At 43.1% G+C, this 144,179-nt stretch overlaps 1 protein-coding gene and 1 long non-coding RNA gene across 6 annotated transcripts; both read right to left on the bottom strand.

The window, feature by feature from the left end:
- Positions 1 to 4,532: 4,532 nt before the first annotated feature.
- LOC147884112 (uncharacterized) lies at positions 4,533 to 28,577 on the bottom strand. The gene is made up of 3 exons (XR_015543622.1): positions 28,534 to 28,577; positions 5,179 to 5,332; positions 4,533 to 5,070 (listed from the first exon to the last, which is right to left on the bottom strand). It is a non-coding gene; the product is annotated as an uncharacterized LOC147884112 (long non-coding RNA).
- A 30,990-nt stretch (positions 28,578 to 59,567) lies between these two features.
- LOC147884111 (fatty-acid-binding protein 2-like) lies at positions 59,568 to 128,940 on the bottom strand. Of its 5 annotated transcripts, none has more exons than XR_015543667.1 (14): positions 128,787 to 128,940; positions 112,032 to 112,156; positions 111,827 to 111,869; positions 111,237 to 111,477; positions 100,116 to 100,191; positions 99,603 to 99,705; positions 76,777 to 76,845; positions 62,037 to 62,073; positions 61,845 to 61,919; positions 61,559 to 61,610; positions 61,421 to 61,465; positions 61,090 to 61,196; positions 60,885 to 60,943; positions 59,568 to 59,589 (listed from the first exon to the last, which is right to left on the bottom strand). XR_015543667.1 is itself a non-coding variant. In XM_087398608.1 (14 exons), the coding sequence occupies exons 4-13, from the start codon at positions 111,844 to 111,846 to the stop codon at positions 61,099 to 61,101; spliced, it is 816 nt and encodes a 271-aa protein (XP_087254734.1). In that variant the 5' UTR covers positions 111,847 to 111,869; positions 112,032 to 112,156; positions 112,323 to 112,494; positions 128,787 to 128,940; the 3' UTR covers positions 60,428 to 60,943; positions 61,090 to 61,098. The 5 variants fall into 5 exon arrangements, 3 of the variants coding, with proteins under 3 accessions (XP_087254734.1, XP_087254733.1, XP_087254735.1); XM_087398608.1 differs by lacking the exon at positions 59,568 to 59,589 and adding an exon at positions 112,323 to 112,494 and having other exon boundaries at positions 60,428 to 60,943; XR_015543666.1 differs by lacking the exon at positions 59,568 to 59,589 and adding an exon at positions 60,429 to 60,629.
- Between the last annotated feature and the right edge of the window lie 15,239 nt (positions 128,941 to 144,179).

Below are 144,179 nucleotides of genomic sequence, written 5' to 3'. Positions count from 1 at the left end.
TAGAATCATGAACATAAATAGGCATAAACATAGAATCATAAACATACATAGGCATAAACATAGAAATAGGCATATAGGCATATATAGGCATGAATCATAAACATAGACATACATATGGTTATATGAATAGGCATAAACATAGAATCATAAACATAAATAGGCATATATATAGGAATAAACATAGACTCATACAAACATAAATAGGCATATAGGCATATATAGGCATGAATCATACAAAGTGGAATATCATACCATAAGTGAATGAAAGAAATACATAAAAGTGAAACTGCCATACCATAAGCAAATAAAAGAAATACTGAGGAAATACTGCCACACCATATAGACAAGGCTATTCCAATGTTTCTTTATGTCTAGCTTTGAGAGAGAAATGACGTACTTCCAATTTAAATACATCTTAAACCCAATGAAGCATAGAAGCATAAACAATGGCATTCACATAGGTATAGACTAAAGAAACATAGGCACAAAGAAGCACATGCATAATTTCCATAGAAGCATAAAGATATGGAAGCATATAGATATGGAAGCATAAAGATATGAAAGCATATAGATATGGAACATAAAGCATAAATAGCATAGAGGCATATAGAAACATAGGCAAGCATAAACATAGGCATTCATCAATGGCATACAAGCATAATTTCCTACGAAGCATAGACTAACCACATAGTTCTACACAAACCAAGCTAGACTTTGTGATAGGCTCCCACTGATTCAGGCTTCCTCATTAAGATGGAACTGATGTCCATAACAAACAGGACAAATTAGTAGATTGCAGGGACAAGGGCCCATTAAATTTTTCTCTAAAGAGCGACAAGAAAATCAACATTTTTTTAAAGATCACATGTTCCATTTATCTAAACCAGCTTGGCCACTGAGCGATTCACAAAAGCAGAAGAGAGCCAGAGGCATAGTCCAACAAGTCACTGACAAAATGTTTCTTAATGTGCTCCCTACCCACTGTGCAACTGCAAACATAGGCTGGTGCTGACTTGCATATTGATACCAGCCTAAGATAAACCTTGGATAAGCTCACAATCACATACACTAGGGTCAAGCCCAACATGTAGTCACACATGGCTGCCTTGTCACAGCAGGTTGTAGGCATAGCAAGAAAATCAAAGCACCTAGGGATACTTTCAAGGAGGTTTATGGGGCCAACTAGTGCAGAAGGGTGCACGATAGTAGCAAGGTAATCAATAGGAATAAACAGAGCCCAAGAGTTGGAGCACTAGGTTGGCTGGCCTGGCTGCTAGTTAGCTGCGTACAGACTCGGTCAGCCGACCCTGGTCTATGAGGCCTACAGACTAGGAAATCAGCCAGGTTTTTGGGGGGCATACAGTCCTATAAATAGCCTTGTGGGGGCCAGTTTACAACACTAAATATAGGAGAACTCCAAGCAATCTAGAGTACACCTAGGTGCATACCTACACCTGAAGCAGAGCATAAGAAGGTGCACAAGAGAGAGCTCTATCAGTAGTGAACTCAGGAGCAGAACTTTGCAGGAGAGCTGTACCTTTGAGCAGCTACTGAAGCCTACCACAAAGGCATGTGGCATGAATTCCCCATTCATCATCACAAAGATGTCAAGTTGACTAATTCTCCAACTTGGGATGGTAGAAATCTGGTGATTCCCATGGCAAGAAGGGCCTGCAAATCCCAAAAAAAGGTCATTCAACCTGCAATAATGTTTATGTACTATAATAGGGAGAGAATAGGGAGGAGATGAAACCTGAGTAATGCAACTCAAACTATTCTTGACATTCAATAATGGCCATTGCAACCTAATAAGCATACGCTTGGTATGGAGATATGGCGATGCCCGAACCATGAGAAGCTATAGTAGCTTGAACTGTGAGCATACAGACCTAGCTTAGTTGAACTGTGAGTGTACAAAGTTGGTGCAATAGCTTAGAACTTGATGCAGGCACACAGAGCCAGCTTAACTTGAACTTCGGGGAAAGCCCTAGAGAAGAAGCCAAGCTTCTATAGGTTAAACACAACTCTTACAACCTCTTATAACAGTGCTTGCATTGATCAACTTACTGTGCCCACTAACCTATAAGCTCGGCAAAGTATTTAAATCACTTCAAACAGAGCCCATCCGGATATGTCTCTCAGCTAATTGGAAGCTTTTGGAAATTGATCTAAAATCCAAGAGAGTGTTGGAAAGGTCACCTCCCCATCTCTAAGCCCCCAAATGAGGAGAGCGTGGGGGAGGGAGACCTAGGGCAGGATGTGCCCAAGAGAGTAAAGGGAGAGATTACCTGGATGTGTGGATCTGGGACAGATCTGGAGCATTCATGGTTGGTGGGGTATCCCAAGGATGAAAGGCTGCATCAGGAGCAGCTCATGTGCAGGAAGATGGCGGGGACACAGTGTCTTGGATCAGGCTTGGCATGAGGCACTCAGTGGACTGCAGCACAACCCTATGAAAGGCGCGCTGACATCAGCATGTGTACGGAGCAGGGTACAAAGTTGTACGGATCTGTACGGGCTGCTGCAGGGCAGTGTACGGAAGAGGTACGGCCAGGACAAGGCACCAGCAAAAGGCTGCAGCAAGGCGCAGTATAGTGGGGGTCTATGGGCAGGTCTATGGCTTGCAAGCAGGGCTGGCAGGTGGCAGGACAGCAGCAAAGGAGCTGGACCCTGCATGGAACAAAGGGCCAGCAAAGGGCCCTTATATAGGGCTGGTTGGGCTGAGCCAACCAGGTCAGTTGGGCCAGCCAATCTAGTCTGTCCAGTCGGCCCAGTCAGGGCAGACTGGTCGGTATTTTTGCCAGGCCTTAGGGCCTATAAAAGGAGAGGCTCAGGCCTCATTTCATTATCCAGCAGAGCAGCTTTGGAGGAGCAGACAGGAGTAGCAAATAGGGCTTCCTTGGGCCTTTTCCCAGGAGGTGAAGGAGACCTAAAGAGTGCTGCAGACTTAGCTCCAGGGAGAGGCTGAACCTAGACTGTCTTCTAGGGCAGAAGGTTGCTGAGATCATCATCTTCTGGAGCAACCATTCACAAGCAGGTTGGAGCAGTGGAACAGGGATCTGTGTGCTGCAGACAAAGCTTGGCAGGGGCTGCCCACCTAGGCTGATTCACAGGGAGTAAGGTGGAGAAGAACACACGAGACGGAAAGTCTACAGACGCTCCAAGTGGAGCACGCGGACTCTACCAGCAGATAGGAGAAGGACTTTGTGGTAAGATCAAAGGACCACACCATTGGTGGGACTCTGGATCTGTCTCTCTTGTATTGTGTCCATAGTTGTGGACGGAAATATATTATATGGTGGTTTCTCTATCTAGTTTGGTTCATTGTCTATTGATGAGCCTGCACACCTATTGAATGCACATAAGTAAAGAAGTTTGTGATTCCACACCCACACCGCACACTGTGTGAGCTCCTGGGCATTACTATAAGTCTTCCACTGTGCGTACCCTCTGTTGGGTATTTTCTAACAGAGAGGGCAAACTAGATTTCACATATGATAGATACAAGCAAAGAGCTAAGGCATCCGGTACAGGATTCAATATCCGATTGCGAAGGAAGAAGCCTAGAACCACTAGTCAAATAACCATTGTCATACGGTATGGATTGATCCGAGCAGACGAAATTGGAACTTTTTGAGATAATGGATGCCTTACCTCATCCATCCTAAAGAAAATAAGACATGGCAGATAATTGATTGGTATTCATAGTAGAGATATCAGTTGACATAGATGCAAAGTGAAGTCTCAACCACTATAGAGGCTACTCATTCATTGCTTGAACACTAACAACAGAATTGCTTACATAAGGTAATGAACCGAATTCTATAGACTTACATAGGCAGATCAGGATGCTCTCAATTGTCCCCATCATCTTCCCCTTTGCCTCTAGCTTGGCATCCATCAATCTTCATCACGTATAGCTTTCCTTACCTGGACTTCTAGTTCTCCACTCTCTCCTTCCAAGTGACGCCATATGTTGCTGCCAAGTCATTGATTGGATTCAATCGTTGTGGTTATACTTTGAATTATAACAAGAATTGTGCTTTTTGTTGGATAGGCATCGAATTGAGAAGTGTGTATGCCCATACAAGGCCCGAACCTGGGACATTTTACTCTAAATAAGGAAGAGAATGAATTCATTTCGCCTCACCTCCAATGTATGGAGGAACCCCTTGTGCATGCTGATCTCGGTGGAATTCCAGGGGATCCCCAGCAATCTGACAAAACAAATAAGAGAGTGCAACGAGTGATAATGAAAACAATGTACAAGAAAGCCTCCACAATAGATCACATCTATAACTGAGAATTACTTGTGACAACAATGCAAGAGCTTTTCAACTTGGATGATGAGTGTTGCTTACAGTTGGCCCGTTAGTGAGAAGAGGAACCATAGGTGCTATTGTTTGCATCCTGTGATGCATTTCATCGTCAGTAGCGGGTCCATAGCTCATATGCCCTTGCTGTACTCTTTGTGACGATCAAATTCAATTTCCAAATCATCTCAGCATAAAAAATCTCTCTTATGAAGGGAGTGACATTACATGAAGTTTGAAGACAAGATTAATTAGCCTTCGAACATTTCATAGTAGACTCTATCTTTGAAGAGGTTTCGAAAATTTCAACTCTGTGCGCATAACACCACTTTGAAAGCTAGATCTATAGTGTTAGAAAAATTTAGCGAGTGAAAAGGGGGAAGCAACCCTCTGAGCCATTTGTATCTTGTCTTACACTCTGATTCCCCTCTTTACGTCCATACTGTAACAGGACCGGCAAACAGGCAAGGAGCATTTGTTGCAGGCAACGAAAAGTTCAGCATGCAATGTGAGCCAGACATCGTTACCGCAAATTTGACAGACCTTGATGAATGCAAAAGTCATCACCAGAGAGAGAGCTCGAGAATGAAGGGGTATACGGAGAACATACCGATCTCCAATCCTTGTCTCCCAAAGTGCCAATGTGTGAAAAGGATGAAGAATAGCAAGCAATGGTTCAGTCTGAGTCAAGGGTCTTTTCCTGTGATGTCTTCACCAACGATTGAAGCTGCACTACAGAACTTTGTCGGTAGAATGCCTGCACAAACAAAGGAGCAAAGAGCTACTTACTTCCAAGCCAAACGTCCTACCAGGAGCTCTTTCTACTTGGTGAAACCGATTGCTCTATAGGTTCCAAAGATTCTACCTTCATCTTTCCCCTTTCATCACAAGCTCCCCAAGTTCCAGTGATCACATACGGAACGCAACCGGAATTGCAGTTTGCAAGTGTTCTTGCAACGACTTGTGCTTGTTGGATAAAACTTCCAATAGTGTACAAATACAAATTATGAGCTTGAAAACTGCATGCATATCAGCACAATGTCATACAATATGCGTTCCGTTACAATTCCACCTTCCGTCATGATCTAGAGCAATCCTAAGATTTTCAATAGGAAAAAGAACAGAGCTTCGTGTGTCTCTGCATTTGCATTGCCTATCTAATCGTATATGTACGTAATGAAACAGATTTATCAGCATTTACATTTCCTATGGACGATCATCAAGCGTAGGATGAACGGCATAATCATCACTCAAAGAATAGAACCACACAACCCACAGCATTCAATTAAGTATCAAAACAAAAAGAGCTTCCTTCAAAGTAGGGCTGTGTGAAGAAGCATCACTTACTATCGGCTCCCCCAAGCTAGATTACAGCATCAACAAAGCGTTCATGGAGTTCTGGTGTCCAGCAAAGCCGAGGCTTTGGATCGTCAGAAGCTAGGATGCTGATATCCCCAGGGAGATTAGTTCCACACAAAGCCAATTGTTTTTGCTATTGACTTGAGTTCGGGTTATCAGGTATTGCAACGCTGGGGTTTGCGTAAGGTCGATACATCTGCAATCAAGTAATCCAAATGCGATAAGTTACGAAAGAAAAAGAGGAAAGCGCAAAAACTGAGTAGCAAAAACACCGTGCCACGAGGCTGTGCTAGTGTCTGGCATCAGCAAAGCGACAATAGATGAGTTTTGTAAAGCATCCAGGGGATTGAAGAGCGGCAAACCTCTAGACAATATCTGAGATGAGAGAAAGATGGAAGAGCAAATCAACAGAGGAGGGGGTGATGGAAGAAAGGAGATGTTGAAAAGTGCAGAATTTCACGAATGGGAAGCATAGCGGAGCTTCAAATTGGAAATAAGGAATTGCAAAGGGGATGAAGAAATAGGATGGAAGCTCGCAGCTATGGCTATGGCTATGCAATCATACAAGTATAAAGGAAGGAAGCTTGAAAGTAGTTGTTGCAGTGATGCTGAGCTTTGAGGGAAATGGGGGCCGTTTCAACAAAATTTGGGTTTCGTCCCCAAATTGTATTTTCCCGCCTCTCCCTTCCCTTCCCCCTTAGGCACAATGTACATAAGATTTATTAGCCTCCACGCTTAGGCATAAAAAGGGGGGCCACTTTAAGGCGGGTCATCTTGATAACTCAAGTGAAGGCTCCTATGGGGGGGAAGTTGTTTGCCAGCTTCGGGGTTTCAGATCATGCCCCTCTAATGTGAGCCTTTTCCATTCCCTTGCCTATTGGGAGGTCCCTGGATGTGCCATTTAAATTTTTTAATATTGGCTATAGATAAGGAATATTGATTAATGATAGTGTTTTTAAAACTTATGTTAAATGTTGCAATACATTAGGATATTTTATGATATTTATTCATTACAATACATTAGGTTTTACTTTTTTGAAAGTCTAATTTATTATGTACAATAAATATCTTATGATGAGAATCTAATAATTATATCATTCTTATGTTCCATCACTTTATTTTATAGATTTCAATGTACTCAAAATCTATCATTTATTATGTACAGCAAGTCTAACTTATATTATATTAAAAGAATATCTCATGATGAGATTCTAATAATTACTAACTTATATTATATTAAAAGAATATCTCATGATGAGATTCTATTAATTATATCATTCTTGTGTTCCATCATTTTATTTTATAGATTTCAATGTACTATCACTATCTTACATGTCTCAAATGTCTCCCATTACGGTCTTGCATCCCATCATTTTATTTTATAATGTCTCGCATTACGATCTTGCATCTAGTCATCTCGCATTACGGTCTTGCATCTGTAGTTCTATAAATTCCCTAGTAGTCGTTCATCTTCTATATCTCACCCGCAGCAGACACTTCTTCCACTTTGCTCTTCTTACCTTACTCCTCTCCTCAAGCTTGCTCCTTCCTCTCCTCAAGCTTGCTCCTTCCATCTTGCCCGCAGCCTTGCCTCCTCTTCTCAAGCATACTCCTTTCATCTTGCCTTACCTCCTCTAGTTACCTTCCTCACTCTCGTTACCTTCCTCACCTCGTTCGTCTTCTATATCTTTCCTCACTCTCGTTACCTTCCTCACCTCGTTCGTCTTCTATATCTCACCCGCAGCAAAAACTTCTTCCACTTTACTCTTCTTACCTTACTCCTCTCCACACTTCTTCCACTTTAGTCTTCTTACCTTACTCCTCTCCTCAAGCTTGCTCCTTCCATCTTGCCCGCAACCTTACCTCCTCTTCTCAAGCATACTCCTTTCATCTTGCAGCCATTATTATGGATCTTTTTAAGGTAATCGATTCTGTCGAGCAAGCCATTAGCAGCCTCAAAGAATGGATTGCCGAGAACCAAGGAAAGAGAGAGGAGAGAAAGCAAAATCCAGCTCCATTAACCCAGTACGAGAAGGATGACTTTGCTTGTCAGAAGGGCTTAGAGAAGGAAGAGGAAAGAAAAATAAGTATGGCTACTACTGAAATAGATAAATTGCAGTCATATAGGAGAGAGTTGATAGACTTTCAAAGTGAGATATCTTCGCGTGTGGCTCGTTATGGAAGATTTTCCCCCGAGGAAGCGCAAGCCATTAGGAATAAACAAAGTGTTATGCAAGAGAAAATTCATCAATCCTTACTTCTCTTCTATAATTTTAACTACATCGATGAGGAAGAGATGAGCTCAGCTCTTGAATGGGTTGAATTTAGGCTAAGGACTTGAAAATAGAAAATTCATCAAATTGAATGGCTGTAGTCTTGAAAATCTCAGGCTTAACTTTTGAAGGTGTTTATTAACACCATTAAATATTAAGAGAGTTTACAACAACCGAATCTTATTTTTTCATGTAACTTATGTAGTCTTCAAAATCTCAGGCTTAACTTTTGAAGGTGTTTATTAACACCATTAAATATTAAGAGAGTTTACAACAACCAAATCTTATTTTTTCATGTAACTTATGTAGGCTGCGTTAAATTTTATAATTTTAGTTTCATGTCCTTAAAAAATATATAAAAAAATGCTTGTTTTTATGTTTTTATATGTGCTTTGAAGATTGGGTTTTTCTTAAATTTTATCTGAAAACTAGTCCAAAAGTATATGTAAAAATGAATTTGTACATTGATAAGTCCAAAATTAATGAAATAAGTGTTCTAGGGTGCCTATGGAGTCAAGGGCTATTCCATATATGTATCCTCGTGTTTCATGCAAACATAACGAATGCTTTCCAAGTATGCGTAGTAATTTTGTCATCCCTGTAGTATGTAGTACAATATTGACGAAGAAAGGTGCTCATAATCAATTTACAGGGTTAGCCTATGTATATATCAAATGGGCTTGTGTGGCGGCCTTGCCCCTCATGGTGGTCTTGAACTTATGACCTTGCCTGGTAGTTCTGGCTCATGCAACCACCCTACATAAACCATTGGAGGGTATTTCCTATAACCATAGCTCACACAGACCTTGTGTACCTGTGTGAAGTTTCATGTAGGCAAAATCTCACAAGAAGGTGCAAATATCACGTAGAGGAACTTTGAATCTAGCGATGAGCTCCTAAGCCTCTCCATCTAGCCGCCAAAGAGTATCTCACTGCCGTCTCGCCAAATGTAAGTCGATGATTAACATGCCTTGGGTTGCAGTACCTATGGTGCCGCACTGGTTAATTAAAAGTTTTGAGAGAGGAGAGTGTGTGTGTGTGTGTGCGCGCGTGCGCGTGCATGTGCACATGTGTGTGTGCGTGTACATGTGCATGTGTGTGTGTGCATATGTGTGTGCATGTGCATGTGTGTGCACATGTGCATGTGCATGTGCGTGTGCATGTGCATGTGCATGTGTGTGTGTGTGTGTGTGCATGTGCGTGTGCGTGTGTGTGTATGTGTGTGTGCGTGCGTGTGTTACCTATCAAAGAGGGAAATCTTTTTCTTCCCTACTACACATCCTTGGTTTTTATGTTAAAAATTTCCTTTACATTGCATGCATCCTCATTCCCATGCTCTTATTGCATACTATATTCATTAGAGTAAAGTCTCCCACATCTAGTGGTATTGCCCACTTATATTTCCATTGGGTATACATCATCAACATATATTTTGTAAAGTTAGAATTCCATACATACTTATATATATACCATCCATGTCTAAAAAAGTAGGATTTAAACATTGTCTTTTCTATAGTTCCCCTAGTCAATCCAAGGTATAGATTACTCGAAATCATCCACTAAATTAGTCTTGCTTGTATGATAACAATGTTACAATGAACATCCTGGTATCTAAATAAGTACTATTTTTAAGGGGCTTCCCAATGGGCCTCAAAATGTGTCAAAATGCCATTGGGGGGTTCCCAATGGGTTCTGCAGTGGTAGGTGCTCCTTAACCGAGGACCATTGTAAATTGGTCTGATCCGCCCGCATGTATCATCTCAGTGTTCTTCCCTTTTATCAAAAAATCGAGGTAAGTGGCTAGACTCACCTGCATCCATCGACAAGCACAACATGCTAGAACATGAATACAATGCACTGTGGGACTATAGGCTTCACGGCCCAGCCACAATTGTTATCCTTGTCAACCCAAACATTTTGACTATGATGAAACATGGAAGATACTTATTTAAGAAACATTGTGGGTCATTATTCCAAGGACCAAATGTAAAGGCCCTTCCCATCCCTTTTTGTAAGAAACTTCAAGGGCTATATGGTAAGCACATTTCTATAGAATTGGAAGGGTGTAGCCAGAGAACGATGCCACCATGGGTCTTATTCTTAATTCGAAAAAGTGCAGCAAAATCAATGTTGAATCTAAGATCACCAAACCTGTAATATATCACGTGCTGCAAATGTAAATGTCACCCATAGGTAATGCAACTAGGCAAATGGTCTATTACAATCCACTTTTCAAAGATATTGCAGTCAGTCTTCTCTTTACTTTATTCAACCAGCCAAAGATAAATACACCTAGGCGTTTTCCCATAGGTTTTTATTAAGCAGACATATCCCTAGTTCGTAACTCATAAAAGTGAGAGTAAGTCGAGTGAGAGGACCATTCAACAACATTGGTTGGCAATCTCCCATAGAGCACTCCAGTTTTTAGATGGGGACTAATGATCTTTGTAGTTTGACACCTGCTCTTACAGTAATCGCAATGGCTTTATGATATTCTCATGCCTATCTAATAGCATCTATGTGTTTCTATATTGATAAAATCATTGGAGAGCTTTGTATCCTCATATAAGATGTTAGTGTGAGAATCTGGGCCATATCTGCAAGCTATTAGCCTAACACTTATATTATCTACTGTCTATCTTACTTCTAGACTTCAGAAACGGTAAATCAGAGTATGATACAAGGTATTTTTAGTTGCCTGTCATGAAATGAAGTCTCTTACAAGGAAAAGCAACCAAGGAATAGTCATGAGTCCATTTCACAACCTCCACATACGCAGGCTCCAATATTATTTTGAGAGAGGAGTGTGTGTGTGTGTGTTCATGCGTGCAAGCGTGCACGTGTGCGTGCACATGTGCATGTGCGTGTGCGTGTGGTGTGCATGTGCATGTGCGTGTGCGTGTGCATGTCCGTGTGTGTGTGTGTGTGTGTGTGCATGTGCATGTGCATGTGCGCGTGTGTGTGTGCATGTCCGTGTGTGTGTGTGTGTGCGTGTGTGTGTGTGTTACCTATCAGAAAAGTAAATTCTATTTCTTCTCTACTACACATCCTTGGTTTTAATGTAAAAAATGCCCTTTACATTGCATGCATCCTCATTCCCCTGCTATTATTGCATTCCATCCTGCACTATATTCATTAGAGTAAAGTCTCCCACATCTAAGGGTATTGCCCACATATATTTCCATTGGGTTAACATGCCTTGGGCTGTAGTATCTATGGCGCCACGTTGGTTCATTAAGAGTTCTGAGAGAGGAGTGTGTGTGTGTGTGTTTGTGTGTGTGTGTGTGTGTGTGTGTGTGTGTGTGTGTGTGTGTGCGCGCGCGCGCGCGTGCGTGCATGTGTGCATGCATGAACGTGCACATGCACGTGTGCGTGTGCGTTTGCATGTGCGTGAGCATGTGTGTGTGCATGTGTGTGTGTTACCTATCAGAAGATTAAATTCTATTTCTTCCCTACTACACATCCTTGGTTTTCATGTAAAAAATGCCCTTTACATTGCATGCATTCTCATTCCCATGCTCTTATTGCATTCCATCCTGCACTATATTCATTAGAGTAAAGTCTCCCACATCTAGGGGTATTTCCCGCATATATTTCCATTGGGTATACATCATCAACATATATTTTGTAAAGTTAGAATTCCATACATACTTATATATATACCATCCATGTCTAAAAAAGCAGAATTTAGACATTGCCTTTTCTATAGTTCCCCTAGTCAGCCCAAGGTATATACTACTCGAAATCATCCACTAAATTAGTCTTGCTTGTATGGTAACGAGGTTACAATGAACAGCCTGGTATCTAAATAAGTATTGTTTTTAAGAGGCTTCCCAATGGGCCTCAAAATGTGTCAAAATGCCATTGGGGGGCTCCCAACGGGTTCTGCAATGGTAGGTGCTCCTGAACTGAGGGCCATTGAAAATTGGTCTGATCCGCCCGCATGTATCATCTCAGTGTTCTTCCATTTTATCAAAAAGTCGAGGTAAGTGGCTAGACTCACCTGCATCCATCCACAAGCACAACATGCTAGGACATGAATACAATGCACTGTGGGACCACAGGCTTCACGGCCCGGCCTTTCGAGTAATTGCAATGTGTGCATGCATGTGCATGTGCATGTGCGTGTGTGTGTGCATGTGTGTGTGCATGTGCATGTGCCTGTGCGTGTGCCTGTGCCTGTGCATGTGCATGTGCATGTGCGTGTGCGTGCACATGCACGTGCACGTGCGTGTGCGTGCACATGCACGTGCACGTGTGCATGCATGTGTGCATGTGCGTGTGCATCTGCGTGTGCGTGTGCGTGTGCGTGTGCGTGTGCGTGTGCGTGTGCGCATGCGCGTGCGCATGCGTGTGTGCGTGTGCGCGTGCGCGTGTGCGTGTGCATGTGCGTGTGCGTGCGCGTGCGCGTGTGCGTGTGCGTGTGCGTGTGCGTGTGCGTGTGCGTGTGCGTGTGTGTGTGCATGTTACCTATGACAAAAGTGAAATCTATTTCTTCCCTACTACACATCCTTGGTTTTTATGTAAAAAATTCCCTTTACATTGCATGCATCCTCATTCCCATGTTGTTATTGCATACAATATTCATTAGAGTAAAGTCTCCCACATCTAGGGGTATTGCCCACATATATTTCTATTGGGTATACATCATCAACATATATTTTGTAAAGTTAGAATTCCATAGATACTTATATATATACCATCCATGTCTAAAAAAGTAGAATTCAGACATTGTCTTTTCTATAGTTCCCCTAGTCACTCCAAGGTATAGATTACTCGAAATCATCCACTAAATTAGTATTGCTTGTATGATAACCATGTTACAATGAACAGCTTGGTATCTAAATAAGTACTTTTTTTAAGGGGCTTACCAATGGGCCTCAAAATGTGTCGAAATGCCATTGAGGGGTTCCCAATGGGTTCTGCAATGGTAATTGCTCCTTAACCGAGGACCATTGTAAATTGATCTGATCCGCCTGCATGTATCATCTTAGTGTTCTTCCCTTTTATCAAAAAGTCGAGGTAAGTGGCTAGACTCACCTGCATCCATCCACAAGCACAACATGCTAGAACATAAATACAATGCACTGTGGGACTACAAGCTTCACAGCCCGCCGGCCACAATTGTTATCCTTGTCCACCCAAACATTTTGACTATGATGAAACATGGAAGATACTTTTTTAAGAAACATTGCGGGTCATTATTCCAAGGACCAGATGTAAAGGGCCTTCCCATCCCTTTTTGTAAGGAACTTTGAGGGCTATATGGTAAGCACATTTCTATAGAATTGGAAGGGTGTAGCCAGAGAATGATGCCACCATGGGTCTTATTCTTAGTCCGAAAAAGTGCAGCAAAATCAATGTTGAATCTAAGATCACCAAACCTATAATATATCACGTGCTACAAATGTAAATGTCACCCACAGCTAATGCAACGAGGGTAATGGTCTATTACAATCTTCTTTTCAAAGATATTGCAGTCAGTCTTCTCTTTACTTTATTCAACCAGCCAAAGATAAATACACCTAGGCATTTTCCCCATAGGTTTTCATTAAGCAGACATATCCCTAGTTCGTAACTCATAAAAGTGCGAGTAAGTCGAGTGAGATGACCATTCAACAACATTGGTTGGCAATCTCGTGAAGAGCACTCCAGTTTTTGGGTGGGGACTAATGACTTTTGTAGTTTGACACCTGCTTTTCTAGTAATCGCAATGGCTTTTTGATATTCTCATGCCTATCTCATAGCATCTATGTGTTCCTATATTGAAAAAATCATTGGAGAGCTTCGTATCCTCATATAAGAGGTGAGTGTGAGAATCTAGGCCATATTTGCAGACTATTAGCCTCACACTTTAGATTATCTACTTTCTATCTTACTTCTAGACTTTAGAAATGGTACATCAGAGTATGATACAAGGTATTTTTAGTTGCATGTCATGAAATGAAGTCTCTTACAAGGAAAAGCGACCAAGGAACAGTCATGAGACAATTTCACAACCTCCACATATGCAGACTCCAGCATTATTTTTGCCAAGGCTACCTATGGAGTCAAGGGCTGCTCCATATGTGTATCCTCATGCTTCATGCAAACGTAACGAATGCTTTCCAAGTATGCGCAGCAATTTTATCGTCCCTGTAGTATGTAGTACAATACTAATGAAGGTCCTGAACTTACAACCTTGCTTGGTAGTTCCGTCCTATGGAACGACCCTACATAAACCATCGCCGAGTATTTCCTATAACCATAGCTCACACAGACCTTGTGTACCCGTGTGAAGTTTCATGTAGGCAATACCTCGCAAGCAGGTGCAAATATCACATAGAGGAACTTTGAATCTAGAGAGGAGCTCCTGAGCCTTTGGATCTAGCCACCAAAGGTTATCTCAGTTGTGTTCCACCAAACGTAAGTCGACCGTTAACATGCCTTGGGCTGCAGTACCTATGGTGCCACACCAGTTAATTAAGAGTTCTGAGAGAGGAGTGTGTGTGTGTGTGTATGCGTGTGTGCGTGCGCACGTGCGCATGCATGTGTGCATGTGCGTGTGCAACTGCATGTGCATGTGCATGTGCATGTGCATGTGCATGTGTGCGTGCATGCATGTGTGTGTGTGTGTGTGTGTGTGTGTGTGTGTGTGTGTGTGTGTGTGTGTGTGTGTGTGTGTGTGTGACTATCAAAAAAGTAAACTCTATCTCTTCCCTACTACACATCCTTGGTTTTCATGTAAAAAATGCCCTTTACATTGCATGCATCCTCATTCCCATGCTGTTATTGCATTCCATCCTACACTATATTCATTAGAGTAAAGTCTCCCACATCTAGGGGTATTGCCCACATATATTTCCATTGGGTATACATCATCAACATATATTTTCTAAAGTCAGAATTCCATACATATATATATACCATCCATGCCTAAAAAGGTAGAATTTAGACATTGTCTTTTCTATTGTACCCCTAGTCAGTCCAAGGTATAGATTACTCAAAATCATCCACTAATCTAGTCTTGCTTGTATGGTAACCAGGTTACAATGAACAGCCTGGTATCTAAATAAGTATTGTTTTTAAGGGGCTTCCCAATGGGCCTCAAAATGTGTCGAAATGCCGTTGGGGGGTTCCCAATGGGTTCTGCAGTTGTAGGTGCTCCTTAACCGAGGACCATTGTAAATTGATCTGATCCGCCTGCATGTATCATCTCAGTGTTGCTTCCCTTTTATCAAAAAGTCGAGGTAAGTGGCTAGACTCACCTGCATCGATCCACAAGCACAACATGCTAGAACATGAATACAATGCACTATGGGACTGTAGGCTTCACGGCCTGGCCGCAGTTGTTATCCTTGTCAACCCAAACATTTTGATTATGATGAAACATGGAAGATACTTTCTAAAGAAACATTGCGGGTCATTATTCCAAGGACTAAATGTAAAGGCCTTCCCATCCCTTTTTGTAAGGAACTTCAAGGGCTATATGGTAAGCACATTTCTATAGAATTGGAAGGGTGTAGCCAGAGAATGATGCCATCATGGGTCTTATTCTTAGTCCGAAAAAGTGCAGCAAAATCAATGTTGAACCTAAGATCACCAAAACTTGTAATGTATCATGTGCTGCAAATGTAAATGTCACGCATAGCTAATGCAACTAGGCTAATGCTCTATTACAATTTTTTGAGCCTTTGGATCTATCCGCCAAAGAGTATCTGAGTGCCGTCTTGCCAAACGTAAGTCGACGGTTAACATGCCTTGGGGTGCAGTACCTACGGTGCCATGCCGACTCTTGCTTGTTGCCATTCTGCACAGTAAAGTAGTAAAGCCAAGCAACTAGCTGAGCATTTTTTATTTATAAGCATGAAAGTTCTACCGCATGCACACGCAATCTACATGCAAGAAAGTTTAGAGCGGTATGTATCAACCACTTACAGAGGTCCTTTAGTTGCTTTAGAGTGGCCTCCCAAATATTTAATCTCCTAAAATAGAGTGAGGGATGCAATCCATCAATCTTATCTCCACGACCCATCCTAGTATGATATGTTTGTGTATTTCCATTTTCCGTGAGCTAGAGCACGACTTTGTGTAGCATCTGCAAAGAGAGGTTGCAGAGCCTTGCCCTGCTAGCAAAGCATTATGCTCCATGCATTTAACAAATCTAATCGGTGAACACAAAGCCCAAGCAAACACTGCATTCTAGTCTATTACTGCGATGTTTGCTGTATTAACAAGTTAAAGGGGAACACCGGGCTTTGCATTACGAAGTTGATGAGCCTCTTAGGCATGGAGCTCCGAGAGGGTCCTCCTATATGCGTCAGCATTCACTGCTTCCTCGAGCTTGTTTGTGCCCTCAGCTTCCCTCAACAAGTGCTCAGCGCATCCCTCTCTGTAGTCTATACCAAGTTTCATGCACTCATCGAGGGCTTCCCTATGCTCCATTGAGCATTCAACCTGTAGCTCCCATCCCATTCCTCTCCGTTGTGCGATAGCACATATAGGGTTATCATAGGATCGGGGCTTCATGTTAGCAAAGGGTCTACCTTATGGAGCCTCGAGTGACCCGTAGGTGTTTCTCAAGCTAGTGGCAGTGGTGCAAGCGCATATCACTATAGGCCTGGGTTCCAGGATCGTCTCAACGACTAAGCCTTGCCATAGGAAGGAAGCAAAGGGAAAAAGAATGGCATTGCACCTTGCTACAAGGCAGAAGGGAAGATATCCATGTTCTTTCAACTCACCTGGTTGCCTCCTGTCTTCTAAGTCCGTGTTGGAGGTGTTTCTATCGAGGGTCCTTCTCTACTTAGGTCTCTACTTAGGTGCAGCATCTGCAATGAGCCATCACACCAGGTCTCTCTACTTCTTCCTGGCATTGGGGGTGCCTCGAAGTCCTGAATGTTAGAGCAAAGGCCTCATCATTCACCACTTCCCTTTGGCACTGGGCTCAAAGTGCCTTGGGTTCCCTTTGCCTCAGGTGGCCGTTGTGGTCCATGCTCAAGGTGGGAGGGCCGGAAATTGAATTGCCAAGTGCCTAAGGGGGTCAGGTACTTTGTATCTCTCAGAGGCTCTATGAAATCCCACCCACTTAGGGGCCTTACCATTCACAATTCATTGGGTAGGGGTCTAGGGGGGTGCAAGGTTTGATGTGAAGGTCTATTTGTGTGCCTCATTTTTGGACAAAAATTCCCTAGTCTTCCTTAGTCCTTGGAAGATTATTGTGCTCATCTTGACCCCCTCTATGTGACTGCTGGATCTCGGGGGTCGACTCACGCCATTCCTACTAATCGAATGGGTTATCCAAGGGGTTTGTATATGCCCCTAATCCTTAGCCTAATACCCCCATCAATCGTGGGTGTGCATATTAGCATTTTTTCTCTATGGGGGTGTTTTTCCTCTATGGGATCTGGGTTGGGATTTATTCCTCTCCATTTTAAGGGGCAAGTGTGTGTGTGTGTGTGTGTGTGTGTGTCCCACCAAGCCTCATTCCTATAGCGCTCCTCACCACTTAGTCTATGCGTGGGCAGTTGTCCACCCATCCTCATGGACCGTTGCTCTGCATAAGGTTTTTATTTTCAGTACATATTATAAGGTATAGAAGGTGGAGGTTCCTTACTCATCCATCGAATTATTGTTCGTATGTTTAAGGAGCTACCGGGGAAGTCTCCCTTGAGGAATTCGAGTATCAACCCTTGGCTCCTACTTTTTTCGAATCCGCTCCTTTCAAATTTCTCCATTAGTTTCTCAATCTATATAAAGGCTCCAAAATTCCCACTCTCTGTGTAAAGTCTCTGTGTAAAGTATAGGCATTATCTGGGAAAGGATAACCCTCTTCAAAAAGGATTTTGGTGTGCTCCCATCCCGTCGGATGTATTGGCATATTTTGTCATCAAGTTCCTCGAGTTTATCAAATCTTCTAGTAATTGTCATGTGCCCTATCATGATGGCCATATATAGAAAGGACACCTTCATTCCTTAGGGTTCTAGGTGTGCCTCAAGGGAATGTCTTGGTTATTTCCTTAATCTCTAGGAAATCCAAGGGGTAAATCCAATATGGGTTGTTGGGTTCCCTTTTTGTAGATGGGTCCAAGAATTATCTTGGGTTTGGTACATTAATTAGGAGAATATCATCCATGTACCTTGTTGAGTGCCTAAAGTTCTTTAATGCTTGCCCCTATTTAAGGTGCCACAGCCTTATAGTGAAGTTGTATTCGAACCAAAATAAGTAAAGGTTGCACCAGAGGGGGGAGCATGCAAATCCCATGGGGATCCCGGATACTTGCTTGTAGGTCACCCCTCCTAGACAGAGGTGCATATTGCAAAGAAGCCAGGTATTTATTTCAATCAATTCTTGTTTTGATGGAGGGGGTATGTCGTGGTCTCACCCATTGCCATTTTTCTCTCCCTTGTCTTTGGGGGACAATGAATCCTTTTTCAAAACAAGAGAAGGCAAGTGAGGTCACTTGCTCCATTACTCGAATTAGGCCCGTCTCCCCATGAAGAGGGATGTTTTTAAAGCACTTGCCAATTTCCGTTGTGAATGCAGTCTATGGAGGTGACCAGGACCATAGATGTAATCTGGTCCATTTCCTTTCACACCCCATTAGAGTAAGAGAAGGTTAAGGGTTCCCCTCTAGGGGGGGTCCTAGATTCCATCAAGTGTTTTAAGAAGTCCCTTGCAAAATTTTCAAATGGTTTTGTTAATTTGAGGAGGCTGTCCCCTTCCTATCTATCCACTAAGCCTAAGAGTTAATATTAGGCTTGCATTATGGTATAAAGTGTATCCACCACTTGCATCCCCTCTCTTGGGATGTGGTTCAAGCCTTTCGGCACTTCATTATGGAGTTGTTCATTCTCAATTATGGTAGTATCCAACGTTACCGCATGGTTCTAGGTTTTGTTAATAAATTCTGCCATGTTCAATTCATGGGGCAATGATAGGATATGTTCCCCTCATCTCTAAAGACCAACCATGGTTTCATTAATTTTGCTCCCAAGTTGTCCTTGAAGGACTAGCTAATAGAAGCTTCCCTTACACATACTAGCTAGTGGTAAATTATGACCCAAACAAAAGTCAAAAAGTAATCTCTTTATGGAGAAGTAATCAAGAAGGGGGTTATTGAACTTCAAAGATATAAATCCTTTTCTATTCCTTTTAGTTTGGTAAGTGGTTAAGGTAAGCGGGACATGAGGGAGGTAGACAAGGCTTTTTGAGGGGAAGTTGCATACCTGCAACATATTAGTCTTTGTCGTCATACAAAAGGTGCTTAACTGGCATTTTCGTATTGACATCTTGCGTAAAGGACATTGTCTTTCCACCTCTCATAATCTTCGAGGGCCTTACCTGAGATTCACATGTGTCTAAATGGATTGAGCTCTCTGCACTATTCTACCACTCAATTTGCTTAAGGGTGCGTGACTGGGCTGGTTGTAACATCTTGGCTCTCCCATAACCTGCACCAACACGTGACTGAAATTTGCCTCATTTTGTAGAGCTTACTACTCTATGACTGCTGCCATCTTGCCCTCTTATAACTCTCTCCCCATATGAGCATATTCTGGGGGATGGTTGTGGAAGCAGTGGTAAAGAGGGGCTTTTTTCCAAGTTTTGTACTACCGTAAGCATCAATTCTCTCATGTACATGAAGGTAATGGAGGCTTTCCCAAACAATACCATGTCTAGGGTCTTCATAAATAGTAGGAATGAGTTGAAGGCTGCTTTTATAGGTCTACCCAAGAAGAAGGTAACTAGATTGTTGACAATGAACCATATGGCATGGTCAAATTAGAGTGGTTGGGCCTTGCAGTCCATTCTTTCCTCATTGCATCTGCATTTAATATATGGTCTCCCGACATTGAAAATATCATTGACATACTTCGGGGACCTCTTTTCTGATTCATTGATCTTGCTCTTGCATCTGCCAATACCCCTACTGGGGATGGACATCTTCCTGATGCAAACATCGCCATGGGGAAGAAGCTGGCTAGCGCATGGCTATATACAATTGGGATGTCAAAATTCTGAGCTACTTGCTTTGCCTCCAATTTTATATTCTTAGTAGACTGTAAAAGATCAGTGAGGAATAACCATGTGTCAATGTGGAATGGGGCCATGAGATTCATGTCATATGAGACTTTGTTATCATGTGCCATAAGTTCTGCTTCCAAAACTCTAGATGGGAAGAAGAGATTCGTATATGTGGGGCATGATTTCTTCCTGGTATTTGTCACTGGGGTCACCATTAAATCTAAGAAGATCTTGTCTTGGTCATCCTAAGAAAGTCCCTCCATATTACAGAAACTATGCTGGGGAGGGGAGAGCAGATTTTGTGGGGGGATGAAACATTTTAATCCCATGTTTTTTGCTGATGCTAGGTTGGCAAGGGGGTTTAGACTGAAGATCAAAAATAAGTTCCTCATAGTGATCAAGGATGATTCCACAAAGTCCAAAAGAGCTTTTTTGTCCTCATGGATGATCTAGTCAAGGGATTCATGGAGTTGCCTAATGAGGGTTATTGCCTCATCCTCCTTACCCTTGCTAAGAACTAAGACCTTGCACTAATCATTAAAGGACAATTGCATTATTATTAGTCTACCTGAATCTGGGTGTCCTTTCAATTCTTGTGAATCCAAGCCAACTATGGCTTCATGGACCCTTAAATTGGGAGAACATGGTCATGACTACTTAGCATGCTTATGAAGGGGTTGGTAGTGGATCCTCATACCCAAGTTTGGAGAGGTCCGCAAACCAAGTGGGTGCCTAGGAGAGACAGTAACAAACCCATCAAGTAAGGCTCTATGTCATCCCAATGAACTTGTTATGGTGTGTGTTACCTATCAAAAAAGTAAATTCTATTTCTTCCCTACTACACATCCTTGGTTTTCATGTAAAAAATGCCCTTTACCTTGCATGCATCTACACTCCCATGATGTTATTGCATTCCATCCTGCACTATATCAATTAGAGTAAAGTATCCCATATCTAAGGGTATTGCCCACATATATTTCCATTGGGCATACGTCATCAACATATATTTTGTAAAGTTAGAATTCCATACATACTTATATATATACCATCCATGTCTAAAAAAGGAGAATTTAGACATTGTCTTTTCTTTAGTTCTCCCAGTCAGTCCAAGGTATAGATTACTTGAAATCATCCACTAAATCAGTCTTGCTTGTATGGTAACTAGGTTACAATGAACAGCCTAGTATCTAAATAAGTCTTGTTTTTAAGGGCTTCCCAATGGGCCTCAAAATTTGTCAAAATGCCATTGGGGAGTCCCAACGGGTTCTCTAGTGGTAGGTGCTCCTAAACCAAGGACCATTGTAAATTGGTCTGATCCACCCACATGTATCATCTCGGTGTTCTTCCCTTTTATTAAAAAGTCGAGGTAAGTGGCTAGACTCACCTGCATCCATCCACAAGCACAGCATGTTAAAACATGAATACAATGCACTATGGGATTGCAGGCTTCACAGCTCGGCCACAGTTGTTATCCTTTTCAACCCAAACATTTTGATTTTGATGAAACATGGAAGGTACTTTCTTAAGAAACATTGCGGGTCATTATTCCAAGGACCAGATGTAAAGGGCCTTCCCATCCCTTTTTGTAAGGAACTTCAAGGGCTATATGGTAAGCACATTTCCAAGTACTGCCAACTAAGATTGAACTCTCTATTGGGAACTAGTCATCAATACCATTGTACTTTCTACAATGTACTGACATAAATGTGAGTATAATAATTGACTCTCACCTTGACACCTTGTTAAGAGGAATGGTATGATATGGATTATTCTCACTTATGTGGTATTGAGAGGTTGGTTATTGATGTACTACTCTCACTGGGTGTTTGAAAAGGGCAATAGTAGATGTTTGCAATTGGTTTACTTTGACATTGAAAACTGGTCGAGTAGTATAGTAGGATAGATGTTTGATAGGACAAACACACACACACACACACACACACACACAAACACATTAATTGTGCTTTATAATTTGTCAAATTCACACATACAAACACACACACACACACACACCCCTCTCTTAGAACTCTTAATTAAACCCCCCCCACCCCCCTCCCACCCCCAACAATGACAACACACCTAAAAGTTCCCTCCTTTTTAAAAAAAATGTTCCTTTTTGCTTTCTAAGAATTGTTTAAATTTGTGTAGTAATTAGGTACTTTATTTCCCCCCGCTGTTATCCTCCTTTTGCTGACCCCTAACCATTTCTAACTAATTTTCTTACAATTCTTTCCCCTTTTCTTACTAAGTCTCCTACCTAATGAAACCCCTTGTCTTATTTATGTCCATATATGTACCTAATGTACCCCTTTTCTAACTTATTATCCTACCTTTTATACCCCCTTGACTTATGTCCTCTATGATCTCTTAATACCCGGAGCCAAAACCCCCCACTGAACCCCCTTTTTTATTATTAACTACCTAAGTGGTAGTCTACCACCTTACCCCTTTTGGCTTTGTCCCTAATTACCCTTCCTTTCTAAACTGCCATTGCCACCACCCGTCCTTGTTTTCATCACTACCCACCCTTGAAGTGTTATGAGTTGGCCATTTTCCCCTCCAACTCCGTTTGCGGTTCCTCTTCTTAAATGACGCCTGCAAACTCCTTCTTCGTCTCTATTGCCCTCTCAAGAACTTGCTCCCCTCGTTGGCTTTCTTCACGGTTATCTACATGTCACGGTTGCCTTCATGGGGGGCTCCTTACCTTCATTCCATAGGTTGCTCCTCGCTTTCATCTCTTGCTCTTTGGCACCTTCAAGCTCTCAGGTGGTTGGTGTAGCACCCTACGCCCTTACTTTTTTCCTCCGGTCCTCTTCTTCTTGGTTGGCTCTTCAACTCTTTCCTTTTGTACATATCTGTCTCTTTTTGGCTCGTCGTCTCTTCGCAATGTTGGTGATGGTGGATGTGCATAAGCAGGCCACCTCTTCACGTGTTGCTCTATTCAACTCCTCCAAGCCTTTTTGTGTCTTTTAGCTCTCACAAAAACTTCCACGATTATTTTTTAGTTTAAACTGTCGCTCATTTTCTCTTTCTTTTTCATGATCTCCCACAGTGCTCAATGATCAACGCGTGCTTTAGATCGCCTTGTTTGTTATGATCTCTTAAATCCTCTACTTAGAGTTCTCTTCATTCCTTTTGATCGTGAAGTCTTCTAGATTTATTGAAGCTTGGTTGGTAGACATGTCGATTCGGACTGGCGTCTCTGTTCCTCTTGGTATCAAACATGGTCTTGCACTCCTTCATGAGTCTATTGGTTCACAAAAAATTCGGGTGCGTGTTCTCGTTCGTTTTTCAACTCCCTACCTTTGTTTCTTGTACCTTGTGACTTGTTTTGGCTTCGTGGTCGGGCTTTACCTCTTCTTCTTTTCCTTCCGCCTCTTCTTACAATGGCCTACGATGACTACCTTTTTATCAACATAATTGAAACCTCTTTCACTGCCTCTGTGCGGATTGTGGCTAGTTTATAGTCTCCTATCTTGCTTTGGGGTTTCTTGAGTAGCACTAGCTTCGCTAAGTTGCGCCATCGCTGTTGCTCTATGGAGTTCTTATTTTCCTGCCACCTCTTGATAGTGCTTGCACCCCCTTTGCAGCAGCCTCTACCCCAATTTCTATGTGATTTCTTTGGTTTATTGCTTGGCGGCCCATACAGTTCATTCTCCTTTAGGCTTTGTAGGTGCTCAATCCTTGGCTCCATATTCAGCTTGTTCCGGGGGTTTCCATTTTTTGAGCAAAACCCCCCGAGCGACGAGCGGACAAAAGGTAGGAGGGGTCAAAATATATAGGCTCAAGTCATTTTTGGGAAGCAAAAAAATCCAAATTATTTCAAGGAATATGTAAGTAAATATGAAATAATGATAAATAGATATAGATATGAATATACCTTTATATATTATACATATATAATGTCCAAGTGGTGACTTATTTTATCACTTAAAAAAATCCTTTCTTTTCCTTTCACCATTGGTTGGATCATGAAATTTTGAGCAAATATCCTCTTTACAGTTCCTTAAGATGACCTAAGAAAATAATATAATACTTTTTTAATAGACCCTCTTAAGTGTATTTTTCTAGAGGAATATGGTTTGAAGAGCTTGCCCCAACCCTATTCCGCGAGTGGAATACCCTTGGAGAGCCTACGCAGAAGGGGTCATAACTTTTGCTCCTTATCTCAGATTGAGGAGCCGTAAAAAGGAAAAATGTTCAAAACTTCATGATCTATGCAATGGTAGGCTTAAAATTATACTTTTTATAGTTATAAAAGAGAAAAAGAAAAAATTTTAAGATGTATATGAGAGTTACAACTTTTCCCTAATTCATGTTATGGTAGGAAGGAGTTCAGTAGAGACCACATTTTCTTAAAAGTACTTAGGTTTGGAGACTTGGGAATATTTTGAAAATCCGTTCCTTGCCTTCCCACATTTGATAATGTATTAGAGATTAACTTATGATTGATTATAATAGCCTCAAGTATGAGGTTTCCAATCTCATTGTCCTACTCATCCAAGGAATGTGGTATACATTGTTATATGAGAGCTTCAAATATGGGATTGCTAAAGATTAGGGAAACTCTTTTAAATTGATTTAATTACCATAATCCTCAAAAAGAGAGTATGGTAGGGAGGTATTTATAGGAGTTTCTAAAGTGTTTACTATTTGTTCATATATAGATAATGTTCTCTAAAATGAGGGTTATAATGAAAAATAAGTAAGTATATGGTTCCATAAATGAGAAATTAAGAAAGAACTGTATATTCCTTTGAGAAATATACAAGCATGGTTGGTGTTAAAAATTATCGCTCAGACTTTTATGCTCGTAGGTTTTTGCTCGGAAAGTTTGCAGATCCAGCTTTGTTCCTTGTACATATATAATAGTATATATATGGCTTTGAGAAATGGTATATTTATATAAATTCCCCCCCTCATTATGCTTGGCGTCTAGTTCCCTTATTACGTGTGTACATTCTTTGTTTCTTTTCTTAGTTGTGAGCTAACACCTTAATTTTTGCTCTTCATTGTCATTAATTCTTGTATGTAATTTGTGATTAAAATCTTTAATTTAATGTTAGCTCTTTCTCTCTCTCTCTCTCTCTCTCTCTCTCTCTCTCTCTCTCTCTCTCTCTCTCTCTCTCTCTCTCTCTATCTCCTTTTTCCTTGTTGTTTATCTACATTAATTAAATACCCCTATATATAATGTTCTATTGGTCTTTCTCTTAGATTTTCTCTTAAACTTTAAACATGAGCCATAATTTTCTAGCATGCGTTTTTCTTACTTGCTTAGTAGAGAAATTTGTTGTTGTTTCCTTAATTTAGTGTGCTTAAGTCATCTTCTCTCTTGGTCTTTAACTTGTTTGGTTTAATATTTCATTTTAATTCTTTTTATTTGCCTTTATTAAACCTTTTGACTTGTTTAAACCTTTTTAATCAATTTTCCATTTTAGATATTCTCCCCCTTTTTTCCATCTAGAAAATGCCTTATCAAGTACTAATAGAAATACTTAAGTGATTTGGTTTATTTTCCCTCAAGTTTCAAAAGTCTTACCCTTGATGATCCTTATTGTGCATTCATGGGTGTGGAATACCCCCCATATACTTAAATACTTGTATTAATTGTTCTTTTGATGGTTCACTTTTGAAGTTCTCCATGGTGAATTGGCTAAAATTGCTTTCAAACCTAAAGTACGACACTACCAAACCCCCCCTAAAACTTACTATTTTGCCCCCCAAAACGCATGCAAATATTGATTAGCAGTTCATCTTATGTGGTTAATAGTATGGATTATCGACCCTTGTTATTGATCCTTGTTTAGTGCATGGAGGTGCCTTGTTTAGGCCATGGAATCGCCATGGGTTTCCTTCACGTACTAACACCATTATTTCTTATGTTCTTTAAACATGGATTTTAAGTTTGTTGGTGATTGGCCATGGGTAAGGATTACCCCCTAATATTAATGAAGAGTACCCCTTGTGGATTTTCTTTGTAATTAATGCTTCCAATTTTTAACCTCTACTTTAATTTTTACTTTTTCCTTAATTTAACGTTTCTAGGAGTGATTTATGTCCCTAACTTTCTTCCAATTCATTCGGCCCTTAATTTACCACTTAGGGATGTGGATTACCGCCCTTAGGTTTTTTCACTTTCTCGAAATTCTTTAAAATGATAGCCTCCACTATTTTCTTACATTCCTTTAAAAGCTCCTTTTCATCTTAGAATTTCGAAAGGTGTCTTCATGTTCTTTGGTAAAGCGATAACAAGCTAGGGGATATAGGCATTACCTGTCTACCCAAATTCAACTTCATTGTTCTAACAATTGTTTGGTTTGGATGGTGGCAAGTAAGTGGACTACCTGATGGATTCGACATTGTTTTACTGATTCTTTTCTTAAATTTGCAATTTCAATATAATGGAAAACTTTATGGCCAGTACTCTTGTTTTCTTTACCAATTTTTTGGATTACAATGTTGACAAAAGTTATTTTAATTTAGTTTTCTTAATGTTTTTTAATCCATTTCTCATTTACGTCTTTTTATGAATCATCCAAATGATTGAATTAATTGTATGGTTCATTTATTGATGGGATTATTAAATCTAAACACACACACTGAACTCCCAACTAGCCTTTGGTCGGCGGGCTAGTACCATACAATTAATTCATAATCATAGGATAATTTTAAACATGGTCAAATGTTTATCAGTTGACTTATTTTGTATCCCTTTCCTATGAATACTATAATAATGACTTTTTATGTGTAGAAAAATTGGCTCCAGAAACTGGTTTATGCATTTATTGATGGCAGTGTGCTTTATATTACTTTTTACAGTTATCATAGTATCCATATTTTTGACATTTATTCTTCTGTGGGGAGTAAGTTCCACATGGTGGGCTTACCCCCCACCATGTGGTCTTACCTCTGTGTTAGGGGTGGGCCACCAAAAAAAAAAACACATTAATTGTGCTTTATAATTTGTCACATTCACACACAGACACACAGACACAGACACAGACACACATACACACACACACACACACACACACACACACACACACACACACACACATGCACGCACGTACACACACACACACACACACACACACACACTCCTCTCTCAGAACTCTTAATTAGCCGCCCCCCCCCCCCCAACAGTGACAACACACCTAAAAGTTCCCTCCTTTTTTTAAAAAAAGTTCCTTTTTCGTTTCTAAGAATTGTTTAAATTTATTTAGTAATTAGGTACTTTATTTCCCCCCTGCTCTTATCCTCTTTTTGCCGGCCCTTGACTATTTCTAACTAATTTTCTTACAATTCTTTCCCCTTTTCTTACTAAGTCTCCTACCTATTGTAACCCCTTGTCTTATTTACATCCAATTATGTACCTAATGTACCCCCTTTCTAAATTATTATCCTACCTTTTGTACCTACTTGACTTATGTCCTCTATGATCTCTTAATACTCGGAGCCAAACCCCCCCCACCAAACCCCCCTTTTTGATTATTAACTACTTAAGTGGTAGTCAACCACCTTACCCCTTTTGTCTTTGTCCCTAATTACCTTCCTTTCTAAAATTGTCACCGCCACTACCCTTCCTTGCTTTCATCACTACCCACCCTTGAAGTGTTATGAGCTGGCAATTTTTTTCTCCATCTTCGTTTGCGGTTCCTCTTCTTAAATGACACCTGAAAAGTCCTTCTTCATCTCTTGTGCCCTCTTAAGAACTTGCTCCGCTCGCTGGCTTTCTTCACGGTTATCTGCACATCACGGTTGCCTTTATGGGTTGCTCCTGACCTTCATTCCATAGGCTGCTCCTTGCCTTCATCCCTTGCTCTTTGGCGTATTCAAGCTTTTAGGTGGTTGGCGTACCACCCTACGCCCTTACTTTTTTCCTTCGGTCCTCTTCTTCTCGGTTGGCTCTTTAACTCTTTCCTTTTGTACGTATGTGTCTCTTTTTGGCTCGTTGTCTCTTCGTAATGTTGGTGATGGTGGATGTGCATAAGCAGGTCATTTCTTCACGTGTTGCTCTACTCAACTCCTCCAAGCCTTTTTGTGTCTTTTAGCTCTCACAAAAACTTCCACGATCATTTTTTAGTTTAAACTGTCGCTCATTTTCTCTTTCTTATTCATGATCTCCCACAGCGCTCAATGATCAACATGTGTTTTAGCTTGCCTTGCTTGTTGCGATCTCTTAAATCCTCTACTTAGAGTTCTCTTAATTCCCTTTGATTTTGCGACATCTTCTAGATTGATTGCAGCCTGGTTGGAAGACAAGTTGATTTGGACTGGCGTCTCTGTTCCTCTTGGTATTAAACATGGTCTTGCACTCCTTCTAGAGTTGACTGGTTCACAAAAATTCCCATCTTGTTCTCTTTGCATGCCTGGGTGCACGTTCTTGCTTTTTTTTCAACTCCCTACCTTTGTTTCTTGTACCTTGTGACTTGTTTTGGCTTCGTGGATCAGCTTTTTCCTCTTCTTCTTTTCCTTCCACCTCTTCTTATAGTCGCCTATGATGACTACCTTTTTTCCAACAGCATTGAAACCTCTTCCACTGCCTCTATGTGGATTGTGGCTAGTTTATAGTCTTCTGTCCCACTTCAGGGTTTTTTGAACAGCACCAGCTTCGTTGAGTTGCGCCATCGCTGTTGCTCTATGGAGTTCTTGTTTTCCTGCCACCTCTTGAAAGTGCTTGTGCCCCTAATGCAGCAACCTCTACCCCAGTTTCTATGTGATTTCTTTGGTTTATTGCTTGGCGGCCCATACAGTTGATTCTCCTGTAGGCTCTTTAGGTGCTCAGCACTTGGCTCCATAGTTATGGCCTTTTTCTCTTTAGCTTATTCCTTGTATATATATAATAGTATATATATGGCTTTGAGAAATGCTATACTTATATAAATGCCCCCCCTTATTATGATTGGCATCTAGTTTCCTTATTATGTGTGTACATTCTTTGTTTCTTTTGTTAGTTAGCTAACACCTTAATTTTTGCTCTTCATCGTCAATAATTTTTGTATATAATTTGTGATTAAAATCTTTAATTTTATGTTAGCTCTTTCTCTCTCTCTCTCTCTATATATATATATATATATATATATATCTCCTTTTTCCTTTTGTTTATCTACATTAATTAAATACCCCTATATATAATGTTATGTTGGTCTTTCTCTTAGATTTTCTATTTAACTTTTAACAGGATCCGTAAATTTCTAGCATGCATTTTTTCTTACTTGCTTAGTAGAGAAATTTGTTGTTGTTTTGTTTCCTTAATTTAGTGTGCTTAAGTCATCTTCTCTCTTGGTCTTTAACTTGTTTGGTTTAATATTTCATTTTAATGCTTTTTATTTGCCTTTATTAAACCTTTTGACTTGTTTAAACCTTTCTATTTGGTTCATTTTCTCTCAAGTTTCAAAAGTCTTAGTCTTGATGATCCTTGTTGTGCATTCATGGGTGTGAAATACCCCCCATATACTTGAATATCTGTATTAATTGTTCTTTTGATGGTTCATTTTTAAAGTTCTTCGTGGTGAATTGGCTAAAATCGCTTTCAAATGTAAAGTATGACACTACCAAACCCCTCCTAAAACTTACTGTTTTGCCGCCCTAAACGCATGTAAATAATTGATTAGTAACTCATCTTATGTGATTAATAGTAGATCATCGACCCTTGTTATTGATCCTTGTTTAGTGCATGGAGGTGCCTTGTTTAGGCCATGGAATTGCCATGGGTTTCCTTCACATACTAACACCCTTATTTCTCATGTTCTTTAAACATGGGCTTTAAGTTTGTTGGTGATTGGCCATGGGTAAGGATTACCCCCTTGTATTAATGAAGAGTACCCCTTGTGGATTTCCTTTATAATTAATGCTTCCAATTTTTAACCTCTCTACTTTAATTTTTACTTTTTCCTTAATTTAATGTTCCTAGGAGTGATTTACCTCCCTAACTTTATTCCAATTAATTCGGTCCTTAATTTACCAGTTAGGGATGTGGATTACTGCCCTTAGGTTTTTACACTTTCTCGAAATTCTTTAAAATGAAAGTCCCTACTATTTTCTTACATTCTGTTAAAAGCTCCTTTTCATCTTAGAATTTCGAAAGGTGTGTTCATGTTCTTTGGTAAAGTGATAATAAGCCAGGGGATACAGGCATTACCCATGTACCCAAATTCAACTTCATTGTTCTAATAACTAATTGGTTTGGATTGTGGCAGCAGGTAAGTAGACCCTGACCTCGGAGCCTGGACTACCTGACGGATTCGACACTGTTTTACTGATTCTTTGCTTAAGCTTGCAATTTCAATATAATGGAAAACTCTGTGGCTAGTACTCTTGTTTTCTTTACCAATTTTTTGGATTACAATGTTGTTTTCTTATTTACATCTTTTTATAAATTATCCAAATTACTGAATTAATTGTATGGTTCATTTATTGATGGGATTATTAAATCTAAACACACACACTGATCTCCCAACTAGCCTTTGGTTGGGCTTGTACTATACAATTAATTCATGATCATAGGATAATTTTAAACATGGTCAAATGTTCGTCATTTGACTTATTTTGTATCGCTTTCCTATGAATACTAATAATGACTTATCATCATCATTGATAATAATCGCTTTTTAGACTTATCATAGAATCCATATTTTTGACATTTATTCTTTTGTGGGGAGTAAGTTCCACATGGTGGGCTTACTCCCCATGATGTGGTCTTACCTCTGGGTTGGGGGTGGGCCACACACACACACACACACACACACACACACAAAAAAAAAAACACATTAATTGTGATTTATAATTTGAGACATTCACACATACACACACACACACACTTGCCCCTTAAAATGGAGAGGAAGAAATACCAACCCAGATCCCATAGAGGAAAAACACCCCCGTAGAGAAAAAATGCTAATATGCTTACCCACGATTGATGGGGGTATTAGGCTAAGGATTAGGGGCATATACAAACCCCTTGGATAACGCATTTGATTAGTAGGAATGGCATGAGTCGACCCCTGAGATCTAGCAGTCACATAGAGGGGGTCAAGATGAGCACAATAATCTTTCAAGGACTAAGGAAGACTAAAAACGGGGAATTTTTCTCCAAAAATAAGAGGTGCAAATAGACCTTCACATCGAACCCTGCACCCTCCTAGACCCCTACCCAATGAATTGTAAATGATAAGGCCCCTAAGTGAGTGGGATTTCATAGAGCCTCTGAGAGGTACAAAGTACCTGACCCCCCTGGGCACTTGGCAATTCAATTTCATGCCCTCCCACCTTGCGCATGGACCACAATGCCCACCTGAGGCAGAGGAAACCCAGGCACTTTGAGTCCAATGCCAAAGGGAAGTGGTCAATGACAAGGCCTTTGCTTTGACATTCAAGACTTTGAGGCACCCCCATTGCCAAGAACTTAGCATAGAGACCTAGCGTGATGGCTCGTTGCAGACGGTGCACCTGACAAGCAGAGAAGGACCCTCGATAGACACCCCCCCAATGCGGACTTAGAAGATGGGAGGTAACCAGGTGAGTTGAAAGAACAAGGATATCTTCCCTTCTTCCCTGTAGCAAGGTGACAATGCCATTCTTTTTCCCTCTACTTCGTTCCTGTGGTAAGGCCTGGTCGTCTGAGACGATCCTGGAACCCATGCCTATAGTGATATGCGCTTGCACCACTGCCACCAGCTTGAGAAACACCTAAGGGCAACTCTAGGCCCCATAAGGCAAACCCTTTGCCAACATGAAGCCCCAGTCTTGTGAGAACCCCGTCTGTGCTATCGCACGATGGAGAGGAAAGGGATGGGAGCTACAGGTTAAATGCTCAACGGAGCATAGGGAAGCCCGTGCATGAAACCCAGTGTAGACTACGGAGAGGGACACGTCGAGCACTGGTTGAGGGAAGCTGAGGGTGCAAACGAGCCCAAGGAAGCAGTGAATGGCGATGCATATAGGAGGACCCTCTCAGAGCTCCATGCCTAAGAGGCCCATCGACTTCGTAATGCAAAGCTCGATGTTCCCTTTTAACTTGTTAATATAGCAAACATCATAGTAACAGACTAGAACGCAGTGTTTGCTTGGGCTTTGTGGTCACTGATTAGATTTGTGAAATGCATGGAGCATAATGCTTTGTTGGTGGGGCAGGGATCTGCAACCTCTCTTTGCAGATGCCACGTGAAGGCGTGCTCTAGCTCACGGAGAATGGAAATACACAAACATATCATACTAGGACGGGCTGTGGAGATACGACTGATGGATTGCATTCCTCACTCTGTTTTAGGAGATTTAAATATTTCGGAGGCCACTCCAAGGCAACTAAAGACCTCTGTAAGTGGTTGCTACATACTGCTCTGAACTTGCTCGCATGTAGATTGTGTGTGCATGCGCTAGAAATTTCATGCTTAATGCTCAGCTAGTTGCTTGGCTCTACTACTTTACTATGCAGAATGCCAACAAGTGAGAGCCGGTGCAGCACCGTAGGTACTGTAGCCCAAGGCATGTTAACCGTCGACTTACATTTGGTGGGACAGCACTGAGATACTCTTTTGCAGCTAGATTCAAAGGCTCAAGAGTTCCTCATTAGATTCAAAGCTACTCTACATGATATTTGCACTTGCTTGTGAGATATTGACTACATGAAACTTCACACGGGTACGCAAGGTCTGTGTGAGCTATGGTCATAGGAAATACCCACTGATGGTTTATGTAGGATCGTTCCATAGGATGGAACTATGAGGCAAGGTCGTAAGTTCAGGACCGCCATGAGAGGCAAGGTCGCCACACAAGCCCCTTCAATGTATAAGTAGGCTAACCTTGGAAAATTATTATGAGCACCTTCCTTCATCAGTATTGTACACATACTTGGAAAGCATTCGTTATGTTTGCATGAAACACAAGGATATGCATATGGAACAGCCCAGGACTCCACAAGAAGCCTAGGTGAACATAATGCTAGAGCCTACGTATGTCGAGGTTGTGAAATGGTCTCATGACTGTTCCTTAGTCACTTTTCCTCGTACGAGACTTCATTTCATGACAAGAAGCTAAAGATACCTTGTATCATACTCTGGTCTACCATTTCTGAAGTCTAGAAGTAAGATAGACAGTAGATAATCTAAAGTTAGAGGCTAGTAGTCTCCGGATATGGCCCAGATTCTCACACTGACCTCTTATATGAGTATACAAAGCTCTCAATGATTTTTTCAATACAGGAACACATAGATGCTATTAGATAGGCATGAGAATATCACAAAGCCATTGCTATTACTGGAAAAACAGCTGTCAAACTACAAAGATCATTAGTCCCCATCTAAAAACTGGAGTGCTTTGTAGGAGATTGCCAACTAATGTTGTTGAATGGTCCTCTTACTCGACTTACTCTCACTTTTATGAGTTACGAACTAGGGATACAAACTAGGGATATGTCTGCTTAATGAAAACCTATGGGGAAAACTCCTAGGTGTATTTATCTTTGGCTGGTTGAATAAAGTAAAGAGAAGATTGACTGCAATATCTTTGAAAAGCAGACTATAATAGACCATTAGCCTAGATGCATTAGCTATGGGTGACATTTACATTTGTAGCACGTGATATATTACAGGTTTTGGTGATCTTCGATTCAACATTGAGTTTGTTGCACTTTTTCGGACTACGAATGAGACCCATGATGGCATCATTCTCTGGCTACACCCTTCCAATTCTATAGACGCCGTGTCTTCATTCCTTATATTTCTAATGCAAACTTGATGGAGAGGTATGCTGACTCAACTCGCAGCATCACAACCAAATAAAAGTTAGAACAATTTATTTAAGCTGTGGAAGCTAGGTTTCCATGCCGGCACACAGTTGTTATCCATGTCACTCGATCTAGATTAGCATAATCAAATCTTGGCATTTTATTATTCAGCAATAATCCGAGGTGGGCAATTAAAGGTATGAATAAATGCATATTAAATGTTAGTGAAATCCAAGTAATAAGTGGGAATCTCAAGTAAATCATACATTTGGGTGTTCCAACCAAGTCCAAGGGAATTCCCAAGGTCAAAAAAATCCACATACAACCTCAGTATACTTATACCTTTCCTTGATTTTATGTTGGCATTTCCCAATTGCCGTTATCTCAATTAAATTTATGCATACATCAAAGTGCAATAAGGTCCTTTAGAAGGTCAAAATTGAAGGATAAACTCCATGCTATATGGCTTTTTCATTATTTCACACTTAAAATCATGCTATATTCCATGAAACTATACACAACTCCATGGTAATGTATACAACTTTATAGGACACCCTGGTAAAGATTGTCCCTTGGAAGGGCCTCAATCTCAAGCAAACAAATTATAGGTATAGGTATAAAATACACCCATGAGTCCAAACATTTCTTCTATCCTTCTTAAATTATGTCATATGCCATGAACCAATCAAAATAATATCTTCTTCCCTCAGTGTGAACTAGGAAATCTTATTCCAAGCTAAGAAAACATAAGTAATGGCTCAAGGTTATAAAATAAAGAATAAAATGAAAATGAGATTTTATAAAATCTCAATGATCAATACACTCCCAAAATAAATTAGTAATGCTTAGAAAAATTGTTCTAAACTTTTTTAACAGAAATAACATAAGGCATATAATGAGACTCTTGTTGAAATCCTTGTTGAAATCCTCTTGTTGCTTAGCAAACTAGTTCTAAACTTTTAAAAAGAGACTAACATAAGGCATATAATGGCCGTCTCCTCGTTGCAATCCTCAAGACAGCTCCAGATCTATATGAAACTTCGGATCTATGCGTTGTCTCCCAAAGATCCAAATTCTTTCCGCACTTCTTGTTCCATTTCCGATGCAAAGCTTTAGTGCATCTAGATACGTAGCATTCTAAATCCTACTTTGCATCGATATTTGAAGTTTAATCTATAATCTGCAATTCTCAAGCATCAAAGCACTACAACATCAAGCTCTCATGCAGGTCATAATGCATAGTATGTAAAAGATATTTTCTCATTGCCAGCATTCCAAGGCTTTTCGCTCCCCTGCCTGGCAGTGAGATATCAAGGAAGTAGAATGCTTGTTTTTTAGTTGGATAATTTCCACATATTCATCATTGCTTGGATACCAACAATAGACATCCATGGGCAGCGAGAATTCACTAAGGGTCCTACATAGAATAGAGCACTTATGCTATCATCGTTTCAATGATCTAGCACTCAGTCATAACCTCTTGCTAGCAGGGTAATATGGAGGGCTCTTCAAGCCAAGAGCTAGTAAAAGTAGAATATGTAGCGTTATCACAGGAGTCCATAAGATATTACTCGACAGTCAATAGAAGGTCTGCATGGCGAGTATATGGAATGCAAATAATCCTCACGTAAATAAGCTTGGATAGAAGAGGAGATAAACCGAATGGGCTTAAAGGTCCTGGTTCACCTTGTGGGAGAATCCGTAAACGGTCAATAGAAAGAGCCCAAGGTCGAGTTGATGCCAGAGCTCCTGTAGTTCTTGTTGGCAGTAGAGCCATAGAGATCGTCTCATGCTCTCACCGCAGTAGCTTAGGTAAGAGAGATTTGCCCATCTCTTATTCTTCCATGTAAAGAGGGACTCCTCTGTTGGCTAATAAAAATGACGAGCATCTGTGAGACAGTCGGGAATAACCGATTCTATAGAAGGAAGCTCAAATGGTTCCATGTACACCACTAACTCAAAATGTGAATTATTTCGCACACAAGTAATGTGTCGAATCTGGATTCTGCACTGGCCATCAGTCTCTTGTTGCGCAACTTGATACATAATCCCAGTGCAAGAGTATATACTTATAGTTTCTCTCAATTCTTATAGCTATTCTTATAATCTCTCAGAGGTTCCAGCATTTGCAAGGTTCCATAGCTATTTAGTAGATCGTGATAGAATGAAGACAGATAAGACGAGCAATCGATCAGTGTGTAGCCTGCCTCGAATATAAGCTTCAAGGAATACCAGGATTATATGCATCTGAATCATCGTAGGCCATTTTGTAGAAGCAATCGAGCCACTTCATAACTGTGACTTATGATCCGCTTCATAAATAGGACCATGGAACGTTGCGCTCTAATAACATGAATGAGCCAGTCGCCACGTACCCACGACTCATGGCGGGAATTATTTGTGGTGATCCAAGGTAGAATTTGAGTTCTCAAGCAGAATTCTAGTAGGAGCCATTCTCGTGCTCCGTAATCCTTCGTGCCAAGTTGTGTGACTACAAGCCTTGGCCCCCTTTGCAACCGTAAAGGGAAGTGGCCAGAGTCCAAGGTGGACACGATCTCCGTGCTAATCTGTGAGACCAGGCTTGTAAAAAGGCCAGTCTCTGTAATTCATCACAGGAAGGGAACGGTGAAGAACAGTGTTTTATTTCAGTCTTTTTTCGTAGTGAGTACCTGGCTAAAGCTTGAGCAGCTTGGGACGACCTTGGAAGTAGTTCCCCGCATAATCACAGAAGACATGTAGAGTAGAGTTGTCTTGCATCATCCAGAGCTCCAAGCACTTCGTAAACTCTTCATGCCTTGCCTAATCCTCGGCCATAAGGAGTGGGTGCAGCTCCACTGAGTAGGTGGCTCCCCGCAAGTCTCTTTGCTATTAACACCTCCATTTATTCAAGCTCCCTTCATGTATTGAAGGACGAGAATGTATTCAACATGGATGATCCTTAGTGGAAGAAGGAGGAAGGGGGCTGTTCATCCATACAAAGAGTCTCTCTATCGTAAGCTTGGGCCATTGAGCATTGGTTGGCCAAAGCATGAAGTGGGGGGGAAGGAGATGTACTCCTCAATGAATTAATGGGCCATCCTTCTCAAGGTCATAGTGCCCTGTCATTCCTTCATAACTCCTATACTAGTCACAAGTCCCAAGTATGAAATGTCCTTTCCTACTATTCAAAACATATCAACATGTGATCTATTCATATAAGATTCCCTCCAACATGAGTAAGCATATGAAATATCTTCAATCCTTTTATATATAAATCCATATATCAACCATCATAATAAAAAACTTTATATGTGGTCCTCATAGCTTACTTGGGTGCCTTATCTCCCATGCATTTCATGCCTCTAAGTACATTTCAACAGCCTAGATCTAGAATAGATATTATGTGATACTATGTTTCACCATCACAAATGTGTTAAAGAACCCAATAAAGGTGCTAAAAGTTCCTTAGGGGGACGATTAGTGTCTTGGTAAAATCTCCCCATTAGAACCAAGAGATACCATACTCTTTGCATTCAATAGATCTCTCTATGGTCAAACTGATAAGCAAAACTTCTCAAAAACTTCACTATGACCACTCATTTTTATGGGTCAATAATATGTTGGCAAACCTGTAGTACACAATGATCCCCACGGGGATGAGTGTGTGTGTGTGTGTGTGTGTGTGTGTGTGTGTGTGTGTGTGTGTGTGTGTGTGTGTTAGCTAGTACTTCAATGAATGTGTGTGTGTGTGTGTGTGTGTGTGTTAGCTAGTACTTCAATGAATGTACATCTCCACTATTCCATATTCTTAGTCAAAGCTTTTCAAGGCCCCTCACAACCATTGGTTCATCAAGACTATGTTCACAATTAAGTCAATGCTTAGAGGTCCCGCAAAGAGAATCACCATGCAAAAAGAAATACATTTGATTATTCTTGTTGCATTTTCATTAGAGAATCCAAGGGAACAATTTCTTGTCAATTCCTCCTATTGGAAAACCCTAAGATAATTTTTGAACTGAGCAAGCTTTAAAGTAGTTCACTTTCTAGTTCCCATATACATTTATGTAAGCGTATACGATAGCGTTGATAATATCGTGTCTCTCATCATAAGTCACCCAAGTGTATTCTTCAAGGTTGCCAACCTCGTTTTCTGCAATGTCATGCCCAAGATCCCATTACAAATCCGATGGAGAGGTGTGCCAACTCACCTGGCACCATTACAACAAAAATGAAGGTTAGAACGATACATTTCTGCAGTGGAAGCCAAGCTTCAATGCCAACACATAGCTGTTATCCATGTCACTCTATCTAGATTAGCAATGAACGAATGTTGGCATCTTATTACTCTAACAATAATCAAAGGTTGGATCCTAAAAAGCTAATGAAATGTTTGTAAGACGTTTATAAAATGCTAGAAAAATTCTCAAGGGGGTGAATGGAAATCCCAAAATTTGGGGGGGGGTAAGGTAAATACATCAATCATGAAATGGAACCTTCTAGTTTTTATTTCAAAGTAAGCCACACTTATAAACTTGCAAGATTAAATCTTAGAAGGGTCTCAAAATCTTGCATATTATCGAGGTCATTCTATTCATAAGTACAAATTTTTATCCATCTAAGGGGTGTTATAATGAATTCAAAATCAATGGAAATATGTCTTGCCTGATCCCTGCATCATAAGAATCAAAATTTAGGCTTAAATTGTCCTTAAACTTGGGACTTTAAGAATCCTTAAGAAAGACTTGATCATTCCTCCAACACTAACGGGGGTTGCTTAGTACCCAATACAAAAAAGACATAAAATCCATTAGTGTTTCTTCCAAGGGTAGGGGATACCATAAATTAGTGCCAAGAATGCTCTTAGTTCTACATTCCCCTAATTCTTAGTTAGGCCATATAAAAGCTATGAAGTGTAAAAAATTCAAGATCCAAATTTAAGGAAATCCCACTTCACATATCCCATTTTCAAACTACTCTCCATATGGTAAGGGGATCTAATTTAACAATCTACCATCTGGAAGAGACTCAAGATCATCATACTGTAAGTAAAAAAATATATTTGTAAAATTACAATGGCAATATGTTCTTAAATTACCATTTTTCTAAAGAATACTTATGACATGTATGTCCATAAAATCAAAAACAATTTGCAAATATTAAAAATGCTCCTTAAAATTTTTTCCCATCCATATTGTCAAGGGTTCAAGACTATAACCGCTTGGTGATCCGAACCGTCAACCCTTGCAGCTAACCTACCCTCGCACACCCCTCTAGTTCACTACTGCTCACCCACATGGTTATGCAATAACACTTTCCATAAGTGCACCAAACATGTCCAAGTGTGCTGCCATTTTATTCAACAAGCTCTGCAGGATGGTGATATTGCTCTGATGCACTGCCCCACTGATCAAATGCTCGCTAATATGTTCACCAAGCCCCTTCCTATTGATCGTTATCACTGACTCTGTCAATTCATTGTTCATTGGGTGGGATCTTTTCACATGATCGTGAGAGAATCAAATAGTTGAACAGCCACCACAAGTGGATTGAGATAACGATTTGTAAGAGTTATTGAGTCATTTGATTTTGTAGGAGTTATTGAGTCATTTGATGTTTACATTAGGTAGGAGTAAGAAGTTTGTATTAGGTAGGAGCTCGGGGTTTACATTAGTTTAGAAAATTGTCTGATGGGTAGGAGCGATGTAAAACATGATGACACCATCTTTTATACATCATATAATGTTTAGGGAATAAATCTGGCACCTTCTGTATGGTGGCCTTTGTGTGTGTGTGTTGTAATAAACGTTGATGCGGCACATCTCCTCTATAAGAGTAGAGTGTGTTCTATGAATAAAGCAACCTGTTTCAAGCTCTGTTAGTTGCTATCACCCTGTTGCATCTCTCACTTTTCTGCACACACATTACTTCACTTGTATCTCATGGGAAAAAACATAATCATCGCTAATATGTAGAGGCAGCTCTTACCCAATTTGGTGTCACCAACCATACTCTTGGCTCCTACATTGAATAGCTTGATAGAGCTAGAGACCTTGAAGTGCATAGTAATAATCCATCAAATGGGCTGTGTATTGAGCCTAATTCCTACCTCTATGTTGAACCGTGTTGCCTTGATAGTCTTTCTCTTGAACCTCATGTGGTACTTTTAGACTCACATTTTGCTCCACCAATCCCATTACCTTCCCCACTAGGGGGTAGTACATGGTATTAATACCATAAGTTTATGCCCTTGGCATCTAGTGAGATGCAAGTGTTGGTGCTAGAAATCCTCTCATAATGCAGACGCTACTCCACTGCTCTATGCTAGTGAGGGCCAAGGTGGCCCATGATCCATATTACTCCATTACCATGACGTTTTATTACCCTAATGGTCCATGGTCCATAATTCTCCATTACTTTTATGGTCCATAATGCTCCATTACCTAATGGTCTATAATGTTGCGACTTCATATTGCCAACAATTATAATAACGATTTATCCAATACGTCCAAATTGTCTAAGTAAAGTTATAATTCAATGGCCAATTGGCAAATATTCCCCCATTGCAAAGTGTTCTGGTGGCTAACTCATAGACACCTCCTAAGAATAGAAAGGTGCTCGAGGGGAGGGGAGGTGTGTATATGTGTGTGTGTGTGTGTGTATGTGTGTGTGTGTGTGTGTGTGTGTGTGTGTGTGTGTGTGTAGTAGACATTTACAACACCCCTTTCCATAGTGAAGAGTAGACAAATTTGGAGTAGGAAAGAGAAATTTTTAATAGATAAACTTTGCAATAAACATCACAAAAAACGAAATAGCATCATTAAAGCATATTTGTCCCTTACATATTTGAAAATTTTAAAGGCAATCCATGCATATTATTTATGGACCTTGTCCCCCCATACCCTGAATTTGGACGAGGGTAGTAACATACTACATATTGATTGGCACCCCAAGGGTGTAAATGAGTGGCATTAAACATACTCATAAACTATCACATCAAAAGTCAACTCGCTATGTTAAGGCTAATGCAGTAACTCTGAAGTTGTAGCGATAATGGGGGTCTTTTGGATGAGGGGGGGTAAAACAAAAAATACACTAAAATATGAAAACCCATCTCCTTTCAAATTAATGTAACTTTTTCATGTATTACCCAAATTTCAAGGTGTAAAGATATATTTAAAGCTCTTTTAGTGTAGAACACAACTATGTTAATTTGAATAATTTCTACTGATGGCATATTGTTAAGAGGTCATTTCTTTAACCAGTCATGCTGCATTATTGAAATCGGTACATTGTGAGTCGATGGTACAAGAAACCATCGTGTTAAGGAGTTGAAGCATTATAACACAACGCAACAACTCACAAAGTTGTTACTTTAAGGTTAACGTAGCGACTGCTGCTTTTTAAGCCCAAAAGTGCTCAGTGTGAGTAATTTCGACTGGAGTAGCCAGGATGAATGATCAACACATGCACCTAAGATTTGGTAGAAACACCATAGTGTCAGCTCCATCCAGGATCTCAACCTTAAGCTCTTATTTTGTGCACAGTCCTGCACACATTAATTCTTCCAGCTCAAAGGATGCAATGAGCTTTAAGCAAAGGTGAGTGAAAACTCGGGTTCTGGGGCCTGCATGGCTCCTAACTCTAGATCAATTAGGCCCCAATATCCCATACCCTCAACCACAGCTTTGAGGTTGACGGAAAATCACTCTCCAACCTTTTGGCAAGGTTCAATTGATCTGACCCTGATATCGTTAACCCCTTTGCCAGGCAAACCAAAGTGCCAAAGGAGCCGTTGGGGCCTCCTTCCACATCTGTATTGGGAGATGTGCATAGTGAACCAATTCTCATTTTGACTAGGAATCCTCCAGTGTCCCATGTCCATATCTATAAAGGAGAACCATCTTCACCAAAACCTTCGAGCTCTAGGTACCCCATTTCTGGCCACCGAGTCCTAAAAGTGCAAGAAAATGAACAAATGGATTTGGGGGGAAGTACACTTCCACACACGATGGCTTTTCGTCCCCTTCAGTACCTAGCTAAGGATTACCAAAAAGCGAGCGAGGAAAGGTGACAAACCAAAAAAAGCAAGGAAGAAAAAGTAAGCGAGCCAAAAAAACAACCAAAACAAAACAATAATAGATTAACAAATCCCCTATTTTAGTAGCAAAAATATAAAAGTTCTTCAAAAATCCATGAAAGAGTTGGACCTATGTCATTGCCAAGGCATCATTAGTAAAGACACACCCTATCTTTGATCACTTTTCCTCGCTCGCTTTTTGGTAATCCTCCATAACCAAGTTCTATCTCTCCACCAACGTAAGTGAGATCACCAATGAAACCTTCAACATAATTCAAATGTTTCGTAGAACTCTTTGAATGGAATATTCCACATTACATGCATGTGCAAATGCTTGGTTTTTGAAACTCTATTCACTCTCGGAACAAAACCCATGTTTTTAAGTTCTTACAAAAACATCCCTCCCCAATGACTCACTCTTACATCCCACCAATCTAACAAAATCTAAAAGGTAGGCTAAAGAGGAGCCTAGATCCCTCTCTGTAAATGAATGAAATTCCAAAACAAATCAATCTCTACTTATAGAAATCAATGGTGGAAGCTAAAATAGACAACATATTGAAATGGTCCCTACAGTTAAACTTTCCTCTGGATCTAGTGCAACAAATCCATCAAATTTTAATTAAATTCACATTTTGATGCATATAATTTTACAAAACGGTGCAAAATGGCATGAGAATCATCTAAATCATGCCTTGCCATTTGTAAATCAAAAGATACAGGATGTCGAAATTCTCATTTAACATCTTAAATGAGAATTTCGACATCCTGTGTCTTTTGATTTACAAATCCAAATGGGGTCATGTTACATATCAAATCAAACGGCAAGGCGTGATTTAGATGATTCTCATGCCATTTTGTACCATTTTGTAAAATTGTATGCATCAAAATGTGAATTTAATAAAATTTTTTCTAGTTTCGTGCACCAAATATAGAGCAGGAATGCTTGTAATAGGAAGCATGTTAGAACTCTATCTTTATTGGAGGAAAAAAATCAAATATTTTGTATGCAAGTTCATATGATTAAAATATATAGAACACTTTCGCCAAGGTAGACTTTCAATATTATGTTATGATCATCTTCAATGTTGATGTTTTGAATAGTGCACTTTGACAATATACCAGTTGGTTGTAGCCAAATCATTTCCTTGCAAATTTATCTCATGAGAATAAATAACACTATCACTAATGTAGACTTGTAAGATTATGTTATAATCATCTTCAAAATTGTCATGATACTATAAATCTTTTTCAACAATGAGTACCTCTACATATAGTGAGATTATGTTTTTATCAAATGATGCAATTCAAATATATAGTATTTGTTGGTAGCCAAACCATTTCTATTCACAATTCACTCATGAGAATCATTTCAACAATATCACCAATGTACACTTGCAATATTATGTTATAATTGTGTTATAATCATGTTCAAGGTTGAGAAGCACTATAAATCTTTATTAATTATGAGTACATACATATAGTAAGATTATGTGTAGGTAACCCAACCATTTCTTCTTTGCCCGCTTTCTCGCTCGCTAGTTTTGTCCTGCTCGATTGACCACTCGCTTAATCGACTACCTTGTACCTAGCTTAGGCGAGCGCTCTAGATAGTAGCCCTTACCCTACTGCTATGGCCTATAGGTTAGTGCTTAAAGTAAATGTGCCCATGTCTAGGCCTACACACTAGTTTAGCCAATGCAAATAAACCTACCACAAACGTCGGCTCCAAGTCCTATTTGGCCAAGACCATAAGTTCTCCAAAAAAATGCTCCCCTGTGATGCCCAAATGGGCTTCATCCCACACCTCTACAAATTCATTTTCATGGACACAGTAACATGTTACTGTGTCTTTCCCCAAATCGATAGAGTTGGCGAGCTAGCTGTTGGTATGGAGATGCATTCTTAATCAGTTTTCTATACCTATCCTTGTTGAGGGCCTTGTCTTGCGAGAACCCATTGGCCAAGAAGTGCCTAATCTCCTAAGCCCATTCCAATATTAGATCTACAAGGAATAGTGGGGCATCTAGAAGATCATCATCAAGTCTTGTCATGTTGGTTCTCCATTAGGGGTACGGGACATGTGGTCAGCCATAAAGTGATAGCGTCTCTTTTGTATGACTATGATGAAATCAAACTCTGGAAGAATAAGCATCCACCATGTGATGCGTCCGATCATACAAGGTTTGTTAACTAAATAGAGGAGAGCCTGGTGATTCACAAAGAACACAACCTTGTTCACCAACAAGTAGTGCCTAAACTTCTTTACAACGTAAACCATGGCGAGGCCTTTCCTTTCCGTTGTTGTATAGTCCATTTCTACATCATTAAGTTGGCAACTTGCAAAATATATCGGGTAATCCAAATTATACTTGCTTAGTTGCACTAACACGCATGCTATTGCAAACTTAGAGGCATCAATATGGACACAAAATATCAAATCCTTGTTTTTGGTGCTCGTAAGATTGCGGCTGAAGCTAGAAAAAGTTTGAGAGTTTCATAAGAGATTTGGCAGTCGTGAGCAATTTTAACATAGTTGTCGATGAATCTATGATAATAGCCTGCATGCCCTTTAAATCTCTGTACACCCTTTGCATTAGTGGGGGGCTGTAGCTCCAAAATGAGCTTGATCTTATTGTAGTCTGTGGAGATTCCATTTTTTGACACAACATGTCCTAGTATGATCCCGTGCTTAACCTAGAATTGGCATTTGAGAAGGTTGGCAGAGATCCTAAGAGGCGATACCTTTTGAAAACGAGTCAAAGGTACTTAAGGTGGTCATCCCATGTAGAATGAACACATAGATGATCGAGAAATGCCTTCAAGAAATCCCTCAGATATTCCTTAAAGGTTGTGATGATTAGTCTTTGGAATGTTGCAGGAGCACTGGTGAGCTTGAAGAGCATTACCTTGGAAACAAAAAATCCCCATTTCATGGAAAATGTGGTTTTGTGTTGATCCTCTAGCACTATGGATAGTTGATTGTATCTAGAGGATTTGTCTAAGAAGGTATAAGCCTCCTTTCCGATGACTCTTTGTAGCAGATGCTTTGTAAACGACAGCAGATAGTAGTCTTTTTGAGTTGCAACATTTACCTTATTTAGATCTACTCATACTCAGATCTTACCATTCTTTTTAGGACAATGACCCCATAGATATTGTAAGTAGGATTATGGTGGCCCACTTTCTTTGCAAATGCTAGTGAGTTTGTTAAATGTTACGACCCTTGTCACTGAGCCTCCATACCTTTCAAATAGGATTATATGCCCCTAAGAGAAGTCCTTACCAACAATCAACCATTTAAAAAGTGGGGCATCAACTTTGTAGGACCAATCAGTCCAACACCTAAAGGGATGCAGGCCCGACACATCATCGTGGCCACATATTATTTTAAAAAGTGGGCAAAGGCCAAGGCCATTAGAAGGCTGACATGAGAACGACCGGCGCTAAGTTCTTGTACAAAAATGTCATATCACGCTTCCACCTCCCACATTGTCAATGATACAATCTGCATTCTCATTGGCGAGTTCCTAGTCATCCACCGGAAATCCACACATTACTACCGTAGAGTGAGCGGTCAAGCCAAAATCTTGAATGAGACTTTATGCCACACAATGATGTGCATGATGGAGGCTACTCATAATGGCTGGGAACATAAACTCACTAGCAGCACTTTGGGCATATCGAACAACATACAAGGTCGCCACTAACTGCATGCTCTTTAGCCTTGCGTTTGGGTTTGAACCAATTATGCCTATGGAATTCATAGTCTCAAGCATTATAGTGCCATTAGAGATAAATTGTCAGATGAGGTGATTCCAAAAAGGCTAGTAGAGCTTGAAAATGTCGATGAGACAAGATTGAGAGCGGTATACGGCATCAAGGTCGAGAAATTGCACCGCAAAAAGTAGTTGACCACAACCTCCCAAATAAGAACCTCAAAGAAGGTGACCGTGTGTTATTATATAGCATAAGGAATATGAAACTTAAGTTGAAACATTGTGAAATGGGTCCATACCAACCTAATGAAGTCACGCGGCAAGGGTGATGCCGTATTGCAACCCGTGATGGAGTTAAGATGGATGGTTATATCAATGATAGTAAATTCAAATGCTATTATGGTCCCCTCATCTTCAAACACTGCAATCCATCCATCATGAAAAGGAGCTCATAAAGGAAGTTGCTCACATGAAACAGTAGGCATAGAGGAAGCTAGAGCTCAACAAGCCAACACAAAACACTTAGGGCTCGTAACAATTTGCAAAGCATTCATGGAAGGATTAAACCCCATGGATGATCTAACCATTGCACCGATCGGAATGCAAGTGGAATTCCAACTATGCAAAGAGACTATCTATTCCACGCAAAAGCCTTTGTGGACCCTAAAGCAAGTCATAACCTGATATCCTATGAGGTGTGCATCCAATTCTTGATAGTTGCAGTAATAGTTGAACCTACTCCTATTATGATACACGTAGTGAATGGTAAGGGCACACTTGCAACTTTTGGAATACAAGCTCTCTCATTTTCTCTATCTTCTTGTTGAGTGAGACTTTCTGCTTTTATTTGTGTGTTGCCTTGTGATTGTCACTCCCCTCCCTTCACTCTCCCCTTCAATTGTGATTGCCTTATGATTGTGTGTTGCCTTGTGATTGCCACTCCCCTCCCTCCACTCTCCCGTTGTCTTCCACATGCCCTCCCCTGTCCTCCTTTCTCTTCTTCCCTTCTACTTCCCTCTTCACTTTCGTGGAATCGCATTGACACAATTTGGTAGACACTTCAGTGACGCAAGTGTTAGGCTTTTGCTTGCAAGGCGCCCACAAGGAGTTGCTAGGGAGTGGACTCTCGGTGATATTCCTCCAAGATCCCTACAACATGTGGAGTCACCGTTGGGTGACACACTCTTCTCCTTAACCAGCTAAATTTCAAGTTCCCTTGCCTAAGCCTCCACTACCTAGGTTTGTTCTTTTCTTGTAATAACTTAGCATGTTCTTCCTCTGCCTCAAATTGTGTCTAATTTGCCTTTACTTTCAACTCTTCCTTGAAATGTCACTGATAATACACATTCAATTTTGCTTCATTAGATTTCCTCCTTGCCTTCCTCATCTCCTCATACATGATGCAAAAACACTCTTGCCCACTACATGCATTCCAATTCTCATTTGGAGAAATACAAAGTGACCATGATGATCCTTTAATTCTTTTTGTGCATTTTTTGGAGATAATCTTTGAATAAGAGAGTATGCATCCATGCAATTATGTTATTAATGCCTGAACTTGCTAATAATTCATGGTCCTTATGTGCCTAAATGCCAAAATCAAAGCCATGAATACACCATTGCTACTAACGAACATATGGGGGACTTCCCTAAAGAGGTCATGTTTCTTCCATGTATGCTCCAAGAAAGCATCTACAAACTGCCTCCAACAATGTTGAACACGTTCTCAAACATGATATTGTCGAGTGGATTATAGTATTCCCACAAATAAAGTATCCCTCCTTCATTTTCACATATTTAATAGACCGCATAAAGGTATTAAGGTAGAGAGTAGTGAAAACTTTCGATATTGTGATTTCAAAATTGGTGGAGGAACTAGTGGAGGGCTTTCGAGCTCAAATTGTGTAGAAATGTCCATATATAAGGACCAAAGTTGCAATGAGTAAAAGAAGGCTAACAGGGGTGAAGGCTGAGGTGCAAGCATTGTAAGGAGTAAGTAGGATAACCTCAATAGGGCTACATACAAGGCTTGGAGGGAGATGCACGACTTATAAGGAGAAATGGCTAAGGTGGAAGGGAAAAGTGCCTAATAAGGATGGTGCATCTCTAATATCATGGAAATTTATTCTACCCACCACTAATGACGTTGGAGCAAATCATCCACCCACTACGCTTGTCTGGCTTTGACATTCAATTGGATTAATTTGGTAGCTCTACAAACGCGGGCAATTAATATCCACTAAGCTTTTCAAATTTATGAAGTGAATTAATTTTGGTAACACTAGACATGGGCCATCATATTTGTGCTCCACCCGCACCATAGGCCTACTCCACCCTCGTGTCCAACCTCTTTCTCCACCTTCATCTCCACCCTCATATTCAACCTTTGCCTATGCCAACTATGCCTAAAATCAAGACTTCAGTTATTCCCTTCTTGTCCTTAGCTTCCCACAAAGTGGTGGCACTACTATTCCATCACCCCATTGTGTTTGGCATCATCCCAAACCTTGCCTGGTGGGGCACTATGCCTTTTTAAGTCATTAGCACAAGGAAAGATATTGGGTTTTGAGTAACTAGAGCAATTGTCATTTGCAAAGATAGAATCATGTCAGTCTCACTCATGTGGTAAGGATGATAACAAAACTTGGATGATCCCAACTATGAGGTAGGCAAGGTTTTGAGATGAAGCATGCACCCATGGGTATTACTCATTTCCTTGAGGATCAACCTCCTTTAACGATAATGTTAAACTACAAGCATAGCTCTTGCTATTATTTGGAATACAAAAGAGTCTTTACTGTTTCTTTTTTATTTAAAGGTTATAAGGCTGTGCATATTGTGAGTGAAATTATTCGTTACATTGAAGTTTAACTGCTAACATGCTCTTTTCCACATAAAAAAGAAGGGGAAAAAAAGGACAAAAGTGAAAAACAAAGGAAACAAGAAAGGACCAAAGGGGAGCAAAAGGGAAACAACCAAGATTATGAATTGGATTCTTAGCTACTTTTGCATTTATTTTAAATAAAAGATTTTATATAAGACAAAAAGGATTGTTTTTCCATGATTTTAAATTATTAATAAGTTAAGAAATTTTTTTAATTTTAAAGGGAGGATTCTTAAAATTAAGTAATACTATGATTTTCAAATTTTGAGTAAGGTACAAATTCTCTTTACTAGTTTTTGTAATATTAGTGCAAAATGACAATGCCAAAGAAGTAAACATTTGATTTAGGAATGATATTTTCAGACAATTAGCTTTTCATTTGGGAAGGATTTTCGCGCTCTATCCAAAAACAAAAAACATGACCAAAATTAATGAAATGGGAGTTTGATATGAAAGATAAGATATCACTATTATATGATTATGCCATGAGAATAACATTGCTTGTCATGGTTGCAATGAGATCTCTAGACTCAAATGCCGCAACCATTGGAAAAGCTTGGATGCACTTTTAGAGTATACTCATTGCTAGAAATCCGCCAATATGTCGAGATGAGACAAATGTTAGAATTTGGAAAGGATTTTCGCCCTCTATCCGAAAACAAAAAACATGACCAAAATTAATGAAATGGGAGTTTCATATGAAAGATAAGATATCACTATTATATGATTATGCCATGAGAATAACATTGCTTATCATGGTTGCAATGAGATCTCTAGACTCAAATGCCGCAACCATTGGAAAAGCTTGGATGCACTTCTAGAGTATACTCATTGCTAGAAATCCGCCAATGTGTCCAGATGAGCCAAATGTTAGAAGACCCTTCAATCTACATTAAAAACATATAGAATATACATACTCGTAAACTAGGCATGAGTATGATGCTCAAAAACAAAATTAATTAATTGAAAACATATACCCTAGGGGCAACGCAAGTAGTATTCACATCTATCCAAAGTCCAATCATACACAGAAAAGCATCTTCTCCCAAAAGAACTCGCCAAAAGAAAACCTGTTGCCGAAGCAGTACTTAATAGGCCCAAAGTTGCTGTAATCTTTTCCTCTACCACTTGGTTGGGTGATGCATTCGCCAAACAAAATCACCTCTCTCTCAAACCCAAGGTTGAGGCAAAAGGATTTTATACAATGCAGGTACAGTAATCTAATAGGAGTGATGGCAAGGCATGAAAAGCATCAATAGCCCAACAATCTCTACCTTTGAACTAAAAAATAAATGCATTCTAGCAAGCTCTCTCAAGAAAGTGCATGCAACCTTCCCTTCACCCTCTTTCGTTTATAGGCAATCCACCTTGTTGAAGGCACCTCCAATTACTCAAGAATCAACAATAGGACCCAAGAGAGCAATTATTTTTCATCTATTATTGAGAGAATAGATGTTGAGGAAGCTAATATTACATCCATCTATCAACAAGATAATCCACTAAGCCCTAGATGGAATTCTGATACTGTGGACAACAATAAGGGGTAGAACAATGGCTGAAACTAAAATGCAACTCCCTCCCCTAGTACCAACTCTTGTAGACCAAAAAGTAAGACCTAAAAAACAACTTATCTTACTTACTGCAATCCTTGAAATCCAGTTTGTACTCCTAAATGAAAAGAATATCAATGGGTTCCCCTAATACCCCAAAATGCAACTAATTACGAATCAATTGTTTTCGACCACAATGAGGAACATCACCAAGGCCCTAAATGCACTAGACATATAAAGATACACAAGAATATAGTCCACCTAAGCAAGAGCTAACCTGAACTCATCTAATAAGTGGGAGGACGAGAGTGACATAGAGCAAAGAAGAGGGACGCAACATTTCTCGATCTCTCAAAAGACAAGACACAACCTAATAGATTCAGGTTTCCCAACCCATCTAAACTATTACCATATGCAACTTCAATGGAGAACAACGTTCATTAGATCAATGAAAGAAGAGGAGCAACCATGCTATTATCATGACTCATAATAAGTATACTTCGAGTTTCTCTTCAAGCCACATTTGACCTAAAATTGTGTTTGGAGCTATCTCATGCTAAGTGTGGAGGGGCTTCCCCCCCCCCCCCCCCCCCCCTCTCTTCAATAGCTCATCGATGGGCTATGAAAGAGGGTAGGTTCTTTTCACTGCCCTCGAATTCAAAAGAGAATTGCATTGCTCAAATTGCAACTTTGGTGAGTTGTCCCATGTATCAAATTGCAAAAGAAATTTCCCACAAGTGAATTGCAAAAGAAATTTGAAAGACTATAGATGTGTACTTACAAGTTTCTTATTGCCACTCCAAATTGTTTTGTTATGCCTAATTATTCATCATCTTATTTGTTTTTGTGGGAGGTGAAGTTAACTTCTTCTTTGTTTGTCCAAAAAATAAAAGCGAGAGATGCTTCTTCATTTTGATTTAAGGTGGGGGCACAAATATAGAATGAGGTTAAGCAAGGGTACGGATGGAGAAGAGATAAGGAGGGGTGACTAAGCAATAGAGGTAAGGGAGGAAGGGGCATTGAAGGACCAGGGACAAGAAGAACAATGAGATAAGGAGGACAACAAGAGGGAGAGAAAAAATGAGGTGATGAGGGAAAGAGAAAGCGAGGGGCATCAAGAGGGAGAAAATTTGAGAGGGGCCGCTGGGCAAAAAAGGGACAGGATGGCGAGGGTGCAAGAAACTAAAGGGCGATGAAGGGGACAAAAAGAGTAAGGTGGCAAGGGGAGAGTAAGAAAGGGGGGCAATGAAGGCCCAAGAGATAGGGAGGGGGATAGTGAGGGGAAGAGAAAGGGAGGGGATAGCAAGGGAAAGAGAAAGGGCGGGGGGCGCTAAGGGGAAGTGATAGCAAGGTGGTTAGCAAGGGGTAAATGAGGGTAGTGTATAAGGTAGGGAGAGTGCAATGAGGGGGGATAACAACATTATGGAATCGAGTAGCAAAGGGGTCAATGAGGGGCAGGAGAGGAGCACTACTAAGGGTATGAAGAGGAGACAAAGTTGAAGCAAGAAGAAGGCGAAGACAACAGGAAGGAACCCAAGAGCTATACCTCCTCATCTACCTTGCATTTTGATTGAGGAGGGAGGGCAAGGCAAGTAAAGAAGTCGAGGAAGCCCACATGAAAGAATTGAGAGAGGCTTCTTTGTTAATTTCTTCTTTTAATTTTAGGTTGTTTCATGATGGCTCCCTCTTGCACTCCGCTCAAACTTTGACGTTATGAAGCGTTTGCAAATTCTGTTAGGCAACTCGCAACATTGTTTAGCCACTCTACAATTCTTTGCTTATGATACCCTACAAGGAAATACACTTCCAAGATTCAAAGTATTGCATTGTTGATCATTCTTTGTCTTCGTAAGTGAAAACAAAAGATGAAAATTATGTCAATCTTGATCTTAAACACGAGATGGCTTGTGATAAGGAAAAGGCTTATCGCTTGGTACATAATGATCTAAATGTGAAGGACCACGCGAACCAATCAAAGTGCCCCACTTTTATTTACTCAAAAAATAACAAGCCTAATAGTACAAATGGTCTAGTACTACATTTAGAGACGTTATCAAAGGATTGCCAATAAAGCACAAGCTACAAAGTCTTGTGGAGGAGATAGGGATCATAGTGCATATGCAAGAACCTTCCAATTGTGCTAGATAGTGATTCTATTTTCAAGTTGCCACTTGGGATTGCAAGGTTTGGTTCCATGATTGGAATGGATTAGAGAGAATTTGGACATCCATGAGTCGAAAATTAGACTAAAACTATCTATGGGTTCAATACCAATCTAAGGTTTTCAATTTGTGGGGGCTTCTTTGTCTCTAACAATAGAATGTGCAAAATATAGTTCATTGGAATTGTCTTAAGCCTACGTGATAAGAGAACATGGAGAATGGAGTTGTTTCCCTTGCAATCACAGAGAACTTTATTGCTTTCATTGCAATCAAAGGCCACTTGGTAATTTCAATGTGAATCAAAGATATTTTATGTTATACCATCTAATACAAGGTATACAAGTCTCATTATTCATTTCTGAAGGCACAATTGTGGTGTTGAAAAGGGAGGATAAATACAGCATGTTAAAGTCATGAGACTCCTGGTAGAGGACTGTGTTGAAGAGATTTGGAGCAAGATTAAAAAGGACCAAGACACAGGTAGCGAGGGAGATTAAAATGAATACCATAATTTCTACAAATGAGATTGAGAATGGGTACTTTGCCAAATTACCATCACATTTAGAGCCCTTGACAAACCAAAGGAGGTAAGTGGGTCATTGATCTCTCTTGAATTTTAAATGTCACTTCCAACAACACTCATTGACTTTTATTTGTGTGGAGTAAGGAGAAGGATTGAGGCATTCAAGACAAATTCAAAGCCAATAGATGATTCAATTGATTCCATCCAAAAATGAAAACCAAAATGCTAGCTTGGACACTTTCATGCTTTATTATTTTCTAGGCAATTAATGGATCTGTCAAATCAAAAATGTTGCATATTTAAGATGTCAACTATTGGAACTACCAACTATTGGAACTACCATCAGGTATTGATTTGGTAAAAGGATGCAAAAAGTAGAGGAATGAAACATTCTTGGATGTGCTTTGATCGTGTGTGAATGGTATGTGGGTAGTCAACAATGGCATCACAGCTCTATGATCCAAGTATAGGCATTGAAAATCTTACTATTTGAATTGAAAATATCATGCACATGTTATTAAATATTTGAAGTATATAGAGAAAAGGCTTGAAACAAATGTATGGTTTAAACTTCCTGCAAAATGATTCTAGTCAAACTACGAGATTTAGATGGTGTTAATTTAACTTTTTTTACCACAGTATTGAGAGTCTACAAACAATAACCACTTTGGGAGACGTTAAACCGTGTGCTGAAAACCAATGTCTGAGGATGCTTAGAAAAATTTATATAGTTATGCATGTGTATGCAAAAGGCCAATGTATGCTTAGAAGGTACGAAAAGAAAATATTTTTTGCATTTTAGAGATAGTTTAACAAAACATACTAAACAATGTATAATGAAAGAACAACGAAGTCAGCATATAGAACTTCGCGAGTGTTGACTATCTTTTTCTCTGACCGCAAGTTTGACATTTAACAAAACATATTAAACAATGTATAGTGAAAGAACAACGAAGTCAGCATATAGAACTTTGCGAGTGTTGACTATCTTTTAATCTGACCGCAAGTTTGACTTGAACCCGGTGCGGTATAGGCGTGCACAACTCAACAAGAAGATGCTCTCTTGCAATCCTAAGGTTGCTTTGCTAGGCTTGCTACTCTATGCAGGATGCAGAAACAATTGCCAACAATAAATTACTAACAAATGGGGTTGGTGTTGCATGGGCAAACCATATGAGGACACGTGTTATCTCACGTAGTGGATAGGCAAGTAAATTACGAATAGAACACAAATTCAATATAAGCAACTATATTAATTCTCAAAGCCTATAAATACAAGCAACATGTCGTTGTGAACCAGAACCCCAAACACACTGCTCACTCTTGCTCGCCTCAGCTTGGGACTCAAGGCTATATGAGCCAACAAGCTCAGACTTTACCTTCCTAGCTTCTACCACTACAATAGGATACTCAGGTCAAAAGCCCACTACAACTTACATTCTACTAAACACTCACTCTCTGCCTAGACTAAGGCAATCAACTAACCGCCTTGGAGGTACATTGCTTTGCTCTATGATGTCCGCCAAAATCACATTGGATGGGCACTTCTTGATGTGGGGGAACGCAACCTGAGTTGCCTATTAACCCAAGGGATAACATTAGCCTCGGCTTAGTCTGAGTCACAGCTCTTCTTCTTGGATTTGCTCCAACCGTTGTTCGAACATCAAGGGCCTCTGGTGGAGTATCTTCGACTGGAAGCGTGTTTGCACCGCTTGTTAGGTTGAGCATGTTCACAGCATGTCCCTCAGATTCGAGCTTGCTGTATGTCTGTGCAAACCCGAATTGAATGGCTTCATCAGCAATTGGTTGCTACTCTAATCCCCACAGAGACAACCCTGGAATTTGTCAGGACATTTGTGGAAACTCAAGTTGAATGGCTTCTTCAACAATTGGTTGCTGCTCTAGTCGCCACACGGGAACACCTCTACCAAGCATCAGTCCAGTCCCTTACTACCTGTCTAAGCTCGGGTGCAAGCCAATTCCTATCCGTGAAGTGAGTACTGTACCTGTAGATTACATTGCTCGGTGGCATCAAACAGTTTTCATGAGATGGTCAACATAGTCACTATATGCTCGTAATAAGTGCCGATCTCTATGAGTGTAGTCCGGAGTAGCACTCCACCATACGTAGTAGCTGCGCAAAATAAGGCAATTGCGCCATGGTTGGGGCCAACATATTTACAAGATAGTGAGCAATCTCAACCCGCTCAGCTGCACAGGCTTCCATATCTACCATATCCAAAACTGCTAAGTGGAATGTAGATGTTGCCCACTCAAAAGCCGAGACTTCCAGAGTTGGGTCAAAATTCTCATCCAAAAATAACCGTTGAAACTAGATAGTGTGCTCAGTGCTCACACCATTCCTGATAGGATTGTGCGAAGTCCTCGGAGGAGTGACTACTTCGAGAGCTCGTACCTATTCCCTAGAAGATTGTGCGTGTGCCGAGCTATCCTATTCCTTTGTACCGTGTCCACCCTGACCTTCTATACTATATACCCTACAACTTGTGCTTTCAGTGGGCAACCAATCTTCAATGTCGAAATGATGGGGAGGTGAAGTATGCATTCCCTTATTAAAATGCTGAAGGAGAGAAGTCAGCATGCTTACCCCTGTATGTCTAGGGGAATGTGCAAGGGAAGGCCATTCCGAGCAGGAAAGCGGCTTGAAAATGGCGACGATCGTGAGCCATTTTTCAACCGCTTTTCAGGCCGGAATGGTCGACCACGTGGAGGGCCATGGAGAGGCTACGACTGTCTTGGACTGTAGGATGGGTTGCAAATCTGACGACGCACGAAGAGCGCCTCATTTGGAGCATCACGTTGGGATTAAATCGAACGGCGCAGGTAGCTCGTCAATAGAGGCATCCGTAGCCGTCGGATGCAATTAGATACAATGGATCTGAATGCGAAGGAATGGTAGCCCTTGGATCTATGTTAGATCCAATGGCCCTAATCTAAACTTTAAAGTGGTAGGGCAAGTGGGCGGCGGCATTGCGGGGCATTAATGGAGATGGAATTCGACTGCCAAAAATGTTGTTGAGGCACGGAATTCAATGACCAAAAATGGGGGAGCCACTTTCCCATTCCAAAAAAGCCACAATCGGACGGCTCAGATTAAATCCGAGCCGACCTGGGCCCTTTACGTATCTAGAACTCCAGATCTAAAATTAGTGGTTATCTACTAGCTCCTACCTCGCCTGAGTGTTACATTCTCTGCCACACGTGCTAATATAGTTTGCTCCAATAGCCGAGCTTGGCCACCCGATCCTGCAGCATCTGTGGCGTCCTCGGTATCGTTCTTTCTTAGGCTGTTTACACACTTAACTCTGCCCAAGGTTGGGCGGCCGTTTGGACCAATAGAAAGCCACCATTTAAGGTTTAGGTGGACACCCTTTACACATACATTGCCCAAGCTTAGGCCTTTTAAACCAACATGGAGTCCATGTCATGCCCTAAGAAAGGCCTTCCTCGGGCAGGGCTGAATTCCCAGATGACACGATTTGGGTCCCCCAAATCCACACCCATCCGAGCCCTCATTTAGACAAAAAAGGCTTGTACTTGGGCAGAGTGTAAAAGGGGTGCCCATCCGTGGGCACCCATTTTTTTAAGATCTCACAATGGGTGAGACTGGTGTGTAACAGGGGGTGCCCATTCTAGCCCGTCCATGAATGTTTTTGGGTACCGACACTTTGGGGACCCTTTGGCAGTGTGTAAACAACCTTAGGGGTACAACTTGGTGCTTTGTGGGATGGTATAGATACTGAGGGTCTCTACTCGTTGGCAAAGTGCCTCGCTCTGTCTGTTGATATTGACATTGCTGAGAGTCTTTAGACTCTCTTCCTGATGTACCATGAGCTTGCGTTAGGAGGCTATGGTTCCCTAGGCAGTCTTGAGGGATCCCATGGCTTCATTGTACTGATAAAGTAGAAGTCCATGGTCCCGTGAGCTACTTATTAACAGACGAGCAAACTTGTCATGTCTCTTACTATCTGTCTTCTAAAAGCTCGACAGTCTCGTCATACCAAGCCTTCAGCTCCTCTCGCTCGAAGAGAGAAATCTATGGGGTGTCCAATTAGTGCGAGCCACCTCAAGCCATGTCTCTGTGAGCATGCCAATTCGCAGAGAGTACATTCCCAGGTGGTAAGGTCTTCAAACAAACAAAGGGTTCATGCGCTCACCTTTGAATGCTATGTCGAGGAGGAGGTAGCCATGCGACCTGTCGTCCTTCATGTGGAGATGGGATCCTTTTGCTTTTGTAATCCACGGGGATAGAGGTGCCCTCTGTTTTCTGTCAAGGCACAAACCAATGCTCTTGCTGAGTTTCTCATTCGGCCTTAATGGCAATTCTTGCCATGGCTTGCTCTCTGACTCTGCTGTTTCTGCCAAGTAGCCTCTGTCTCTAATGTGGGCTTCTCCTACTCGGTTTTTACATTAACTTGCCTTACCTCATCATCAGCTTTTTATGTTACTTTTCGCTCAATATCTTTATTGCCTTGGCCCTCTTTGGTTTGGGATTTCTCTTCTCTAGTCTCTGGCTCAGGGTTGAATCTCCATCCAAAGTGGGCTCGTTGTTCACTACCTCACTTTCCTTCTCACTACCAGCAGTGGACTCTCCACCCGCAGCCGTGTTGGTTGCAGTTGTCTGTCCTTGGCCTTCGTCCGTGGCTGCTCCATATCTTATCTAATTGGTGAGGCTCGGGTGTGAGAAGAAGATAGCGGTGGCATGGGATTGGATGAGGTGGTTTCCTGGGAAGTTGATGGAGTAGAGGGGAATCACTCAGAGAGGATGTCGAGGGAGGAAACTCTCTCATGTGTGAAAGGGGGAGACTAAGGAGACTCGAGAATAGATGTTACGCTCTAGTCGAGGTAGCATGACCTCGGAAGAATGAGTCGACATTTCCCTGGATCTATCTCTGTAATATATGTGTTTGCGCTTCATGTAAATGATCGGGAGACCGTGATCGAAGTAGAGGGCAAGAAAAGAGAGTGCTTTACAATAGAAGGCAAGAATTTCCTATCGAGGCAGAGGGCGCGTTTGTTGAACAATCTTTTTGGACAAAGGAGGAGCTGGGGTTTAGAGAGAGCTGTTGATCTCGTGCCTCCAGCCTCGCCTCTTCAAACCCGCTTGCTCCCTCAGGTCCACTTGCTGCTTTGCCCGACCCACTTGTGTTTGTTAATAGAAAATGTGGAGCTAGTCCTTCCAGACGAAGGTGTCTAGCCATCTTACAACTCCAAACTCTAATAGTGCCGGATCACTGGTTCTTCAAACAAACGTGTGAAGACCTCAAGCCAATCAATCTAGATCGTGTCTTCGAATGCAGACAGAGATTTTGCCACATGTGTTCATGGAATGTAGCCCAGTCTCTTCTTTAAGCCGATATACTTCATCCGGAAGCGACAGAATGGTTGCTTCTCGGCATCAACGGCCTTGTTGATCAAGTATCCATGGGACTAGTGGAAATTCTTTGGGAGAAATTGGTTGTCGCAATGTGCTGCATTTGCTACAGGAAGACCCTTCAAGGATTCAAGCGGCCTTGGGGCGAGTCAAAACACCTCTACGTAGAGCTATTTGTCCAAATGGACTCTCCTATCGTGAATGCTAATACTATGGGCGTCACTTCATATGCCTGTAGCAACTCCTCAACAACTTCCGCACTCCAAACATCGAACCATGGCAAGTTCAATGAACAGGGCATTTCTCTTCATCATTTCACCGTGGTAGGAGGTTGCACAATCGGATGAGGTCCTTGAAGCTATAGGAACAGCTTTTGTCGCTTGGCTTGTCTCTCCTCTCTCCCGAAAGCAGTTGAAGCCATGATTGGGGTAAAGATGGGGGTAATGCGAGAAGAATGATACAAACGGTTGCAATAACGAGTTAGGCAATTTGAGCTTGTGCTTACGAACAATGAAGCTTCATACTCCCTGTTTCTGCATGTAGCGACGGCTCGTTGAACAACGTGCGCTGCTAAATTTAGTGTCCCATGTGACACCTCAACCGAAACAACCTAGATATTAGTCTCATGATTAGCTTTATTTACTGTGAGTTTAAAGCACTTGTTGCCATGTGGCACCCATCTAGGTACCTGTGAGTAGGCTCACTGTAGCAATTCTATATGGATTAACTCAGTTTCCATTGAACAACTCGGGAATCACCTGTCCCTCTAAGTCAGCCAACTATGCTGTGCCATTTTCAAGAACTCCAATCAACTTGTATGGTCCATTCCGCTCAAATTTAAGATTAGTTTTCAATTGTCCTTCCTTTGCATTGTCCAATAATACCAACATCCATTTTCACACTAAGCTATGACGGAGGATGTATGGGCATGGAAGCAAAGAGTTTACTACTTTGTCAATTTTTGCAAGGCTTTTGACACCATTCCACAGGCTCGGCTATTCAGACGACTAATTGATCGAAGGCACAGTAAGGACATAGCTTGGACCGCCCAAGCACTATATGAGCAAATACCATGTAGTTGACTAGGTGTACAAAGGAGATCATGAACACAATTGGAATTTAAAAAGTTTGTTCTTTATTATCGAGCTTGTTTGGCCTATACATTGACACTAGGCGGCACCAGGCAGCGCAGGCTCATCCTTAGTCGGTTCTCTGACTCTAGTTTTACTATATGCAATTGACATGATTCTATGTTCTTCATCAGTTGAGGGTATCCAGCGACATTTGGATGCACTCTACACTTTATGTAACACACATGATCTGCATGTCAACCTTGATAAAACCAAGGGTTGGGAAGGAGAAGGCAGGGCAGTAGGCAAGAAGGAGGAGACAGCCAAACAAGAGAGGTAGCCAGGCGGTGGGGATGCATGCGGGGAGGGCATCCGAGTAGAGCAGGGTGAGGAGACAGCCAAGCAGGGACGAGGAGGGCGACGAGGCAGCCAAGCAAGAGGGAGGAGACAGCCAGGCAAGAGGCAAGCAAGTGGGGGAGGTAGCCACGCAAAGGAGGGCGACAAGAGGACAAATCTATCACGTTCCCCGTCCACAAGTGATCACAGAAAAAGATGGACCTGCATTAGGATGCCATCATGCTGTCATGAGTGGTTATTCTGTCTATCAGATCTTGCCATCGAGCAAACTTTTTCCATGCTGCAATAAATGCTCATAAAGCCCTCTCTTGAGGTTTTCCCCTGTACTATTAGAATTCATAATAAAGTGTTGTGGCAACAACCAGCTTAGACTCAAGAGCTTGCTCTATTGGCAGATATCTAGGTTTATGTTTCCTCTCTTTCATGCCAGATTTAAAATTGGAGATTTCTTGCAAGCGGAAAGTCAATGCATGTATCCTAAAGACTTGTGCTGTTTGCCAAGGGAAGAGCACATTCCCTGGAATTACAAAATTTCGACAGAGAGCCAAAGCATATACCACCTTCTCAGTGAGACTTCATGTCACAAAAAGAGTCCATGTGTTGACACGTGAACTAAGTAAATCCCCACCAAATAGTTCCTGAAAATGAAAGACTCTTTTGCTAAAAAGCAAAAGAGGATCTATGTGAGCCCCCATAGAAGAAAAGTGTGATGCAAAGCACATGAGCAAGAAGAGATGTTTACCTAGAGTAGGAGCTGCTATGATGAAGCCTACAAAAGAGTCCGACTGTGAGAGAGAGAGAGAGAGAAAGAAAGAAAATAATTAAAGGACTTCGAAAGACCAAATGGTAGATGAGATTGAAAGAAGCCTGATACAGTGAGCTGAAATGGTGGAGCCTCTAACTAGGCATCATCACCCATGATGAATACAGCATAATCATATCAGATCAGATCTAATACAGGAGAGAGAGAGAGAGAGAGAGAGAGAGAGAGAGAGAGAACACCAAAGTCATTAAAGAATCGAAGAGTCTCATGCATAAGATGGCAGAGCAGCTGGTGTTAATCGTGTTCGAATCTTACAACCAAGAATATAATACAGTGTGCTGATCCTTTATATCACAAAGCAGTCGACGATAGTATGACGAGATATAACCTTGAGGATGGGCTCGCTTCTTACATAAAACATCAGGGACCATGCAAGTCCACTTCTCATCAAATTTCAACCAAAAGTTCAAGGCAACCCCTGTCCCATACAAGACTTCTCATAAATCATGATTCTTTGCAGCCCAGACAATGTATTAATAGATAACAACTATTGAGTATCTCTTTGCTCAAGGAGGAAAAAAATATGCACAATTTAAAGCAAGAATGACAAATAATGGGGAATTAAATGCATCGACCAATTATTGTAAAAAATGTTGCTATGAAAGCTTGCCACAGGCATGATTTTATTTTCTTTTAATGGAGGATGAAAATACAAAAATCCAATTGATTTTACCTATATATGGAGTCTGAAGGAAACCAGAGACCTTTCCATGTTCTATTCCAAGGTATTTCCTGCAAGGATTACATGGTGAGACTTTGAGGTATTGAAACAAAAAAAAAGGTGTTTGTTTGGGGATGGGAGGGGGGAATATGAATCAGCATGTATCGCTAAAGCTTAAAGCCAATCATTTGCATTGAAGTAGAAAATGAAAACTTGCCTATATAAACTAGCTCACTCTGAGCATATGACCCAATTTTTCACCAATATCCTGCTTAGCCATCAAGGAAACAGGTGGATCTCCGATATAGATGTCAAAAAATGCTCCTGTTCGAAAACACCAAGGAAATAAGTAACTCCTGATACCCTTCATGGCAAGGAGGGTAAACAAAACCCATTCATAAATGTGAACAGAACATCAAGTTCCCTCTCTTTAAGTTGGCAAGATTACATCTGATACCCTCAAGTATAAGCTAGCAGTCAGCCCTGAGATTAAAATACTTGATCAAAGGAAGTACCAAAAAAGGAACCAGCTGCCTTGCAATACTTACTGCAGAGATTGTGGCTGTAAATAGTTCCAATCAATCTGCCATCAACTGGTAGGATACAAGAATACCATTAAGTCAGTCCTTGGCACAAACATATTTTTCTATCAATTCCCAAAAAATCTCTGTAATGTAGGAACGTACTTTCAGTTCGTAGCTGACCACCAGGCAGCCACTGGAAGTCAATGATGGAACCCTGCATAAGAAATCACATCTCGTTTACAATTTGTCACGTCATAATGTTTGTTCAGGATCACACACCTTATTTTATGAAAAATCAGGTTTCAAAGTTACTCGTACAATTAAATGTGCTACTAGGGAAAACTACGGTGCACTATGATCAATTGGAACCCATGGCCCGAAAATCAGGAGGAAGAACGAGTACAATCTGATACACCCTCCCCAAGTACATGAGAGAGGCTGATTATACCCGGGATAATGATAAATTTTCTGAAAAGTAAGAGTTGAAAATTTGTAGGCCTTCATCATCTTCCGTGCCATTTATCTGCACAATTGTGCACGTAAAGAGAGGCCGTGGAATTGTCAACCTTACAAAAAAAGTTGACGGGCGAATTATTGAAGTCAAAAATCATCACAAATGGTGCTGAACAAAATACAATACCTTTTTCAGGCGATTTTTCAAAGAAGAATCAAAGGCACTGCATTCATCAAGGTGCAAAAACTTGCATTAATAAATATCAAGTTCAAACATGCTAGCACACATGGTAAACATCTATATGTGTTTTAGTGCAAACTTTTGTTAAAAATAACGACAATAAAGGGAAATCATGAACCCAGCTTATTGGACATTTGGGTGGGTTTATTTAGGTTAGCCATTGTTGAATGAGGATGCAAACATCTTAGAGGCGTTTTAGTTCATGTGTCTCACTTTGAAGATGCTTTGTTTCTTTTGAGCACCTCAGACATAAAGCCTTATGTCCTTTATCTTGCATGGTACTATAGCTTCTCATAGTTAAGATTTCATTTCCAGTCTCGCCCAGTCCAGCCCTGACTAGAGCTGCTTTGGATCTCAACTCTTTCTTTTCTGTGGCTTACTCTTTAATGGTATCAGAGCAATGACATGGCATGCGTCTCTTCTTTCATTTCATGGAGCCCAGCTTGCTACAGCTCACCACAAGAGAGATGCGCTGCTGTATACTACATTGATGTTGGATATTGAGTACTGTGAACACCCCTTGGGGCACACACTCAACACACATTACAATTCTGAATATGATTGAGAACTTATATATCACATCAGGAGGTGACTCAGAACTCGTCACATAAATTGTGTTCATCTCAAGAAGAGAGTTTTTTTCCGCTTAGGGTCAGGGCTTTATGTTAGATGTATATAACCTCATTTTGGAGTCATACATCACAACATTTTGACTTTCATAATAGCACTTCACCTTTATTGTGCTCTCCACGACTGTTTTGTTCTACTCCATTCTCTATGTTCCTCTATTCCCAAACCTTAGAAGTTGGAATCAGAGCCATGCTCCTCTATGAGCTCAAGCCAATCCTGCTTCAGGAGAAAGTGCTCCAGAAAAAGATCTTCCTTTCAAGAGAAAGCTTGATAGCTGAAGATGGAAGCCAGCCCAATGTGCAGAAAAAGCTTGACAGGTGAAGATGGGAACCAGCCCAATGCACAATAGAGTAAAGGTGGGAGTGGCCATTGAGAGCCGCCCACCTACTCAATCGTCCGAGTCATTCAAGAGTTTGTCAATCAGCTTGCTGTTTCTACTACTACAGGCACTGTCATCGGTTTTGCTTGGTCTGCTTGGACCTCCCATGTGTTCTATTTAGTGCACCCTGCCACAGTTTTGTGTGCTGCTACAGAGACCAGATCTTCTCCATAGGCATCTTTGGTTACAAATTCCAGCCATTCGAATGCAAATAAGGATGATGCTTCTGCCAACTTTGAGGCTAAAGGATGAGATTTTCTTGTGTGCAGTTATGATGACAGACAAGAAGTTGCATCACTCAATGTGGCTGAAACTTCAGTGTTGTTTTGGTGGTGCATCTAGACCTAAAGGGAGTAATGTGTGCTCTGGTTGCCAAGAGGGTGTCCTGTTCCAACAATTATCCCATCAAAGGAGTTTGTAAAAAATAATGCTGCCAACACTCGATGGAGCTGATTTGTGTCTTCTAGATGCACTTTATGTGCCAGGGTTAAGGATAATCTTTCAGTTTCCTTTTTGGAAAAAAGAGGTTATGATGTATACCTTTGTAAGACTAGAACATATCCAATCATACAAATTTAGATTTTTTGTTGTTCTAAAGAGGTTATGATGTCATCTTTGAAGACAACAAGTGCCTAGTTAGAGACCCTGAAAAGGGTTATCACATGGTCAATACTGGCACTTTGTACCAGCGGTTATACCAAACTGGACAAATTTGATAGCAACAAGCATGATGCTTGTTTGGCAAATATCTCGACTCCCATCATGAAAGAGGCAGAGTTATGGCATGCTAGATTTGGGCATGTAAACTACACAAGTTTACAGCATTGCAGAGACAAACTTGATTCTGAGTATGCCTTTTGCTAGTAGCACCTCCTAGACATGTATGTGAGTGACAGAGCTGACAGGAAATTGCAGCTCATTCACAGTGATGTGGATTGTCTCATGAGGATTCCATTACTTTCGAAGCTCTTTATTTTGTGCCCTTCATTGACGATTACTCCAGATTTTCTTGGGCGTATCCTTTAAAAGTAAAATCTAAGGTGTTATGTGTTTCAGCTTTTGGTTGGAAGGGTTTCAACCCGATCTGGTGCATCCACATGTTACTGTTCACGCTGATTTTCCATTGGCTGTTCTGAACTACTGTCCAGTCAATGGCAGTAACTCATCAAGCACATCATGTGGACCTATCGGCAGCTGTTTTTCAAACTCAGTCATGGACTGATCAGAAAACACCACATCTCTACTGGCAAAAATCATGTGTCAAAGGATTGTAAAGGCGGTAACCTTTAGTCTCATTGCTATAGCCAACAAAAATGCACTTGACAGCTTTATTATTGTGATTTGCCTCTCATTTGATGAGCACATGTGCAGAGGCTAAGCATCCGTACACCAGTCACCCACTCCTATCATTGCTGGCAATCCAAGTGCTATTGCAATAGCGGAATCCTATGTTTCTAATTGTTGACGCAACCATTCATCCGGGTTTGGAAATGAAATATATATAAGAAGAGCTGCCCCAAGTTATCCCTCTGGGTTACCTTCCTGGCTCGCTTTTTAGAAGAAAATATACAGAAAAGAGCTGCCCAACACCTCCCTCCATTTGTCTATTGAGTCGCCTGTGGTCATTCTATTCATCCCCACAACCCATATACTGTCTGCATACTGGTTTGTCAGCTCACAGTCCTCATTAATAACTGCAGGTTATCCATGCATGGCATGCTCCATATAGCACCGTACGAGATCTTGTAACCACACTCATCGCCTCGTGATCTGTCCGTGACCTGCTCCATCGTCGTTGATCCATTGTGAACCTCTGCCTCTGGAGGTGTGTGACTCTGTGTCGTGTCCGTGTCATACAAGGTATGCGATATATCTGTCTATAATTGGGGCTCACTGTCTCTTGGACAGTTGGTCATTGCCCAGACCAGCGATGCACCACACTATTTGTGTGTGAGGTTACTCGATTAGAACTCATGAGGCTTACGGTGGGATATGGTATCAGACACCAGGAGATCACAGACTTCTTCACAGGATAAGCAGCCGAGAGATGTCATGACTATGACACTAAATTGCAGACGCGCTAGGTTCTCATTGCCACATCTCAACGTTACAGGCAGCTTCACGATGCCCATGTGTACACCGTAACGAGAGGAGTCGAGGACACCCAGCAGTAGATATGTTTCAGAGACACCAAGACTCTTTCTGGAACCCAGTCAAGTCCAGACGAAGCTCAAACTATCCATGACAGAACATGATACATGACACATCCTAGGAAATGACAGGAATTACAGACACATGGAGTTCCAATTGTTTCTAGGTTCATCAGTAACCAGTTATACCAGAACACATACTAGGACATGACAGGAATACAAGACACGTACTTGGATACGACAGAAATTACTCCAAACACATGGAGTACTGATTGTTTCTAGGTTCATCAGTAAATAATTATCCCTTTAAGGTGTGATAAGAGGTGTAATGACTCGCCTAGTTGCCCCCATGGGAGTAGCCTCATGTTGATTTCAAATTTTAGGTCTAACAGGGCTTTTTAGCTCTCTGCAAACATTAATAGACTCTCTCTCTCTCTCTCTCTCTCTCTCTCTCTCTCTCTTTTCCTCTTGTAATTTTGGTGTTTGTGTTCTCTTTGCAATTGAAGCCCTTGACCTTTGGATACCACTCACACAAACTTTCACACCTAATGGCATAGAATAGAAAACATCCTCTCCCCACATGAGTGTCTATACGTGGCCAAGTAGGCATTTTCCTTCACATGGGAGCTACAGCCTCAATAGCTCATGGTACACCTTGGGATAGAGATGTCACGTGTAGCTCGCAATATAAAGAAGTTGTTACCTACTACCTGCAACCTTCTTGATGACAGTGTTACTGCCTTTTTTAGATTTAAATCTGATTGCTTTTTGTAAGTTTGAGGGTTTTCAAACTTGTCTTAGGGACACTTTGCAGGTCACCACTAGTGGCTAGACATCCTGAAAGATTGATGTGTCTGCCCATTCTACCCATACAAAGCCATGATAAAACTAAGGAAGTTTATTGCTCGTACAAGGTTTTCTTTTCCTAGGGATTGTGCTCTCTCCTCATGGCAAAATTTTTAAGAATGCACTTCTGTAAATCGAATTCTCCCAGTCCATTGGTGTAGGCTCACGGAAGCAAAAGGATGCACAAGAGTGGAGCAAGAAGTGGAAGCCATCACATCAACTAGTGTAATGAAAATGAAAGTACAAAGTACTATAAAAGAGAACCCTAGGACCTAGTGTCCTAGTGGTACCACTAGTACTAGGTGTCATGAGACACTAAAAGTACTAGGTGACCTAAGTGCCAATAACTAAAGCTACATGGCACATACCAGGGCCCAGAGGGCATCAATACGACCGGGAGAAGATGGCCTACAAACCCCCCTCCATGGTATGGGCTGAAGTATTCTGGAAACGTCTCAGAATACCTGGTATTTTCTGGTCATGGTGACACATGTTCATCCAAAAGGATATAGCCACCTATGAATGTACAAGGTATGCCAGAGCATGTAACAATGGGAACCAAGTGTAAAGCCTATCGAAAGACTTCAAACTTGGGACGAGAAAGTGCCTTTGTAAACATATCTGCTATGTTGTCCTCTATGGGAAGGTAGGACAACTCTATGTCTCCTGCTGACAACCGCTCTCGAACATAATGATAGTGAACTTCAATGTGCTTGGTACGCGCATGAAACACTGGATTACGCGCAATGGCCAAAGCACTCTGGCTGTCAATGTAGACCATAGTGGAGGATGTCTGACGAATACCAAGATTTGTAAAGTAACTATCAAAGCCAGACACACTCTACTGTAGCGGTGAAGGCTGCCCTATACTCAGCCTCACAGTTGGATGTGGCAACTGTTGGTTGCTTCTTGCTGAGCCAAGAGATACATGAACTGCCAAGCAAAAAATAGTTGCCAGTATGTGACACTCTGATGTCGGAACAACATGCCCAGTCACTATCCGTGTAAGCATGCATGGTAAGTGAACCCTGATCACCATAGAAGAGGGCTAAATCCTGAGTGCCTCTAAGATATCTGAAGACTCTCTTCACTGCTTGCCAATGTTGTGAGCTTGGCATGTGCATGAACCTACTGAGCTGGGATATTGCATACTGTAAGTCAAGTCTGGTGTGGCATAAGTAAATGAGACATCCAACAGCTTGCTGGTAAAGAGTGATATCACATGGTGGGCTCCCATCATGAGCTGAAAATTTGAAGCCAGGGTCCACTAGAGTAGAGATTGGCTTGCAATCCTCAAACTGAAAACGATCAAGGAGCTGTCCAATATACTTGGACTGTGGCATCATGATACCCCCCTCAACATGAGCAAACTAAATGCCCAAATAATATTCTTTAACATTCGCAACAATTATGGCCAACCCCAATAACAATCAAGGAAGTCGACCCCTGGGCAAATTTCATGCCCTGGCTTTCAACAATAGTTGCATCTTTTCTTCTTTGACTTATTTGCTGTATTTTGAGCTGCATTGGAGGAATTGCCACTGTTAGGCGCATGTTTAGGCTTGCCCATAGGCTTGGAAGCCTTGCCTTTTCCTGTCTGCTGTGAAGCAAATGCATGTTAGCACGACTTTGCTCTTCCTGCAAAAGCAAAGTGACTAAATGATCAAAAAAGTAGTGGTCTAGATTACGCATGGCCACTAGTCAAAGGGTTGTAGCAAACCCTTGATATGTATCTGGCAGCCCATTCAATGTGGTACTGACAAGCTGAGAATTTGGCACCACCTCATCAATATTGGCAAGTTGTTCCATGACGTCCTTGATCTTTGTCAAGTATGCATCCATAGAGTCACCTTCATTCATGCTGACTTGCCCTCTTAAATATGCAACATGTGCCTCATTGCGAATCTAATAAAGAGAAGCCAATTTGTCCCAAGCATCCTTTGCTGTCCTGCATGACCGGATGTGGGGAATAATGATTCTCTTGCATGATAAAGCAATACAAGAATGTGCATTTGCATCTCTTGTTGGGGTAAAGGCACTATGGCCACCCAAGTACAGTTAGTACACTTAAGTATAGTTAGTACTTTTATTTGTTAAGTACACTAAGTGCACCGTACTTAGTGTTGTAACCTTATCCTTTCATATAAAAGGTTGACTGTGTGCTAGGGGAGGTACACACATATGTTTTATCCCCACACTCTTGTGTTTATCCTGCTTGTGTGTCGGTGTGCTCCTTCTCTCCCTTATCACAACTCGTATCAGAGCTTGGAACAGCACACTCTCCCTATCCTCGCCTATTCTGCAGCTGCCTAGTTTTGTCTTTCTTGTGGGTGCCCAAACGTGGGTCTTAGCAGCAACCAACAGCACTGCCATCACCAGGCAGCGGCGCCAGCAGCCAGCAGCCGTCAGCAGCGCCAGCAACTGCTAGCGCTGCCAGCGCTATCAGCCGTCGAGGCTATCCGTCGCCAGCAGCCAAGGCCACCGGCGACGCCAGCAACCAAGGCCACCAGCGACGCCAGCGGCCAAGGCCTACCAACGACGCCAGCAACCAAGGCCATCGGCGACGCCAGTAGCCAAGCCAGAAGCGGCGCCACCAGCGTCGCCAGCCAGGCGGCGCCAGCAACTCCGCCACAAGTGCTTGTACTCGCCATCGCCATCGCCGGATAGCTCGGAGACGATCACGATGCGCAACACATCGTAGAGCAGCCCGCTTCATCCGCTTCTATTTTCTTTTGGTTTCTTCAGCCTTCAGTTCTTTTTCGTCCCAACGCAATTTCTGAGCTCATCGTGAGCATTGTTGGTCAAATGCACTCTCAGTACGTAGATCTACTGTTTATGCCTACTGTGTGAGAGAAAATCTCTACATTGAACTGCAGAATCAAGGGGCTTTTGTAGCCACAGCCAAGCATTGGCTTATACACGCACTTGTTTGCGTATATCCTCCTGATTGGAGTTGATTTGTGCAAGGATTTGATGCATTTTATGACTTACGGGACAGTGGCAGATGCATATGATACAGTGTGGACCACATTGTTACATTGAGCATTGAATGTGCAATTAAAATTGGGGCTTTTGACATTGTTATGCATATCAGTGTTGGGGGAAACACCTAGATGCTTTATCTGATCAGTGGAGCTTTGGGAAAGCGGTGTATGCACTAAAATCTTCAAAAATTGGCTTCCAATCAAGGGGCTTTTGCCTCATTCAAGTTCTAAACTGTGTAACACAGTTATAGAGGCAAGAGAAAGTCTAATTCTGACAGTTTTGGACAGTTATACAGTCAATTTCTGTTGCTGTACTAGAAAGTACAGTCAGGTACTGTCCGGAGTCAACTTTTGGACTGTAAACAGTCACTTTACTGAAGTTTAAAGTGCATAAAATAGTGCTGTTTTCACTGTTACAGCAGGGACATACATTGTGTCAAATAAAGGTACTGCTGTACTGTACTACAGAGCATCAATTAATGCATTAAGTATTGCTGTTCTGGATCTGCAGCAGGCAGGAAACAGACAGTATTTACTGTTAAGTGGGAGAAAGTTGCAGGTCCTGTGTTCCATTGCAGGAATTAACTTTTGAGCACAACTACAAGTGCATTTGTGCACTTAGTTTGCAAGGAGTCAGGCACCCAAGTGTGGGTTATATTTCTTGCTGATTGTAATGGCTTCATCCTCGGAATCTTCTCTTCTCAATATTAAAAAGTTTCAGGGTGCTGCTAACTACCCAATGTGGAAAAAGATGGTCCTGAATGTGCTAATTCTCAGGCAGTTTCATGCTCCTATTATACACAAAGGTGTGAAGCCCACTGGCACAACTGATGATGCTTGGGCACTAGCTGATCTGTCAGCAAAGTCCATAATTGAATTGTCACTCCATGAGAGTGTTGTTTGGAATGTGGATGGTGAAAAAACAGCCTGGGGTGTGTGGAAAAAGCTACAGGACACATATGAGCAGCAAAGTGTAGCCACAAAGATATATTGGTTGCGCAAGTTCTTCAATCTGAAGATGAAGGAAGGGACCTCCATGGATGCACATCTCAATGAGTTTAATTCATATGTCACTCAACTTGCAAATCAAAAATATGTGGTGGATGAGGAAACCAAGGGTATGGCACTCTTGATCTCTCTTCCTGAAAGTTGGGATACATTCACCACAGCTGTAACAAATGCAAACACTTTCATAAGTTTTTCAGATATCACAGGGCTGATTTTGCAAGAAGAGCAGAAGCTGAAAGCTCAAGATGCAGTAAAGCCTAACAATGCCTTAAATGCAAGGGGGAGAAGTCAGCAAAGAGGCAAATCTCAGGAAAGGGGAAAAGGGAGGAGCAAGTCCCGCTCCAACAAAGATGTTGAGTGCTACTACTGTGGCAAAAAGGGACATACCAAAAAGCAGTGCTTTAAACTGAAAAATGATAAGAGAGACAAAGCCAAAAACACTGATGCGTCAGATGCAAAAGCAATTGTACCAGTAAGCAATGGCAAGAGCAGTGTGAAGATTGAAGAGCTTCATTCTACACACGGTTATGACATGTAATCCCAATTCCTGTATTGATCTCTGGGGTGTTTCCGCTAGGGCTTTAGAAGGTAGTGTAAATGCACAAAGTTTAGGTAGTTTTAGGTCCATGATTTCGTGCATGTGCATTCATGTTGTGTCTTTCTAGTGTTCTATTTATTTTGACAAGGATGAGATATCAAGCATGAAGTTGCGTCCTAGTTGCTTTGACATTCAACATGGTGTAAGCTAACACACACACACATACACACACATAGCACGCACGTGCGCACACACACATAGAGACATATAGATATAATATATAGATATAGATATTTATCTACACACACACACACACACACTAACACTACATATATATACCTCTATGTATGTATATAGATGCTCATTCTGTCCATGCAGGAGATTTTGCAGACATGCACTCTTGGATCATTGACTCAGGTGCCTCATTCCATGTTACACCTTACAAAGAATTGTTTGTAAGGTATGCAGCAGGCAGTAATGGAGTCGTTTTTCTAGGGGATAATCGTGCATGCAGTATTGTCGGTGTTGGAGATGTCAGGCTTGTATTTGCTGATGGTACTCAGCTTATGCTTCACAATGTCAGGCATGTACCCGAAGTCAAGAAAAATCTGATTTCTACCGGCATGTTGGATGACGAAGGTTTTGTGACCAGCTTTGGTCATGGTTTCTGGAAGGTCACCAAAGGTGCCCTGGTTGTTGCCAGAGGCTCTAAGGTTGACACAATGTATACTCTTCATGCTAAAGTATGTAATCATGCTGATATTCATGCCACCGAGCTGCCGAATATTTCTATGTGGCATAGCCGGATGGGTCATATGAGCATAAGTGGAATGGAGCAATTGGCTCGCCTTGGCTACTTCTTAAATTTTCTGATTTAAAGTTTTGTGAGCCCTGCATATATGGTAGACAGTTACAGTGTCCTCATAAAAGGAGATTAGGACATAAAGATGCTCAACTTGAGCTTGTGCATACAGACGTGTGTGAGATGCCTAGTCCTTCACTTGGAGGTGCACGGTACTTTGTCACATTTATAGATGATTCCACAAGGAAGGTGTGGGTGTATCCTCTTCGATTGAAGAGTGATGTCTTTCCAGTGTTCCATAAATGGCTTGCTATGGTTGAGAACCAAACAGGCAGAACACTGAAGGCTTTGCGGTCAGATAACGGTGGGGAGTATATGTCTAATGCATTCAATGCATTTTGTGATGCTAGAGGTATTAAAAGAGAACTCACTGCTCCTTACAGTCCAGCGCAAAATGGCACTGCAGAGCGTATGAATAGAACCATACAGGAAAAGTCTCGCTCTATGATGTCACATGCTGCTTTACCTCATGGATTTTGGGCTGAAGCTGTAAAAACAGCAGTACACCTCATCAATAGGTCACCAAATAAAAGACTGGATGGCAGAGTGCCAGAGGAGCTTTGGACAGGAAAACCTCCTTCCTATAAGCACTTGAGGGTCTTTGGCTGCACTGCATACGTGCATATACGCAGAGAAGATCGCAGCAAGCTTGATCCTAAGTCTCTTAAATGCATTTTTCTTGGATATGGTGACAGTGGTGAGATGGGTTACCGCCTATGGGATCCTGTGAATAAGAAGCTAATACGCAGCAATGATGTCTTATTTAAGGCAGCAGATAAGCCTTCTGATGCTTCAGAGGTTGACATTGATGACTCGGGACATCCTGTACAATTCAGGCAGGCTGCGAATCAGCCACAACAGCAGCGTAATCAGCCAATGCATGATGCTGCAGCAGGTCCAAATGGACAGCCCGCAGTGGCGGAAGATGTACTACGGGACATGCCACCTTTGGAAGACCTCCCAGGCATAATTCTGCAGCCTGATCTACTGGAACAGCCACCTGTTTTAGGTGAGCAGCAAGTTGGACAGCAAGACCAATGGGTCCGAAGGTCCACTCGACAAATGAAACCGCCAGACAGATTTGTTCCAGGAGCAGATTTTATTATGCTTACAGACTGTGGAGAACCTTCCTGTTACAAGGAAGCCGTGCAAATGCATGATAAAAGGCTATGGGAACTAGCCATGAAGTCTGAAATGGACAGTCTCCATAAAAATGGTACTTGGGAATTGGTGCAGTTGCCTAAGGGCATGAAATTACTGCCATGCAAGTGGGTGTATAGATTGAAAGTCACACTTGGAGCTAAGCCAAGGTATAAAACCAGGTTGGTTGCCAAGGGCTTTAAGCAGGAGTATGGTGTCGATTTTGATGAGATCTTTTCTCCAGTGGTTAAGATGACCACACTCAGGATTGTACTTGCTTTGGTTGCATGTGAGATTTGGAATTATGCCAAATGGATGTGAAGACAGCCTTTCTTCACGGTGATCTTCATGAGGAGATCTACATGCAGCAGCCAGAAGGATTTGCAGTCAAGGGCAAGGAGTCACTTGTATGCAAGCTTAAAAAGAGCCTTTACGGGCTGAAACAGGCACCAAGGGAATGATATAAGAAATTTGATACCTTCATGAAGTCCCAAGGTTTCAGGAGAAGTGATGACGATCACTGCTTATATACCAAAAGGGCTGCAAATGGCAGCTTAATCATTCTCATTTTATATGTGGATGACATGCTTATTGCTGGTAAAGCTCGTAAGGAGCTTGATGACCTTAAGAAAAGATTGCATGAGGCCTTTGATATGAAGGACCTTGGTGATGCAAATCACATACTGGGAATGCAGATACGGAGAGACAAGGGACAGCGTTTGTTGTATTTGTCTCAAACCGAATATATTGGCAAAGTATTGCACAGGTTTCATATGGAGGGGGGGAAGACCCTTAGTTCTCCATTGCCTCCATATGTGAAACTCAGTGCAATGGACAGCCCACACTCAGATGCTGATAGGGCTGAAATGGCCAAGATTCCATATGCTTCAGCTTGTGGCAGTCTCATGTATGCCATGGTTGCTACCAGACCTGATATTGCGTTTGCACTGGGAGTGGTTAGCAGGTATATGGCAAATCCAGGCAAGAAGCATTGGAATGCAGTGAAAGGTATCATGATATACCTGAAGGGCACACAGGAGTTGTGCATATGCTTTGGCAAGCGAGATGCAAAGGTGCATGGTTATGTGGATTTTGATTTTGCTGGTCATCCAGATAACCGGAAGTCTACTACCGGTTATGTTTATACATTCACTGGAGGTGCAGTGTCATGGATGTCAAGGATGCAGCAGTGCATAGCCTTGTCTACCACGGAAGCTGAATATATTGCAGCCACAGAGGCATGCAAGGAGGCCTTATGGTTATCTCGGCTAGTGGGAGACTTGGGCATTACAGGTGATATTCCATTGTTGCATTGTGACAGTCAGAGTGCTATTCAGTTGGCACACAATCCTGTCTTTCATGCAAAGACAAAGCACATTGATGTGAAGTATCACCTCATCAGGGAGGTAATAGATGATAAGCTGATTCAGCTTGTCAAGATTCACACAGATGATAACCCAGCAGATCTGTTGACAAAAGGCTTGCCTGCAGAGGGGTTTGCACATTGCCGACAGTTGATGGGTATAGGTTGAGCCTCACTTATTTTTACTTGAGGGCATATTGCCTTTAAGTGGGAGGTTGTTGGGGTAAAGGCACTATGGCCACCCAAGTACAGTTAGTATACTTAAGTACAGTTAGTACTTTTATTTGTTGAGTACACTAAGTACACCGTACTTAGTGTTGTAACCTTATCCTTTCATATAAAAGGTTGACTGTGTGCTAGGGGAGGTACACACATATGTTTTATCCCCACACTCTTGTGTTTATCATGCTTGTGTGTCGGTGTGCTCCTTCTCTCCCTTATCACATCTCTTGCATCCCATCTTGTTTGTTCCTGAGTTGGAGGAGCAACAACAGGGGTGCTAGAGGATAAAGCATCAGGAGGAGTACCCTCTATAGAGGGACCAGCAGTAGAGGCAACCACTGTAGCATTGGCTGGCCTCAGATCAACCCCAGAAAAAATGCCTTGCAACAAGAATATGTTTCATGAGATAAGACCACATCGGATAGTTGGTGCCATCCAACTTATTATCTAAGAATGCCAAATAAATCATGATTGTTGCCATCCATTGCAAATGGGACGAGTCAAAAAGCACTGACAAAGTGACCCAAAAGATGGCCTCAAGGATTGCAACTGCAAAAAATAGGACTTGCTGTCCAAATCTGAAAAAACCCCAAAATAAGCTGTAATTTACAAATGTGATCAAATGGCCTGCAATTTCTTGCCAAATTCACTGCAAATCTGAAAGTATTGTGCAATCTGCCTACAATAGATCCAAAAGCCCCAATTTGTAGAGCAAAACTGAGCCAAAAATGGGGCAAATTTAAGAAAGCCCCAAATTGTCTGCAATCTACCTACAAAATCGTAGCCCGAATGCAAAAGCCCCAGCAGATCTGCTGCGATGTCTACTCCGAATGGTATGGAATGTACGAAATGTACAGCTGGAAAGGAACTGTACGGGTGCCGAAGTACGAAAATCCGTACAGCTGTACGGATAGTATGAAAATATGTACAATTGTACGGGCATGTTCTGTCACACTGTACGGATGGCCGTACAGAATCGTACGGACAGAGAGAAAATCCTTGACAGTTGATGCGCCGTATGGAATCGTACGGACAGCAGGTCGGGGAGTCGCGTAGGAGCTGTGCGGGAGCTAGAGCTAGAAGCAGGAAGCTAGGAGTAGGGAGCAGGTCCGAGAAGGAAGTGCTCTGATACCACTGTAGGCTCACGGAAGCAAAAGGATGCACAAGAGTGGAGCAAGAAGTGGAAGTCGTCACATCAACTAGTGTAATGAAAATGAAAGTACAAAGTAATATAAAAGAGAACCCTAGGACCTAGTGTCCTAGTGGTACCACTAGTACTAGGTGTCATAAGACACTAAAAGTACTAGGTGACCTAAGTGCCAATAACTAAAGCTACATGGCACATACCAGGGCCCAGAGGGCATCAATACAACCGGGAGAAGATGGCCTACAATTGGCATATTTTCCAGCATTTTGACTTCTCAGAACAGACTTCTCAGTACTATGAAAGAGAACCCTAGGACCTAGTGTCCGTGTCTTACCACTAGTACTAGGTGTCATAAGACACTAAAAGTACTAGGTGACCTTAGTGCCAATAACTAAAGCTACATGGCACATACGAGGGCCCAGAGGGCATCAATACGACCGGGAGAAGATGGCCTACAATTGGCATATTTTCCAGCATTTTGACTTCTCAGAACAGACTTTGCAGCACTGCAAGGCCATATTGCATATTTGCAGCAGTTCTTCATGAACTAGGACATTTCAAAGATGTATCTATCCTTCTTTCGTGAGTAGGTCCATCTTGCATGTTTGCAGCAGTTCTTGATGGAACATTCAAAAGATGTATCTACCCTTCTTTCGTGAGCTAGCAAGCTTCTGAAATGTCCAAAAAGTTGTTGTCCACTTCATCAGAGCGAAGAATGTTCTCATTGCAAGGTGAAATCTGCCTCCAATATACATTATATTGCTATGTTATCGAGCCTAGATTAACATGTTATTTGCACTTTGGTCAAGCCTGACTATTGATTTTCCTTGCCACTCATTATCGAACTGTCCTAGAGATGGTTTAAAGGAATCTTAGATATGTTGTTGGGGCACAATCACTTTCAGCCACTTTTTGTCAAGTTAACATGGGCAAAGATCATGGCAATAAAAGGTTTCATGGTCCTCTTCCTTGGAGGCGCACAAAATGTGCAAAACTTCCTTTTGTATGAGTAACATTTGTCATTGCTCTATTTACCACAAACTAAATAGTAACTATCTTCCACCTTTGGTTGCAGCATAATTGAAGCCCATAAAGAGAGCTAGCGTGTGGAAGGTATGTCGAAATTTTGAGCATGTCAATACATGACATTCCTAACTCTTGGTAGAAGCAAGTATTGCTCCACATAAAAGTTTCTTATTTGACTAATTGACATTAACAAGTTTAAATATGATTTCATGTCAATTACGTAACATAAACCGGTCCCATGATATTATTATTTCTAATGTATACACAAAAGAAAAAGCTCCGACAAAAGCTGTAAGTTAGGGGAAAATAATTTCAATAAGTGGCTAGTTTTTAATATTTTTTTCACACATACCACACTTGAAGAGGGTTTACTAAGGAATTGTTAACATACCTTCTAACCATGCCCATCTTCAATCCTTTATAGTGTACCACTAAGCGTATTGTCATATCCAAATCACCTCTGTGAATCATATGCCACATGTTAATGCTGTTTTATCCAAAAATTACATTTGATGACATAATTTATCTTCAAAAAGTACATTTTCTCTAAGCTAAATTAGTCTACCAAGATTTTTTCTTAACCTTGACATAGATATACATACATACGTACATACAATGTTAAATAGCCATGAGATTCAAGCCATCCATTTCAAGCAAGACATGTCTTTTTTGCAAAACGAAGATGAGCCACTTAGTTGTGGAGCAACTCCAAAAAGAGAAAAGCAAGTTAAATCAAAGGTAGGTGGTCTGAAATGACACTTAGTAATGGCCAAAGAGCAAAGTGATTAAAGTATTGCCATTATGGGGTTAAGGACACAAGGCCCTTGTGTGGTCCGTGGGGAACTCAAACTCCCAAGTAAATAGCTCATTGACTTGTATGTGCATTGGTCAACTACCAACAGCTAGATGAGGTATCCAGTGTATCTAACAGAGACAAAAGTCACACCTTCAACGGAGGGGAGATGAGGTCTACGAGGCCAAAGTCCACTTGATGGCAAGGGCAAGTAGACTCCCATGAAAGAGGAAGATATACTTACATAGATAGGCATACATACGTACGTACAACATTTATATACCTCAAATAGCCTGGAGATTCAAGCGAGACACAAATTTTTTACTAAACGAAGATGAAAGAAAGAAAGAAAGTTTATTAAAGTCTTCGGAAGACCGATGGGTCTATGAGACTGTGAAAATCCTGATACAACGAGCTCTGGTAGTGGAGCTACTAAACGAGCGTCCATACCAATGCAAAATGCAAAATGCCAAAAATGCAAAATGGCAGTACTAAGTCCTAAGTACAACATAGTGATGTCGGTGGTCGACTATATATCAATCTCATCGTCATCAATATCATCATCATCCCCAGCAATAGCAAGATATCAGGATGGATGAGGCAGTGGAGGCATGAAGTCAGCAATAGAGTGTTGTAGGCCACTCAGAGGTGCGGTCCTGGCACGTCTCTTGGTCGTAGCTCTACGTCTAACCAGGGCTACTGTGACCCTCGTCAGTCGGGCTCCAACTCTAAACAAGGAGGGGATGTCTCCAAGTGTGATCTGTGTGTCGACCCTCTGTCTGAGCTGTCGGGTCACGAGTTCCGGGTCACGGTCATGTCGAGGCCTCGTCTCGTTGGGATCCATGTGATCTAGCTGAAAGAACTCCGTGACAGAGCTCTGAGTGATAGAGCTCTGAGAGGGATCAACCGAGGAAGAAGTTTGCTCCTGTCTCCGTGCTTGGAGTATCCTCTCGCGGTGTCTAAGTGCCTCATGAATGAAACCTGCCAAACACCGCTGGTCTGGGTAGGGGAGGAAATGGGCTAAAATCCCATAACTATCTCTGAAGAGGCAGTGGAAACGTCCTCGGATCTCATAGTACACAGGACACCTGAAGATGAAATGCTCCTCTATCTCAACCTCCTGTATGTCACATAGTGTGCATATGCGCCGCTCCCTGGGTAGTCGCTCTACTTTGCCGCTCTCGATGCGAAGTCTGTGTGAAGAGACCCGGAACTTCCCAAGAGAGATCCTCGTCGAGTGGGGTAGGTGAATCTGTGTGTATCCTGGTGGGTCAATGAAACCCTCCGTTGTGATATGTAAGAAGTGATCTCTCTAGAAGCTAAGCTTCACTGGGAGTTCACTCGGTTCCAACCAGGTCCGAAAAGTGTGTAGCTGTAGTAGATCCTCACGGATAACCTCGTTGACCTCGTGTGATAAGAGGGGAAAGAACGGAGCATCCATGCTATAGTGGAAGGGAGGTAGTCTATCCATGTGGAGCCCCAGTCGCTCAAACCATCTCTCTGTACGTGCATACCAGCACCTCTGATCTCCTCCTGCTGCAAGTGCCATAGAAGAGGACAAAGCTATCCATGGTAGCCTGCTACGCCCCGAGGTATAATCCCCATATTCCCTAACTCGGTACAGATATGTGATGACCTGAAATGCAGCATCTAGCTGTAAAGGGGGTGACCCAAACTCAGCCTGAATGATCTGGTGAGGAACGGATGACTTACCACGAATCATCCGTGATAGCATGAGAACTTGTAGCCGCTCCACACGGGCCCACTCTGTATCCGACAAGTCTGGCCCCTTAGTTTTGGAGCAACTCAAAAAAGAGATACGCAAGTTGAATCAACGGTAGGTGGTCTAAAACGACACTTAGTAATGGCCAAAGAGTGAAGTGATAAAAGTATTGCCATTATGGGGTAAGGACACAAGGCCCTTACGTTGTCCATGGGGAACTCAAACTCCCAAGTGGAGTTTGAATTAGGATGGCTCATTGGCTTTTGCAACTATGGAGTCCATGCCTCGAGTCAACTATCCAATGGCGCTAAACGAGGATTATACATTAAAATAGCTCATTGACTTGTATGTGCATTGGTCGACTACCAACAACTAGATGAGTTATCCTGTGTGTCGAACAGAGACAAAAGCCACACCTTCAATGGAGGGGAGATCAGGTCTACAAGGCCAAAGTCCACTTGATGGCAAGGGCAAGTAGACTCCCATGAAAGAGGAAGATAAAAGTATATAAGTTTTGAGATAGAAGTGTGGGAGAGGAAAGGAGTAGAAGCTTTCAGCTAGCAATCCTCATTGTCTCGTTGCCTATCTTTTGCATGTATCCAAAGGGGAGATAGAGAGGAAGTATAGTTTGATTTGGAGAAGCACACAGAAATAAATGATGCTCACACCAAGAGGTGCTTGTCCCCGATGAAGGAGGTCTGCAAAATGCAAGACACAGAAATCAAACAATTACAAAAGAAGCTGGGGGAGAATAAAGATGATGAACTCATGTGCAGGCTACGTGTCTACATGCGGGAGGCAAAGGAGAAATGGAAGACAAAATGGGACAGCAAAGTCATCATTCGAGAAAAAGTAGAAAGAGGGGAGGGGGAGGCACATAGCACATGATGGTGTTGGACCTATGGGATGGGGGTACACCAGATATTAAATATGGTTTTTTTCAAAATGCAAAAGAACCCAATCACCTTCTTTAAACACTAATTCACAGCGGTGACGATCAGCTATCTTCTTTTGCTTTGCCCGAGTCTTTTGGAGAGCTTGCTTCACCTTCTAATATATCACATCCATGCTTCTAACATACTATCAGCCTCAAAAATATTATCCTTAGTATGCAAGATAGGCGGGACTTTCCTCCCTCCTTCCACTATTTCAATTGGAGCTTTCCCAGTGAAAGTATGCACAGTATTGTTGTAAACAAACTCCACTAAGGGCAAATACTGTTCCCAATGTGTCTTATAATCAGACTCACAATATTTCAGCTAGTCAAGTAAAGCAGAATTAGCCTCTTCGGACTGCCCATCTATGACTTGTCTGAGGATGAGAAGAATATACCTTTCTAGGACTAGAATATATCCAATCATACAATTTTAGATTTTTTGTTGTTCTAAAGTCCAAAAATCTACATAGAAAATAAAAGAGGTAACAAAAACATTTTTGAAATACGAGACATACTTAGCAAGCAAAGCAACACTTATGTCGTCATCAGTGCCCAAGCATAAGCAGCTATACTGGGTTTCTAAAGACCTGCAGAATCTTTTGGGCAAACCCAGTGCTTACTGAAATACATCAAATAAACAAAAGAGAAAGAAAACAAGAGATAAAGAAGAAAGGAAGAAGATGACTAAGCAAAAATAAGCAAGCAAATCAAGAAACAAATTCTTTCATAAAACAAGAATAAAATCTCTCTCTCTCTCTCTCTCTCTCTCTCTCTCTCTCTCTCAAAACATAAAAACTAAATGGGCCCCTTGATTTATGTACCGCTTCCTACAAAGATGCAAAATTACATTCCTAACATAGAAAGCACATGCATACCCAACCAAACTCGCTTTTGAAAATAAAAGAAAAATGGGCTATTCAGCTCCCCGCTTTTTGTTTTCAACTTATGTTCAATCATTCTAAACATGCCTAAAGCTGATACACCATAGATAAAAGACTTCATATCTAAAATTGTGCGTACTTTTTTCATTATTTTTCTTGGATTATACCTCATGTGTATTAGTAAAGTGATCAAATTACTACATTGAATGATAAAAGACTCCCAATTGTGAATTGCTTCAATCTTAGAGGTGTCCATGCGCACTCCATCCTTAGAGACAATATGTCCCAGAAAGTGAATCTCAAGCATAAAGAATCTTTGCATTTATGATCAGCCTGTGTTTGCTGAGTTCTGCAAATACTATTGCCAAATTCTTCTTATGCTTTAGCTCATCTTTTAAGTACACTATCATGTCATCAAAGAAAGTGCCCACAAAAGATCTGTGCTCCCGGAAGATTCTATCCATCATACAGCTAAAGGTAGCAAGAGCATTCGTAAGCCCAAATGGCATAACCAAGAAATCATACAACCCAAGGCTCGTCCTGAAAGCTATCTCAGACACATCCTGGAATGGAAAATCTGTTTTTAATGGTTATCTTATTCAGTGGACGATAGTCAATGCACATTCTCCATGAACCATCATTTTTGTGCACTAACAAAACTAGTGAGTGAGCAGTAAGGGGATGAACTCAGCTGAATCAGCCCCTTCTCTAAAAGGGATCCCTCACCTAGCTCATGATTCTTCCTAATAAGCTGCACTCACCCTATATGGTGGCCTAGTTGGTAGACTACTGCCTGGCACTATATCAATCCCATGATCCTCAGGCCTCTCAAGTGGAAGTTCCCCTAGCAATGAGTTAGAAAACACTCTCCAAACTGATTAAGAAAATCTGTCTGCTCTTTATCCAACTTCGAGATTACAAATTATGGATCGTCAAACTTGGTATTTTTTGCAAAAACTAAATATGCAGAAATATGATGTTTCATTACTGAGCATATAGCTGAAGCAGATCATGCTTTCTTCTTGGATTTGAGAGCATGATCGAAGAGCTTTCATCACCTTTTCCAATCTTAAACTCCAAACATTACACATCTTCCGTTTATTCCACCAAAGCATAACTCTGTGACACCAAGGCATACCCAGCAAGATGTCGAGCTAGCTCCTGCGAGCTCCCCCTCCCCCTTCGTTCCCCGTCTACCCCCCCCTCGCATGCTGCGTGGCCCTCCCTCTCCCTCCGTCAGCTGCTGCCGCGCAGCCAGCCGCCCCCTCTCCGCCACGCTCCCCCTGACCCAGGAGCAGGTGCAGGACTGGATTGGTAGCAGGGCAGCGGAGCTTCTTCAGCAGCAGTGGCAGAAGGGTGATGTTCGTCTGCGTTGGCGCCACAGCGCCAAACGTTTCCGACTCCTGGTCATTATTAGACCACCGCTGGAGTGGGCCTACGCGGAAGGACTTCGCCCCTGGAGGACTTCAGAGGTTGCGGGCTTCTACAGCATTTCCTTGGCAGAGGCGTCGAGCTGGTTAGAGAGAGCTTACCACCACGGGACGAAGGGCCTTTCCCCTCTGCTGAAGGTTTTAAAGGATGGGTCCGATGATCCGGCCTCTCCTTCGAAACCTTCACAGAAGCGCCTTCGTCTCCACACAGGACATCCTCCAACCACTTCGACTTCGACCGCAAGCAGACAGTTGTTTGTGGCCCACCTTCCCTCCTCATGAGTTTACGCATTATCTCTTGGAACGTTAACGGGTTCCACTCATCAGGCACCCGTGGCCCCAGGAAGATGGTGCTTAGACAGGAGCTCCAGCCAACCTTGGTGGGAAAGGTAGATGTGCTCCTACTACACGAACACAAGCTTTCGGCTTCACAGACCAGTATTTGTGGGAAGGTCCTCACAGGACGCTCCCACACCTACTGGGAACCTTCGATTGGCGAGCAGGGGAGAAGCGGGGGTGTCTGTACCTCCATCAACGCTTCTCTAGTTCAGCATGTGTGTGGTTTTGGCACTTTGATCCCAGGACGTGCACTTTGGGTGGGCTTGCATATTGAGGGATCCCGCATCGGCATCCTCAATATCTACACCCCGACTGATCTCAGACGTAGATCCGTTTTTTGGAGATCCTTGACAGCACTGTTGCTAGAGATGGACTCTTGGATTGTAGGAGGGGACTTCAACAACCTTGAGACCTTAGAGGATCAGCAGGGAAGGGGCCAAGAGTTCCTCGGTATAGCTCAGGAAGAGCAGGCAGATTGGGACTCCTTCCTCCTTGCAGTGGGAGGTCGGGACAGTTGGAGGGAGCCTTCCTTTCGCAGATGGCCTGGGAGTCTGGACTTCTCTAAGGGTTACAGGAGGGAGGGAGGCAGACTTCTGGAGCGGCTGGACTGTTTTTATGTCAGTGATTGGGCGCTTGGCAGAGGAGGAGAGTCAGGAGTGGTTCCAGGGATGACACTTTCAGACCATGCCCCAGTCATCCTAGTCCTGGACTCAACCTCTCAGTCCTCACCTCCACGTTCATGCAGGATCCCAGACTCCATCTACACCACAGCAGCGGTTCACAGCAGGACAGTGGACCTATGGGAGCAGGAGTGGGACCCTACCAGGGACATGGCAGCATAGGTAGCTCAGGCACTTGCTGAGTCTAGCCGCATTTGCCAGCAGGAGGCGATTCAGGTCAGACAGCGGTGTTGGGCGCGGGAGAGGGGTCTCAGACGTGATCTCGCCTCGATTCAGAGGATGCAGCAGTCTTCTCTAGGCTCTGAGGAGCTCAGACAGCACGAGGTTCGGGCCCGGAGCCATGCTAGAGGAGATCACCCAGCGTCGCTCAGAGTTTTCATTTCATGCTTCCAAGTCCTTCTGGGCTAGGAAAGGCGACAGGATGTGCAGAGAGTTCTTTAGGACTCATGGACAGAGGTCAGCAGGGGAACAGCTCCGTTCTCTTAGGGCGCAGGATGGTAGTGTCAGGACACATCCAGATGAGGTCCGAGACTTGGCGACAGACTTCTACAGATCATTATTCCAGCAGGAGCCCCCAGACCCTCGTGGCCGCATTTGCAGGGAGGTGTGGAGATCTACACCGCGACTCGTGCAGCCCAGCATGAGCGACACCCTTCTCGCCCCTTTCACTGTTGCGGAGATGCAGGATGCGGTGAGCGCTATTGATGGGCAGAAATGCCCAGGTGAGGATGGCCTCTCTAGAGCTTTCTTCACCACCTTTTGGGAGCAGATCCACCGGCCCTTGCTCGCAGCCTTCCAGCACATCTTCTCCAGCGGGCAGATGCCAGAGAGCCTTGTGACAGGCCTAATTTGCCTCATCCCCAAAGGGGGGGACCGCCAGGAGATCAGACAATGGCGCCCAATCACCCTCCTCCCGACCGCCTACAAAATCCTCGCCAAGATGATCAGCAGTCGCATCCGCCCCCTGCTACACGACTTGATTCATGACACCCAGACTGGTTTTGTCCAAGATCGCAGCATCTTGGACAACATCTTCACTTTCTCAGAGGCGACGGAATGGGCCCCAGCACAGTGGCCAGCACCTTGCCATACTCCTTCTCGACTTTGAGAAGGCGTACGACAGGGTAGACTGGTCCTTCTTGGAAGGTACACTCGCTCAATTCGGTTTCCCAGACGAGTGGATCAGAGGTATTGCTAGCCTTTACAGATCGGTCTCCAGTCGGGTTATCATTAGCGGCAGGATGGGGGAGAGATTCACACTCGAGCGCTCGGTGCGTCAGGGCTATCCATTAGCGCCTTACCTCTTCCTATTTTTTGCGGAGGCCATGACACACTTCCTTCGAGCCCGTACCACTGGTCTTCGCGGGATGCGTCTCCCTATTCGAGAGGATGCCGAGTTGCTGGACTCCGAGTATGCAGACGACACAGCCCTATATGTGCAGGATGATGTCGAGTCACTGGAGCGAGTGAGATTGTCCCTAGAGATTTTTTGCCTTGCGGCTGGAGCAAAATTCAACTGGCATAAGTCAGTTGGTTTTCTTACGGATCCGGGAGCCAACTCACAGTGGGGTATTTTCCTGGGGTTTCGCTGGATCCCTAGAGGACAGACGACACGTTACCTGGGATTCCAAGTAGGCCTGGACATCACACCGGCTCAGCAGTTCTTGCCGGTCCTAGCCTCCATACGACGGAAGCTTGCTTTCTGGAGCACGGCTCGGCTTTCCTTGGCAGGCAAGGCCCTTGTGGTCAACCAGGTCCTTCGTGCCATTGCTTGGTATGTGGCCTCTAGCTGGTGTTTCTCGAGGTCTTGTGTAGCCCAGCTGAGGAGATTGGTGCGGAACTTCCTATGGTCTGGTTCAGACGGTTCCGGCACCACCAGAGCTAGGGTCGCCTGGCAGACGGTCATTCTCCCCTAGGCAGAGGGCGGCCTCGACATCATAGATCCAGAGCTGCAGAGTCAGACACTTCTTGGCAAGCTAGTCATCCGCGGTCTGACCCCAGGAGGACAGACGTGGAAGCTCTTGCTACAGCATGGTCTCAGTGCGTGTACTCCCCAGAGAGGGGGTGTTTGGAAGCCTTCTATCCGATGGATCTTCACTTCAGCTCCTTTGACTCAGCCCCGTTCCCCCTTCCTCCGTAGCCTCATTTCAGTCGGGAGGAAGTTGCGACACAGCCTTTCCCAAGTTCCCCCTAGCTGCCGAGAGGAGACAGACAGACAACCCCTGATCTGGAGCAGCCAGGTGACAGATGATACAGGTCGTCAGCTTGGAGAGACATCCCATATCCCTTGGGCGCTCTGGGCGCGTGGGCCTGCGCGCTCGTTTCGGGTTTGGAGGGACGTCTACAGTCAGCTGAGCCCAGGAGAGCTGGCAGCAACAGTAGGTACGGCACGTGGGATCCAGGCTCGACGAGCAGAGATTGATGCTGCCATCCCTGCAGGTTGGAGGATTCCCGTAGGCACCGGACAGCTCTTCCCGGGAGATGAGAGGTGGCTAGGACAGTTCACTCCACGAGGCATTCCTTTGGTGGTGGCAAGCCTCTTCTCGGACTCCTCGGTACACTTCTTCTCCATCATTGATGACAGTCGCCTATAGAGCAGAGAGGCCGTGATCGACCCCTAGCTTCCCTGGCAGCTCCTTCGCATTGTAGGGCTACAAGGGAAGACGTGGCATATAGACCCCCTGATTATGCAGGACTAGGATTGGAGACTCTGGATATGGGAGGGTCGTTCCTTGTCAGAGGTGGAGTGAGACCCAAGGGAGTGGCGTTGGCCACCATCGGAGACCTCAGAGAACCCTACCCCCTTCTTTTCTTACAGTGCACGCACGGGTCGGCGTGCTCTTGGGGCTCTCCAACGTGGGCTTCCCACACAGGCACATAGGTGGTATGCCCAAGGGATTTCCTTGGTCTTTCTTCGCACTTTCTGGAAGACTCTTTGGGCTAGCTCGCGTCCGAGGAAGATCTCCTACTTCCTTTGGATGGTGGCACACAAGGGGCTTCCAGTTGGCAGCTGGCTGAGACAGATGGGGCAGGAGGGGCATTGCCAGATGTGTTTTCAGGAGGAGGAGTCCCTGAAGCATTGCCTTTGGAGCTGCTCGCATGCGCAGACGGTTTGGAAGGGAATCATGGGGATCTTAGCTAGGGCTACACCCGAGCTAGGACCGATCACTTGGGGAGCCGTTTGTTGGTGCAGCACTGAGTTGGGACATCACTTGGCCTATGAGTTCTCTAGACAGGATCCCGTCTTTTTCATCACGCAGGCCACTTGGGCATACATGGACAGCTTCCCTTGGCATCTGACAGAGACAGATGCAGGAGCGATGCCTCGGCACCCAGTTTGGGAGATCATAGGGAGCATCACAGGCTGGCATATCTGGACTTCCAGATGCGCGCGGACTGTAGGAGCTCAAACTACTTCTACTACCCAGACCCTAGCAGATATCTGGAGCACGATCATTCACACGCTCAGGGGTCAGTGGGATCAGATTCAAGGAGAGTCCCGGGCAGGGAAGGAAAAGAGACGACGTTTCCTTCGCGACTGGGACCACCGGGAGTTATTCTTCCAGCACTCCACTCAGAGTCTTCAGTGGCATTACGCCCCTCCACCGTGGCTGTTTGTCCACTCTCCCATGATTATGCCCTAAGAGGCTTGTATTTAGCATTTTGACTTCTCGGGCTGAATCCGTTTTGTGATTACAGCCCGCTGGCCTTCAGGCCTTCTTGTACTCTCGCTTTCAAGTAATATAACTAGCACTACTTTTTGCGCAAAAAAAAAAAAGGCATACCCAGCAAAACATCACAGCCCTCAAGAGGCATAACACAAATGTCCTCGCTATCCACAAAGCTATGAATGTGCAAGCAGAGGTTTCCAATGATAGGGGTGACCGGAATGCTAAACCCAATGCAAGCCAAGCCCATCTCGCTCATAGGCCCCATCTCCTATGCACGGATTCCAAGTTTGCCTACCAACTTCGGAGAGAGAAAGTTGCACGAGCCCCTGGGTCAAAGAAGATCAATGATTAGGCTTCTTGCCTTTTTGCTCGTCCCTATCATCCATTTTCCCTTTAAGCTACGTTTTGGGCATTCTCGTGCCACATGCCCCTCTTCCTTGCAATGAAAGCATTTATTGGCCTCCATCAAAGCTTTCCTTTCAGCCAATCAAAACCTAGCCTATCACACTTCTTTCCTATGTTGAATGGAGCCTTGGAAGCATTACCTAGCTTTCCCTCTTTCTTAAAGCTATCAGACTTACTGCTCTTATACCCGCAAATGAAGCATCAGCTGTGGTAGCATTTTCAACTATGTTGGTTACTCTTGTCTTTGTGTAGTAGTCTCTCATTTCCTTGGGCAGCCCATAGCAATATTTTTCAATTTGCTCCGACAAAGGCATATGCCGATAAGAGCTAACCAGCAATAGGGCTTCCCAAAACATTTTATTATATTCTTCCAAGTTATGACAATTGGCTGCATCCAACTTGTGGCATGATGTCATAACACCCACCTTGAACGTAGTGGTCAGCAAAGTAGCTGAGAATACCTGTTTGAATTGAACCCAACTAGTCAGTTCTTTGTTCTATAGTAGCAACAATTCGGTCCACCATTGCATTTCCCTTCAAAGGTGGTTGCCGTTCACATTTTGGACGACTCAGTAAAGTTCCCTCCTAAGAAGGCTGCATCAAATTGCTAAACAAAAGTTAGAGCTTGCAGCCTATCTTGAGCCCCATTGAAGGTCTCAAACTTCACTACTGCCCCACCTTCCTTGTAATCCTTTGGTGTCACATGTCATAAACAAGTGGCTGCAAAAAATGCAGGATGCATGGCATTACCTCCAGCCTATTCTACACTGTCAATACCCATTATAGCATTTGCCAAACCCCAGCCCCAGGCATACCAAACATACCCATGAAAGCTCCGAAATTCCCTGACATTCCACCTTGCATTCCTAGCTGCATGCCAAATTCCAATATTGCCATACATTATGTTAGGCATTCCGGGCTCCATACCCCCAGACACATTCCCTTGCATTCCTTGCATACCAGGTTGAGAACCCATTGGGTAGTCCATGATTATCTATAGCTTGACCAGCGATAGACTAGAACACCCAACCACCACTAAAATACCCTGGATGCAAAGAGGGCTGGGGAAAAGCTTGCTGCCCCTGATTTGCATTCTGAAAATTATTACCTTGGTCATGCATATCCATACCAGGACCATGAAAGGACTGTTGCAATGGAGCACCTTTGTGCATTTGGTATAACTGAGGGCTGTCCGTTCAATTGCATCACACCAAGGGACCCCGGCTCTCCTACATGAGATTGCCTTTTTCTCTCCTTAGACCTCAAAGGAGCCTGCATAAACTCAAAGAACTGTGGGCCCTGTTCGAGTGTTTTCGCAGCACTCATTAACTGTGCCTTAAACATAGCATCAGCATCCTCTACATCTTCAGCCTCTTTGACTTCAAAGGAGCCTGCATAAACTCAAAGCAATGTGGGTATTGTGTGAGCTGCGTGAGTGTTCCCACAGCACTCATTAACTGTGCCTTAAACATAGCATCAGCATCCTCTACATTCTCATCCTCTTTTGACCCTTTCGACTGAGAGGCACTCACACCAAAAGGATTTACAGCTTGCTGTGCCTCAACATTTTGGTCATCCTGGGAGGCTCCCTCATGCATAGATTGTTCTTCTTGCTCATCCTGGGGGGACCGCCCCTCCATATCCTAATCATCATCAGTAAGAGACATATTTGCTGAATTTTCCTTGCTGTAATCCAATTACAGTAGGCAATACTTCACCGGAGACGATCACATGCTCACCTCCTTAGAAAGATGGTGATGTCCCGGCAACTGAACCATGAAACTAGCCTCAAGGCCAACAAGTTGGCGGTACAAGACAACTAACCAGCCAGTGCTTTCACACTCAAATATTCAGCAAATAACTTAAACACAAATTGGGAGATAGAGTGCTGCTGCTCAAGACAAGGACATAGATGGGCCCCAAACCGTTGGCGCCCCTTTCGGTATGTCTTTATTAGTTCGAGAAACCAGCAACTAAGATACACTGTGAATTCAATACGTTTCCCACTAACTAGCCAAGAGAGAGATTAGCACAGCTTGGTACACACGCATATCTAGATGGTTTTCCAGTCAGGGTATCCAAATGCACCACCTCCCCCCCTTCCAATATAACTTGGATGGCCCTGATCCCGCACGATGAGATCAATCATATCATATGGTTAGATTTACTCCAACTCTATACATCACGGACTTTTTTGGGGGACCAAGAGTTCCCCACCAAGATCCAGTTCTGCTGTGACCACTTCCTGAGAGTATCGAAAGATGGAGTGATTACCAAAACATAGTATTTAGAGGAGAGACGAGTCTCACACACGTTGAGGATTGCCATCGGACAAATGCAGATCCCGGCAAGAAGAGCCACATGCATGCCTAGAGAGCAACGGATCTGCAGGTTATGCACGCTCGTGGAGGTGGAGACAGAGGAGCATTTCCAATATACCTGTCCAGTTTACTATGAGATCTGAGGATGGTAACCTGTCTCTTTCAAGGGCACGATTTTGGGCCACTCTTGATTAATTCAATTTCATGACTGAGCTAGGTTGGCCTATATCTAATGGAGATGTGGTGACACAAAGAGACCCTATTGCAGCTGATTCAACAGCACAGGGTAACACTGCCACAGGAGACAGAGATAGATCGAGCTCAACGACATGTACAGATTTCTATGTAATCGAGTCAGCCCCACGATATAGTGGAGTAGAGGAGAAGGAGATAGCTGACGTGAGCGCAACATGGATCAATGGAAAGAGACGACACGGAGCAAGGGAGCCAAAAGACACAGAGGATGACATACAATGTTGAGGTTGACCAGAGAACGTACGATGGAGGTTCAGCCCATCTTAGCAAAGGCGTCACTCTTGGCCTGCAAGCAGCCTTTCTATGATGATTTATTGATTGTGTCCGTTCGCAAGCAATACCGTTGTTGGCTTTCTTTGCCAACCGGTGGGGTCGTTAGTCCCTCTCTCTTCATGGCCTTAAGGATCTAGAGGATATGGCCCACTATACAAAGATCACAAAGACCACACCCCGCCACAACAAGAGACAGCCCAACAGACACAAATACGAGATATCCTTGCATCTCACAAGAGAGCCACCATGGCATCTAGCTATGTATTTTGATATTTCAAGTACTAGTTTTATGCTTTCAGTACTACTTTGAGTTTTGGAATTTTTTGAGCTTTTTAGCATAGCACTCAGTGAGGGCCCATGCGAGCCCTTTGCCTCAGCTCACAGTGGCTTGTATGAGTTACCCTTCGATTGTACATTGTCTTGTAGGCCCTTTTGAAGACGGCTCTCTCTCTCTCTCTCTCCATTTCTCACGACACTGGGGTGACGTGGAGTTAGTTGGGTTTTGGTTAGTATAGGTTGATTGGGTTAGCTTAACTAACGTTAGGTTAACTATTAGCCAAGGTTAGATTAACTATTAGTTGGTTGGAGTTAGATTAGTTGGGTTCAATTAACTAAGGTTAGGTTAACTATTAGCTTCAGGTTAGGTTAGATTAACTAGGGATGAGTGGTCTCAGGGTACGTGTCACTTGGTGGTGGTACACGAGGCACTCTCAACAGAGGCCAACCAAGTGGGCACAGTTTAAATGGCATATGGCCCCACATTTGTATCCTCGCTAGTACTTAGCACATTTGTATCCCCGCTAGTACTTAGCATACTTTTATGCACTATCACAAATGAACACGGTCCAGCACTATTTACAGCAAATCTGGACACTTTTCCTTTTTGTGCATGACATGTCTAAGAAAGGAAAGTTGCCACATTTCATTCATGGCTGCATCCCTCCCTAGCCTCTGATGTGAGGGCTCACAATCCCAAACCATTGAGCAACCTGCCAAGCTCGTGGGGGTATTTGAGCCCAAGTATGCCAACCGGTACAAGCAAGCTATAGGCAGCACACATGGGACTGCATTTGAGGCTGAAAAGAAACCCAAAATCCTTGAGTGGCATGACCAAAAGGCCCATTTCCTAGATTCCGTACAATATCGGGCAGCAAGATGTCATTCACAAGGTCACAAGACCTTATAGGCACCCCGATGCAAAACCAAAGGAAAGTCAAATGCTGTAGCAGAAAAATCAGATATTAAACAGCATACCAGAGCCATCATGGACAGCAGGAAGAGGGAATATCAACACTTTTAAGTGGGGCGAGCAATGGACTCCCGAGCACAAGACGGTATGCAAAATGCGAAATACTAGGACAACCAAATTGAGCAGGATCATTGAGCTCTTTGATGATGAGAAGTTGGTGGATGCTCCTGAGATCCTTGATGTGACTCATGAGGAGACAAAGGCACACAAGTCAAGACAAACTCCAGATGCTGGAGTCAGAAGTGGTTCTGAATTTCCTTTTGATCCAGTCGGTGTTAGAATTATAGATATAATTCAGCAGTGACCAATGTAATTTAATAAGCTAGTTAGGGGCACTTTTCCCTCTTTAAGAGGTTTTTCCCCCTAACCGCAATTAGTCCACTAACTATGGTTAGTGACTACTAAGGTTTTGTCACTAGGACAAAACCTTATCTCTCACTCTTTCAGTTGCACACTTGTACACTCTTCTATTGCAACTAAGCTTTCAGCTCTCAGCTCACTCTCTTGCTCTCTCTCTCTCCCCAAATCTTACATTTGGTATCAGAGCCTCGTTGAGCTCTTGCCTCCAGCCCAAGCTCCTGGTGCCCGTACAGTTCGTGCTCCTACTGCTACATCCCGTCTGTATACTTGTAGCATTCCGTACAGCTCGAAGCAATCCAAAGCTCAAGCCCACGTACTTGCTTGTCTGTACAGTCCGTACAACTATATGGAATTTGTACCTGCACGTATCATCATTGCTAGTTTGTACCTTCCGCTGGCAGTTCATCCGTACTGCCGTACGCCCATTTCCCGAAGCACGCTGGGTAGCTGTTGTTCCGTACAACTCTTGTGTTGCAGGCATCCGTACAAGTCTATTGCACGTCCGTCTCCTGTTCGCTACCTGCCCGTACAGTGGGTGTCCGTAGATCGTACAGTCGACCAGCCGTTGGTACACATCGTACGGCACTCCTGCGTCATATTCCGTACATTGTCGTACCTGCTTCCGTACGGGTCATGCTTCCGTACAGGTCGTCATACGTCTCTGCACCGTACATCTGTACTTCACCGTACATCCTGAATCTGCTCGTCCGTACATCCGTACCTGCTCCTCCGCACGTGTCTCCGTACGACCGTACAGTCCACGACTGTACAATCCAGTCACAAAAATCCGTACCTGCAGATCTATACCTGCAGATCCGTATAGGGTTTCCTTCGTCTACCGGTGATCCTTGGTAGGCATTCTTGCAGTTCTTCTGCAACATTTGCAGATTTGGTGGTATTTGTGCAGACATTTGCAGTCATTTGGGTACTTTCGGGTTCATAGTTGCTTGTGAAGCAGACATTGCAGGCAGATTCAGAGGGTTAGCCAAAAATTTGGGGCTTTCTGCTGATATTGCAAAATTTGGGGCTTTCTGTGCTTTTGCCCCTTTCTGGTTGCAATTTCAAGCTCGAAATTTGGGGCTTTCAGTTTTGCAGTACAATTTCTTGCAGAAATTTAGGGATTTTGTGATTACACTGCAATTTCGCAGTGAAATTTGGGGCTTTTGCAGACAGAGCGCAATTCTTGCAACATTTGGGGCTTTTGATCAATTTGCCCCTTTCTGGTTGCAATTTCAGGCCTATTTTGGGGCTTTTGTGTTGGGAGAGCAATTTTGGAGATTTCAGTTCATACTGCCTTTCTTGAAGTGTTTTGCAGCACTTTTGGTAGATTCTGGAGAGTTTTTGATGCTTGGACAGATTTCTGATAGTGCAAGTGCAGAAATCTAAGTTGCATTTACAGCCAGTGCTTGGCTGTGTTTTTTGGGAGTTGTGCATTTCATTCCCAGTAAGGGAATTCAGTTTTGTATCTGCTAAAATCTCTTTCTCAGAAATGGCCCAGCAAAATCAGAATGATTTCCAGTTCGGTGGTCTTTCACCAGAAGACAAGTTAGATGGTACCAACTACTCCCTCTGGAGTTTTATGGTACGCAATATTCTGATTTCTCGCAATTTATGGGATTATGTGAATGGGGGTGAGATCCGACCAGCAGGTATAGCACCTGATACCCCTCCCCAGCAAGGAGGTGGAAGAGATCGTGCACAGGGTGCAGCTGCAGGACAAGTTGTTGGTGCAGCTATAGCCACTACTCCAGAGCAGAAGAGATGGGATTCACAGGATGCCTTAGCTTTGTCATGCATCTCTCTTTCAGTGAAAAGATTTATCATTCCGCATATCCGGTCGTGTAAGACCTCGAAGGCAGCGTGGGATATCTTAGAAAGCCCGGAATGATGCAAGGGTATCTTTCTTGAAAAGAGAGTTAAGTAATACACATATGGAAGAGGGTGACTCCATGTCAGTCCACCTCACAAAGCTACAGGATCTCAGATAGCAATTATTGAACATTGATGAGATTATTCTTGATTCAGAGATGATTACCACCACTCTGAATTCTCTTCCTGAGTCTTATCTCAGATTTCATACCTCGCTGAACTTATCATTGAGGGGGTGCAAATCCTCTCACTTTTCATGAGTTGATAGGGCTTCTACTTCACAAAGAGCAAACCAGGAAAAACTTGGCTTCACGTGCAGGTGAACAAGCTATGCTCTCAAAGTTCAAGTCAAAAACAAAGGGACAGGCAAAGACATCAGTAAATCAGCCTTCCAATGGGTCAGGACAGCCTTCACAGAAGGCTAAAAATGATGCAAGTAAGCCCAAGAAGAAGGGTTTTTGTCATTACTACAAAAAGCCACGTCATCACATTACAGAATGCAGGAAAAGGCTTGCAAAAGAGAAGAAAAACAGCTCCGGTATGGCTGTTTCAGATTCAGATCCTCATGCATCTGACAGTGGGGATGCTTCAGCCAACTTTGTTGGACAGGATTATGCCTTTTTATTTTGCATTTCAGATTCTAGGCTGGCTGCTACAGCCTAGAATCAGCCACTTGTAGTGATGATACATATGCCTTTTTGACTTGCAGTTATGATCCTTCCACGGATGCATCAGCTTTCAGTGTCAATGAAACACTGAATACTTGGTATTTTGACAATGGTGCCTCCAAACATATCACTTCTAGGAAGTGTCTCTTTACTTCCTTGCATCCACCTCCCGTTGGAAAAAAAGTCACTTGTGCCAACAACTCGTCATATTCAGTACGTGGTATAGGAGAAGTTGAGCTTACCACCATTGATGGCTCAGTTTTCAGACGTTCAGATGTCTTATATGTGCCTGGTATCACTCTTAACAGGGCTGGATTTCAGGTCATCTTTGAGGATGACAAACGTGCTGTCCGAGACAGAGAAAATGATTATGCCTTGAGATTATATGGTACTCTGCTGCGTGGGCTTTTTCAGCTTGATCTTTTTGAGAAAAGAGCAGCCCATGCTCTTGCAGTTTCTACTCCTACTACTTCCATGCAGAATGCAGAATTATGGCATGCCTGATATGGCCACATGCATTACAACAGCTTGATGACGCTTCAGAAGCACTCTATGGTTGATGCATTGCCACCTCTTGAGATACCTCCTCCACATGCCTGTGAAGGGTGCATTTTAGGCAAGATGCATAGATTCCCCTTCAAAAAGGATGGTTCAGTTAAAGCTGTCCAGAAATTACAGCTTATACACAATGATGTCTGTGGTCCCATGAGGACTCCATCATTGGGTGGTCATCTCTACTTTGTTACTTTTATTGATGATTACTCCAATTTCACTTGGGTTTTTGGGCTGAAGCGCAAATCATAAGTGTTCATGGTGTTTAAACACTTTTCAGCCATGGTTGAAAATGAAACCGGACTCAAGATACAAACATTGCGCACAGATAGAGGTGGGGAATACTTGTCTGCAGATTTTGATGCTTTTCTGAAAGGCAAGGGTATTGTGCATCAGCTCACAGTGAGGCTGACCCCTCAGCAAAATGGCAAAGCTGAGAGGAAAAATAGAACTATTATGGAGATGAATAGATGTATGCTGAAAAGCAAACACATGCCTCACAAATTCTGGCTTGAAGGTCTAATGTGTGCCAACTACATCTTAAATCGAGCTCCCACTAAGGCTTTGAAAACAAAAACTCCCTATGAGGTCTGGAATGGGAGAAAGCCTTCAGTGGATTATTTCCGAGTCTTTGGATGCCTTGCTTTTGCTCATGTGCCAGTTGAATTTCAGCACAAGTTGTCAGATAAGGCAATTAAGTGCATATTTGTTGGATACAGTGCAGAAAGCAAGGGGTACTGTCTCTACAATCTTGCTACACGCAAGATCATTGTCAGTAGAGATGTGATATTTACATAAAATTCAGCTCACACTCACGCTGAATTTCATATGCCTTCTTCTTCAGAGGATGTTTTTGAGAGGATACTACCCATTGCCTTGGGTTCCCCTGCTGATATTTCTGATGCAAATCAGAATTTACAGCCACCTCCCGATGCTCCAGTTCAGCCACAGGATGTCTTGCCACCTCCACAAGCAGTGGAACAGGTAGTTCAACAAGAAATTGCAGACATACATGCAGCACAAACAGTCCCAAACTGGCTGTTACAGACTCTCAGGGAGAGTAAGATTGATGCTCCATTACCTGGCAGGACTCGCAGTGCAGCAAGGCACATGGAAGGCGCTAATTCAGTTGAATCAGCATATGCAGGTACTCTTCTCGATGAGGAGGAGCCTGCAACATTCGAAGAAGCAAAGGACAATGTGCATTGGATGAATGCCATGCACGATGAGTTGCAATCCATTAAGAAAAATCAGACTTGGGATGTCGTAGACTTGCCACCAGGTAAACATGCCATTGGTACATGATGGGTTTTCAAGGTGAAACGGAAGCCAGATGGCTCCATTGACAGATACAAGGCAAGGCTGGTTGCTAAAGGCTATGCTCAGAAAAAGGGCATAGATTATGAGGAGACTTTTGCTCCTACATCCCGGATGACCACCATCCGATTTGTATTGCAATGGCTGCACATTTTGAGTGGAATGTTCATCAGTTGGACATTAAAACAGCCTTCCTAAACGGAGACTTGTTGGAAGAGGTTTATGTCAAACAACCTCCAGGCTTTGAAATTATAGCAAATGCACTTCAGGTATGCAAGCTAAACAAAGCTTTGTATGGGCTGAAACAGGCCCCTCGTGCATGGTATGCCAAGATTCATGCCTTTTTTACCAGCAAGGGGCTGCACAATAGTCCTACTGAGAGCACCCTCTACATCAAGATGGATGGGGGGGAAATTTTAGTCATCCTTCTTTATGTCGATGACTTACTGCTCACAGGGTCCAATGAAACTTATATCCGTTTGGTGATTAATCAGCCTTGTACATGACATTGGCACTGTAGGGGGGTGTTAGAATTATAGATATAATTCAGCAGTGACCAATGTAATTTAATAAGCTAGTTAGGGGCACTTTTCCCTCTTTAAGAGGTTTTTCCCCCTAACCGCAGTTAGTCCACTAACTATGGTTAGTGACTACTAAGGTTTTGTCACTAGGACAAAACCTTCTCTCTCACTCTTTCAGTTGTACACTAGTACACTCTTCTATTGCAACTAAGCTTTCAGCTCTCAGCTCACTCTCTTGCTCTCTCTCTCCCCAAATCTTACAGTCGGCACTACTCAGCTTGGAGGGCACACCCATGAAAATACAGGGTTCAGTACAGCAAGCTTCTTCCATGCCGTATGCCTAGAGTCTCTTTTGTCAAGCATCGTGCTGCTGTGCCATTCCATGCACAAAATGACGCTGATGGAAATGCCCCTGTGGATGAGGAAGAGCAATGTTGGTATGCTCAGAGGGTGCTTTACTAAAAATTATTTGATGCATTGATGGGCGCTGGGTGCCAGGAGTGCCGAGACACACAGACTGCAACGTGATATTAAGGGCAGGATTGTACATATGCTTGTGGACATTGGAACACTCATAGTTTCACCAACACAAGGACCTTGCAAAAGGTGGGGTTTGGTGCCGCACACATAGACCGTGGGCTAAGAGTTGAGGTTGCTAATGGACAGCATATGATTCGCTAATCATGTTGCCAAGATGCAAGGAACCAGCTCTCTCATGATTATGATTTTGCAAGTGATCTCTTTGCATTCGACATGGGTCCGATTGACGTTGTCTTGGGATGTGATTGGATGCAATCCCTGGGGAAGTTTAGTATTGACTTGAATGCATGACTCTCCACTTTGCACATAAGGGCAAAACAGTGGTATTGCAGAAAATGCCATTTACGCATTTAAGGTGTCAATGACTCATATAGGAAGCATTCCCTAGGGAATAGGTATGGAAATGCAGCAGCTGCTCTCAAATTTTTCTGGTATGCCATGTCAAGTTACCTCCAAAGAGGGATGTTGATCATGCCATAGTTTTGGAGCCTAGAAGTAAGCCCATAAGCAAAGCTCCATACCGTCTCTCTAAAGTGGAATGGGAGGAAGTGGCAAGACGGGTACAAGAGTTGCTTGAGAAAACTTTCAGTTCTCATAGGACTTCTCCTTGCCTCCCCAGTGCTTCTTGTGAAAAAGAAAGATAGTTCATACCACATGTGGGTTACAAGGATCTCAACAAGGCTACTATAGAAAACAGATTTCCAATTCCCACGGTTGATGATATGTTGGGTGAACTAAAGGGTGTTCAGTTCTTCACAAAGATGGATCTGAGATCGGGCTATCATCATATCAAAGTGAAAGAGGGTGGTGAGCACACAACACCCTTCCAAACAGAAGGGCGTTTGTATGAGTTCATTTTGATGCCATTTGAGTTGACTAATGCACCAGGCACCTTTCAGGCACTCATGAACAAAATATTGCAGCCACTTCTCATCCAGCATGAGCTGGTTTTCTTTGATGACATCCTCATCTAAAGCAAAAGCAAACAATAGCACATTGAGCATGTCAAACAAGTGCTGGAAATTTTGAGGTTGCATCAGCTCTATGGAAAAGCCAGCAAATCTACCTTTGTGGCACAAGAGGTTGAAGACTCGGGGTGCATTGTAAGCAGGGATGGGATTCTAGTGGACCCTGCAAAAGTGAAATGTGTTGGGAGTTTTTTTGGGTCTTGCTTCCTTACACAGACGATTTAATCGGAAATTTTCCAAGAGGACAGCTCTTACGGACCTTTTGGAGAAGGATGCCTTTTTGTGGTCAAAAGAAATGCAGCTCAGTTTTAAAGACCTGAAATTGCATTGATTCATGACACTGTGTTGGTATGCCGTGGCTTGTCACGGCCTTTCATTGTGGAGGTTGATGCTAGTGGCAAACGCTCAGGGGCTATTCTAGGGCAAGAGGATACTCAGATTTTCCCTCATGCAGCAACTTGTCAGCCAAGCAGACTTGCGGGGGGGCGCAGGGGGGAGGAGGGGGGAGAGAGAGAGAGAGAGAGAGAGAGAGAATTTTGTGGACAAACTACAATCTTCATTCTTTATGTTGGGCCCTGGCAACCACCAGTAACACCCCATTTGTACAACTGTTGGTCTTCCTCATTGAAGAGGGCGTGTCTAAGTCCCCACTGAAGGGCTATGCTGAAGCTATGAGACTGTCCATATGGGAGAACTTCCCCCATGAGAGGAGGGTTCATGTACAGACTATCAGGTCTGCTGCTTAAGGAACTGCAACAACTATTTCTGCTGAACTGTGTAGACTCATGGAACTGCTGTGGGACTATCTAGTAATGCTGCATTGAGGGGGGCTGCTGGAGATGCTGTGCAGACTTCTGCTGGAAGTGGAGGTATTTTTGTTCTTGCTACTGCCGACTGCCAACCAGGCCACATGTCACCCAACTGGGCCTACAGTCCTGAACTCCCATCTGGCAGTCAGGTACCTGCTGCCCATCCACGTGGCAGCCATGCACAGACTGGAATACTATACTGCCAACCTGCAATTCGCAGAGCTGTCCTGTGCTGCTGACTTCAGCTTCCATACAGGCTGATGTCATCCTATCCCTGCATTGAGCTGTTGGCTGATCTGCTACTGTGGGTTGCAGTGCTGCAGAACTGCAGCGTAGACGGCCATGCCATGATCTGCAGGTGCCCATGACAATTATAGATTCTCATTTTTAGGATTTCTTGTAAAAGATACTTATTGGTCCCATAAATCGTTTTGGTCTTTCGTGACATTAATAAAGCTCTCTCTCTCTCTCTCTCTCTCTCTCTCTCTCTCATATGTCAAAAGTGCAATTGCACTATTCATTTTGATCCTTATTGACATCAAATTGCCAACCAAATTATCCTTCGAACTTAACATTTTCCTTCATATAATCTTTGATCATTAGGTTCCATCAAGCACTACACATGAGCACATAAATAGATACAAACTAAAGGTTACCTTAGAAGATCCTCATAAAAGCATGATTTGTGCTTGAGTTCTGTAGGGGAGATACCACTGTATTTACCGCCAAGTTGCGCCTTAAGCCCGTTTGGCTCAATATCTGGTAAAGACAAATCCTCAAATTTCAACCAACTCCAACATTGCAAAGAACATTCTGACAGCTGTCTTTCCAATCAAGTTAAACCAGTATGAAACATTTTCTAAACAATATGAACTTAAAGGAAATTTTACTATATAATTTGTTACCCACGGTATGCAGTGTTTCAACAATCACACCAATACTAGCTGCAAAAGGAGTCTAGACAACCAAATTTGAAACCTTATTGTTACTCGACATTTGAGCTTACAACTGAAATATCAAGCATCTCCTGCATGACACCTGGTCAAAAACTTGTCTTGCATTTTTAGGACATTAATTTACAATTTATCACAGCGAACAATAAATAGATAATTATTTAATCTTAACACCACTACAAAACTACTCAATTTGAACAGGTTTCAATTGCTTACAAAAACCAAATGCATAGAGGTTGATTGTCTTCAACATCAGAATATTCAAGCTTTTGACACCCACCCCACCTAGCACCTGCAATCCAAGCATACACAAAATATTGTCGAGTCTAGATAAAGTTAGAAGGGCAAGTGTATAGATACAATGTACTTAATTATAATGATTGTGCATTTTAACTAGCTTGTCAACTACTCCAAATGTGTTGAAATCACATGCACATAACGACTACGAAGAGGAAAAAGTGGCATGCAATTTTTGACCCCATATTCTTGGGAGAAGCTGGATGAAGCTAAAGGGACAGCATGTACAAGAGCATACAAATAATACAAGTGAGACCTTAAAATGCCTACACCGTATTTAGACCTAATCTAGGGATTTTAAGGCCTAAATGACACATAGTAGGCCGAAACTTTTTTAATTGCCCCATCAGGGAAGAATTACGCACTTCATGCCATGCTAGAATATCCAGAAACAAAAAGATGATCACAATTCTATATCCAAGGCTGAGTTGGCCCATTGATGTCCAAAAAATGAGTCTAGCAGGTACAGGGTACGAGCTCACAAACCAGCAAGGAGCAAATCAGCCACATGGAACAGTGAGCAAAGCAATAACATGTCAGATCATAACTTTACAGCTGAGATACTTGAGTATAATATGCCATTGGACGGGCAGCCAGCCCTATGTGATGAGCAGCCAGCTAATGATGAGTATATACCTCCCGCATTTGAGCTTGCTCTCACAGTTTTCATTCATACTTAATGAAGTAATTTTTTTGAAAAAAAAAAATCTCTTAGTGCTATAGAATAATTGCAGCTTCATACTGGCCATTCTCTATGAGGATTATCTTATCCTTACAAGCAACAATCAGACGCTCATAGAGCAGCACTCGTAGAGCAGCTCAATGTAAAGAGCTTTAAATGACAGATTTGAGGCACCTGAATTACTATGGCAGCACACAAACACATTTTTGTAAATCAAACAAAGTATGCTAAAGGCTAGCTGAAATTTTTCAAATGCAAGACAACAAACCGACTTTTAACTTCCATGAAAACAGGATTGGAATTGGACACTGATCTGGAAGACCCAAACATGGATGCCACATCGTACGGGCAGCTAGGGGACAGCTTGATTTATCTCATGACCATTAAGCCTAGCATCTCTTATGCCGTTAGCTATGTCAATTACCGAAAGCCAACCATTGGCAAGCAGCCAAAATGATTCTCAGGTCCACGAAAAGGTATCATGCATTTTGGGAACTTTTTATGGAAATTGGGATTTTTTATGGAATTTGGGCGAGGCAATTAGCAAAGGCAAAAAAATCTACAACAGGCTACATTTTTTCAGTCAGGCCTGGCAGTATTTCATGGGTGAGCAAAAAGCAGAATACTATTGCTCTGTCTTCCATTGAGGCCATGTTGGAAAAGATAGAGTGGGAGAGGTTGCTTGCTTAGGCCAATGCTCCCCGCACATAGCAGAAGCTAAAAACACAGAGAGAGCCAAGGAACTCACACAGTGATATATTCAAATCCAACTTCTTACCTTATTGTGTACTACGTTGGATGTGCAGACAGTACATGAACAATGCACAAGAGAGAGATGTAGAACCAGCAAAATATATACACTCTTCAATATATTGACCAAATCATATTCAAAAGAGGTGTTAAGTGTGCCACGCTCTATCAGCAAAGTGCTGACTAGATGTGGACCCCTGCATACTCAAAGACTGTTCTAACCTCCTTGGCACCTCGGACCTCCAAAACACTTGCCAGCATTGCTCTCCTCGAGCTGACGTGGGTCTCGTAAGGTGTGCCCCACATCACGTGGTCCTGCTGCTCCTCTGGACAGCCTGTTGTAAGGCAGTGCTTGCTCCGGATCCTTGACCTCCTTGCTGCTGTGAAGCCAGCCCAAAGTGAGGCATATGTCTCTTCCTGGTTCCGTCTTCCTTTTGCTGCTGCGAAGGCAGCCCCTTGATGAAGACTTCTGAGATCTCTGATTGCTTCAAACAGCCACCTCCCTTGCTGCACCAGATGGTCCCTGGCTGGCTCGCTGAGGCAGACTGATTTGCCCAAAATCTGACAATGACCCCTGGAGGGGCTTCTTTTATAAGCTGGACCCCAGCCCTTGTACCTGACTTGGCCTGTGAACTGACTCGACCAATTCCAGCAGCCATTTGCTGCCCGACCAGGCTATGTGCAGTCTGTCACTGGCACGCTTCAGATTGCACCTGTTCCAGGCCATCTCTAGGCCCCAGAACTGCCACGTGGCAGTCCTGCTTGTATTCTGGTCCTGTTCCAGCCCAACTGCTTTTTCTGCAGATCTCCTCCAGGTCCTACACCTGCACCACCTGTCTGTAAATCTGTGCCACTTGTACCTGCAGATCCATGGCATGTTCAACAGCACCAAAGCAGCACCACAGCTAGACTGATGCCCCACAACCAGATCTGCTCCAGCAGACGCCTCTTCTGGATGCTGCTCCAACCTGCAAGTCCAGCTCAACCTGCTCCTGGAGATCCCTCAAACATGCGCCTTTGTTCCATACTGATCTCAGCACTAGATCCAACCCAAACAGCTCCATACTGCTCCAGGTGCTGTCAAGGTCCTTTGGTGCTGGTTCCAACCTTGTATCTTCCAAATGCTGCCCACATGAGAGCCCATTTGTATTTCTTGTTAATACCTGCCCATGTGCCAGGCTCTCACTCACTGCCCTAGCCTATACTGGTCCAGCTCCCTCCCCGATGCTCTCCTCATTTGGGGGCTCACAGATGGGCAGGTGACCACCTAAACTGCAACGGGCCAGAGTATATGACAGCAAATGCAGCAATATGTGAAGCAACTTGGCTTCAAAAGATTACTTGGTGATTTTGGCATAGCACAGGCGGATTAAGTTCCTATTGGTTGTGAAAACCAATCATGCATTGCTTTGGCCAAGCATCCTATGGATCATTCTACTACTGAGCACATTGATGTTACATATCACTTCATCTGTGAGAAGGTGGAAAATCAGGGAGTCCAAATGATCAATTATTCTACCAAGGGCAATCCAGCAGATATATTCACTAAGGCTCTAACAAAGGATAAATCCGTGCATGCATCTCCTTGGTATACAAGATTTCTTTAGAGGGGGATTGATAATGCATTGCATGATAATGCAATCTCTAAGAATTAAGTTGGACTCTCTTTTTTCCCCAAGTCGGAATGTTGGGCTTCTACACACCATGGATAGGATAAATCCCTTATGGGTTGTAAACGAACTCAAGTCAAGAATCAGACTCAATTAATAAAGGACTGTAGGGTCCCTAAAGGATGGTGCCATAATAAATTTTTGCAATGTGAAAGGGACTGAAGGGGGAAGAAGAGCAAGAGTGAGAGAGTGAGAGAGAGAGAAGACTCCAGGTGTGTGGGTGTGAAGTGATGAGCCACACCACAAACTCATTTGTTTTTATTAGGATTAGGTTTACCCTATGACTGTCTTAAGACAGTCATAGGTGTCCTATCTTTAATGAAGGGTTGGCAATGTGCCTTTACCCCAACAACCTCCCACCTAAAGGCCAATGTGCCTAAAGGGGAGAAAAGAATAATAAATTACAGCAATATACAGTTACTGTATACAAGACCATAAAATAAGAATGGTTTCATCCTAATCCCATGATGTGGCGGCAATGTGCAAACCGCTCTGTAGGCAAGCTCTTAGTGAGCAAATCTGCAGGATTATCATCAATATGCACCTTCACAAGCTCAAGTCGCTTGTCTTCCAGTATCTCTCTGATGAAATGATATTTCACTTCTATGTGCTTGGTCTTCTGATGAAAGACCGGATTCTTTGCCAACATGATAGCACTCTGACTATCACAATGCAAAACTGGCATATCTCCTGTAATGCCCAAATCTCCCACCAGCCGAGTAAGCCATATTGCTTCCTTGCAGGCCTCAGTGGCTGCAACATATTCAGCTTCAGTGGTTGACAGTGCAACGCATTTCTGCAACCGAGACACCCATGATATAGCACCTCCTGCAAATGTGAAAATATAACCGGTAGTAAACTTCCGGTTATCTGCATTCCCTGCATAGTCTGAATCTATAAAACCATGCACCAATGCATCCTGCCTACCATAGCATATGCACAAGTCTTTGGTACCCTTGAGGTACCTCAAGGCACCTTTCACTGCTTCCCAGTGCCGCTTGCCTGGATTTGCCATATACCTGCTGATGACTCCCACCGCAAAAGCAATATCCGGACGAGTGGCAACCATGGCATACATCAAAGAACCAACTGCAGATGCATACGGAACCTTGGCCATTTCAGCCTTATCATCATCTGATCTGGGGCTGTCCTTACTGCTGAGTTTTAAATGTGGAGGCAACGGGGTACTAATAGACTTCCCCCCCTCCATTTTAAACCTCTGCAGTACTTTGTCAATATACTCCTTTTGTGACAGAATCAAAAGTCCCTTGGACCTGTCACGAGTAATCCGCATGCCAAGAATATGATTTGCATCACCCAAGTCTTTCATGTCAAAAGACTTATGCAGTTGTTTCTTCAAAGCACTAATCTCATGCTGAGATTTACTGGCAATAAGCATGTCATCCACATATAGAATGAGTAGCATCAAACTGCCATCTTTTGCCCGTTTGGTGTACAAGCACTGATCGGTCTCACACCTATGATACCCTTGGGACTGCATGAAGGCATCAAACTTCTTGTACCATTCCCTTGGCGCCTGCTTGAGTCCATACAAGCTTCTCTTGAGCTTACACACCAGCTGCTCTTTCCCTTTAACAGCATATCCCTCTTGGCTGACTCATATAGATCTCATCATGGAGATCTCCGTGAAGAAAGGCTGTCTTCACATCCATCTGACATAAATCCATGTCGTCATGAGCAACAAGAGCTAACACTGCTCTCAAAGTAGTCATCTTGACTACAGGGGAAAAGATCTCATCAAAGTCAATGCCCTTCTCCTGCTTAAATCCCTTGGCAACCAATCTGGCCTTATACCTAGGTAAAGCATTTGAATCCACTTTGACTTTGTAAACCCACTTGCATGGCAAAACCTTTCTGCCTGCAGGTAACTGCACCAAGTCCCATGTATCATTTTGAAGTAGGGAGTCCATTTCTGACTGCATGGCTTTCTCCCACTTCTTTTTCTCTATTCTTCCCATAGCTTCCTTGAAGCTGGAAGGCTCACCACAATCTGTCAGCATTCCACATTATTGGCTCCTGGAACAAACCTGGCAGGAGCCCGTTGTGCACGGGTGCTCCTCCTAACAAAATGTTCCGGATTAGGCTGCTGTCCAGCCTGTTCTTCATGCATGACGGGTGGCTGTACCACCATATCTGGCTGTTCTACAGCCCCATCTGCTGGCACATCCAGTGGTGCATCATTGGCAAAATTATCTGGCTGATTTTCAGCCTGTATACCCTCTTGAACAGGGTGATCTGCAGCAGCCTGCTGCTGCATATAAATGGGCATTCTTTGCTGTCCAACATCATCATAAATAACCCTCCTGTATTCCATAGGTTGCACGGGTTCCTTGTGTACACTATCTTCTTTAAAAATGACATCATTGCTGCGTATAATCTTCCGTTTAACGGGATCCCATAATCTGTACCCCATTTCACCTTCGTCACCATAACCCATAAAGATGCATCTGATAGACTTTGGATCCAGTTTGGTGCGTAGTTCTTTGCGTATATGAGCAAAGCACTCGCAGCCAAATACACGTAAGTGCTTATATGAAGGTGGCTTGCCAGACCACACCTCTTCTGGCACTTTCAACTCCAAAGCCTTGTTTGGCGACCTGTTAATAATGTGAACTGCTGTTTGCACGGCTTCTGCCCAAAAGCCATGGGGTAATGCAGCATAAGACAACATACATTGAACCTTCTCCTGAATAGTTCGATTCATACGCTCACTTGCACCATTTTGAGATGCATTATGAGGAGCTGTGAGTTCCTGTTTGATGCCCTTAGCTTGGCAAAACTGCACAAAAGCATGTGACACATACTCACCCCCATTATCGGACCTGAGGCATTTCAGCCTGCGACCTGTCCGATTCTCAACCTGAGCAACAAACTTCTTGAAAGCATCTAAAGCATCTCCCTTATGCTTCAAGAAATAGACCCACACTTTGCGTGTGGCATCATCAATGAAAGTAATAAAATATTTTGCACCCCCTAGTGATAACTGCGGCATCTCACACAAATCAGTGTGCACTAGATCAAGTGGTCTCTATTCTGGGGAGTTCTCCTCTTATGAGGAGTCACAGAATGCTTGCCAAATATACAATGATCACAAGTAGGCAAATCTGAAAAAGAAAGAGGCGGCAGATAACCCAAACGTGACAGTTCTTGCATTCCTTTAACAGACATGTGTCCCAACCGGCTATGCCACAATGAAACCTTTGGCAGCTCGGTTATGGCAACAACATCATTACCCACACTGGAAACATAAAGAGGGTACAAGGTATCACTCTCAAAACCCTCAGCCACTACAGTCTTGCCATCAGTAATCACCCATTTGGAATCCCCAAATGTGGTGTGGTAACCACTGTCATCCAATAAGCCAGTGCTAATCAGATTTTTCTTGATTTGCGGCACATGGCGGACACCATCAAGCATGAATATGCGTCCATCAGGAAATACTATATGTATACTGCCAATCCCTGCAATCTGACATGCATAGTTGTTCCCAAGATGAACAACTCCATGAGTACCTGTGTAGGAAGTAAACCACTCCCTATGAGGAGTAACATGAAAAGAGGCATCTGAATCCAAGAGCCAGGTGTGCATGTCGTGAACATCAATAACCAAGGCATGTGCTATTACAGCAGAAGAGCATAAAACATCATGTATGTCACTGTCACTGTCCTCTGCTGCAACATTCACTGCATCCAAATCATCTGCCTTGGCCTTGCCTTTGCCTTTGCTTGCATTTCCTGCATCCTTTGTTTCAGCCTTCTTGGCTTTCTGATCCCGTATGAACTTGAAGCACTTAGACTTCACATGTCCCTTCTTGCCACAATAAAAGCATTCAATATCCTTTTTACCACGGGACTGACTTCGGGATTTGGACTTACTAGCAGATCTCCCCTTCTGCTGAGTCCTGCCTCTATCTTCTACCTGCGGGTGGTCTTGAAAGTGTCCCAACTCTCAGGGAGGGTACACAACAGGAAAGTAGCCTTAAACTCCTCATCAAGATTCAACCCCTGTGCAATCAGCTGTGTAAAGATGGCATTGAACTCACTCAAGTGTGAGGTCATAGCTGTACCTTCCTTCATGCGAAGATCAACTAGCTTCTTCAGCCAATAAACCTTACTGGCTGAGCTCTTTTGGGCATACAATTCTTCTAGTCTTTGCCATAGACCATAAGAGGTCTTTTCAGCCTGAACATTGAACACTAGAGTGTCTGAAATAGTGAGCATGATAGCTGCCCTTGCGGACAAATCAAGCTCTTCCCAGTCATCAGCTGCCATGTCAGATGGCTTAACACCCTTCACCCTTATGGGCTTAGCAATCTTCTTTAACAGAAGTACATTCAAGCACTGTTCTGCCCATAATGCATAGTTGTGTGCTCCTTCCAGTTTCTTTATGTTTAGAATTGAAGAATCACTTCCCCCTGATGCCATATCAGATAAGGAAAGTACCTGACTCCCTGGAAGTAAAAAAAAACTGAATAAAAATTCTGATTTCTCAGAAAAAACCTGCTCTATTCAAGAGCCAGAAGCACTCTCAATGGTGCTGTTTTTACTGTCAGGAAAATCTGCAGCAAAACAGTAAATGACCCTGCAAATACTGTACCTTCTGACACACTGTACCGAGCTCAAAGAGGCATAAAAAACAGTAATTTCAGACTGCTGCAGTTGCTCAACAAGTGCTTAACAGTGCATCATCATCTGACAAAGCACAAACACTGCTGTAAACCCTGATGTACTGACTGTACTGATCACTTCTCCTACCCCAGATGAGGTATTGCACTGAGTTTAAAAAAATGACACGTCAGCCTGTCACACAGCCTGCAACAGAAAATGGGATAAATCCCAAGCAATCACCCTTATACCAAGGGGAGAAAATGCATCTGAAGATCTCTGTCGGTAACCCAAGTGCTATCAAACAAAGTCTGGGCAAAAGCCCCTTGATCTGACACCTGAATCAAGTGGAGAACACCTCAACACTGAGGTAGCATGCAATATGAAAATCTCTCTGACAAAATCATCCACCAGTGTAATGCATATACTGCCCTGTGTAGAAATGACATACACAGATCCCAACGTACAAACACTCAATGAGGAACCTTTTGAGCACTGTCAACGATGGACAGTTAGGGACCGAGTAAACTCGATGCGCCCTGGCCAAGCGTGGCTCAACTGAGGTTCTCTGAGTGTGGCACAAGAAATGTGACCTGCAAGAAAATGTCACCTCGACACTGCGGAGATCAAGACAAATGTGCTCTCTCTGGCACCACACTGCCTCAAGGCATACAATGCATCACCTTCCGAGCAAAAGCCCTATGATCTGCTCACCTGTAAACTGAGATTCAAACCCAGTAAAAGCATATGTCCTCTTGCAAAATCAAGGCATTACCTTCCCAGAACAAAATAGCTGTGCAATCAACCACACACTGTGGTTCTCTTCACCTCAAGCACGAGATGAATGAAAGTACTTGCTGTACTGTCAAGATAACACAGTTTTGTGAACTGAAAAAGACCCTGAATCAAGAGGAATGAAGAGCAAAATGCGCTTTCACCTCTCTTTCTTCCCCAAACAAAGAAAATGTACTCCCTGCTGCAAAAGTAGGAAGCAGCTCCCTGTACCTGCGCTGTGGAGATCCGTACAGATGTATGACTCCTGTACGGAACCCCAGAAGAGGAAAAACTGTCGAAAAAAAGTGTGGTGGCGTCGTCCATACGGTTGTACGGCAGTCCGTACGGCTGCCCTTGGAGTAGACTGCGCGACGCCTCGAGAGGCTTAGCAGCTAGTAGCAGCTGCTATGCAGCTGCTGGCTGCTGGCTTGATGCAGCGCCGCCGTGCTGCAGCTAGCAGCTGCTATGCAAAAGGGCCCGCGCCCGCCCGCGCCTGCTAGATGACTGCGCCCGCGCCCGCTCGATGACCGCGCTCGCACCCGCTCTGCTCCCGTGTCCTCGCCACAGCCCGCGCCCGCGCCCGCGACGATCCCGTGCCCACGCGCCCTTCCGTATGGCTGTACGGACGTCGTACGTCCGTACGGCACTGTAGAGGTCGAAGGGGAGAGGCCAAGGGTAGAAGGCTCTGATACCAGTTGAAAGGGACTGAAGGGGGAAGAAGAGCAAGAGTGAGAGAGTGAGAGAGAGAGAAGACTCCAGGTGTGTGGGTGTGAAGTGATGAGCCACACCACAAACTCATTTGTTTTTATTAGGATTAGGTTTACCCTATGACTGTCTTAAGACAGTCACAGGTGTCCTATCTTTAATGAAGGGTTGGCAATGTGCCTTTACCCCAACACAATGTAATGCCACATGTTGCTCTAGGACTTAATCTATCTAGTTCTAGGGTTTAGGGTTTCCTACAAAACCCATTGTTTTTTTGTAATTTTAAGTTGTGTGTAAATCATTTCAGCTTGTCAAGCTCTCTCCAACATTTGTGTTCTCTCCTCATTCTCAAAAATGTCACAAGTATTACTACCCCTTCCTAGACCTTAGCCCTCCTTGGTGCTTCAAAAATGGCTCTTGCCCTGTTGAAAATAGTGCCTCCTCAAAGTAATCAATCAAAGATTCTAAGAATATAGAGTAAGTTGTGCACTCCTTTAAGGGAGTGAGAAGGCTCTCTTGCTACATATGGTTTTGTGCCCATTGACTATACGCACCTCCACATTCCTAAAGAGATTTCAGTTTGGGATGTGTGGCCTTATCTTTGCCACATGTTCTCAATCAATCACGACTACTAGGAAAGGTGCACTATGTGTTCTTAAGCAAGACACTTTGACTAGACCTTTTCTTCCTTGGGTCATCAAAGACCCTCAACACAGCTTCAGCACATCCCAACCCCTCCAACATGGTCCACTCCAAATTATCGTTATGGGATTTTCTCCTGGAAACCTCTTTGAATGATCCATTGTGCTCACTATAGGCTTGTCCTTAGAGGCGCACATATGAGGAGGATGGAGAGATCTATCATAAATCTAGTAGACTATTTAAACTTTCCCTAGGATGTGGGATTTTGGCATCTCATTTTGACTTATAAATTATGACATCAAGTAGCACTATGATGCTGCCTTTACTTCATATAGCTAATAGAGGACCCATCAATGTTGTCCCACCCATTGTTCCTGTTTGATTTTTCAATTTTTATTTCATTCTCAATGAGTGGGTTTTAGCCTCCTCATGATGTATCTATTAAAATGTGAGACTGAGAGGTAATACTTCTGACTTTATTTGTGGCAAGTACATGTGAGCCAAACTTCAAGATTCCAAGGATAGATCAACCGCATCATTTGCCTAGGTTTTGTTCACTCTAATCATGACTAGAAACAAACAAAGATTCATAAATAAGCTTCCTTTATAAGCACTAAGGCCTCTAGTGCTCAAATTTGAACCCCCATAGTTTTTGGCTTCCCATGCCTTTGAAATCTTAATTGTTCTTGCATAGTGGAAAGACTTCATTGAGAATTCTAAAATCCCTTAAGATCAATGCATCATCATGCATGCAAGGAGAACCTCCCTACTCTAAGTGCTTGCACCCAATGTACATCCCCATAGCAACACCCTGAAAAATGGCCCTTAAACTTGATAGGACCCTTAGCCATCCTTGTCATGAGTGTAGTTCATCAAAATCGTAACTAGGTTTCATACTTTTGAAAACTTCATTATGTATTTTCCTTGATTAAGCACAGCTAGGAAGGTATCTTTCTATGCCAGCAAACTCCATATACTTCCTCACCGCAAGCCATTTGAGCTACAGACGTTTTCTCATTTCTTGGCACACATTTCCTGCCTGGATGACGTCAATGCATAACTTGAACCTATCAAATATAATTCATTTATGGAAAATGAGGAATCCAGTCCTTAGACAATATTAGTGTCAACAATCAATAAAGATTAGAAGTCACATCTTTTGGAAGAAAGAAGAGAGGAAGAAAACTGAAACCTGTGTTTTGGCACCTAAGTTCTGTTCTTCATATATGTCACGACATAGAACCATCGGAAACTTAAATCCGGTCTTTGGTTCTACAAGCACCTCATTCAAACTATCAGCTATCAGTCCGCATGCGAGCTGACGGATTTGAGGCTCAATGATTCCATTCATGATGGCAGCTCCATTAATGGGATTGTCTTTATCTGGATTGCCATGAAGTATGTCACTGTGAGGAGGAACCAACTCGGAAGGCCTGCCAAAGAGAAACTCATTTATCAAAACACAGAATTATGCTATTTCTTAAAAATTGTTCAACTAAATTGTCTGGTTCAGGCAATCGCAATCATGTCAAGTTAAGAAACAATTGTTTCTTATGATGTCAGAAGCATCTACACTGGACAGGAAACTTTGGACTCAAAATACTACCAAACCTTTTTGTTATAGAAATCTCATATAATCTTTGAAGGATACAAGCTGGACAGGAATGCTTGAAATTGCACTAGCACAGTACAAAAGAAACAGACGCTGGCACTGTTCTAATAGAAATCAATTTCATATCACAGATCTTGCAGTTACTCCTTAGAGTAGTGGGACAAACTTACCAATCCTCATGTGGTGGCATGATTGCAGCACTCCCGGCCAAGCCTGTAGGAAAGAACAGCTAACCTGCTTAGCTTAAACCATGCCAAAGATTGTAAAAAGAGGGGGGCATAACTAAAAGATGTGGATGCTATTACATTTCTTTGAATATCGCAAAGCCACCAACGGAAAAATCCTACTAGAAAATGGATTAAGTACTTTCCTTACCCAGCTGTTTTGAATTTGTCTGCTATTCCCAGACCTCTGCTCCCTCCCATGTACTTTGCCAATTTCTATCCATGGCAATACTCCTACAGCAGCCTGCACAGCAGCCGTTCATACACCTCCAAGATCTGCACTTCGTAGAAGAGGAACCCATTGAGCCTAAAGCATTTTCTGTTCACTAATTTTAATCTGTAAATTAAATATGAATGAAAGACAGTGGCAAAACTAATAGAAAATATGGAAGCAAGACAATGAAGTAAAAACAGTGGCAAAAAAACAGAACACGGAAACAACCATTTGACTGCATGATCCTCTTATCAGTATCACGAGAGAAACCCTTGTCTACTGGTTCTGGTACAATCCTGAGACGTGACAAAAGCAGTCTTGGATTTTGCTCACTTCCATGAATGGGGAGCTTAGTTCAGTAGAAGCCATGTGCTGATGGTACATTAACGACAGTCCTGGCCTGTACTAAAAGAAGTGCTGTGAGTTGAACTAAAGGTGTTCAATTCAGCCTTCAAATTATTCCAAAACGGAAACAGATTTCTCAACAGCCCCAACTTGCAGTAGCAGGCATTCTTTGGAAAATGTGTAGCTTCAAGCTTTTTTAGTACTAGTACGTGTCCCGCTAGGTTTACAAAGCATTTATGTCCACAAAGGTATGGACTCATTTATATCCACAAAGGTATGGACTTCCAAAACAAAGAATCAATACCAAGGCATTTTGAACTTCCATAAAGGATAATTTTGAGTGTCATTCAACTTTTCTTCAATATGAGGCATGTTATCTGAAGTCATGCCTGCAAATAAATGCTATGCCCAAATACTACTGCTGTAATAACTAAAAATAACCCTAGTACCGTTTTTAAAATGTGGAAACCCGGATGTGGGTTTACTAAAATCACCAAAAAAAGAGCTATTGCCCTTTGTCAAAACTTCAACAATAGCAAAAGCCTATTGCCAAACACCTCAAACTGCTTTAAAATGTGTGTAGTGGTAAACAAAATGCAAAGCCTCTAATGAGAAATTAAAGCAAGTATTGGCTGCTTCCGAACACTCAATTTGCTGTCAAAACTATCTCAAATGCATAGAAGGGCCTTGATACGTGTTGAAATTTTCATCCAATGATAAAATTTCACTGATAAAATTGAAATAGATTATTAGAACTCCCAAAAAAAACTGCAACCAACAATGCAAGAATGATGTTTGCATATTTGAGCCCATTTTGGGTTGTTTTTTCCATTGTCACCTGCCTAAACGTGCACTGCAGACTGAATAAACATTGTTTTCATAATTTTCACGAGTCAAAACCGCCGCCATACGGAATTTGGCGACCCCAAAAAAAAAAGAGCACCACGATTATGCCCCCTTGTGTTTGTAGCCCCCCCGACTTGTCCAATGTGCACTAAGTTCCAATGATGGAACTTCTTGTAGTTGTTGTTTGTGCCTCTAGATCACCTCCAAGGATTCACAAGTGTACGTGTGTGTACAAGACTAGCCTGGTAAGGAGGCTTAGTACCACTTGTGAAGTTTGTGAGAGTGAACACAACATTAAGGAAGTTAAAGACCAAGAAATGAACTGCACACAACTTTGAATACAAAGAACCAATCATCAATGGGTCTTGTAGAAAACCGTAAACCCTAGAACTAGATTAAGTCCTAGAGCAACACATGGCATAGTGCCGCATGTATGGTGCAAAAAGTTATTATTACACTACCTTTTAAAAAACCCCAAACCCTAGAACTAGATTAAGTCCTAGAGCAACACATGGCATACTGCCACATGTATGGTGCAAAAAAATATACCCCTTCAGTGAGGTAGAGTTAGTTTCTTGATCTAAACTCGTTTACAAATACATAAGGGCATTATCCAATCCATAATGAGCATAAGCCCCAAAGTAAAGAAAAGCTTGAGAGCCTAAGAAGAACAAGAGTTGGTAGGATTACAATTCCCATGCCACCAAATACATCCAAAATTCTTGGACATGTACAAAGAAAAGCAAAAGAAGAACACGATTGTATAGTCAAGGAATGGGATCGAGAGGGGCTTGGAAGCTAAAGAAGAGCTTGATCGAGCATTGATCCTATCTCAACTCCAAGCCGGAGTAACAAAACTCGCCCAACCAATTCCACCACAAAGAGATCCACTTTTGGTTATGTGTTCACCTTTGCAGGTGATTTGCTTTGTCTACCACAGAGACCGAGTATGTTGCAACCACATAGGTGCAAGGAGGCTATATTGCTTGATCGGCTACTAGGAGATTTGGGGATTCATACAAGTGTACCGACATTGCATAGTGATTCCATGAGTGCTATTCAGCTAGCCCGGAATCCGGTCTTTCATGCAAAGACCAAACACATTGAGGTCAGGTACCATTTTATCTGGGAGGTACTTGAAAACAAGCGCATAGAGCTTGTCAAGGTTCATATAGATAATAACCTTGCAAATATGCTGACGAAGAGTCTACCTAGTCAGCGGTTTGAGTATTGTCGAGTATTGATGGACATTGGATAGTATGCTCAGTAGCTGTTCTCCATTAAAGGCACATTGGTCTTTAAGTAGGATAGGAGGTTGTGGGGGTTAAAGGCCATTGTCTTAACCCCGGTTATGTACCATGGTTGTTAAGACACTCGTGTCTTATGATAAGACACTTAAAACACGTTTAGACATACTCTAAATTTTTTATAAAATTTAAAAGCCCTAAAATTTCAACGTTTTGGAACCTTAGACTTTGCAGATAGCATTTTCGTTTCGTGACTCGTCGTCCGGACTCCATACACGCCATCCGTACCACGGTGCCCTGTACGCTTTTTTGCCTCTTCCGCACGACTGGTGTAGATTCGCCGTACATTGTACGGACCTACCATACAAATTTGCCGTACCATGTACGGATTCGCCATACATTGTACGGACCTGCCGTACCCTGTACGGATTTACAGTATGTTCAATCCTGCTGCTGGTTTGGGTGACGAGCATCAACATTGGAGCTCAGCCTGCCTTCAAGTTCACGTTGTGCATCGTTTGCTTCTTTTATCACGTTGTACAGCGCTGTTTTTGAAGGCCTTGAAGGCTCCATTCCACTCTACATCTTGCTTTCTCCTTCCCCAAAAAATTGGGGCAATTATGGGCTGAAAGACCTAAGAAAGTTGGCCCCTTTCTGGGCTTGTTTCAGATAAGAGCCTGCTAGTATAACAGTAAATTTAAAGGGGGCAAAACATGGGCTGAAAGCCCTAATTAATTTGGCCTCCTTCTTGGGGCTGCATAGCAGCATACTAGCATTGCTTATGCCTTATGCATGAGACTTGTTACTACTTAATGCTTGAGCCTTGAAGCTTCTATTGCAGCTTGCTTGGCATGTGCATTTCTCAACACAATTAGTCTATAGATTGCAGTTTACTTGCTTGTTCTACTTCTCCCAAAATTTATATTGAATTAAGCTCGTGTGCATGCCAACATGACAGGTCACAGGTCATAGCAGCAAAGAATTACAGCATAGCAACAGAGAATTACAGCATAGCAGCAGAGATTTACCATGCCAGATGCCTAAACCTCCAAATCCACTTTGGGGGATCCATACCACTATGATTAACCCCGCAGTGGCAACGGGGTCAAGAAACAAAAAGTGGAAGTGCAATTATTGTAGCGAGCCTTTTGTGAGCTCAGTGACACGTCTTATTCTCCATGTGTCTAGACTTGGTGGTAGAGGAATTGGTGGATGTACTTCTGTTCCTTTTGAGATTGCGCAGAAAGTTATCAGAGATCATCCAAAACTTTGTGGTGGACCTAGTACCATGCCTGCTGCCTTGCAGGATGAGGATTTGTTGGGGCTTGAGTCTCACACTATCAACCTTGATGATGCTATGGATAGTAACTCTAGTGCTATTTCCTTCCTTAATTAACTTCCTCTTCTCTTCGTCCATCATAGAAGGAAATGGCACCTATCCAGGACGTGATTGGCTGTTCACATTACTTACAAGAGCTTTACCCTTCCCTTTATTATTCTTAAACCGGTTTGGTTTCCTAAAAGTGGGTATATTGTTGGTCTTAGATGATGACCCACCCTCCTTATTGAAGGGTTTACGAGGATTCAATTTCCTCTCGACTATTTCAGCCAGTTTAGTGAGGTCCTTAAGCGTGGTCGGGTTAAACATTTCAACCTCGTACATTACTTTTAGGCTTAAGGCTGCTAAATACTTCTTTCTCCTATCTTCCTCACTCTTTTCAGAGAGAGTTTCCAAAATCTGGCTGTAAAATCTGCATTACTCTCATTATCGAACTGCCTAAACCTCTCCCAACGAAAGGTTAGGTTCTCTTCATGCCTCGGTGGCATGAAAGTGGCTTTCAGTTGCTCCACGAACTTCGCCCATTCATGAATAGGCTCTTTTCTTGTTTGTGACAAAGACCACCACATTAGAGCATCCTTCTACAGATGCAATGTAGCAAGAGCAAGCTTCTCTTGCTCGGTCTTGTCTTGATCGGCAAAGTATAGCTCAAAATGGGCGAATCCAATTGAGTATTTTGTCAGCCTCCCTTGCCCCATCATATTTGGGGAACTCAATTCTTTCTCACGGTTGGAATTTGGACCTCTTAGAAGGGGTACTCAACTCTTCATCCCCAAAGTTTAAAGTCCTCTTAGTCCCTAATCTTGTCATAATGGACTGCTCAATCATATTGCTAAGCTGGAAAATCAGCTTATCAACAGGAGTCTCCTCTCTTCCTCTTGCACTTGGATTATAATCCATGTGTGCTGGGTTTTGAGTTGAAGGCGTAAACTCATCACCTTGTTCTTGGCTGGTCTCATTTCTTCTTTCATTACAAAAGGAGAACTCCCTATCAAGAGGTTCTTGAAGGAGAAACTGCTGTAAATCTATTTGTGGGTTATCATACTCAAGATGTGTATAACTCTCACCTAATCCATCCTCTTCAAGAGGGGGTTAAGGTGTTCTTTCTCTCTCTCCTTGGGGTAATGGAGGAAAAGGAATAAGTTCATTCTTCCCCTTCCATTCTTTCCTTTTAGTAATACAAGAGAGAAAATGACTTGCTGCAATTTCAAAAAAGGGGTTTATTTTACAACAAAAGTCAAGTGTTATAGAGTTGGTGGTACTTATCCGACTCCCGCTTCGTTTGTGTTGAGAAGACAATTAAAATGACCTCCTCTTCCTTCTCTTTTAAGCTTTTCTTCTTGTATTTCTGCTGTAAACTGGTACACTACGTTTGGGCTACTAGTTTTGAGCGTATTGGAGCTCCACTAGACCACCACCTCTTGGTTCTGTACCCTGCAACAATTGGTACGATGCGGAGTGCAAGGCTTATCGCCGACAGCTCCGACTTGAAACCAGAGGTCACCTCCCGAACACACCAGACACGGTATGCAAGTACCGACGTCTCATACGTCGGAAGAAGCACGCATTTCTTCGTCAAAATGAGGAGGAGCTGGTGCACATCTTGTACAGCAACAACTCTAAGGATTTTTTGCGGAGATTAGCTTATATACCTTGTTCTCAGAATGGGGGGGCCTCGAACCCAGGTGGCTGATCCACGTACACCTCCTCCTTGAGATCACCATTCAAGAATGCTGATTTAACATCCATTTGATAAATTGGCCACTTTTTATGAGCTGTAGCCATTCTTTCAATTTACCAAAAGCTTGAGCCTTTTCGCGAAGAAAGTACACCCACATCTTTCTACTATAGTCGTCGACAATCAATAAAAAATAGGAAGATCCCCCCAAGGCCTGTGTAGGCATCTTATCACACAAGTCAACATGCACCAACTCTAGAGGAGCGGGCGGTAGTCAGATCAACGTAGTCAGTGGAACCGAACAGTAAACCTAGTCGGTGAAGCCGACTAGTCGACCTAGTCGGTGAAGCCGACTAGTCGACCTAGTCGATGGAGACGACTAGTCGTCCATGGAATATTCAGGGAATATTTTCTATACTGTCGCCTCGGGGGCTCTCATCCTCGAACCCCCACCAGGGGGGCCGTTGGCCCCCTTGGGACCCCCCAGCTGGGGGCCAGCTGGCTCCCAAGCCCCAGCAAGAATAAGGGGCTCCCACACAATCACCTTTCTACCATCAACGGTCTCATTGATAGATCTCATTTGACATGCAAGTCAGGATCCATCTAGTGTCCCGGGCTCACACATGGCTTCTCCTCATATGGGGGCCTTACAACTTGAGCACCTTGGACCACTGGTGGTTACCAGGAGGGTGGTTCATTGAGCATATCTAACAAGAAGTAGGGCAAAGATTTATGAAGAGGAAGGCAGCAAGGGCCTTTATTGCACAGAGTAGCGGTAAGGGCCCATAAAGGACAAGCATGGCAAAGGCAAGCCTAGCAAAAGCAGGATGATGGTAAGTTTGAAGTTGACGAGGACTCGTTTGGGGGGGGGCTAGAAGAAGAAACAGTGCTTCCACTGTGACAAGACCAGACACTAGGTGAGAGCTTGCAAAAAGGAGGCAGATCAAAAGGAGGAGTAAGAGTTAGAGGAGTCAATTTCATAAGCAAATGTGGTAAAGCATAACTTTCCTTGGTGAGACTCCGAGAATTGCTGAGATTACATATGTAGACTGGGTGAAACTGGTTGATCTCTAACATTGAGACATGCTCCAATGAGCCAGGGGTACCAAGAATTGTTGTGAAGATAGAGAACAACATTGTTTGCTGAGATTGTTGCATTGAGAACGAGGCTGACATCACGTGTGTGACAAGGGATCAGGGTTAGATGAGTGCAGAACACTGAAAATTGCAGTGTAGTGTGGATGTCATGGGTGCCTCCAAGAGCTACTTGATTTGCTTATTTCGGGCACAAAGTTTGCTTTGTTTTTCTCAAGTATTAAGAGTATGAAGGGTGAAAGCCTTCTTAGCAGATAGAGGGGGAAGTCTTATTGCAGAGATCATCAATGCCTATTGCATGACCTCTGTCAAGGTCAGTTGCTGCAAGGAGCTTGAGCTGCTAACATGGACAGGCATTATGGATGCTTCTTCAAGGCCCAGTTGCAGGATGCTGGGAGTAGAAAAGGGTAAACCTGTTGAAGCCTTTATGGCAGAAATAGATAAAGCGAGTATGCTCTTAAAAACTGGTTACTCAGGATGGAGCTCAATTAGAGCTTGTGTTTGGAGATTGTTGAAGGGTGATCCAGGATATCTGGAAGTGTATCGGTGATGTGGATCTATGTGGGATAGCTGCAGGGATCTCATTACTTAGGTGTATTACTTGGTTGCAGATGGTGCCAGAATAGTGACTGGTTGGAATGGGAGCATGGTACTTGTGTGGAGACAGGCTGTCCTAGGATTTTGAGGGGGACAGCTGGATATGGAGGTACTTGTATTGCTCAAGGTTGCTGGTATGTTCGTGATTGAGGAGAGTGGTGCCATGGACGTTTGGTATTACTTGGATGGTACCTATGTTCTGGGATGGCTTACCTTGGTGAAGCTGGACCTGGAAGAAAAGTGGGTGCGGATTTGAGGATCAGATATCGAGCACTTCGCCGACTTGTTCCTGAGAGCTTCTACATGGAAGCTCATGGAGCATCTGCATCAATGAGTGAGTATAGGCCCACAATGGGTCAGTGAGAGGGGCTGCTGGGATATGGGAGTTATCTCCTGACCTGTGAGCCTCCATATGAGGATGACATGGGGGAGGATGACCTGCAGAAGGGGATTGTGTCAGAGAGAAGCCATATGGGCAGAGAAGAAGGCTGCTATGGGGGCGGATCTGAGAGTGAAGAAAGAGAATATAGGGCTGGCACATGGGCAGCACGCAGGCTGCCATGTGGGCTGGACATGTGGCTGCATGAAAGGGCTGCCTAGGTGCAGCATAAGGCCCTGGATGAGTGCTCAGGTGGTGGCAGCAGCAGGCCCTGCAAGGGGAGCATACAGAAGCCGACAAGGGCTGCCAGGGCTCATTTATAGGCCTGCAGCAGGTTGGCAGAAGCCAGGAGCAGGAGTCGGCCGTAGAGCAGGGACTGTCGACCGTACAGATTAGGGTCTGGTTGGCTGGTGCAGGGACCTGGTCGTCTGGTTATAGATCTGGTTGGCCAGATCTGGGGGCTTCTAAAGGTCGTATTTAGAGAAAGCTGACCTTGGCTGGGAAGAGAGCAGCAAGGAAGTTTTTGGGTCAGCATCTTGCCAGCACACATTGGAGCTCCTTTGGAGTGGGCATGTTGACAAGGTTGGAGGTGCTCTGGCTAGATGGTTGTAGGTTGTGCTCTATATTTTGTATCAGGGTTTGCCTATTTTGTGCAATCTATTCTATATGTTTTGGCTATTCTACTGCATGAGCATGCTCTAGTTTGAAGCTGTGAGTTACTTCAGTAATACTTGTGTGCCCAAGAGACAGAGCGAGGTTTGTTTTGTGCATTGTCAGAACCCTGAGTTTATGGTTTTTAACCTTGTTACTGTCATGAGATCGAAACTGCACCATGAGTTTTTTATATTTGACTCTCTGGCTTGATTTTGATAGAGGCAACAAATTCGGGCGACATACTGCCATGCCCTTTAAATTGAACCTGGCTCGCTTACTACTGATGTAATCCACCAACACAGCTACGAGCTCAAAAGCGTAATGTCATACACATGAAGAAGGACAAAAAAGGGGGATGATCCACGTGCGGAAGGGAATATGGATGATCCATCTATCTTTAGGTAGAAGACGAATAGAAACTAATGAGAAGCAGGATGATTCAGCAGCATAGCTCTCACTGGTGACCTCCTTAGGGTCAAAACAGATTCAGGTGTAAGCCAATTATGGAATTATTTTAGGGACACACTATGATGGGCATTGGTGGGTGGGATTACAAAATTGGTGTTGAGCTTGTGATGATGTGTATTAGTCCATGCGCTCATTGAATTTTTTAAGTGGCATGGCTGACTATCACATTAGGGGGCCCCAATTTTCAACGTACCTTACTCCTACTATAATCAAATCTATTATTCCACATGTAGAGGCTCTAGTTATTCTTTTGGAACCACTATGATAATTCTTGATGTGGAAACACATCAAGAACTAGTCATTCTTTTGCAACCATTATGCCAGTCCTTTATGTGGAACACATCTAGAACTTGATGTCAACACGAACAATACTTGCCCTTGATTTTCTATTGCTTTTGACATAGGGTCAAGAGCTCCCCTTATCAGATGCTTGCAGGTTGTCATGACAAGAGAAATGATTATTTAGTTAATTAATAGTCATTAGAACCTTATTATTGCTAGGCGCCAATTTGATGGTGCGGTTATATGTTTGTATTTATGATCGATCAAGCAGTGTAAATAGTACCGCCAAAACTATGTAACATTGGCTAATTTAGTAATAAAGATGTGCACACACGTGTCTAGGTCCTAGGGGCAATAGGAAAGGGAAAGGGTACATTAGAGTGCATTGAATGGTAGGTGCATGGGTCATAGGATAAGGGTAGGTGTACATGGGAAGATGGAACTTGAGTGATCTCAAGGGACATTAATGAAAGGGTATCACCCTTTCATTGTGAATCTCACGTAGCATTCTCTCTACCACATTGCATTCATCCGCCATCTCTCTCCCACCTTGCATGTAGGTCGAAATAGAAACAAGTACTCTCACAAGGGCGCTCTTCCCCATTGGAGGGCTAATTGGCATTCAAATTCTGCATGCATTGCACACATTTGCATTCTGCATGCATTGCACACATTTCCCCATTGGAGGGCTAATTGGCATTCAAATTATGCATGCATTTGCACACATTTGGTTTTTCACATTTGGTATCAGAGTGGCGACGGTCCACGAGCAGAGCGAGAAGAGGGTGAGAGCAATGTGTAGAATCGTGGCGGAAGCACCAGTGTGGGAAAGACATGGCTTGTGAGACATGTGCGAAGGACGGTGGGAGAAGGCACGGAAGACAACGAAATTTGACGACAGAATTTTGACGACACGCATGCCCATTGCTTCCCGACCCTGAATTGTTTAGGCAAACATCTCCTTCTCGACCAACCCTGAATTTCCGAGGTTGTGAAACAAGGGATTTTTCTGAAAATTCTTGGTCTTGAACGGTGAACGGGGTGTCCTAATGGAGTGACTCCCCCCCTCCCCCCCCACAACCCGTGTGAATGTACCCTTAAAATCCTTAAATTGTGAGGAAAAGGGATCCCCCTGTTCTCCCCAACGGAAAGTCATCACCCGTGCTGAATCCTAAGTCTGATCATACATAATTAAATACATCTGGATGTAACAATGAAAAGAAAAGGACTGGAGTGGAGCGGAATCCTCCATATGTCATGTCGCCTTGGCTGGTGCATAGCCGGTGATGGGACGTTGGTGCCCGTCAAGGGGTGCCGTGCGTCTCGGTCTCTTGGACGAGGCTCGACGCAAGACCAGAGCCATCGTGACTCCCGTGGGACGTATCCCGGGTCTAAACAATGACGGGAGAGTGATCTGTGTGTCTCCTCGATGTCTCGTGTGTCGTGCTGCGATCGTTGGGTTGGGGTCTCTGTTACGTCTGTGGCTAGAGACTGGACGATCAATGTCACTCGATGGGAATAACTCTGTGATCCTGCTCTGAGAGGTGTGTGATGATGTGGCCAAGCCCCATCGCCTGAGTAAGTACTCTCTATGTCGGACTCCCTCGTGAATGAAGGCCACGAGGCATCTCTGATTTGGGTAGGCGAGGAATCTGGAAAGGCCCGGAGCCGTCTCTGAAGAGGCAGTGGTAGCAACCTCGGATCTTGTAGTACACTGGGCACTTGAAAATAAAATGCTCCTCCGACTCAACCTCCTGACAATCGCACAATATGCATAAGCGATGCTCCCTAGGAATCCCCTCTGCTCTGCCGCTCTCTATGCGGAGGCGGTGTGATGATACCCGAAACTGTCCGATGGAGATCTGTAGTGAGTGAGGCATATGAAGCTCAGTGTACCCCGGTGGTGTGATGAATCCCTCCTCCGAAATGCGAAGAGAGTAATCTCTGTAGAAACTCAGCTTCACTGGAAGCTCCCTCGGCTCCAACCAGGTCCTAAAGGTGTGTAGCTGTAGGAGATCCTCTCAAATGACCTGGTTGGTATGTGGCCCAATCGGGATGGTGGGTGGGAGTACCGGAGGGGCATCTAAACTGTACTGAAAAGGAGGTATCCTATTGATGTGGAACCCTAGTCTCACAAACCATCTGTGAGTCCGTGCATACCAGCATCGCTCATCTCCCTCTGTTGCCAACCTCACGGAGGAATTGAGAGCCAACCATGGCAACCTCTGTCTCCTTGATGTGCAGTCCCCATATGATCTAACCCGGTGTAGATATGTGATGGTCTGAAAGGCTGCATCTAGCTGGAGTGGAGAAGCACCAAACTCGGCTTGAATGATGTGATGTGGTACAGACGGTTTTCCCCGGATCATCCGTGAGAGCATGAGGATCTGCAAGCGCTCCACCCGTGTCCACTCTATCTCTGACATGTTAGGCCCCCAACAAGGGCTGCCATACATACCGGCTGGTCAGACCAAGGAGTCGAAGAGAAGAGCCTTGGTCCGAGGGTTTTGGAAGTGGGAGTGAAAGCACTGTCTCTCTAGCCGAGCCAGTGAGGTGTATCCCCTGCTCAGTCTGGCCTGCATCGCTGGTCTCATCGTGAAGATCGGGCTGGAGAAGATGACCCCCAAGTAATTGTATGAGGATACGATCTCAACTGGTGACCCACCCAAAGTAAAAGTAAACTGCTTCCGTTGTATGTTTGCTCGAGAGGTGTTAAAGATCATGACCTTGGTCTTGTCAAGGTTGACCTCCAAATCATGGGATAAACAAAAAGCCTGCAGTGCATCCAGGTGTCACTGGAGCCCCTCGGGTGTGGACGACAAGAGTGCCACGTCATCTGCATAAAGAAGAATCCCGATGATGATCCCGACAAGTGAGCAACCGGTCCCTCCGAACGTCCCCATGGAAGTTTCAAGCTCATCAATGTAGAGGCCAAACAGGGTCGGTGATAAGGAACACCCCTGTTTGACCCCTATGGTACTCAGGATCTCATCTGTCCAACCTGCGCCTGTACAAACTCGGCCTGAGACTCTCTCATACAGTGCCATGACTGCCCATATGATCTCCTGATCAAATCCCAGTGTCTGTAGGCGTGTGATAAGACGAGCTCGAGGTACTGTGTCAAAGGCTTTGCAGAAATCCACAAAGCAACAGTATACCCTCTCCTTCCGTGATCTGGCCTCCTCAATGATACTCTTGAGTGTGAGTATGTGATCCATAGTCCCATGGTCTCGCCTGAAGCCGGCCTGACCCTCTGCTCTGAGCGCTCTCATCTTTACGAACAGGCTGACGGATGCATCCAATACAGCTGCATAGATCTTGGACATCACATGTCTAATCATGATAGTCCTGTAGTTACTCGGGTCCATGGGATCCCCTACCTTGTGGATGGGGGTGATGGTGTTGAGTGTCCAAGTGCGGGGGAAGCCAAGGCAAACAGCATCATTGAATAGCTTTGCTAGGATCGGGGCTAACGTGTCGATCCCATATGTGATAAACTCAGTGCATAGCCCCTCGTGATCCTTAGCTTGGCCATTGTGCAGTTTCAATGTCGCGTCCTTGACTCCCCCTCTGGTCTATACGGGCTGAAACAGGCCCCAAGAGCATGGTACCAACGGATAGACAAATTCTTTCATAAATTAAACTTCAAAAGATGTGCCTCAGATGCTAACTTATATGTGTACAAGAAAGGTGAAAAATCTGCTATTATTGTTCTATATGTGGATGATCTCCTCATTACAGGTGACTATGAAGACATGATCCAGCAAACTAGAAAGGCATTGTGCACAGAGTTTGAGATGGCAGACTTAGGCTTGATGCACTATTGTTTGGGGATTGAAGTCTAGCAAGAGCCAGGCAAGATCTTCATCTCTCAGCAGAAATATGCAAGGAAGATCTTGAAGACATTTGGTATGTCCGAGTGCAAGGAGATAGCTACACCAATGGAGGTAAATGCGAGGCTGTCTATGGAGGATGCCTCACCACCAACAGACATCGGGAGGTACAAGAAGTTGGTTAGCAATCTCATCTATCCGTGCAACACCAGACCGAACATCAATTTTACTGTGAGCGTTTTGAGCAGATTCTCCAATAAGCCCCAGAAGAATCATTGGAATGCATGAATGAGGGTGCTCAGGTATGTGAAGGGCACTCTTAATTATGGCATCACTTATGATACACGCACTTCCTTGGCTGGTCATTGTGACTCAGAATAGGCTGGAGATGATTCCAAAAAACTAATTTTTGGATATTATTTCTCGAGGTTCAGGTATCTTCCCTTGGATCAGTAAGAAACAACCAACAATGGCATTGTCTTCTACCGAGGCTGAGTACAAGGCAGCATGTTTTGCCGCTTGTGAAGCAGTGTAACCAAGGAGGATCTTATGGCACATGGGAGTGCAAGAGGATGAGGCAACTGTGCTGAGGTGCGACAATCAAAGTTGCATGGCCATTGCTAAAAATCCACTGTTTCATGCGCGCACAAAATATATAGAGATTCAGTATCACTATGTGCATGATTTGATCGAGGACGGGATAGTGGAATTGGTCTACTGTCCAACAGAGCAAAATGGAGCAGATATCTTCACCAAGGCACTCGGGAAGGATCAGCTTCAGGGTCATCTTCAGAGACTCGGCATTGGGTCAAGAGGGTAGTTCACCTACGGGTAGACATTGAGGGGGGGTGTTAGATATGCTCAATGCACCACCCTCCTGGTAACCACCAGTGGTCCAAGGTGCTCAAGTTGTAAGGCCTCCATATGAGGAGAAGCCATGTGTGACCCCGGGACATTGGATGGATCCTGACTTGCATGTCACCCAGTCCATTGTATCAATTCAGATCTTCTAGCAGAGATCTTCCAGCTAGTAGCTCTTCACCTAGTATCTGTCTAGATCGCCATCTAAGCTCCACTGTGGGAGTGCACGGGTGGACGAAGCCATCATCTGTACTACATCAGTATTGAAGGAAAATTTTTTTCATCTCCAATTTGCTGTGTACTCTCTATTCTTTGTTCAGTTTCTATTCCGCTGCGCCGTGTAATTTAACACTTCTCCTATACCAACATAGCCACAGCTTCTCAAAGGTGAGCCACTTCGACCTTTCCAAAATCATCATGCTAAGTTCTTTGCAAGCACATTCACCACAAGCATCAGCAACTACACCCGGTCCCTGCCAGTTGATCCCTGACCACCTTCACTCTCGTGAGATAGTCATACACAACGTCTCCCTTCTCCATTTTCATGGCAAACGATTGATCCTAGAGGTGAGGATCTTGTAGAGTCATTGTCTGGTACATGTCCTTCAAGATGTCCTATGACGCTCTTGAGATATCTACCACCTGAATGTGCAAAATCACTGTTACTCCAATGATCACACAGAGTGCCTCAGCATCCTTTTCCTCCCACTCTTCCCCCTCAAACTAATCTGCAAGCTTTACTATCTTTCCCATCGCATTCAATGTATCCTGGGGTTTCAATTTCCCTCCTGTCATCACTTTCCTTCCCCAGCTTCACCTTCCCAATGGGTAATTGTCTCCATCAGGTTTACCTCTGTTTGGAAAAGGCATCCATAAAGCCACTGGAATGAAGATCTTGGCGCACACCTAACACCAATGATGCAACTGATACAAACTCTGCAATCCATACTTGACAAAGGCAAACTTATTTGAGTCTAGGTCACTGTCCTTCTCACAAAGGTATCTGCCTTTCAGATGCTAGAGTCAATCTCAATTCTGCGATCCTGAGTTGACATCACCTTCCTTTCAAGCAAAGGTTCTCTCCTGAGTCCTCCATGCATCAAGGCACTTGTGAGTCCCCCTTGGGGCTCTGAAGCCAAAGATTTTATCACCCTAGCTGATAGATGTCAGAAACCAGAGAGCCGCTTGCTGTAGCCAACTCCCTGCAATGGAAGACTTATCTCGAGGTTAAACAAATCTCATTCCGCCTCTTTATGCACATAAGTATAACTTAAGTCTAGAGCATGCTCATGATGCAGAATAAACAAATGGGCAAGCTCTGATACAAAAATGTAGTGCCCAACCTATCACCATCTAGTAGCTTGTGTGCTCTCCACGCTGCCTTCTACCTCTGCAGAGCACCTCCAACCTCCAAAGGAGCTTCAGTGGGCTGGCAAGTTGCTGACCCAAAAGACCTCCTTGCTGCTCTCCTTCTAGTGAAGGTCTGCAGCCAAAGGCTTTTTCTGAATACCAAGACCCGCCAACCAGATAAATAATCAGCCAACCAGATCCCTGGCCCAGCTAACCAGACCAACTCCTGCTGCTCCAGCCGCCTGCTCCTGCCTCTGCCAATCTGCTGCAGGCCTGTAAATGAGCCCTGCCAGCCCTTGTTGGCTGCCCTATAAATGAGGCCTGTCAGCTTTGATGCCATGTTAGAGATTAACTTTGAATGGGACTTGCAGCCTGATGTTTTAACAGATTCACACCTTTTAGGCCATATCTGCACTGTTCTAGCTTTACCCACACCTGGATTACTGGTTTCTACCTGCTCATGCTCAAATTCTGCCAGCATCTCAGCCCTCATCCAGGGTGTTATGCTGCTCCTAGGCAGCCCTTCCATGAAACCGCATGTCCTGCCCACATGGCCTGCATGCTTATATTCTCGTTCTTCTCTCTCAAAGCTGCCCCCAAGGCAGACTTCTTCTCTGGCAACATAGCTTCTCGGCTCACAGGTGGGGCAGTGGTCTCCTATATCCCAAGACTCCATACTGTTCAGCCTCCCGAACTGACTCTGCAAAATTCTGTAAGCAATGGCAATCGTAGATAAGAGGAAATTATTATGACCCCTTTCTCAAAACAACATTCTCAAGGTACATCATTCTTGATCTTTTCTAGCTTAGTCTGAAATGGGACCCATAATCACGAAACTATACTCTTTCAGCCTCATTTGGTTTTCCTTTGATCTTCCCTTCCTTCATGTGAGTTTCTTGTGAATTCTTTTCACTGTATAAATAAATGTTTAACATAAAGAGTAAGCCCTGGTGGGAAATTACTCTGCGTACTTACTATTTGAAAGTACCTACGTTGCACAAATCTAGCCACCTCGATCATATACGTGAAAGAACCTAGGAAAAGTAGAAGGCCTGGGCAATTAACAACGAGACTAAGGAGTAGTGCAAAAGCGATATCACCTGGGCAAAAAGAAAGCCACAGCAATGATCTTAGATCCCTCTAGAGAAAGAGTGAGGTCCAACCGAATGGCTCTTGAAATCCTACTTTATAACACGATAATCTGGTCTTGCAGATGTGCATTTCCCAAACCCTTTGATGTGAGGAAGGGGTCCTCCTGGGAAAGCCATGCTACTAACTAGATACAGTCGGGAAATCCGTTTGAAGGGTTAAGAGACGGTCCTCGAGGCGATGTCGAGTTGTTACCCACCGAGTGGTTCATCTTTATCTCGCCACTCACGGAAGGGACGAACACAATGAAAAGTCAACGCAGAAGGAAACATTGTCCCACGGAGAGTTATCGCGATATGAGCCAAATGCAGGGTGAAACACATCCGGATCGTGTTGAACTGTTGGCTACGTTGCGAGCTTCTTCCTCCCTGTTTCGTTGACGTGTACTGACGATAGGCGCGGGAGGGTTCCGGCGGTTACCTCAGGGTGCCGCCCAAATAGTAAAGTGAACAACTCATTTACATGTCGTCAGTGAAATGTGTAACAATGCAGTAGGAGCAGTGTGGCAGCAACAACAACAAGAGGTGAGTGCAGGCGAAAGGGGAAGAATGATGAAGGGAAGCAATGACCTGAGGAGGGCGAAGCAGAGCCGTTTACATCCAAGGTGATTGAAAATGTCTGCAAGAGCTGGGCAGAGAGAGCAATGGAGAGACAGTGAGTGAACTCTGAGACAAAAAGAGCAGCATGGACGTTGTTGATGATGAGCGGCCAGAGCAGTTGGCAGCGAGCACTTGACTGCTGGGACTGTAAAAGCATCACCTGCTCCCCCTGTCATGATTTGACTCCTCACATATCGGCACATGGCACGTGCCCCGAATATTCCCCCCGAAGATTCCCCTGCCTTCAATCCCGGACACACTAGGTATCTTTTTAATCTCGCCTGTGTTTTTGGAGCTCCAGATTTTAGATTTTCTTAAGGAATACTCAAAATTTGTTGCACCATTAAATGCGTGCATCTCATTGGCTAGTCGGTTTTACAATTTAGACTACCTACATGGGCACCATCACCTCTGGCCCAAAATTGGTTGCGAATTGCAATGCATCCTCCTTCCCTCACTAGTTCACACCAGCTCAACCAATAAAATTATACAAAAGTAGGCCTCTCGAGCTTTCATGTACTGCTACCAATGCATGCTCAGCCAATGGGAGCTGCTTGCTGCCTCGTCTCCTCCATCCTCGCGTGACCGTACTCCCTCGAACTCAAACAGAGAACTATGGGCCATGCATGATCATGCCCTAAGTCATACTATTTTCGCTTATATTAGAATAGATCTCCAACGACTTGAGGCCTTAATTTCAACTACCGTGCCATGCGTGGAGCTCTACTCTAACCTTCTTTCTTAGGGCGTTTTATGGACTAGAGCCGTCCATGGTGCATTGAATGCATCTAGGCCATGCGTTGGACAAGGGCAAGCAATCTTGCCCGTCCATGATGCGTGAACTATGCCCGTCATGCACTAGTTTATAAACACCCTTAAGTACGGGAGATACTTAGCTTTAATTACAATCTTGGGAGCCTCTCTCTATTAGTTTCCCTTTTAGCCCATGACGTGCTTAGGGTGGTGGGTACACACTTCTCAATGTCGGCTCATGTAAGAGAAGGGGCAAGGGCATTGTGTGGTTACACACTAAGTGGGCTAAGGGGCAGACATTGTATGGTTACACGCTAAGTGGAAGCATATTACAAAAAATGGTAATAATACTAACAAGCAAGCATGATGCCCCACTTGGTTATGCACGGTGCAAGGTTTAAATCCCTATAAGCGCATGGGCGGGGGATGCACAAGGAGTTGAGGCTGCCCAACCTCATGGCTATATCAAGATTATGCAAAGTGTTTGCGCATCAAAGACAAAATTTATTGATGAAGTATGGCATCTTGGTTTTTTCTTTCTTCTTGACGTGTATTTTGTGCATGATAATATTTTTGTGGCCCTCATAATTTTATTCTAACAAAACCATCGCACCAAGCACCTTTCTCTTTCCACTTATACTATAACTACATGCGCTTAGTGGGAATCTAGCTTTTTGAGAGAATCTTTCTTTTGAGTGTTATTGAGTGAGCGCATTTCAAAAAAAGTGCTTGGGCACTTGTCATCACTTGCTTTTGAAGATGATTTTTGTCCTTTCCGTAACCCATTTGATATAGTCCTTGTATTAAGTGAAATGGATAGGTGAATGCTACTTATATCGTGCAATTATTGAAATGGATAGGTGAAAGGTACTTATATTGTACCATCATTTATCTCTCCACTCTACTTTCAAATCAAAAGTGTAGCCATGATGCCATTAATATAGAGCTTTGGTATTCCAAAGCATATGAGCATGCTTTGTTCCACTTTTAATCTAGTGTAAGCGCATGTGAGATGAAATTGTTTTATTGTCAAGTTGTATCTTAAACAAGGTAAATGATATATATCTATCATTCATTAGGCCTGCCTATGGGTGAGTGAAATGCTTAAGAGAGAGCATAAAATTGGAGGCATGAAAAGGAAAGAGTGTACAAAGAGTAATGCAAATGGTTCAGAAGTCAACAAGATGAATTTCATTCATGTGGCACAGAGAGAGAGAGGGGGGGGGGCCTAGAGAGGAGAAGAAGAAGAAGAGAGAGAGAGAGAGAGAGAGAGAGAGAGAGAGAGAGAGGAAGGAGAAAGAAAGGAGAGAGAAAAGATGAAGAGAAAGGGGAGAGGGGAGAGAGAAGAAGAGAGAGAGAGAGGGAGAGAGGGGGGGCAGGCCAAAGAGGACGAAGCCATTAAATGGGACAAAAGGTAAACAATTAAGGAAGTTGGTGCATGGTTGTGTGAGGCATGGCGGGTGTGGACATTAGGTTCATTGGTAGCTTGTGCATGGTTGACACCTGCCTCGAGGTGGTGCTTGGGAGCTGCAGCTCCCTGAAAAGATGACGAAGTAACCCGAAGTCTAGGAGGGAAATGAGTGCAAGGAGAGGCATGAGAGTAGTGCATTGAGAGAAGAGTCTACCATGGGGGAAGATGCGGGAGTGCAGGTCGAGAACGATGTCGAATCTATGTCCTACATGGAGGCTTTGGCCGAGAAGCTACTAGCGGGGTTCACCCCGCTAAAAATGGAGGAGGCCAAAAGGATTCTACATGGTGAAGCCGCATGACCTAAAAGGGAAGTATCTACGAAAGGCTGGTACGAGGCAGGCCAAAAGCATGCGATCCAATGTCAGCTCCAAGTGGAAGATATTAGGCTCGAACTCGAGAGGAAGTGCATACTTCTTTTTCACTAGTCAGATTCCATCGCTGAAGGAACTCCAACATTTCTTGGTATTCGAATGTGGCATTCTTGCATCAGCGTATGTGGCGAGATTCTTTAGTAAAGGCTTCTTCTTGGTATGCTTCGTGTTGGAAATCCTCTAGAACGATAAGTTGGGTAGGACTTATATGTTTGCAGATGCCTCAGTGCTTGTCATTCCCTGGAACGCTACGTTCTTTGTCGACAAGTTTCTTTACCATGACTGTCCAGTGTGGGTGGATTATCCTAGTCTGCCTTCATGTCTGGGTGACTCTCTTGAAAGAATGGCCTCTACGTTGGGTAAAGTTATGCTCATTCCTCTAGCTGTTGCAAGAGCTCCATTTGGGCTACACCAGACTACATCAAGATCACTTCCCTCAAAGGATTGTCAATTGCCCAACAAGTCAGGTTTGGCCCTTTCTTGGATTCCTTTTTTATCTGCAAGTAGACTAGACACTTTGCAAAGGAATGCACGGAGAAACCTGTGAATACAACTCTGGTCCAAACAGAACAGGTTGTGTCACCCCCAAAATCGAACATGCAAGATGAGGTACCCAACCAAACAAATGGTAATCAATCAGTCCAGTGGATTCGACAATTCATGAGCGAAGGTGATCATGGTTTGAAAGCGTACAACAAAGGGTCAACTGAACAATGTAGGGTGGTGGGTAAAAAATGTAAGTCAAAGCTGGTTGGCTCCAGTGAAAAGCCAATGTGAGATATCGAATTGGTGCATGAAGTTTCCTCAGACTTAGACAAAGAACGGGTGGAGAAGGATCAGATCTTCATTCCTCACAGCTTTTAGAGACGGCAGTGGGAGAATTGCATGGCGATGAAGACCTCTCTGAAGCAAACCACAAGAAGTGCATGTTGGAGGAGAAGGCTCATGAAGATTCGCAGGGTCCACTTCAAGATGAGGACTGGGTGAACTCAGTTGTATTGGCCCACCTCAATCCTCCAACCCCCAAAAGTCTCTCCAAGAGAATTAAGGAGGTGGCCACGTCGACAGGCATTGGGAAAGAGAAGGGGTTTAATTTCTTCATAGATTCTTACAGTGTCCTTACTCAATAATCAAGGCATGGCTACGAGCAATGGAGGTGGTGATTATGTCATGGAATATAAGGGGATGGTGTGACAAAGGTAAACAGAAAGGCTACATTAAAATGGTGAAATTTTTGAGACCGCACATTCTTCTTCTTCAAGAATTGAAATGTGGACCGGATGATGAATGGTGGTTCGAATGTCAACGCTTGGGTTTCGAAGTGTTTGCCAATTTTCCTTATAAAGGAAAGGGAGGTGTAGTGGTTTTTATTCAAGGTAATCTCAACTCGAAGGAGCTCTACAGGAATGAGGGGGGACTATTGTTGTTGCGGTCTCGGTATCCGAATATGCGATTGTTTTTCAAGTGGCTTCAGTGTATGGCCCCCACACCCCCCAAGAGAGAGTCAATTGTTGGGAGCATCTCGAATCATCCATGGAAGGAGAACATTGGCTAGTAGGAGGTGATTGGAACTTCACCTAACGATAGATCGCATGTTTCAGGTATGGAGCAGGATGCATGGGAACACTAAGTGTAGAGTAAAGGTCTATTGGACTATGTTGAGCTAGACGCGAAAGGTTTGGCGGGATTTTCCTAGTCAAATCGTCGAAAGGGCGATGAATTCAGAGCTGCAAGGCTAGACAAAGTTTATACCTTAGAAGAAGGGGGGCAGCTAAAGAGCCTGATGCATGGTGAACTAGTTTTGGGCACTGGCCTTTTTGACCACTTGCCGCTCATTTCGTCCTTTTGCATGCCAATGGCGGCAGGGAGGTCGCTTGATATCCCCTTCAAATTTAAGAAGAGTCACTTGGATTCTAAGAAATTCTATCGAGAGATTAGGCAGCTATGGGCTGAGCACAAGACACACATCACAGACCCGTGCGATGGGTGGGATGCCACCATTCGACAGGTGTATGTCAAAGCAAGGGACTTTGAGTGCCAATTTAGGGAGAAAAGGAAAAAAGACATGGATAGTCTCGTCCTAGCATGGAAAAGTATTGGGGCGGCTCTGACAACAAATCCTACTGACCCATATCTGGCTACATTTATGGTTGAGGTGGAATCAGCTTTGCAGGTGACAGAGTGTGAAGGGGCCGAATGGGCTAGAGTGAGAAGTAGGCAGTTATGGCTACTATCGGTTGGGGACTGGCCGTCCAAGTTTTTCTTCCAAGTAGTAAAAACGAAGCATGAAAGGGAATTGGTGGATAGAGTAATGGACAAGGGAGGTCAATTGGTCACAGAGTTCTGGCATGTGACAGAGGTGTTCAAAAGTGACTTAAGTGCTATTGTGGGTGAGGACACAGTGCAAGATTACCCTTGTTGAAGGGAAGTGATAGAGTTGATGGAAGCAATTTGCCTCGGAATCTCAAAGTATCAGTGTGAAGTTCTAGCCCTTGACCCTTTACTACAAAGGAGTTGGAGGAAGCACTCGCAGCTATGGAGAATGACAAGGCGCCTTGACCGGACGGCCTCCCGACTAAGTTCTTCCAGGAATTCTAGGATGTGCTCAGTAATGATTTGAGAGATATGGCTAACACTACGATGGAGATCCTTATATGAGGATGTCAATGTTGGTCTTGTTAAGATCTTCCCCAAAAGACAAACCCACATCAAAGTTGGTGATTGGCGGCCTATAACCATGTTGAATACAACATATAAAGTGATAGCTAAAGCTCTTGTAATCAGAATTCGTGAAGTGTGTGCATATATACTTCATAAGGAGCAGAGCGGGTTCATGAAAGGCCGGGACATCTTCGACAATATCCTAAACATCTCGCTTGCATTGGATCATGTAATGAACACTGGTCAACAAGTAATCCTCTTTGGCTTCGATCTTGATAAAGCTTATGATAGGGTGAGGTGGGAATTTATCCTTGCTGTAATGGACAACTTGGGTTTTGGGGATGGTTGCTGCCTTCTTTAGCAACACTTCTGCTATCCTCTGTCTTAATGGTGGCATGGTAGGCACCTACTCCCTCAAGCGCTCCATCTGTTTCCCCTTAGCCCCTCTTCTCTCTGCTATCTACACTGTTACGTTCATTCATCAGATTAAGACTACGGTTGCCCATGGTAACGTCAAGGGAGTGTCCCTTCCCATAGGGGATCAACTAGTCACCTAGCTCTTTGCGAATGACACAGTGGCCTTCTCCGTCTCGGTAGAGTCAAGTGTAAGGTGCCTTCTAGGTATTACGGATAGGTTCTGTTGGGCCTGTAGGTCACAATGTAGTTTGGCCAAAACCTTTGCTATTAAAACCAATCCGATCCACTGCGAGCTTAGTTGAGTGAGTTGCAAGTACACTTCATTCTGAGAGGTGAGGTTGTTAGATATCTAAGTGCCCCACTGGGTATTGGGGTCTCTATTAAGCAAAGAGTTAATTGTTTCATGGAGAGAATTAAGGGGAAACTAAAGGCATGGCATGGTCTCCAACTAAGGTGTAATGCAAGAGTCCTAATCATCCAGCTTATTTTGTCTTCCACATCGACTTATTTAGCTACCATATGGCACTTCTCCAAATCGAATTAGGACAAGTTTGAATGGCTACTTTGGTCCTTTCTATGGGTTGAGTATGTAGGGAAGAGAAAGCTTCACCATATTCCTTAGGATCCCCTCAAATCCCCAAAGCTACATGGTGAGCTTGGCATTCCGGACGTGCATCTACAAAACCAGTCTCTTATCTGCGAAAGGCTTCCATGTCTGTTCAATGGTCGCGCGCCATGGGTCAACATTTTGAAGAAATTAATCGAGAAGGGGAGCAGTCAAGGCTTGGGCGCTTGGCCAGATCTTACTTGGTATGATTGTTTGATCTTTGGTTTTTCCTTGAAGATAGTGGGTTCACATCTAGCTGCATGTTTTATTGTAGCTTCGAAGGAGGGGGTCAATTTTCTCATGTGTACGGCTTTTTGGGATGAGCCATTTGGTTTGCATGATGTGATAAGGGCCAAGAACCTCTCCAGGAAACAGTTTCGCAGGTAGGCTAATCTGTGGGATGCAAAAGGTGCTGACTAGTGTTCTATTAAGTGGCTCTCGGAGCAAGTGCCTCTAACCCTGGGGAAAAGAGGTCTTCTTCAAGTAGTTCTAGACCACCTTCAAGATGGGTGGCGTACTAATACAGTGTTATCGTCATAATGGCAGGATAATCAATGGGCAGTTGGTGTAACTCACCTCAGAAAAATCTAGGCCAAGATAGTGTATCACCGGATGTGGCAGGAGTCATCAACCCCAATGGACCTTGATGAAAAATGGCAGCTCTAGAAGAGGACAAGCTTGGTAGGTTAAAAGGATGAAAACCATTTGGAAGAGTTGTGTAGCATGTAAAGCCATATTTTTGTTATGGAAGGTTGCACATCAATGGTTACCAATTCGAGGTAAGCTGTCTAAACATCTCCCTGTCTCTCTGATTTTCCCTCTATATAACAATCCCTATAATTCATGAGTCATCTGATGTGGCATTGCCCCATTGCACATGAGGTGTGGTTCAAAGTAGAAAGGGCAATTCATGAGCTAGAATCATGGTCAAATTCTATCAGGGTACGAATTGGAGGATGGTGCTCTTGGGAGATGATGCCCGGTTACCATTGACTCTGGCTGCATGTTGGCCTTACATCTGTGCGGCGATTCTCCTGGCAATCTGGGAGTATCAAAACAGCTTGGTCTTCAATCATAGGAAGGAGGGTGATGGCAAGGCGGAGGCGGACCAAGGGGCTCCTTAGAGATTTTGGATGGGTCTTATCTCATAAGGCCCCAGTGTTAGCAGAAACCTTCTTTTGATTGTTGTGCACATTAAATCGTGATATCTCTTGCTATATGCAGTGAAGGCAGAGAGTGTGTGCCTCATTTTGTTTGCCAATTTTTGTACTTGGTCTTTTTAGGGCTTGACCAGCCCCTTAATATATTCGGCAATTCTGAAAAAACAAAGGTTGTATCTAAAAAGGCCATGATATTGATGTAGCTAAAAATACTGTCTATGTAGAATTCATGAAACATGAGCAAACACGTAGCCAAGTCTATTTAAGTGCTTGGGCTCTAAATTTAATTTGTGAAACATGTGCAAACACGTAGCAAGTCAATTTTAAGAGATTGAGCTCTAAACTAAATTCATGAAACATCAGCAAACACGTAACCAAGTCTATTTTAAGTGCTTGGGCACTAAACTTAATTCATGAAACATTAGCAAACATGTAGTTTCAGTGCTTGGGCTCTAAACTTGTTTGAGTGATGGAAGAACCTTATGCCAATTTCAAAATGTAATTCAATAATTGAACCATTTTTTGAGAATTATCAAAACTCATCAAATGTACAAACCACATCTTTTGAATTAGATCGTTTGCATCCTTAGCTCTTGGTATATAAACATTCATTGTATCTTTTCTAATTTATTCCCTCCTTTTTAATTGTGATGATCAACAGGTGACCTTGGGTGTCCAATGCAAAGTGGGGTGTCCCAATGCAAAGTGGGGTGTCACTCAAAATGCTGTGAAGACCCTGACATAGAGGTGCAAGTTGTTTCTCGGTGACCTACATCATGCATATCATCAATAGAGCTTGCCAATAGGGTGAATCCAGATGGTTGCAGGGGCAAAAGATGGTTGTGTTGAAAGGTAGATGGGTGATGATGCAACAAATGAGGAGGAAAAAACTAGGGTCAAATAATATATTTATGGCCTCTTGGAAAGGCAGGGTGAAAGATTTCAAATCGATAGATGGTAAGAAAGGTGTTGAGGAAATACTAGTCGAGCATATACATATGCACAATGAACTTGTATTACATGGTTATCCAGATTATCTTCCACGGCACAGGCCCGATTGTGAGTTATGAAACCTTTCAATCTCAGATTGGTAGTTTTAGTGTATGTTTCACTTTTAGATCTATAGCCATCATCATATGCAAAATGGAAGCCGGTGGAGTGCATTTTGGGATTCTTGGATGTGTTGCATGAAGCAATAAGAGAATTACAATATCAAGGCAGATCTACAACTCAATTAGCTTACACACGTATCTTTATTTACAACCACTTCATAAATTGTTTGACAAAGGAAAGACTCATAGTGTGTTGAAGAAACAAGATCTTTCACCATGGAATACGATAGGCTAGCCAGTGCCTCCTAGTAGAGTGACATAAACATATAGGGGCAAGCTACTGGGACATACAGACTCTCTCAAGAGTGTTGCATTGCAATATGAGTTAAATTTTAAAATTGTTTACATAATTGTTTAATGTTTAAAACTAGTTACACTTCAAGTTTGCAAAGACCCAAGCTGGCACTCTCCTCTCCCAGGAGCTATATGTTACAACTTACATTGAATTGTGAAAATTTGGCATAGATTTATTTTAAGTTTGAAGAAACGCAACCTTGCACTGATCTCTTCGAAAAGTTGTGTTATAGTTTGAGTCAAATCCTAATGTTTTGCATAGTTTCATTCATGCTCATGCTCATCTCTCTTTAGAGTTGTGTGTTATAATTTGGGTTTAATTCTAAATGTTTTTCATAGTTTGATTTTCAGCTTGTAAAGACCCACACTGGCACTCATCTGCCTTGAGAGTTGTGTGTTATAGGATTAGTTAAATTCAAAATGTTTTGCATAGTTTTGCTTTAGTATGTAAAGGCCTAGGCTACAGATAGAATCCTAATACTCGTAGAATGGGCATGAGTGTGATGCTCAAAAACAAAATTAATTAATAAGAAATATATACCCTAGGGCAACACAAGTATTCACCTCTGTTCAAAGTCCAATCCTCCACATAAAAGCATCTCCTATTTGCACGAAAATAGGAGCGATGGTGAGAGTGCTCTGAATGGAAGCAAGAACGGAAGAGGGAGAGAGAGAAACAGAGAGCCACACAAGTTTTGGTGGGTGCAAAACCACCCTAATCTTCTTTTTCATTCATTTATATATGTGTTTGAGTATTGTACATAACCGGGGTAAAGGCATAGTGACCTTTAACCCCCACAACCTCCCACTTAAAGGACAATGTGCCTTTAAGGGAGAACAACCAGTGAGCATACTATCCAATGCCCATCAATACACGACAATACTCAAACTGCTGACTAGGTAGACTCTTCGTCAGCATATCTGCAGGGTTATCATCTGTATGAACCTTGACAAGCTCTATGCACTTGTCCTCAAGTACCTCCCTGATGAAATGGTATCTGACCTCAATGTGTTTGGTCTTTGCATGAAAGACCGGATTCTGTGCTAGCTGAATAGCACTCATGGAATCACTATGCAATGTCGGTACACCTATATGAATCCCCAAATCTCCCACTAGCCGATCAAGCCATATAGCCTCCTTGCAACCCTTTGTGGCTACAATATACTCAGCCTCTGTGGTAGACAAAGCCAAGCACTTCTGTGCACGAGACATCCACGACACTGCACCACCTGCAAAGGTGAACACATAACCAGAAGTGGATCTCCTACTATCCACATGCCCTGCATAGTCTGAGTCTGTGTACCCAAGTACACGCATGTCTCCTTTACCAAAGTAGATGCACATCTCCTTGGTACCCTTCATGTACCTCATGATGCACTTAACTGCCTCCCAATGCCTCTTTCTAGGATTAGCCATATACCGGCTAACAACTCCCACTACTGCAAATGCAATGTCTAGTCTAGTAGCTATCATAGCATACATAAGACTGCCAACCGCTGATGCATAAGGAACCTTGGCCATTATGGCCCTTTCCTCATTTGATTTGGGACTATCTGTATGACTCAGTTTCACATATGGAGGCAATGGAGTACTCACTGCCTTCCCCCCCTCCATATTGAAACGCTGCAATACTTTTGTAACATACTCTTTTTGTGAAAGCCAAAGGAGTTTCCTACTCCGATCACGCGTGATGCGCATACCAAGAATATGACCTGCAAGTCCCAAATCCTTCATATCAAAGGCCTCATGCAACTTGGCCTTTAATGCATCTAGCTCATAAGTATTCTTGCTAGCCAATAGCATATCATCCACATATAGTGCCAGGATTATCAGGCTACTATCCTTAGCCCTTTTAGTGTAGAGGCAGTGTGATCAATTTCACTCCTTCCAAAACCCTAGGACTGAATGAAAGCATAAAACTTCTGATACCATTCTCTAGGCGCTTGCTTAAGACCATAGAGACTCTTCTTCAGCTTGCAAACTAAATGCTCTTTGCCCTTGTCTTCAAAGCCTTCCGGCTGCACCATGTAAATTTCCTCATGCAAATCCCCATGCAAGAAAGCTGTCTTTACATCCATCTGCATAAGCTCCATATCCTCTACTGCCACTAGTCCAAGCATGCATCTAAGTGTGGTCATCTTCACAACCGGAGAGAATATCTCATCAAAGTCCACACCCTTCTCTTGCTTGAACCCTTTAGCAACCAAACGGGCCTTGTACCTAGGCACATCATCACCTGTGACCTTCATTTTGTAGACCCATTTACATGGCAATGCTTTCTTTCCATGTGGCAAAGAAACCAAGTCCTAAGTCTTATTCTTCATAAGTGAACTCATCTTTGATTGCATAGCATACTCCCACTTGCGTTGATCCTTGCGCATCATAGCCTCTTTGTAGCAAGAAGGCTCCCCGCAATTAGTAAGCATCACATAGTCTACCCCTGGAACAAACTTATCAGGCGGTCTAGACACTCTACAAGATCTTCTCAAGGGCATTTCAGCTTGCTGTCCCACCTGCATATCAGCCACATTTGGCTCATCATTTCCACCAATAGATGATCCATCATCTACCCTTGATTGTATACCTGTGGGAGTACTTGGTGGTACCATTTCTTGCACATTTGGTGCATGAACAACTTGCTGTCTATCAACATATGCAGGTGGATTCACATCCTGGAAAGTGATTCTCCTCATTTCCACATCCCTCATGGGTGCCTTATGCATCTTCTTCTCATTGAAGACCACATCATGGCTGCGTATGATCTTCTTTGCTTCTGGATCCCAGAGACGATAGCCCCTCTCTCCACTTTCACCATAACCCAGAAAGATGCATTTCCTAGACTTAGGATCTAGCTTCTTTCGAAGCTCTTTTAGCACATGTGCATATGCCTCACACCCAAATATATGCAAATGAGAGTAAGAGGGCTTCTTGCCACTCCATGCCTCTTCAGGAATACCACCATCCAAACTCTTACTAGGTGATCTATTGATCACATGCACTGCAGTCTTCATTGCCTTAGCCCAAAAACCACTAGAAAGACTTGCATTGTTCTTGAATGGTACGGTTCATCTTTTCTGCAATTGGATTTTGCTCTAGAGTACGAGGGGATGTGAGCTCCCTCTTAATCCCACGTGTATCACAGAAATGCTGAAAGTCACGAGAGAGATACTCTCCACCATTGTTAGTCCGTAGGCATTTAAGCGTTCTACCTGACTGATTCTTAACCAAGGTCAGCCATTTTTGAAATACCTGGAACACATCACTCTTCTAAGCTATAGCATAAGCCCACACTTTCCTAGTTGCATCATCAATGAATGTCACATAGTATTCAGCCCTGCCTAATGACCGTGTAGGCATGGGACCACATACGTCTGAATGCACCAAATCAAGCATTTCAAACTCTTTCTTTCCCCTTCTTTTATGGGCTGATTTATTCTGCTTCCCATAGAGACAATGCTCACAAAATTCAAAATCAGAGAAACTCAAATGCGGTACATAACCCAAATGGCATAAGAGTTTCATTCCATTCTGGCTCATGTGCCCCAACCTACAATGCCACAAAGAAGTGCTTGGCTGCTCGGTTATTGTAACAACATGATCAAATACCCCTGATACATGTAAGGGATACAAAGTCCCACACTTGGCACCCCTGGCCAAAAGCATAGAGCCCTTCTGAATTTTCCAACTCTGAAAGCCAAAAGTGGTGTGAAAACTAGCATCATCTAGCTGACCCACTGAAATAAGACTCTTAGTCATCTTAGGCACATGTCTCACATGTTTTAAAACAAATGCAGACCCATTTGCAAAAGAAAACTTTATGTCACCTGCTCCCACTATATAACATGCATAGTCATTTCCAAGATGCACACAACCTATCTTTCCACTGTCATAAGTGGAGAACCATTCCCTATGGGGAGTAACATGGAATGAAGCACCAGAATCCAAAATCCAATCCTGGGAATATGCATCATCTGAAGTGGTAAGCAACTTTGCAGATAAACTAGACATGAAGAGAATGTCATTGTCACTATCATGTGTGACTGCATTGATCTCCTCGATCTTCACTTTTCCTTTGTCCTCCCTTGGACTCTCTTCCTTTTGATTTGCACCACAATTTGCATTCTTTTTCTTATCCTTTTGCTCTCTTTTTAGCTTGTAGCAATCCTTTTTCATATGGCCCTTCTTGCCACAGTGGTAACACTCAACGTTCCGTGCCCTAGATTTGCTACGAGACTTCACTCTTTCTTGGGACTTCCCCCTGAACTATGATCTACCCCTTTGCACATTTCAGGCTGCATCCTGCTTGTTGCCATCCATAGACTTCCGTTTAATCTCCTCGGCCAACAAGCTACCCACAACATCATCAAATTTCAGTACTCAACCAGGTGCAGAGTTACTGACAGCTGTACGGAAGGTATCCCATGAGGATGGCAATGAACATAAGAGAAATATTGCCTTAGTCTCCACATCAAAATTCATCTTCTGAGCCTAAAGCTGGCTGAAAATAATATTGAATTCATTCAAGTGAGAAGCAATGGAGACCCCTTCCTTCATCTGCAGCTCAAACAACCTCATCATGAGGTAAACTTTATTAGAGGCACTTTCCTTTTCATAAGTGGCACACAGTTTCTTCCACAAATCTTCCGTAGTCTGCTCATTTACTACTGTGAAATAAACTTACTCTGCAAGATGAAGTCTAATAGTAGACTTTGCTAATGCATCCAACTCATTCCAATCATCCTCATACATATTTGCAGGCTTAGCTTCAATCCCTGCCAAGGGTTTAATCTACTTCTTTTGAATAAGCACATCCCTTATTTGTTCTTTCCACAAAGAAAAGTTTGTCCCATCAAACTTTTTAATGCTGAAAAACTCCTTTTCAGCCATGGAAGAGGATGCCATGATGCAAATGAAACAAAATCCCAAATGCTAGTACTTGCAAGAGAGAATCACACCAAATACCAGGTGCACCCAAATGTGTATGCCACAATAGAGTGAAATATCACCAAAACTCAAAGCTCAAAGCATCAAAAGATGCATCTGACTCATGTGCATATACTATGCATCCATATGAGCAAATCTGGCCCAAAAGAAAATGCCAATAAGTGCCAAATGACTCAAGCATAAACACCGTCCACTGGCATATGCATCAATAATATCTCATCCAAGAGAGCATAGCACTATCAATGCATCATCTGCAATGTGTCAAAGCTGTCCCTCAGCATAAAATAGCATCCATGTGCAAAGCATTCATAAAAAATAGCATCCCACAAGGCAATTTGGGCCTATCAGCGCATCCAATAAGGACCGCAATGCATCTAAATGGCCTATAAATCATCCATTGCAACCCAATGCATACCACGAATAAGCGCACACACTGCTCAAACTGCAACCAGAGTGATCTGCATAAGGTATGCTCAAGAAATCATAGTCCCACGGTAATAACCGCTACTGAATATAGAACCTGAGATGCCTCAAAACATGGGCACCATTGCATAATCGGAATTAGCAAGAAAATCTGCAAATATCTCTCTTCTACCAGAACTCCAAAATCCCAACCGATGAGTGAGAAATGGGAGTCAACACTTATCCACTGCCATGTGGCATAAATCTAAGGTTTCAAAACCTTAGAATGAAAAATGCATAACAGAGAGATGAAATCAAATACAGAGAGATCTATAACTCTGAAAATCCTCCACCGAATCATGCAAGAACTGACAGGTAGGGGTTTTTGGGCGTCCGAAATGCAATGGGATAGACGGTTTTGGAAACCGTGGTCTCAATCACTGGGTCCAACACACGGACTGAAAAACGTTTTTGGAAACAGAGCTGTTTGTAAACTCCACCGGAGTGCAAATGATGAGCAACATAGAAGTTTTAGTACCTCCTGAGTCCACCAGAACTGACAGATCTGCAAATGGTTGCTCCAAACTTGAGTTCCAACACCCGGGCAAAAAACGCAGAAACTGACACAGTGAGTCAGAAATCCAATGAAATGATCCCAGATTCAAGAATGAAGGTGTTTCCAAGCTCCTGAAGTGAAGTGGACACCAAAAGCAAGCAATAGTTGCCTCTACAAGTCAATATGGAGTCTCTGTCATCGAACGGAATAGGGAAAAGCTCAAAAAACGACTTTTTCTTCTTTGAAAACACTTAACAGGCTCTCAAAACCACTTCGCAAAACCAAAGTGACTTTTCCAAAGGTTCCTCCAAGGTCTCTACACACTTGGATGCAAGTAAAGTCACCCACAAAGCTTCCCACAGAGCTTCTCCTTCCAGAGCTGCTGAGCTTCAAGCATTCACGCACGCTCAGGTAGATCACCCGGGCTCTGATATGAGTTGAGAGTGCTCTCAACGAAAGCAAGAACGGAAGAGGGAGAGAGAGAAACAGAGAGCCACACAAGTTTTGGTGGGTGCAAAACCACCCTAATCTTCTTTTTCATTCATTTATATATGTGTTTGAGTATTGTACGTAACTGGGGTAAAGGCACAGTGACCTTTAACCCCCACAGATGG

This window comes from Dipteris shenzhenensis, chromosome 27 (assembly GCF_047967505.1).
Source record: "Dipteris shenzhenensis isolate YYH24624 ecotype China chromosome 27, Dip_SZ_1.0, whole genome shotgun sequence".
NCBI classification, from domain to species: Eukaryota; Viridiplantae; Streptophyta; class Polypodiopsida; order Gleicheniales; family Dipteridaceae; genus Dipteris; species Dipteris shenzhenensis.
The sequence above is the reverse complement of the archived record's forward strand: the minus strand, read 5'-3'. Positions and strand labels throughout refer to the sequence as shown.

What these genes read in the sequence shown, in the direction of transcription:
- LOC147884111 (XM_087398608.1), bottom strand. Translation starts at nt 111,846, where the DNA reads ATGCCACCACATGAGGATTG. An exon ending in TTTTATGAGGATCTTCTAAG is followed by an intron (nt 76,846 to 99,602) that starts GTAACCTTTAGT and finishes TATGATTCACAG; the next exon opens with AGGTGATTTGGATATGACAA. An exon ending in TGGTCAGCTACGAACTGAAA is followed by an intron (nt 61,466 to 61,558) that starts GTACGTTCCTAC and finishes GTATCCTACCAG; the next exon opens with TTGATGGCAGATTGATTGGA.